The sequence below is a fragment of the Bombina bombina genome, chromosome 7 (assembly GCF_027579735.1).
Source record: "Bombina bombina isolate aBomBom1 chromosome 7, aBomBom1.pri, whole genome shotgun sequence".
In the NCBI taxonomy this organism is placed as follows: Eukaryota; Metazoa; Chordata; class Amphibia; order Anura; family Bombinatoridae; genus Bombina; species Bombina bombina.
The window spans coordinates 555,034,472-555,178,650 of record NC_069505.1 but is presented as its reverse complement, the minus strand read 5'-3'; the positions used below and the strand labels follow the sequence as shown (position 1 = coordinate 555,178,650).

Sequence of the window (144,179 nt, the reverse complement as noted above, 5' to 3'; positions counted from 1 at the left end):
ATGGCTTCTCGTCAGAATGCCAAACTTCCGAGATACGGCTCAAGGTCAAGAGATCTGCAGGCATTTCTGATCGATGCTCTGGCAGTTCCTTGGAACTTCAGTCTAGCATACCTGTTTCCTCTGTTCGCTCTCCTTCCAAGAGTCATTTCTCGAATGAAGGAGAGGGCATCTGTAATTCTCATAGCTCCGGCGTGGCCTCGCAGGATTTGGTATGCAGACCTAGTTGAAATGTCATCCTTTCCACCTTGGAGACTGCCTCTGAGGAAGGACCTTCTACTTCAGGGTCCCTTCCTTCATCCAAATATTGTTTCTCTGAAGCTGACTGCTTGGAGATTGAATGCTTAGTTTTATTTAAGCGTGGGTTTTCAGAGTCGGACATTGAGACCTTGATTCAGGCTCGTAAGCCTGTGACTCGCAGAATTTACCATAACATCTGGCGTAAATACTTGTATTGGTGTGAATCCAAAGGATACTCTTGGAGTAGAGTAAGGATTCCTAGGATTTTGTCCTTTCTCCAGGATGATCTGGAGAAGGGTTTGTCGGCAAGTACTCTAAAGGGTCAGATTTCTGCATTTTCTATTTTGTTACATAAGCGCTTGGCGGATGTGCCAGACGTGCAAACGTTTTGTCAGGCCTTGGTTAGAATTCGGCCTGTGTTTAAAACTGTTACAACAGGCTCCGTTTAAGCCTGTGCATTCTTTAGATATTAAGATGTTATCCTGGAAAGTTTTGTTTCTTGTTGCTATTTCCTCTGCTCTGAGAGTTTCTGAACTCTCTGCTTTACAGTGTGATTTCCCTTATCTTATATTTCACTCTGATAAGGTGGTTCTGTGTACTAAGTTTGGTTTCCTGCCGAAGGTTGTTTCGGTCAAGAATATTAATCAGGAAATCATTGTACCTTCTTTGTGTCCTAATCCTTCTTCTCACAAAGAACGCTTGTTGCATAATCTGGATGTTGTGCGAGAGGTAAAATTTTATTTGCAGGCAACTAAGGACTTTCGTCAGTCTCCTGCATTGATTGCTTTTCTGGGAAATGCAAGGGTCAGAAAGCTACGGCTACTTCACTTTCCCTTTGGCTGCAGAGCGTTATTCGCTTGGCATATGAGACTGCTGGACAGCAACCTCCTGAGAAAATAACAGCTCATTCCTCAAGGGCTGTTTCTTCTTACTGGGCCTTCAAAAATGAAGCTTCTGTGGAACAGATTTGCAAGGCTGCAACATGGTCATCTTTGCACACTTTTTCCAAATTCTATAAATTCAATACTTTTGCCACGGCTGAGGCTTCTTTTGGGAGAAAGGTTCTTCTAACAGTGGTGCCTTCTATTTAGGTTCCTGTCTTGTCCCTTCCTTATCATATGTGTCCTCTGGCTTGGGTATTGATTCCCAACAGTAATTGATGATCCGTGGACTCACCGTGTCATTAGAAAAAAAACAAAATTTATGCTTACCTGATAAATTTATTTATTTCCTGTATTCAGACAGTTTCTTTTTATATAAACCTCATGCACCTCTGCACCTTGTGTTACTTCCTTTCTCTCCTTTCCCTTTGGTCGAATGACTGGGGGATTGTGGGTAGGTGAGTGATATTTAACAGCTTTGCTGTGGTGCTCTTTGCCTCCTCTTACTGGCCAGGAGTGATATTCCCAACAGTAATTGTTGATGATCCGTGGACTCACCGTGTCAAGAAAGAAATTTATCAGGTAAGCATAAATTTCGTATTATATTATGTGCTATTCATGTTTTGTACAAGTCTTTTTGTATAGATTATTTACAGATCCATATATAATTTACTGCCCTGTTTGATTAAAAAAAAATTTAAGCACAAGTTCAAGTATATATATTTGAACTTTGGTTACTCAGAAATGTCGGGTTAAAAATCATATGTAATTTAATCAGTGTATTTATGGTAAATACTATACACAGGGATATACAGGGAGTGCAGAATTATTAGGCAAATGAGTATTTTGACCACATCATCCTCTTTATGCATGTTGTCTTACTCCAAGCTGTATAGGCTCGAAAGCCTACTACCAATTAAGCATATTAGGTGATGTGCATCTCTGTAATGAGAAGGGGTGTGGTCTAATGACATCAACACCCTATATCAGGTGTGCATAATTATTAGGCAACTTCCTTTCCTTTGGCAAAATGGGTCAAAAGAAGGACTTGACAGGCTCAGAAAAGTCAAAAATAGTGAGATATCTTGCAGAGGGATGCAGCACTCTTAAAATTGCAAAGCTTCTGAAGCGTGATCATCGAACAATCAAGCGTTTCATTCAAAATAGTCAACAGGGTCGCAAGAAGCGTGTGGAAAAACCAAGGCGCAAAATAACTGCCCATGAACTGAGAAAAGTCAAGCGTGCAGCTGCCAAGATGCCACTTGCCACCAGTTTGGCCACATCACTGGAGTGCCCAAAAGCACAAGGTGTGCAATACTCAGAGACATGGCCAAGGTAAGAAAGGCTGAAAGACGACCACCACTGAACAAGACACACAAGCTGAAACGTCAAGACTGGGCCAAGAAATATCTCAAGACTGATTTTTCTAAGGTTTTATGGACTGATGAAATGAGAGTGAGTCTTGATGGGCCAGATGGATGGGCCCGTGGCTGGATTGGTAAAGGGCAGAGAGCTCCAGTCCGACTCAGACGCCAGCAAGGTGGAGGTGGAGTACTGGTTTGGGCTGGTATCATCAAAGATGAGCTTGTGGGGCCTTTTCGGGTTGAGGATGGAGTCAAGCTCAACTCCCAGTCCTACTGCCAGTTTCTGGAAGACACCTTCTTCAAGCAGTGGTACAGGAAGAAGTCTGCATCCTTCAAGAAAAACATGATTTTCATGCAGGACAATGCTCCATCACACGCGTCCAAGTACTCCACAGCGTGGCTGGCAAGAAAGGGTATAAAAGAAGAAAATCTAATGACATGGCCTCCTTGTTCACCTGATCTGAACCCCATTGAGAACCTGTGGTCCATCATCAAATGTGAGATTTACAAGGAGGGAAAACAGTACACCTCTCTGAACAGTGTCTGGGAGGCTGTGGTTGCTGCTGCACGCAATGTTGATGGTGAACAGATCAAAACACTGACAGAATCCATGGATGGCAGGCTTTTGAGTGTCCTTGCAAAGAAAGGTGGCTATATTGGTCACTGATTTGTTTTTGTTTTGTTTTTGAATGTCAGAAATGTATATTTGTGAATGTTGAGATGTTATATTGGTTTCACTGGTAAAAATAAATAATTGAAATGGGTATATATTTGTTTTTTGTTAAGTTGCCTAATAATTATGCACAGTAATAGTCACCTGCACACACAGATATCCCCCTAAAATAGCTAAAACTAAAAACTACTTCCAAAAATATTCAGCTTTGATATTAATGAGTTTTTTGGGTTCATTGAGAACATGGTTGTTGTTCAATAATAAAATTAATCCTCAAAAATACAACTTGCCTAATAATTCTGCACTCCCTGTAGGAAACAAGATTATGGTAAGAGGCTTAAAATAAAGGGGAATAAAACATAAACGTAAAGTCCTTTATGCCCCTTTCAGTTATCAGGTAACACAGATTAGCTGCTGGTGTAGTAGGAGGAGCTATGTATTTGCTGGGCAACATGAGACCCAGGTCACTCAGGCCTTGCTCAATTCATTAGAGACTCAAACTCTCAGCACAGACGTGGCTATTTCTCTGTCACTAACCCCTATATAATTATCACATACAAGAGGGCTAAACCAGGCACTACCGGGGAAAAAATACTTTTCCAATATCAGGTTTCCTTGTTGCTAGAACATTTCCTTAGCTTTCTAGGATGCAGAGCTTAATGCGCTAGTGAGTATTGTCCCATTGTTTTTATGGGTGGGGCTTTGTTGGGAGGGGCGTGTCTAGGGCAGCTCCTTAAAGCCAGGGCTCAAAGAGGCTGCTGGCGGGAAGCAGGCCAGACTTCCCAACCTGTGACAATGCCGCAGTATGCATGATGGTTGGAAGGGGTTGCCTTAGTGACAAGCCCCACTAGCAGAGTATTTCTTAGGGCTGGAAGGATACAGTTGCATATCTGCCCTTGTTCAGGCTAGATACCTGAAAAGAGTAGAAGAAATTATTATAGTGTCCTATAGTGACCACAATATTGATTTTCTACTGGTTAAACAGCGGCCATCAGGCAGTAGCTTGGCATGAATGTCACAAGGAAGGTCTGACCTCTTGTTAAATACCTAATGACTTTTATAAAAAAGAAAGCAAAAAAAGGATTAAGAAGTCCTGAGCTTGTTTATTCTAGCGGGACTGTCCTGTTTTATGACTATATTCCTGCAGTTCTAGGAAGATTGAGCTCAGTTTTATTTCCCCCACAAATAAAATGACTGTGCCATACTAAATGCTATTGGACATTCACTCTAACTGCATCTATATGGGGCACTCAGGTGATGAGTCATACGGTTCGCACAGCCAGTCAGCTGTAACAACCAGAGGCAGCAGGTGTATGTCAGTGTGATATCCGCACTAACGATGGGTGCAGAAGTGCTGGTACTAAGTCTGGTGTTAGTCTGATATACTGTAATCTTTTAGAACCATTAAACCATTGTTCTCAATTCTGCTAATGTCTCAGTTATCTACAATATTCCAATCCTTGAGAAATTTGTTGGTTTTAAATTAGTCCACCTGAGTTTTTTTCAGTCCATACAAAGACAATTATGGATCCGGGAGCTAAATAAGTTAAAAATTAAACTTTATTGCACATATTTGATTTAAAAAAAATAGCAAACAAAGGAACTAAATAGAATCCAAGTGCCATGCTAGACACAGACTAACGCATTTCGACTGAAAGATGTTATTTCCATAACATCTTTATCACCTGTAATCAGATTCACTATACAGTTGTCTGCTCTTGATGAAATAACACGTTTTGTTGATTTTCTAAGTGAAAAGAAGTTAGCACTGTAATAGTTTGCACCTTTTTTCTGTTATAGTGGCTTAGGGCCCAAAGTTCTAAATTATTGACTGGTCAAAGAGAGAAATGCTCATTTCAGTCACGCCAGTCTTGGAAAGCTCCCGCCCAAGCAAACATTTTTATAACCTGTTTACAGAACATATTGTGTGTGTTCAGTAGATATAAAAATGTTTTTTGTTTGGTAATAGTTGAAATAATCTAAATGTAAACTAGGTTTCACAGCACATGCAGTACATTTCTTATAATTGCTCATCTGGCAACTGAAAGGGTAGCGAGACAGGTTTGTGTAAATTGGTTCACCTGAGCTAGGGTATTTGTTTAGCACATTAGAACTTACCTGCATATACATACAGTATATGTGTGTTTATTTAAATAAATGTGTTTTGTACTTCTGGCGCATTGTTTTCTTTTTAAGAAGGGAGGCTCAGGCCTGATCATGGTGATCATATTTCTATATATGTTATGTATATTGTGCTCTTCTTCTTAAAGGGACACTAAACCCAATTTTTTTTCTTTAAATGATTCAGATAGAGTATGCAATTTTAAGCAACTTTCTAATTTACTCCTATTATCAATTTTTCTTTGTTCTCTTGCTATCTTTATTTTAAAAGCAGGAATGTGATGCATAGGAGCTGGCCCATTTTTGGTTGAGAACCTGGGTTATGCTTGCTTATTGGTGGGTAAATGTCAGCCACCTATAAGCAAGCGCTATACATGCTGCACCTAAAATGTGCTGGCTGCTAAGATTTACATTTCTGCTTTTTAAATAAAGATAGCAAGGGAACAAAGAAAAATTGATAATAGGAGTAAATTAGGAAGTTGCTTAAAATGTCATGCTCTATCTGAATCATGAAAGAAAAAATGTGGGTTTAGTGTCCCTTTAACAGAACTCAGAGCATTTTCCACACAGCCTTGTTATCATTCACCAGCTTTTTATTATGAACATACTGACATATTGTATACCTTGTATTTTCTCTAGAGTTCACACAGCCTAAATATAAATATGAAATATATTTTATGAAAGGTTTTAACTAATGGTGTACTAATAAATCCTGTTTGTTTATTTTAGGGCCACAAGTCACACACAGACAAGTGACGTGCTGACGCATCCGCCAGTAACTGAGTGGGAGGAGTCACACACAGACAAGTGACGGGCTGACGGATCTGCCAGTAACTGAATGGGAGGAATCACATCCCTTCCCGTGTGCGCTGTGTGTTAATATCACTCCTGCACATACAGCTGACTCTGTCACATACACATCTGTAATAAGCCGCTTCTACATTATACACAATTGTTTTACTGTCATTTTACTACTTTCTCTTAGCTTAATATACAGTAAATTCATCACACACACAATAATGTTACACTGTATGACTCATTCAGTACATAGTTCATTCATTTACTTAGCTGCAATAGGGAGAACTGAGATAGGTTTGTAAATGTGTTTGATAAATTATAATGTTAATGTAAATATAGTGATTCTCTTTAAAGTTGCAGTGTTTTTCTTAACTATGTAGGATTTCCAATCATTGGTGCCAAAAACTATAGAATTAAAAGATACAATTTCCATATCCCATATTTCCCCTATATTTCATATACATCATATAACAACAATGTGATCCCCTCACCCCTATAATACTATACATGTGTTATAAAAACCAGACCTCGAGCTCTGGCAGCACACAATCTGTTATGTATTATATTTATTATATTGTTGTCATTGGAGCAGATTAATTTGAGACCATTATGGCCAATCATTTGCAATATTTAGCGCTGCGGAATCTGTTGGCGCTGTACAAATAACCGATAATAATAATAATAAAAAATATTTCTTTAAATAGAATGTTTCACAATATACAAAGAGTTATTTTACCCACAGGTTAGGTCATCCATAGATATATTAATGCTATACTATATCTTTAAGTATCATTAGTTTAGATTTTGACAATTTATTTGGTAAAAATTTGGTTGAATTTTAATTTAACCACCCTGTTCTCTAACATTTACTGGGGAAAGAGCAGGTTCCCTATCTGAGAATTCTAAAGTCCTGAGACACAAACTGACTCGGTTACATCTGGTCGGTCTCAAACCCTCAAGGGTAAACATTGTGCAAATCATTTACTAATCAATATTACTGACCCGAGACCAAGAGGGTTCTTAGCCAGGAATTGTGCATCACTTCTGAAAGTACTTTTTACCTGATTCTTTTTCTATTAAATAAATAAATAAAAATATTTTTAAACAAAGTTTTGTCCTTCTTTACTATCATCTACTTATGTATAAAGTAACTAACATATTTCTGAAGATTAAGAGCAATATCCTATGTTTGTTGCTAGTGATAGTGACACATTAATTAATAGTCATAGAAGCTCATGAAAGAACTATTAATACATTTACATTTCACCAAATTTATTATGTTTTAGTTTTTAATTAATTGTGATGGCTAAAATAAAAATAAAACAAGTAGGAATGTAAACATTTTTGCTGGTAATTAAAGCCGAAACACTCCTAAATATGGGCAGTGACTAACTCTGGTCCCAAAAATGACTTGCACTATCAGCAAGGAAAATGTGTGCCTAACACAAAATAAACATATGTAACTATGAGTATAATTATATCAAGCACCCCACTTCTCTGGATAATGACTGATGATGTGAGAGAGAGAGCCAAGACAAACTCGCAACACTAGACTGGAAGAGGATGGAGCTCACCACGAAATGTAACGGTTGTCTAGAAATGTTATGATTGCTTTGCTGACGGTGTTTACTAAGTAGTATACCGTGTATTGTACGATCCAGCCTGTGTACCCCCTAAGTCTAGACAACCGTTACATTTCGTGGTGCCACATGACACTATTACATGAAGTTGTTTAATGTAATGCGCCCTATACTGTACCTATTGATAATTTAGGCTTCACATGTTTTATTATATTTTTAAAATTGTATGTTTGTTTTTAATTTTACGGCAGCAAGCTTGCGCACTGTAGCCCATTCCCCTGTAGAAATCCTGGACCCTCTGATGCAGCTTATTTAGCAGATCGTGAGCAGTCGGTCCGCATGTGTGTACATGCACAATTAAGTCAAATGCCCATAGAATTCCTCAACCCTTTGCTTCGACTTAAACAGCTGATTTCTCCAACATAGGTGTGTCCGGTCCACGGCGTCATCCTTACTTGTGGGATATTCTCTTCCCCAACAGGAAATGGCAAAGAGCCCAGCAAAGCTGGTCACATGATCCCTCCTAGGCTCCGCCTTCCCCAGTCATTCTCTTTGCCGTTGTACAGGCAACATCTCCACGGAGATGGCTTAGAGTTTTTTAGTGTTTAACTGTAGTTTTTATTATTCAATCAAGAGTTTGTTATTTTAAAATAGTGCTGGTATGTACTATTTACTCTGAAACAGAAAAGAGATGAAGATTTCTGTTTGTAAGAGGAAAATGATTTTAGCAACCGTTACTAAAATCGATGGCTGTTTCCACACAGGACTGTTGAGAGGAATTAACTTCAGTTGGGGGAACAGTGAGCAGACTTTTGCTGCTTGAGGTATGACACATTCTAACAAGACGATGTAATGCTGGAAGCTGTCATTTTCCTTATGGGATCCGGTAAGCCATTTTTATTACAGAAAGAAAAAAAGGGCTTCACAAGGGCTTTTTAAGACTGTAGACATTTTCTGGGCTAAATCGATTTATATATAAACATATTTTATACTCCATAGCCTTGAGGAATTATTTTAATCTTGGGAATTATGTAAAATAACCGGCAGGCACTGTATTGGACACCTTATTCTCTAGGGGCTTTCCCTAGTCATAGGCAGAGTCTCATTTTCGCGCCTCTATTGCGCACTTGTTTTTGAGAAGCATGACATGCAGATGCATGTGTGAGGAGCTCTGATACATAGAAAAGACTTTCTGAAGGCGTCATTTGGTATCGTATTCCCCTTTGGGCTTGGTTGGGTCTCAGCAAAGCAGATACCAGGGACTGTAAAGGGGTTAAATATAAAAACGGCTCCGGTTCCGTTATTTTAAGGGTTAAAGCTTCCAAATTTGGTGTGCAATACTTTTAAGGCTTTAAGACACTGTGGTGAAATTTTGGTGAATTTTGAACAATTCCTTCATACTTTTTCGCAATTGCAGTAATAAAGTGTGTTCAGTTTAAAATTTAAAGTGACAGTAACGGTTTATTTTAAAACGTTTTTTGTACTTTGTTATCAAGTTTTTGCCTGTTTAACATGTCTGAACTACCAGATAGACTGTGTTCTGAATGTGGGGAAGCCAAGGTTCCTTCTCATTTAAATAGATGTGATTTATGTGACACAAAATTTAGAGAAAATGATGCCCAAGATGATTCCTCAAGTGAGGGGAGTAAGCATGGTACTGCATCATCCCCTCCTTCGTCTACACCAGTCTTGCCCACACAGGAGGCCCCTAGTACATCTAGCGCGCCAATACTCCTTACTATGCAACAATTAACGGCTGTAATGGATAATTCTATCAAAAACATTTTAGCCAAAATGCCCACTTATCAGCGAAAGCGCGACTGCTCTGTTTTAGAAAATACTGAAGAGCATGAGGACGCTGATGATATTGGTTCTGAAGGGCCCCTACCCCAGTCTGAGGGGGCCAGGGAGGTTTTGTCTGAGGGAGAAATTTCAGATTCAGGGAAAATTTCTCAACAAGCTGAACCTGATGTGATTACATTTAAATTTAAATTGGAACATCTCCGCGCTCTGCTTAAGGAGGTGTTATCCACTCTGGATGATTGTGAGAATTTGGTCATTCCAGATAAACTATGTAAAATGGACAAGTTCCTAGAGGTCCCGGGGCCCCCCGAAGCTTTTCCTATACCCAAGCGGGTGGCGGACATTGTAAATAAAGAATGGGAAAGGCCCGGTATACCTTTCGTCCCTCCCCCCATATTTAAAAAATTGTTTCCTATGGTCGACCCCAGAAAGGACTTATGGCAGACAGTCCCCAAGGTCGAGGGGGCGGTTTCTACTCTAAACAAACGCACCACTATACCCATAGAAGATAGTTGTGCTTTCAAAGATCCTATGGATAAAAAATTAGAAGGTTTGCTTAAAAAGATGTTTGTTCAGCAAGGTTACCTTCTACAACCAATTTCATGCATTGTTCCTGTCACTACAGCAGCGTGTTTCTGGTTCGATGAGCTAGAAAAGGCGCTCAATAATAATTCTTCTTCTTATGAGGAGATTATGGACAGAATTCATGCTCTCAAATTGGCTAATTCTTTCACCCTAGACGCCACTTTGCAATTGGCTAGGTTAGTGGCGAAAAATTCTGGTTTTGCTATTGTGGCGCGCAGAGCGCTTTGGTTAAAATCTTGGTCAGCGGATGCGTCTTCCAAGAACAAATTGCTTAACATTCCTTTCAAGGGGAAAACGCTGTTTGGCCCTGACTTGAAAGAGATTATCTCTGATATCACTGGGGGCAAGGGCCACGCCCTTCCTCAGGATAGGTCTTTCAAGGCCAAAAATAAACCTAATTTTCGTCCCTTTCGCAGAAACGGACCAGCCCCAAGTGCTACGTCCTCTAAGCAAGAGGGTAATACTTCTCAAGCCAAGCCAGCCTGGAGACCAATGCAAGGCTGGAACAAAGGAAAGCAGGCCAAGAAACCTGCCACTGCTACCAAGACAGCATGAGATGTTGGCCCCCGATCCGGGACCGGATCTGGTGGGGGGCAGACTCTCTCTCTTCGCTCAGGCTTGGGCAAGAGATGTTCTGGATCCTTGGGCACTAGAAATAGTCTCCCAAGGTTATCTTCTGGAATTCAAGGGGCTTCCCCCAAGGGGGAGGTTCCACAGGTCTCAATTGTCTTCAGACCACATAAAAAGACAGGCATTCTTACATTGTGTAGAAGACCTGTTAAAAATGGGAGTGATTCATCCTGTTCCTTTAGGAGAACAAGGGATGGGGTTCTACTCCAATCTGTTCGTAGTTCCCAAAAAAGAGGGAACATTCAGACCAATCTTAGATCTCAAGATCCTAAACAAGTTTCTCAAGGTTCCATCGTTCAAAATGGAAACCATTCGAACAATTCTTCCTTCCATCCAGGAAGGTCAATTCATGACCACGGTGGATTTAAAGGATGCGTATCTACATATTCCTATCCACAAGGAACATCATCGGTTCCTAAGGTTCGCATTCCTGGACAAGCATTACCAGTTTGTGGCACTTCCGTTCGGATTAGCCACTGCTCCAAGGATTTTCACAAAGGTACTAGGGTCCCTTCTAGCGGTGCTCAGACCAAGGGGCATTGCAGTAGTACCTTACTTGGACGACATTCTGATTCATGCGTCGTCCCTTCCTCTAGCAAAGGCTCACACGGACATTGTCCTGGCCTTTCTCAGATCTCATGGGTGGAAAGTGAACGTAGAAAAAAGTTCTCTATCTCCGTCAACAAGGGTTCCCTTCTTGGGAACAATAATAGACTCCTTAGAAATGAGGATTTTTCTGACAGAGGCCAGAAAATCAAAACTTCTAAACTCCTGTCAAATACTTCATTCTGTTCCTCTTCCTTCCATAGCGCAGTGCATGGAAGTAATAGGTTTGATGGTAGCGGCAATGGACATAGTTCCTTTTGCGCGAATTCATCTAAGACCATTACAACTGTGCATGCTCAGTCAGTGGAATGGGGACTATACAGACTTGTCTCCGACGATACAAGTAGATCAGAGGACCAGAGATTCACTCCGTTGGTGGCTGTCCCTGGACAACCTGTCACAGGGGATGAGCTTCCGCAGACCAGAGTGGGTCATTGTCACGACCGACGCCAGTCTGGTGGGCTGGGGCGCGGTCTGGGGACCCCTGAAAGCTCAGGGTCTTTGGTCTCGGGAAGAATCTCTTCTCCCGATAAATATTCTGGAACTGAGAGCGATATTCAATGCTCTCAAGGCTTGGCCTCAGCTAGCAAAGGCCAAGTTCATACGGTTTCGATCAGACAACATGACGACTGTTGCGTACATCAACCATCAGGGGGGAACAAGGAGTTCCCTGGCGATGGAAGAAGTGACCAAAATCATTCAATGGGCGGAGACTCACTCCTGCCACTTGTCTGCAATCCACATCCCAGGAGTGGAAAATTGGGAAGCGGATTTTCTGAGTCGTCAGACATTTCATCCGGGGGAGTGGGAACTCCATCCGGAAATCTTTGCCCAAATTACTCAATTGTGGGGCATTCCAGACATGGATCTGATGGCGTCTCGTCAGAACTTCAAGGTTCCTTGCTACGGGTCCAGATCCAGGGATCCCAAGGCGACTCTAGTAGATGCACTAGTAGCACCTTGGACCTTCAAACTAGCTTATGTATTCCCGCCGTTTCCTCTCATCCCCAGGCTGGTAGCCAGGATCAATCAGGAGAGGGCATCGGTGATCTTGATAGCTCCTGCGTGGCCACGCAGGACTTGGTATGCAGACCTGGTGAATATGTCATCGGCTCCACCATGGAAGCTACCTTTGAGACGAGACCTTCTTGTTCAAGGTCCGTTCGAACATCCGAATCTGGTCTCACTCCAACTGACTGCTTGGAGATTGAACGCTTGATCTTATCAAAGCGAGGGTTCTCAGATTCTGTCATTGATACCCTTGTTCAGGCCAGAAAGCCTGTAACTAGAAAAATTTACCACAAAATATGGAAAAAATATATCTGTTGGTGTGAATCTAAAGGATTCCCTTGGGACAAGGTAAAAATTCCTAAGATTCTATCCTTTCTTCAAGAAGGTTTGGAGAAAGGACTATCTGCAAGTTCCTTGAAGGGACAGATTTCTGCCTTGTCTGTGTTACTTCACAAAAAGCTGGCGGCTGTGCCAGATGTTCAAGCCTTTGTTCAGGCTCTGGTTAGAATCAAGCCTGTTTACAAACCTTTGACTCCTCCTTGGAGTCTCAATTTAGTTCTTTCAGTTCTTCAGGGGGTTCCGTTTGAACCCTTACATTCCGTTGATATTAAGTTATTATCTTGGAAAGTTTTGTTTTTGGTTGCAATTTCTTCTGCTAGAAGAGTTTCAGAATTATCTGCTCTGCAGTGTTCTCCTCCTTATCTGGTGTTCCATGCAGATAAGGTGGTTTTACGTACTAAACCTGGTTTTCTTCCGAAAGTTGTTTCTAACAAAAACATTAACCAGGAGATAGTCGTGCCTTCTTTGTGTCCGAATCCAGTTTCAAAGAAGGAACGTTTGTTGCACAATTTGGATGTTGTTCGTGCTCTAAAATTCTATTTAGATGCTACAAAGGATTTTAGACAAACATCTTCCTTGTTTGTTGTTTATTCTGGTAAAAGGAGAGGTCAAAAAGCAACTTCTACCTCTCTCTCTTTTTGGATTAAAAGCATCATCAGATTGGCTTATGAGACTGCCGGACGGCAGCCTCCTGAAAGAATCACAGCTCATTCCACGAGGGCTGTGGCTTCCACATGGGCCTTCAAGAACGAGGCTTCTGTTGATCAGATATGTAAGGCAGCGACTTGGTCTTCACTGCACACTTTTACTAAATTTTACAAGTTTGATACTTTTGCTTCTTCTGAGGCTATTTTTGGGAGAAAGGTTTTGCAAGCCGTGGTGCCTTCCATCTAGGTGACCTGATTTGCTCCCTCCCTTCATCCGTGTCCTAAAGCTTTGGTATTGGTTCCCACAAGTAAGGATGACGCCGTGGACCGGACACACCTATGTTGGAGAAAACAGAATTTATGTTTACCTGATAAATTACTTTCTCCAACGGTGTGTCCGGTCCACGGCCCGCCCTGGTTTTTTAATCAGGTCTGATACTTTATTTTCTTTAACTACAGTCACCACGGTATCATATGGTTTCTCCTATGCAAATATTCCTCCTTTACGTCGGTCGAATGACTGGGGAAGGCGGAGCCTAGGAGGGATCATGTGACCAGCTCTGCTGGGCTCTTTGCCATTTCCTGTTGGGGAAGAGAATATCCCACAAGTAAGGATGACGCCGTGGACCGGACACACCGTTGGAGAAAGTAATTTATCAGGTAAACATAAATTCTGTTTTTGCGAGGTTGGGCCTCTTGCACATGTGCAATGAGTTCATATATTTTGAAATTTATCTCACAGCGCTTAGCGTGTGTTCCTTTTGGCCCTAAGGGTGAACTTCTAAAAAACTAAAACACAAAGAGCGCCTAAATATCACAAGGCAAAGGAAATAATGATTACATTAAAAGCATGTACATTTATTAAATACAAATATAATATGGATCCATGTAACAACCATAAAAAATGAGGAAATAAAATGGGTAAATAGAAATAAATAGTTAAAATATAGAGTTAGGTTTGTAGCCTTTCAGGAAAATGGTTAGTAAACCTGATAAGTTAACCTATATGGAGGATAACAATATTAGTGTTATATCTCAGAATAGCAAATTAAAATGTCAAGTCCAGATATTAAAATAATGTCCTATGGCTGCACCTATTGGTGGGTATAAACTGAAGTGTCTCTTTTATCCAATAGAGGGACTGAAGAAGCAATGTTTGTATCCATGAGGGATGGTTCCTTATAGAAACAAAAAAATATGTAAAGTGAAAAAAATTGGAAAATAGAAAAATGGTGGAAAACTAAAATTTGAAAAACTAAAAATGAAAAACAAATTGACAAAAAATATATCAAAATAAAAATAAAACAATTTTGAAAGAAAAAAGTGATAGTTGATATAAAATTATTAAAATAGTGTTCTTAATCTCCAATTGTGTCCTTAAGTTAGGTGGTGCACTGAAATGAAGTGTTCACTCCTATTGTGAATCCTCTGAAGAGGAGATTGAAGTGTAAGGAAACGGGGGAAATCCAGAGTTATCCAAAACTTTCCCTTAGTGTACTTAAACGTTATATCTGTGAATAAAGAGAATACAACATGGTGCAATATTGCTAAAGACAAGTAATAATGATCAGAATGAAGCTTACCATAAATGTCAACGCGTTTCAGCCCTCTATTAGGCCTTTATCAAGACTATGATATGGTATGTTATGTAAGCTTCATTTAAATTACTGGGTAGCCAATCAAATTTCCATTATTTTGGGACCAAAAATTAACCCTCGTATGTGTAAATTGCTAGTATTGTGCTCTGATCCGAATGTATAAGTAACCGGAAGTGGTAGTTCCTTCATGTGTTATACTTCCGTATCGTAATTCCAGCCTTATTATTCTCATCATTTTTTTTTCACATTTGATACATCCATGGACTAACCACCCATTTACATTTTTCATATTGATTCTCCATTTTTTGATTTATATTTATGTACATCAACTCTAATATTGCTATAAGTTTTTGAACCACATTACCCATGGTTTATGGTTATTCATCTGTTTATTATTGTTATGTTTATATTTCTTATCATCATGGATCCATGAATTTTAGTGATTGTACTTTTTAGCGATATCATATCATAAGATTCATTTTAACTACTCATTTTAATTATTGTATAACCATTGCTTATTAAATACACTATCTCTGCCTTATTATTCTCATTACCTTACTTTCTAATTCTTAGTAACTAGTGCACTGTGTCCTTAATATAACATAACATTTTATTTATGCAAAGTCCTGGGTTTAAACCACATATCAATGTTGTTGTATTACGGGATTAAACCGGCAAACCGGAAGTGACGTCACTTCTGGTATCGCCGTGTCCACAACCAGAACTCCCTTAATGTTGCAAATGTATTTTTATACTCTGCTTACTAAGATTTACAAGCGGATTTATGTACTCTGCTGTGTATTGTGTATATAGGTTTTTTTATACAAATTAGGTTAGTATCAGTGATTGTCATATTTATGCTCTGATTTGTCAGTCAGCTGTACATCACTTCCTGTTTACATTGCGGTGTGTCAGTGTCGGAGTAATAAAATGTCAGTGGGTTGTTGGAAAACAAATGAGATTATCTGAATGTCCCTGACAGTCATATGTGAACTTATGTTTTGTATAAGGTAAACCTATATTTAGTGAAGATAGAACCTATACATTAATAAGCATGATTGGAACCCATATGAAATATTTACAACATCATTTATTACTCAATATTAGTTAATACACAAAACTTACTTCTAACTTACTTCTAACTGTATATACCGAACTTACAGGGTGTACCTACATAACACCTGTATCTGCATCAGAAAATACATACATCTAAAATAGTCTAAAATTATATAGGGATTGGATGAGTAAAATATCTAGTGAATAAAAATCACGCTATATTCAAATGGACTGATTACAATAAAATACAAACTAACAGTTTGTAAAATTTGTCATAGTACAGAAATTGTATAAGGATTGGATGTATAAATCATTTAATGAATAAAAATCCCAATATATTTAAATGGACTCATTATCATAAGACACAAACTGTAACGGTTTATAAAATATGTCATAGTACAGAAATAAATATAGTAATGCATAACACAGTCTAAAAAGGGCTTAGGGGTTAAACTATTAAATAATATAGATATACATAGGGGATGTTTAATAATAATATTACAAAATTGCATAAGGGATGCCTAGAGTGGGTATTTAGATTCTATGCAGGCGCTCATATTAAAAATGTTGACCAAGTCTGCCACAAAGAATGAGTTCCTATAGGCTGACAGGATAGATTTATCGTAACTTGGGCTATAACAAAGATGTATTAAATTCACAGGAGGTGGCAAGGGGTAACATGGGATATATAGATATGTTAAAATACAATGTTAGATTGGTATTAGGACTCAGTTCATCCTAATTAATGATCTCACATTCCACTAAAAATTGGTCTCAATCATGACCAAATGGGTTGTTACAAAAAATACAAAAATTGTAAAAAATACAAAAACTGAAATTATGCCAAAGAGTGGAATAGTCCCCAGAAAAAACTGGGAACCAGTATATGGTATATTAAACTCCATATCTGGATAATAAAATACTATACTACAGAGCCCGAGGATCTAAAAGATTACATGATACATATTAAGTTGTATTCATCTCAATGCTACAAACTCCCTGTCTCTCGCAGGATAGGAGTAATAATGGATTACTTTTTAACAGCTCTTGAAAAAGACGGTAAATCAGTTGAAACGCGTTGAGCCAAATAAACAAACAATATTTTTATCCAAAGAAACTAGTTTCTCTTTCCTTACCGTTTTGTGGAGCCACTTGTAGAGCCGTTAGTCTGATATTATTCTGTGAGCATTCTGCACTTATTTGCAAAGGTGTTTGGAAACACTACGCCCATGTGATATTCTCTAAACAGATACAGACACCGCTCTTTTGGGAGAATTTTGAAATACATAGAGGAATCCTCTGAAGACCCCTAAGAACCAGCGCCTCTACTTGCAACATATATCCAATTAAATTAACTAAATTACATATTAAAGAAACCTAACCCTACTCAAATTATTTACATATACTATTAAACATTATTAAAAGTACTAAATTACCAACAAAAAAAAACTAAGTTACAAAAAAAACAAACCACATTATCAAAAATAAAAATGAAATACACCTAATCTAATAGCCCTATCAAAATAAAAAGCCCCCCAAAATAAAAAAAACCTAGCCTTCAATAAACTACCAATGGCCCTTGAAAGGGCCTTTTGTGGGGCATTGCCCCAAAGATAACAGCTCTTTTACATGGCACAAAAATACAAACACCCCCCCAACAGTTAAACCCACCACCCAACCAACCCCCAAATAAAAAAACTAGAAAAACCTAAGCTCCCCATTGCCCTGAAAAGGGTATTTGTATGGGCATTGCCTAATCTAAAAATAAAACCCACCTCAAAAAACCTTACACTATCCCGACGATCCACTTACAGTTCTTGAAGTCCCGCTTGAAGGATCCAACCGGAGCCGGAGAAGTCATCATCCAGGCGGCAAGAATTCTTCATCTGGGCGGCCTCTTCCATCTTCATACAGCCAGAGAAGTCCTTATCCAGGCGGCAAGAAGTCTTCATCCAGACGGCATCCTCTATCTTCATCCATCCGGCGTGGAGCAGGTCCATCCTGAAGACATCCGGTGCAGAGCATCCTCTTCATAAGGTCGCCGCCGTAAACTGGAACTTCAATGCAAGTGACGCCATCCAAGATGGCGTCCCTTGCATTCCTATTGGCTGAAAGATTTCAATCAACCAATAGGATTAGAGCTGCTAAAATCCTATTGTCTGTTCCAATCAGCCAATAGGATTAGCGCTGCTAAAATCCTATTGGGTCTGGGCAGCCCTGTTGCTCAACAGCCTGTGGATGCATTGTATTCTCCCCTGGGTGAGGAATACATTGCACTCCAGAGAAGGCTCGTGACAAGCACTGAGAGCATGCAAAGAGGCCAAGAGAGGTTCATCAGAAGCCAAGAGAGGTTCTTCAGTGGCCAAGAGAGGTTACACAAATGCAGCATAGAGCTGCAGAAGAACATGGCAGCATCGTTAAGTGCAAGTGTTCAAAACCAGTCACAGATGATGCGAATTCTGTCTGAGATGCAGATGGACAATAGATGGAGAGAACAAAATCAACTCTTGGGTGTGTTGGTTGAGCAGTTTACACACCAGCAGGACACTGCCTCCAGCCTATCATCTGTGGCCAGCACACCAGCAGAAACACCAGAATCTGCTAAAGCCAGGAGAACAAGGCAATCCACTACAGGCACCTCAGCTCCCTCATCCAAGAAGCCAAAAAAAATATATATATATATATTATTATAGTTCACCATAAACCGGGTCCTCTGTTATTTAACATGTAATTGTCACACACATCCATGTGAGGTGTGTTTTATGACACTAATATTGTTAAAACATATAATATGACCTGTGTGGAAATGGCAATAAAAACAGGTAATATCATGTTTATGATTATGACATATTCTTGTACTATAACTCACACCCACATAGTTGTGAATAAAGGGTAAATAGAGTAATATTCACTTATAAGATGTAAATAAATGTATCTCACATTCCATATAAATTGACACATGGGTATATATAATACTGATGTTACTGATAGGGTGCGCATTATCAGGTGTTTTAAGGCTGCAGGTGAGAGGTTGTGTTGTTTTAAAAGATAGATAATTCCTTTATTACCCATTCCCAAGTTTTGCATAACCAACACCGTTATATTAATATACATTTTACCTCTGTGATTAACTTGTATCTAAGCATCTTCTGACAGACCCCTGATCACATGACATTTTATTTATTATCTATTAACTTTCATTTTAGCCAATTAGTGCAGTGTCTGCCACAACTCACTTGCGTGATCACAATGTTATCTATATGGTTTACATGAACTAGCTCTCCCCTGTTGTGAAAAGCAAACGAAAAAGCATGTGATAATAAGCGGCCTTCAAGGTCTTAGAAATTATCATATGCGCCTTCTTAGGTTTAGTTTTCAACTAAGAATACCAAGAGAACAAAGCAAAATTGGTGTTAAAATTAAATTGGAAAGTTGTTTGAAATGACATGCCCTATTTGAAACATGAAGGTTTTCTTTGGACTTGACTGTCCCTTTATATATTTTGGCCTCAAGGCCAAGCTGTGTTATCACAGCCAGTACAATAAATTACACTCCCAATGGGTTCCAGAAGAGATAAGGTAATACAATTATGATTTCCCATTGTTCTAAGTATTGGTGATTGGTTTAAGAACAAATATAAAGTAAAGAAGCAAGTCTATGTACACAATGTGATAAAGTAATGAGATCTGATTATACCTACAAACTCAATCCATTTGATTAGGTTGTGGCTTCAAAACACTAAATCAGCCATTTCAAATACAGAAATAAACCTTAAAAAGCAAATCTCATAAATTTTATACTATACTGTCCATTTAACTATTTAAGATGTGTTTGTTAAGACTTCCAGGGAGTTACGTTGCTTTTTTTAGTCAGTGCAAGGGTTGCTGCACCTGCCATGTGTGGCGAGATGAGAATGGAGTAGATTTTCTTAATTCTGCGCACGTAAGTCCTTACGCTGTATAATGGATACAGAATTGCGCACCAGTTCTATGTCAGTCTATGGGAGTAAAAAATGCGGGCGACGGGTGAAATATATGCGTGTAACTTTTATGTTACGCCGTATATGTAATACCAAATTCGCATAAAAACCAGCGGCGCCGGCTATTGCGGGCGACGCCGCATATGTGATCTCACCCCTGAAGTCTAAAAATTGGCACAACCATTGCCAAATCAATATTGTTGACCCCCAAGAGGGTTCTTAGCCAGGAATTGTGCATCACTTCTGTAAATACTTTTTACCTGATTCTTTTTCAACTAAATTATAAATAAAATATTTTTAAACACAGTTTCTTCCTCTTTACCTTCTTTAACATAAAATCTACTTGTTTATAAAATATTTTTTTTCAGAAGATTAAGAATATCCTATGTTTGTTGCTTGTGACACATTAATTAATCCTGTTATCGTCAGTAGCAGACAAAACATATGAGCTGTCATTTCAACTGATATGATATTATGGAAATAACTATCAAAACATTTACAATTCAATAAATATATTAAGTTTCAGTTTTTAATTAAATTAAATGTCTAATATAGAAATAAAATTAGTATGAAGGAAATAACAAAATGCTGGTAAATAAACAGTGCTAAATATGGGCAATGCTTGTGTAAAAACCTATAATATTATGGAATGGAATGAAAAACAGAAAACAGGAGCAAGTTTATCATGAAGTAATGAAAGTTTTCTAGCTTTAACAGAGCATTTATGTTTTCATCTGAGTGTTTTTCCCACGTCTTTTCTAGTAGTTTATTACAAACATTATGGGCTAGATTACAAGTAGTAAAAACTCCACTAGGATTTTCATTATTTCGCTAGTCGTGTTGCACTGGTATTACAAGTTGAAAGTAAACTGTTTTTGCTCTAGCTGTATCCCGACTAGCACAAAAATCTGAAGTTATAATATCGCGTGCGCGTTCACGTAATCCCCAATTAGTAACACCCCACTAACGCGCAAACACGATCGCATATTCGCATTCCCTTATAGAAGTCAATGGAGAAAAATAAATAAATAAATATAAATAGGTATAGATATATACAGATATATATAGGAATATATATTTATAAATACATAGAACATATTCTGCTATGTGCAGAACACTGGAAAGTGGAATATTTATAGTAAATTCATAGTTAAAACCTTTATTAAATATGAATAATGCATAAATATATTTTTACACGTTTTCATCTACTTAACTGCAAAAAGCTCTATTGCCTTATATATAAATGTTTACTTATATATTTACGTGTTTATATGTGTAGCTATGTCTGTAAATACATATATATACACATAAATACATTAATATATATAGACATATATAACTACATACATATACATATTTAGCTCTAATGTACTTATATATAAATGTGTACTTATATATTTACGTGTTTATATGTGTAGCTATGTCTGTAAATACATATATATACACATAAATACATTAATATATATAGACATATATAACTACATACATATACATATTTAGCTGTAATGTACTTATATATATATGTGTACTTATATATTTATGTGTTTATATGTGTAGATATGTCTGTAAATACATATATATACACATAAATACATTAATATATATATAGACATATATAACTACATACATATACATATTTAGCGCTAATATACTTATATATAAATGTGTACTTATATATTTACTTGTTTATATGTGTAGCTATGTCTGTAAATACATATATATACACATAAATACATTAATATATATAGACATATATAACTACATACATATACATGTTTAGACATGTATCTGTATGTATCTCTATGTTAAAGCCCCTTGCTGGCTTTTTTTCCTAACACCCGAGATCTCATATCTTTGAGCCCTTATAACTTTTGTGTGCAATATTTTTTTTAAATATTATTTTATTAGACAGTGTTAATATGAGTGTAAATGTAATTTGTAATGTATTGTTGAAGTGTTTTGTGCAACTTTTTAATTTTGCAAAACATTTAACCACAGCTTAATCGGTAAGGATTCTATCTGAAATCAAGATTGTGCTTTCACTCCACTTGTAATATCAGCCCAATTTAAACGGCACGCAAACTATCACGAACACTCTAGCGCAATCATTTGCGCACCCCTTGTAATCTAGCCCTATATATTTTGTTGAACCCACTAATTATTCTCAAATCCTATTCATTTTTAAGGATATTTAAAAAAAATTCTAATAAACAGGGAAGATTTGATTCAAACCAAAAGAAAACAGTGGCACTTGCCGACAAAAGTCCAACAAGACCACCTTCCCTTCAGCTTGTGCACCGATCACTGTCCGGTCGAACTGGAACTCCAGGGTGCTAAGGGAGCAGCGTCCCCGCCCAAGATGCCAGAAAAATTCAAGCAGCAGTCGCAATATTCACGGCATAACCTGGACACTCCATGTAAATAAATCCCTAAAGCTTCATACAAAACAAAACCTTTATTAGTTTGCAGCATTAAAATATTTTTTTCCATGAGTCACAGAACAGGGCAGGAGAACTACAATACGCAGACGAGTTTCATGCAGGACCTGCACACTTGTTCACTGCGAAACAAACAGATTCCTGAACCTTAATTTAAAGACACACAATTCATTAAACACGTGAATGCTAACGCTTTACTGCACAGATTCTATTGGGTTGTATCAGAACCATAATGTTACAAAATTCAGCCAGTAAGTAAAATCAATAACTTATCTCATACAACGTTATCAAACAAATAAATTCACATCGGCTTTTATATTTATTCCTAGTGGGGTGGGTCCTAGTATTCAACTGAAAGTGGGGTCCTAGTATTCAACTGAAAGTGGGGTCCTAGTATTCAACTGAAAGTGGGGTCCTAGTATTCAACTGAAAGTGGGGTCCTAGTATTCAACTAAAAGTGGGGTCCTAGTATTCCACTGAAAGTGGGGTCCTAGTATTCCACTCTACTTCTTTTTTAGTTATAGTATATTCCCTATCTCCTCCATTTTCTTTTATGATTTAGATAGAACATACAATTTAAAAAAAATCCAATTTACTCAAATTTGCTTCATTCTCTTGGTATCATTTGTTGAAGGAGCAGCAATGCACTACTGATATCTAACTGAACACATGGGTGAGCCAATGACAATCGGTATATATATGCAGCCACCAATCAGCAGCTAGAACCTAGGGTCTTTGTTGCTCCTGAGCTTTCCTAGATAAACCTTTAGCAAAGGATAACAAGAGAAGGAAGCTAATTAAATAATAGAAGTAAATTGTAAAGATAAGTAAAACTGCATTCTCTTTCTGAATCATGAAAGAAAACAAAATAGGTTTCATGTCCCTTTAAGGGAACATAATCATGAGCCTAAATTTGAAATAAGGAAGTGTCACCTGAGTGTTCATTTTTCAAATGCTTGGCAACTGAAATATAAACATTAGGGTTCTTAGTATCCCTTATATGCTTTAAAGCTCTAACCTTTAAAAATCTCTTTTCCAATGTAATTTATATTGCACCCCCTACAGGTGAGAAGATAAACTACATGTGTTGAATTATAGTTGTCTATATCTAATGTGGTATTCCTGATTTTTGACACTAGAGATAAAAGTGTCCCCTTCCTTCACAAATGCACAGGTTTTGCATCTAGTGGTCCTGCATTTAAAATTTTAGAATCAGCTAGGTACTAGGTGTTTCAGGTATATAAGAAGCTACTAGCTTGCCAGTTTGGCTTTTCTCGCTACAAACTGACAACCTGGGGCGCGATCCGATATACGGCGTACTTTTCGGCGCAAGCGAGGGAACCCACGCCGCCCCTAGTTTCACCTCACACATTGGGGTATTACATATAAGGCCCCGGCATTTCCTAAGTGCCGTAAGTCTGAAAAACTAGCGATGTCCAGAAATAAGCGTAAGTACAAATTTCTGGAGTCGCCAGTGACTTACGGCACTTTAGAAACTGCCGGCGCCTAATAAAACTAACTAAAATTTAAAATCTCCTTAAAATGTCAGTAGCTCTTATTCTATTGGCTATTCAAATCAGCCAATAGAATTTCAGTAGCTCTCATCCGATTGGCTGCTTTGAATTTGAAGGCTCAAATCAGCCAATAGGAATTCAAGGGACGCCATTTTTAATCGCGTACCTTGAATTCCTATTCAGTGTACGGCGGAGATCATATGAAGAGGATCCTCCACACTCCATGGCTCCGCGGTCGCCGGTCTTCACTTCCAGAGTCGCTGATCTTCAGTTCCAGCGTCGCCTGCCTTCAGTTCCAGAGTCGACGGTCTTCAGCTCCGCGGTCATCGGTCTTCAACTCCTCCGCTCCGCGCCGGCTGGTTCCTGGAAGAAGAAGAGGTTGCCGCTTGGAAGAAGACTTCACCGCCTGGAACAGGACCTTCTCCGCCGATCTTCAGGACAGGTAAGGACCACTTGGGGGTTAGACTTAGCTTTTTTTAAGGCGGGATCGGGTGGGTTTTAGAGTAGGGGTGTGTGGGTGGTGGGTTGTAATGTGGGGGGGATTGTTCTTTTTTTTTTACAGGTAAAAGAGCTGATTACTTTGGGGCAATGCCCCGCAAAAGGCCCTTTTAAGGGCTGGTAATAGAGCTGATTACTTTGGGGCAATGCCCTGCAAAAGGCCCTTTTAAGGGCTATTTGTAATTTAGTTTAGGATAGGGAATTTTATTATTTTGGGGGGCTTTTTTATTTTATTAGGGGTCTTAGATTAGGTGTAATTAGATTAAACTTCTTGTAATATTTTTTTAATTTTTGTAATTTAGTGTTTGTTTTTTTTGTAATATAGTTTAGTTTATTTAATTTTATTTTATTTTAGATAATTGTAGTTAATTTATTTAATTAATTTATTGATAGTGTAGTGTCAGGTGTATTTGTAACTTAGGTTAGGATTTATTTTACAGGTAATTTTGTAATTATTTTAACTAGGTAGATATTAAATAGTTTATAATTTAAAGACAAATTGTTGGGTGAGGCGCTAAACCAATCCTACTTTGCCAAACTAAAGGGACTACCTCCTTCCTAGGTAGTTAGTTCAGAATTAACAAAAAATATATATATAGTTGGCGCTCAAAGCTGTGGGATATGGAAATATGTATTAACTTTAAGCATATCTCTATCTGGGAAAAAAACACTAAGAACCAAAACTATTAGTGAAATAATTCTAAAGTTTATTTTCAGAATAAATGGTAGTAAAGATTATCGCATAAAAAAAATTATACAATCTAAAAAAATTAACTTATATAATATCCCAATATGTAGTATCCTTTTCTTAGTGGTTAAATTTCAAGCATGTAGAAAAAACTCCAATAAAAAAGTATCCTTTTTCTACTATTGTTGTGAGTTAATCTTGGATATCCGTTTACTTAAAATCTTTCACCAATGTCCCAATGCAATCACCCGTATGCCGGGATTACTGAAATGTCTCAGTCAGTTAAAGGGCTTCTTTTTACTCCTTCTAATATGCGGGATATAAGCGTTAACTTAGGGCTTAAGGTTACGAATCACTCTGGTAGATTACGGGGGGTTTTAAATCTCCTCCAAATAGTCTCTGTATGGGCTATCAGCAATATTACCCAATATAGAGCGATGGCTCACTATAGTGAATCAGAGAGGCTCCCTTACCTCCAGTGGCTTTGTATGAGCTGTCAGCGTTTACCTGACCCGATGCTCCGACCTCGAACTCTCCTCTGTTTGCGGCTCCAATGCTCCGTCTGACATCACCCGGTTTCCGGATCCCGTGTGGTGACCAATACTTGCGCAAGTATACTTCTATTGAAGCCGGTCTGGATAAGCTTCTTCCAAGACTCCTCTGCACTTCAGTACACCAGGTAAGCAGAGTGTAATGATCCTCCTTATCTCAGCTCTTACTTTAGAGGCAAAGTTAACAGTGTCTCCAATTTGCAGGAAAGTCCTTTCTACGCGTTTCAACCCGTTCACAACGTCTTTGTCAAGATACTGTTTCCTGCGATTCTCATCCTTTAAATATCCTAATGCTCCAGGTGATTCGTTAACCTAATGCTCCAGATGATTTGTTAACCTCTTACTTCCTCCTGCAGAGATGGAGGGAAAGGAACATGCTTTTTGCTTTCCATATTAACGAAGTATTTCTATTACCATGGATACTTTATTGTACTTTTATGGATACAGATTGGGATCAAAGTAACATGAAAGGGATTGTGAAAGGTACCAAAAATACAAAAATACATTATATGTGCAAACATACAAAATTCCTGGATAAGATAATTTATAAAAATCATTTATAAAAATTCATTTATAAAAAAAAAAATTTAAAACCATTTTTTATAATTAAAAACCATAAAATATATATCATACATTAAATCTCACGTCTATAATTCATTAATCAATTAACTCCTTTTTTAAAATAGAATTAGAGCCCTAACATAGAGACTAAAAATATACACTAACGGATAACTAGGGTCCATATGAACTTAGGACCATATATAGGACATTATATTAAAATGCTGTTAATTGGGTGTAGGGGATTCCTAATCTATTTTGTTACTAGAAACTTAAAAATACTATGAAATTAGAAAAAAATAAGTTAGAAAAGTTAAGTCAAAAAGGTTAAGTTAAAAAAGGGGCCAACTCCAACTAGGATAAAGGGTATTAAAATTATAAATCAACTCCGCTTCTCTTTTTAAAAGTTTATTTTCATAGTCTCCTCCCCTCCAATTATTCCGTACTAAGCAGAGGCCCCAGAATTTAAGGTCTTTAATGTTATTTTTATGCACTTCTCTAAAATGTTGGTATAGGTGGGTCTCCAGTTTTCCTTTTTCTATATTCCAGAGATGTTCCCTTATTCTATCCCTGAGCATCCTGGTTGTTTCTCCTATATATAATAGATGACAGGAACATTGTAGCATGTATACCACCCCCTTGCTACTACATCTGATGGTATCTTTGATATTGTACTCTTTATCTGTGCCTGGAATTATAATATTTTTCTTTTTCATTCCACATCTACAAGATTTGCAAGTTGTGCACGGAAAAAAACCTTTGACTTCCTTTCTCCATAAATATGTTTCCCTATTTCCATTCTTTACTTTATTTCTTTTGAATTCACTGGGGCCAATATTGATTTTAAATTATTAGTTTTTTATATACCATTCTTGGATATGGGGGCAACCTATCTCCAATAATTGGATCATTCTTTATCAAGTGCCAATGTTTCCTTAAAATCCTCTTTATGACTCCATGGTCATCACTATATGTAGTAATAAAGGGCACATCCAACATATCTTTATCCTGATTATCTTTCCTCTTATATTCCAAAAGAGAGTTTCTGTCTGTATTTCTAGCTCTCATTATAGCGCTTTTTATATTGTCTTCTTTATAGCCTCTTTCTTTAAATCTATTTTCCAACACCGCTACCTGCTGCTCAAAATCTGTTATTTTTGAGCAATTTTTTCGGATTCTTAAGCATTGCCCAACTGGTATATTCTCTTTCCACTTGTAATAGTGGCAACTGGTAGCATGAATATAATTATTGGAATCAGTGGGTTTAAAATGCGTTCTTGTGATTAATTCATCCTTGTCCACCATTATATCTAGATCGAGAAACGTTATTTTTTCCCCACTGATTTCATACGTGAAAGTGAGACCTCTATCATTGTTATTCGTTGTATTAAATAGTTCTTTAAGGGTATCCTCACTTCCTCGCCAGATGATAAGAATATCATCTATATATCTCTTAAAAAGCACGAGATTCGCACCGAGCTCAGCAAATTGGAGGAACCTCTGCTCCCAATCCCCCATAAAAAGATTTGCGTAGCTCGGTGCGAATCTCGTGCCCATTGCTGTACCCTCTATCTGCAAGAAATAACTACCATTAAATGAAAAATAATTATGTTCCAGGATGAAACGTATAATTTCTATTATGAAATTTTTCTGTTCTTTCATTATTTCCTCATCCTTAGATAAATAATTTTCAACTGCCTCTATTCCTAAATTGTGTTGGATATTGGTATAAAGTGATGACACGTCACACGTGGCCATTACAAATCCTTCCTCCCATTTAATATCTTTCAATAATCTTAAAACACTAGCTGAGTCTTTCAGGTAAGAGTCCAAACTTACCACATACTTCTGCAGGAATTTATCCACATACTCTGATAGATTCGCCGTAATCGAATCTATCCCTGAGACTATTGGTCTCCCGGGTGGATTGATTAGGCTCTTATGGACTTTAGGTAAGAATAAATAGAATATTGGGATTTTGGGATGTTGTGGTTTGATATACATATATTCCTTATCTGTTATAATCCCTTTTTCTTTCCCTTTATCCAATATTCTCACTAATTTGGTTATAAATTTATTTGTTGGATCCATATCTAATTTCCTATTAGTCTTCTTGTCATTCAAAAGTCTTTCTGCTTCTTTTATGTAATTCTTACTGTCCATGATCACTAAACCTCCTCCCTTATCTGCCATTTTGATAGTGATGTCATTGTTATTTTGGAGTTGTTCTAATATTTCTCTATCTCTCTTATTCAAATTTCTCTTGAAATTTTTCTTTTTAACTCCCTCACTTTTCCTCAAATCAGCTAAAACCATTTTTTCAAATGTTTCCAGGTTACTTCCTTTATCATTTTTCGGGTAGAATTTGGACTTTACTTTCAATGCAGTGTGTTTGAATCTATCCTTCTCTTTAGTCTCACTATCCATCTTGGCATATCTTTCAATTGTTTTTTTTAGAAAGAAGCGTTTGAGTGTTAAGTTTCTTACATATTTCCTCACATTAATGTGAGTTTCAAACTTATTCATAGCCTTTGAAGGGGCAAATGATAATCCTAAATTTAAAACTCTCTCTTCTTCCTTACTTAGAACTTTCTCACTTAGATTAAAAATCCCTATTTTCTTTCTTTCTACTTCTGTCTTTTGGCTTCCATTTTTTCTCCTTCCTCCTCTGACTCCTCTATTGGTCTTTTTCTTTCTCTTGGCCTTAGTGTTTTTTCTTCCTTTTCTTGTCCTTTCACGTTTTTTAAGGGTAATAAATGTCCCTCCCTTAGGGGACTTTGGCCTAAAAAAGCCATTTCCTCTCTAGTTAGGTTGTTTTGACTCCCACTACTAGTGATATGTTTATATTTATCCTGGGTACTTAGGGGGGTAAATCTATTAGAAGTGGGTACTTCCAACCTCCTGTCTTCTCTCTCTCTCTGTTGATTAAATCTTCCTTGGTATGGGGCTCTCCCCTCTTCTCTCACATAATATCCCTCATTTCTATATGTCCCATTATTTTGGTTTCCCCTCCAATAATTTTCCCTTCCTCCAAATCGATTGAGCCAATTATATTGGTTATTATAATAATTGTACCCTCTATTATGGTTACGATTCCCCCAACCTTGGTTCCTATTTCTATAGTACATATTCCTCATCGTTATGATTGTATACTCTATTTTGATGATTATTTTTCCTCCTATTAACTTGTTCCCAAGCTTTATTGTCTTCTATTTGAGCATTAGGGTCTTCCGCAGCGTTAGTTGCTTCTATATCTACCTGAATATTGGATGATTCAGTGATATCCTTTTCAAATTTTTTACATTTAGTAATTATAATTTCTTTTTTTGCATGTTCTAATCTTTCAATAATTGTCTGTTGTCTATCTCTTAGGGCCTAATTTTCTTTTATAACCTCTAGTTTCCCTTTAATATTCAAAATGTCAATGTTAATCTGTTCAATACTTTCATTTATAGATTAGTCCCTTTGATGCTTCTTTTAGAATATCTTCCCATTCTGCCTGTAAATGTTCACTTAAATCAAATGTGCAGATTTTCTTCAATGTCAGGCCTCTTGGGATGATATTCTGATCTAGATAGCGGTCCAGAAAAATTAATTCAATTTTATGTCTCAATTCTTTGTTTAATACTTTTTCTAGTTCCCCCACTAGTTTCAAAATATCGGCTTGATTAATACATTCTTCAGGTTTTTGGAATTCTCTATTTGATAGTTCAGAAAGTAATTTATCTCTATATGAGAAAATATCCATATTTCCACTGGTTATGCTGCTCTCACACCTTGGAAGAAAAAGGAATAGAATTTAAAGACAAATTGTTGGGTGAGGCGCTAAACCAATCCTACTTTGCCAAACTAAAGGGACTACCTCCTTTAATAGCTATTGTACCTAGTTAAAATAAATACAAAGTTGCCTGTAAAATAAATATAAACCCTAAAATAGCTACAATGTAATTATTAATTATATTGTAGCTATCTTAGGGTTTATTTTATAGGTAAGTATTTAGTTTTTAGTTTTAAATAGGAATAATGTAGTTAATAATATTAATATTATTTAGATTTATTTAAATAATAATTAAGTTAGGGGGTGTTAGGGTTAGACTTAGGTTTAGGGGGTAATACATTTAATGGAGGTGGCGGCGGTGTAGGGGGGTCAGATTAGGGGTTAATAAATTTAATGTAGGTGGCGGCGGGGTAGGGGGGTCAGATTAGGGGTTAATAAATTTAATGTAGGTGGCGGCGGTGTAGGGGGGTCAGATTAGGGGTTAATAAATTTAATGTAGGTGAAGGCGGGGTCCGGGAGTGACGGTTTAGGGGTTAAACACTTTATTAGGTATTGTGGTGGGGGATTGCGGTTGACAGGTAGATAGACATTGTGCATGCGTTAGGTGTTAGTTTTTTTTTGCAGGCATTTTAGGGAGTTACGGTGCTCCCATACTCAGCGCAAGGCCTGCTACGGGTGCATTTTATGGCGAGGTGAAAATGGAGTAAGATTTCTCCATTTTCGCCACGTAAGGCCTTGCGCTGGATATTGGATACCAAATTGCGCGTGTTTTATATGTTAGTCTATGGGTGAAAAACCTACGTCCGACGGGTGAAATATACGTGCTGCATTTATATGCGCCGCTGTATATAGGATACCAAACCCGCGCAAAAAACAGGGGTCACCGGCTTTTGCGGGCGACGCTGCATATCGGATGGGGCCCCTGATGTAACAAGTTTCTCAAGTATGGGATCAGTAGTCAATATTGGTAGGCATTCCTGTATAATATCATAAATCCTATTATATTCAAGGCTATAAGGAGTATGTCAGGTACAAACCTGCAGCGTTAATGTCACAGCCAGTTCCGGAGGGATGCCGGAATCTGCTTTGCCCACTTCGGTATCCCACGTAAAGGAGTCTTCTCCTGCTGAATCTCACTAGGTGTGCGCGGCAGCACGCTGCCTAGATTTAAAGTGGCCATGTCCTAATTACCAGAACTCCTACCTGGGGGCCACAGGTGTGAGAGTTCCAATAAAAGCTCACTCAGCCCATCACTCTGGGCTGAGTTATTGCCTAACCTACCTTGTTCTTGAAGTTTAGCATACTTACCTTGTTCCTGCACATGCTCTCCTGGTTCCTGAAAGCCAAGCATAATTACCTAATACCTGTGTATGCTCACCATGTTCCAGAGACCAAGCATACTTAAGTTGTACCTGAGTATGCTCACCTTGTTCCTAAAAGCCAAGCATACTTAACTGATACCTGTGCATGCTCACCTTGTTTCAGAGACCAAGCATACCTACCTTTCACCTGCATATGCTCTTCTGATTCCTGAAAACCAAGCATAATATCCGGATACCTGTGTATGCTCACCTTGCTCCAGAGACCAAGCATACTTACATTGAACCTGCATATGCTCACCTTGTTCCTAAAAGCCAAGCATACTTACCTGATACCTGTGTATGCTCACCTTGTTCCTGATGCTGTATCTACCTGGTATTCCATGACAGTCTCACCAACAAATCCCACTGGGTATCATATGCCAGCTGAGTATCCTGTGTCTATATCAATGACAGCTTTCCTCAAACCAGCTGTGCCTGTTGTACCTACCTGGTATCCCGTGACAGTCTCACCCTCTACACCATTTATTGTATTGCGCAATTCAAGTATCGGTGACCACTGAACTCTGTTTCTGCTACCTACTAAAGTTTTCTGCACTTCATATAGGACTTTAGTGCTCTGCCTTGGGGCATTTATGTACATTTTGTCATTAAATGAATATTATAGATTAAGCACTACCAGAGAAAGCAACGGTAAAGCAGGGGTTGAAAATGTTATATAAAATGTAGAGACCAGGAAGAATATTAAGGAACAACATTTTTCAAGAGCCATTCGGATGTTTATTAAAAAAAGGTGATGAAGAATAATAAGACAGTTTGGGAACCAGAAGTCAAACTCTTTTTATAGGGCCAGTTAGAGAGAGAGAGAGAGAGAGAGAGATTACTTGTACCAAGAGAGGGCAATGCTGTTCAAGAGGATGGGGTTGTGGAGAGCAGAAGAAGAGAGAGAAAAAGAAAGAGAGAAAAGAGAGTTATAGAGAGAGAGAAGAGAGAGAGAAAGAAAGAAAGAAAGAGAGAAAGAGATGAAGAGAGAGAGAGAGAAAAAAAAATATAGAGAAGAGAAAGAGCGAGAGAAGAGAGAGGAAGAAAGAGAGAGAAATAGAGGAGAGAAAAAAAGACCCGAGAGAGAGAAAGAAAGAAAAGAGAGAAGAGAGAGAAAGAAGAGAGAGAGGATAGAGAAAGAGAAAGAAACGAGAGAGAGAAGAGAAAGAGAGAGGAGAGGACAGGACAGAGAGAGATATGAATAAACACTTTATGGTTAATTCTCTATATGTGTAATTACATTTCTTAGCTAATACCTGTAGTGCTACATATTAAAATTTAAAAGCTTCTAAAATATTAATAGTTATTAACCCACTTGGCTCACAGAGAGGACTTTAGCAAATAGTACTGTAAAGTAGTGCCGGGTAATAAAATAAGCATTTTGGTCCGTTATCTCATTTAACCCCTTCTCTGCACACTTACACAGATATTTTACTGCTTCTAAAGCATAATATATAGATAATTAAGGTCAATTTTACAGCAGCAAATCACTACTAGTGAGCCAATGAAAAGAGACAAACGTGTGTAGCCGCCAATCAACTGCTAGCTCCCAGTAGTGCATTGCTGCAGAGAATATACTGTATACATATTCTTTTCAACAAAGGTAATCAAAAGAAAAAAGTAAATTTGATTAATAAAAGTGAATTTAAAAAGCACATGCTCTATCTGAATCATGTAAGTTTAATTTTATCTTCCCTATCCCTTTAAGTAATCAGCTAAATTATATTACTGGTGTTTTACGTCCTTGTTTGGATTGGAGTGGGTGGAGCTATGCAAACCATACCTTTTGCTACAAAGTGTCCCTGAATTATTTGTATTTAAATGTTGGCAACTTACTATGCCTCAGTCACACACAGCCCATTGAAATAAAGATGTGCTCAGATTATAGCCCTGCTGCCATCACTTTATGGAGGAGTCTCAACCCCCAAGTGTCACACAATTAGACTGTGTGAGTTAACAGGGCTGTACTTACATGTACAGTTAAATACACACACACTTTTGCTTTCACTTTCTCCTAAATTCCTCAGCTTCAATCTTCTTGGTATCTAGTGACCCATGTCTTATGAATTATCCTATTTGCTAGAGACTTGGGCATTGGCCAATCAGCACAGAGCATCTTTACTCTTCTAAGTTCTGAGCATATCCTGTATGCCAGTCTGAGCCTTTTACCCTCAGTATATCACACTCCTAGCTGGGAAAAATGTGTCATCTCCTCCTATTGCTGCTCATTCTGGTGGTGTCTGGAGCTCATTCTGGTGAGTGTGTGGGAAGAAGATCACTGTGCTATGTTAGTGTTTGTATAGAGTGTAAGCTCTGCAGGTCAGGGCCTCTCCTGCCTTATGGTGTCAGTCACTTGCTTATTGTCACTGTGAGATCTATATTATCCCTGTATGATAAGTCTGTGTGAGTATGTGAGGAGAGGGTCACTGTGCTATGTTATGTATAGAGTGTAAGCTCTGCAGGTCAGGGCCTCTCCTGCCTTATGGTGTCACTCACTGCTTATTGTCACTGTGAGATCTATATTATCCCTGTATGATAAGTCTGTGTGAGTATGTGAGGAGAGGGTCACTGTGCTATGTTATGTATAGAGTGTAAGCTCAGCAGGTCAGGGCCTCTCCTGCCTTATGGTGTCAGTCACTGCTTATTGTCACTGTGAGATCTATATTATCCCTGTATGATAAGGCTGTGTGAGTATGTGAGGAGAGGGTCACTGTGCTATGTTATGTATGTATAGAGTGTAAGCTCTGCAGGTCAGGGTCTCTCCTGCCTTATGGTGTCAGTCACTGCTTATTGTCACTGTGAGATCTATATTATCCCTGTATGATAAGTCTGTGTGAGTATGTGAGGAGAGGGTCACTGTGCTATGTTATGTATAGAGTGTAAGCTCTGCAGGTCAGGGTCTCTCCTGCCTTATGGTGTCAGTCACTGCTTATTGTCACTGTGAGATCTATATTATCCCTGTATGATAAGTCTGTGTGAGTATGTGAGGAGAGGGTCACTGTGCTATGTTATGTATAGAGTGTAAGCTCTGCAGGTCAGGGCCTCTCCTGCCTTATGGTGTCAGTCACTGCTTATTGTCACTGTGAGATCTATATTATCCCTGTATGATAAGTCTGTGTGAGTATATGAGGAGAGGGTCACTATGCTATGTTATGTATAGAGTGTAAGCTCTGCAGGTCAGGGCATCTCCTGCCTTATGGTGTCAGTCACTGCTTATTGTCACTGTGAGATCTATATTATCATTGTATGATAAGTCTGTGTGAGTATGTGAGGAGAGGGTCACTGTGCTATGTTATGTATAGAGTGTAAGCTCTGCAGGTCAGGGCCTCTCCTGCCTTATGGTGTCAGTCACTGCTTATTGTCACTGTGAGATCTATAGTATCCCTGTATGATAAGTCTGTGTGAGTATGTGAGGAGAGGGTCACTGTGCTATGTTATGTATAGAGTGTAAGCTCTGCAGGTCAGGGCCACTCCTGCCTTATGGTGTCAGTCACTGCTTATTGTCACTGTGAGATCTATATTATCCCTGTATGATAAGTCTGTGTGAGTATGTGAGGAGAGGGTCACTGTGCTATTTATGTATAGAGTGTAAGCTCTGCAGGTCAGGGCCTCTCCTGCCTTATGGTGTCAGTGACTACTTATTGTCACTGTGAGATGTATATTATCCCTGTATGATAAGTCTGTGTGAGTATGTGAGGAGAGGGTCACTGTGCTATGTTATGTATGTATAGAGTGTAAGCTCTGCAGGTCAGGGCCTCTCCTGCCTTATGGTGTCAGTGACTGCTTATTGTCACTGTGAGATCTATATTATCACTGTATGATAAGTCTGTGTGAGTATATGAGGAGAGGGTCACTGTGCTATGATATGTATGTATAGAGTGTAAGCTCTGCAGGTCAGGGCCTCTCCTGCCTTATGGTGTCAGTCACTGCTTATTGTCACTGTGAGATCTATATTATCCCTGTATGATAAGTCTGTGTGAGTATGTGAGGAGAGGGTCACTGTGCTATGTTATGTATAGAGTGTAAGCTCTGCAGGTCAGGGCATCTCCTGCCTTATGGTGTCAGTCACTGCTTATTGTCACTGTGAGATCTATATTATCCCTGTATGATAAGTCTGTGTGAGTATGTGAGGAGAGGGTCACTGTGCTATGTTATGTATAGAGTGTAAGCTCTGCAGGTCAGGGCCTCTCCTGCCTTATGGTGTCAGTCACTTGCTGCTTATTGTCACTGTGAGATCTATATTATCCCTGTATGATAAGTCTGTATGAGTATGTGAGGAGAGGGTCACTGTGCTATGTATGTATAGAGTGTAAGCTCTGCAGGTCAGGGCCACTCCTGCCTTATGGTGTCAGTCACTGCTTATTGTCACTGTGAGATCTATATTATCCCTGTATGATAAGTCTGTGTGAGTATGTGAGGAGAGGGTCACTGTGCTATGTATGTATAGAGTGTAAGCTCTGCAGGTCAGGGCCTCTCCTGCCTTATGGTGTCAGTGACTACTTATTGTCACTGTGAGATCTATATTATCCCTGTATGATAAGTCTGTGTGAGTATGTGAGGAGAGGGTCACTGTGCTATGTTATGTATAGAGTGTAAGCTCTGCAGGTCAGGGTCTCTCCTGCCTTATGGTGTCAGTCACTGCTTATTGTCACTGTGAGATCTATATTATCCCTGTATGATAAGTCTGTGTGAGTATGTGAGGAGAGGGTCACTGTGCTATGTTATGTATGTTTAGAGTGTAAGCTCTGCAGGTCAGGGCCTCTCCTGCCTTATGGTGTCAGTGACTGCTTATTGTCACTGTGAGATCTATATTATCACTGCATGATAAGTCTGTGTGAGTATGTGAGGAGAGGGTCACTGTGCTATGTTATGTATGTTTAGAGTGTAAGCTCTGCAGGTCAGGGCCTCTCCTGCCTTATGGTATCAGTCACTTGCTGCTTATTGTCACTGTGAGATCTATATTATCCCTGTATGATAAGTCTGTGTGAGTATGTGAGGAGAGGGTCACTGTGCTATGTTATGTATGTATAGAGTGTAAGCTCTGCAGGTCAGGGCCTCTCCTGCCTTATGGTGTCAGTCACTCACTGCTTATTGTCACTGTGAGATCTATATTATCCCTGTATGATAAGTCTATGTGAGTATGTGAGGAGAGGGTCACTGTGCTATGTTATGTATAGAGTGTAAGCTCTGCAGGTCAGGGCCTCTCCTGCCTTATGGTGTCAGTCACTGCTTATTGTCACTGTGAGATCTATATTATCCCTGTATGATAAGTCTGTGTGAGTATGTGAGGAGAGGGTCACTGTGCTATGTTATGTATAGAGTGTAAGCTCTGCAGGTCAGGGCCTCTCCTGCCTTATGGTGTCAGTCACTTGCTGCTTATTGTCACTGTGAGATCTATATTATCCCTGTATGATAAGTCTATGTGAGTATGTGAGGAGAGGGTCACTGTGCTATGTTATGTATAGAGTGTAAGCTCTGCAGGTCAGGGCCTCTCCTGCCTTATGGTGTCAGTCACTGCTTATTGTCACTGTGAGATCTATATTATCCCTGTATGATAAGTCTGTGTGAGTATGTGAGGAGAGGGTCACTGTGCTATATTATGTATAGAGTGTAAGCTCTGCAGGTCAGGGCCTCTCCTGCCTTATGGTGTCAGTCACTGCTTATTGTCACTGTGAGATCTATATTATCCCTGTATGATAAGTCTGTGTGAGTATGTGAGGAGAGGGTCACTGTGCTATGTTATGTATGTATAGAGTGTAAGCTCTGCAGGTCAGGGTCTCTCCTGCCTTATGGTATCAGTCACTGCTTATTGTCACTGTGAGATCTATATTATCCCTGTATGATAAGTCTGTGTGAGTATGTGAGGAGAGTGTCACTGTGCTATGTTATGTATAGAGTGTAAGCTCTGCAGGTCAGGGCCTCTCCTGCCTTATGGTGTCAGTCACTGCTTATTGTCACTGTGAGATCTATATTATCCCTGTATGATAAGTCTGTGTGAGTATGTGAGGAGAGTGTCACTGTGCTATGTTATGTATAGAGTGTAAGCTCTGCAGGTCAGGGCCTCTCCTGCCTTATGGTGTCAGTCACTTGCTGCTTATTGTCACTGTGAGATCTATATTATCCCTGTATGATAAGTCTGTGTGAGTATGTGAGGACAGGGTCCCTGTGCTATGTTATGTATGTATAGAGTGTAAGCTCTGCAGGTCAGGGCCTCTCCTGCCTTATGGTGTCAGTCACTGCTTATTGTCACTGTGAGATCTATATTATCCCTGTATGATAAGTCTGTGTGAGTATGTGAGGAGAGGGTCACTGTGCTATGTTATGTATAGAGTGTAAGCTCTGCAGGTCAGGGCCTTTCCTGCCTTATGGTGTCAGTCGCTGCTTATTGTCACTGTGAGATCTATATTATCCCTGTATGATAAGTCTGTGTGAGTATGTGAGGAGAGGGTCACTGTGCTATGTTATGTATAGAGTGTAAGCTCTGCAGGTCAGGGCCTCTCCTGCCTTATGGTGTCAGTCGCTGCTTATTGTCACTGTGAGATCTATATTATCCCTGTATGATAAGTCTGTGTGAGTATGTGAGGAGAGGGTCACTGTGCTATGTTATGTATGTATAGAGTGTAAGCTCTGCAGGTCAGGGTCTCTCCTGCCTTATGGTGTCAGTCACTGCTTATTGTCACTGTGAGATCTATATTATCCCTGTATAATAAGTCTGTGTGAGTATGTGAGGAGAAGGTCACTGTGCTATGTTATGTATGTATAGAGTGTAAGCTCTGCAGGTCAGGGTCTCTCCTGCCTTATGGTGTCAGTCGCTGCTTATTGTCACTGTGAGATCTATATTATCCCTGTATGATAAGTCTGTGTGAGTATGTGAGGAGAGGGTCACTGTGCTATGTTATGTATGTATAGAGTGTAAGCTCTGCAGTTCAGGGCCTCTCCTGCCTTATGGTGTCAGTCACTGCTTATTGTCACTGTGAGATCTATATTATAAATAAAAAGAGAGAAGCGCTCAACCTGGGAACGAACAATAGCATAATAGCTTGTTCTATGGCTAGTTACCACCCTAGAAGCAGCCTCTTTTTGCTCAATATGTGCCTTTCACAGAGAAGAACTTTCCTGTAGCATATCAGTCTGATCCTGACTTCACAGTACAGTCCAGCCCCGAAATACCAGGCAATCCCTCTCTGAACAAGAGAAACAGCAAAACCCCAGACGTACGTTTCGGCCTATTGTGGGCCTCGTCAGTGAGGTGCAGCCATATCCCTCTAGGCACACTGAGCAACGGGTCCACGTCTGGATTCCCACATCACACTTAGGGAGACTTCCCTAAGTGTCATAATTTGCATAAATAAAAAGAGAGAAGCGCTCAACCTGGGAACGAACAATAGCATAATAGCTTGTTCTATGGCTAGTTACCACCCTAGAAGCAGCCTCTTTTTGCTCAATATGTGCCTTTCACAGAGAAGAACTTTCCTGTAGCATATCAGTCTGATCCTGACTTCACAGTACAGTCCAGCCCCGAAATACCAGGCAATCCCTCTCTGAACAAGAGAAACAGCAAAACCCCAGACGTACGTTTCGGCCTATTGTGGGCCTCGTCAGTGAGGTGCAGCCATATCCCTCTAGGCACACTGAGCAACGGGTCCACGTCTGGATTCCCGCATCACACTTAGGGAGACTTCCCTAAGTGTCATAATTTGCATAAATAAAAAGAGAGAAGCGCTCAACCTGGGAACGAACAATAGCATAATAGCTTGTTCTATGGCTAGTTACCACCCTAGAAGCAGCCTCTTTTTGCTCAATATGTGCCTTTCACAGAGAAGAACTTTCCTGTAGCATATCAGTCTGATCCTGACTTCACAGTACAGTCCAGCCCCGAAATACCAGGCAATCCCTCTCTGAACAAGAGAAACAGCAAAACCCCAGACGTACGTTTCGGCCTATTGTGGGCCTCGTCAGTGAGGTGCAGCCATATCCCTCTAGGCACACTGAGCAACGGGTCCACGTCTGGATTCCCGCATCACACTTAGGGAGACTTCCCTAAGTGTCATAATTTGCATAAATAAAAAGAGAGAAGCGCTCAACCTGGGAACGAACAATAGCATAATAGCTTGTTCTATGGCTAGTTACCACCCTAGAAGCAGCCTCTTTTTGCTCAATATGTGCCTTTCACAGAGAAGAACTTTCCTGTAGCATATCAGTCTGATCCTGACTTCACAGTACAGTCCAGCCCCGAAATACCAGGCAATCCCTCTCTGAACAAGAGAAACAGCAAAACCCCAGACGTACGTTTCGGCCTATTGTGGGCCTCGTCAGTGAGGTGCAGCCATATCCCTCTAGGCACACTGAGCAACGGGTCCACGTCTGGATTCCCGCATCACACTTAGGGAGACTTCCCTAAGTGTCATAATTTGCATAAATAAAAAGAGAGAAGCGCTCAACCTGGGAACGAACAATAGCATAATAGCTTGTTCTATGGCTAGTTACCACCCTAGAAGCAGCCTCTTTTTGCTCAATATGTGCCTTTCACAGAGAAGAACTTTCCTGTAGCATATCAGTCTGATCCTGACTTCACAGTACAGTCCAGCCCCGAAATACCAGGCAATCCCTCTCTGAACAAGAGAAACAGCAAAACCCCAGACGTACGTTTCGGCCTATTGTGGGCCTCGTCAGTGAGGTGCAGCCATATCCCTCTAGGCACACTGAGCAACGGGTCCACGTCTGGATTCCCGCATCACACTTAGGGAGACTTCCCTAAGTGTCATAATTTGCATAAATAAAAAGAGAGAAGCGCTCAACCTGGGAACGAACAATAGCATAATAGCTTGTTCTATGGCTAGTTACCACCCTAGAAGCAGCCTCTTTTTGCTCAATATGTGCCTTTCGCAGAGAAGAACTTTCCTGTAGCATATCAGTCTGATCCTGACTTCACAGTACAGTCCAGCCCCGAAATACCAGGCAATCCCTCTCTGAACAAGAGAAACAGCAAAACCCCAGACGTACGTTTCGGCCTATTGTGGGCCTCGTCAGTGAGGTGCAGCCATATCCCTCTAGGCACACTGAGCAACGGGTCCACGTCTGGATTCCCGCATCACACTTAGGGAGACTTCCCTAAGTGTCATAATTTGCATAAATAAAAAGAGAGAAGCGCTCAACCTGGGAACGAACAATAGCATAATAGCTTGTTCTATGGCTAGTTACCACCCTAGAAGCAGCCTCTTTTTGCTCAATATGTGCCTTTCACAGAGAAGAACTTTCCTGTAGCATATCAGTCTGATCCCGACTTCACAGTACAGTCCAGCCCCGAAATACCAGGCAATCCCTCTCTGAACAAGAGAAACAGCAAAACCCCAGACGTACGTTTCGGCCTATTGTGGGCCTCGTCAGTGAGGTGCAGCCATATCCCTCTAGGCACACTGAGCAACGGGTCCACATCTGGATTCCCGCATCACACTTAGGGAGACTTCCCAAAATGTCATAATTTGCATAAATAAAAAGAGAGAAGCGCTCAACCTGGGAACGAACAATAGCATAATAGCTTGTTCTATGGCTAGTTACCACCCTAGAAGCAGCCTCTTTTTGCTCAATATGTGCCTTTCACAGAGAAGAACTTTCCTGTAGCATATCAGTCTGATCCTGACTTCACAGTACAGTCCAGCCCCGAAATACCAGGCAATCCCTCTCTGAACAAGAGAAACAGCAAAACCCCAGACGTACGTCTGGGGTTTTGCTGTTTCTCTCGTTCAGAGAAGAATTGCCTGGTATTTCGGGGCTGGACTGCACTGTGAAGTCAGGATCAGACTGATATGCTTCAGGAAAGTTTTTCTCTGTGAAAGGCACATGTTGAGCAAAAAGAGGCTGCTTCTTGGGTGGTAACTAGCCATAGAACAAGCTATTATGCTATTGTTCGTTTCCAGGTTGAGCGCTTCTCTCTTTTTATTTATGCAAATTATGACATTTTGGGAAGTCTCCCTAAGTGTGATGCGGGAATCCAGACGTGGACCCGTTGCTCAGTGTGCCTAGAGGGATATGGCTGCACCTCACTGACGAGGCCCACAATAGGCCGAAACGTACGTCTGGGGTTTTGCTGTTTCTCTCGTTCAGAGAAGAATTGCCTGGTATTTCGGGGCTGGACTGCACTGTGAAGTCAGGATCAGACTGATATGCTTCAGGAAAGTTTTTCTCTGTGAAAGGCACATGTTGAGCAAAAAGAGGCTGCTTCTTGGGTGGTAACTAGCCATAGAACAAGCTATTATGCTATTGTTCGTTTCCAGGTTGAGCGCTTCTCTCTTTTTATTTATGGAGATCTATATTATCCCTGTATGATAAGTCTGTGTGAGTATGTGAGGAGAGGGTCACTGTGCTATGTTATGTATAGAGTGTAAGCTCTGCAGGTCAGGGCCTCTCCTGCCTTATGGTGTCAGTCACTGCTTATTGTCACTGTGAGATCTATATTATCCCTGTATGATAAGTCTGTGTGAGTATGTGAGGAGAGGGTCACTGTGCTATGTTATGTATAGAGTGTAAGCTCAGCAGGTCAGGGCCTCTCCTGCCTTATGGTGTCAGTCACTGCTTATTGTCACTGTGAGATCTATATTATCCCTGTATGATAAGTCTGTGAGTATGTGAGGAGAGGGTCACTGTGCTATGTTATGTATAGAGTGTAAGCTCTGCAGGTCAGGGTCTCTCCTGCCTTATGGTGTCAGTCACTGCTTATTGTCACTGTGAGATCTATATTATCCCTGTATGATGTCTGTGTGAGTATGTGAGGAGAGGGTCACTGTGCTATGTTATGTATATATAGAGTGTAAGCTCTGCAGGTCAGGGCCTCTCCTGCCTTATGGTGTCAGTCACTGCTTATTGTCACTGTGAGATCTATTTTATCCTGGTATGATGTCTGGGTACCTACACATTTTGCTAATAAATGTACATTGCCCTTTGTGAAATCATGTCCCTTTTAGTATCCTAAACTTGTGTGACATAAGGTGATAATATAAATGCAAAAGGACAAATTATTATAATATATAATTTCTTACACTTTTACAATGAAAAGATCCCAGTCATAGCTTGTTCCATGGCTAATCAGTACCCAAGAAGTAGCCTCATTAGGTCCAGAATATGCATATAAATCAGACACCCTCACACTTGGCCCTCCAGAGGTTTTGGAACTACATTTCTACAGCATATCAGCTGGCTGAGCATCATGGGAAATGTAGTTCCAAAAACTCTGGAGGGTCAAGTTGGAGGGTGTCTGATTTAAAGGGATATTAAACATAAAATAAATGGTAGACATAATTATATGTGCAAAGCATAAATTAGCCTGGGTATAGGATGCCAATACATATTTTATTAAGTATATTAGTTGTATAAATATTAAAGTTAGAAGTGCAAAGATTTAAGTTCTATAAAGTAATTTTCGGCTAGATTACGAGTTGTGCGTTAGGGTAAAAAAGCAGCATTAAGAGGTCCTAACGCTGCTTTTTTACGCCCGCTGGTATTACGAGTCTTGCAGGTTTAGGGGCACCGCACACTTCTTTGGCCTTACCGCAAAACGACTTACGTAAACTTCGTAAATTCTTTTTTCTATGGGACTTCCATAGCGCTGATATTACGAGTCTGTCCTGGGAGGCCAAAAAGTGAGCGGTACACCCTACCCTGTCAAGAGTCCTAACGCATTTAAAAGTCTGTAGTTATGACTTTTACACTACAACGCCGTAGCATAAAACTCATAACTAAAGTGCTAAAAAGTACACTAACACCCATAAACTACCTATTAACCCCTAAACGGAGGCCCTCCCAAAAATTTTAACCACTAATCTGCCGCTCCGGACACCGTCGCCACCTACATTATATTTATGAACCCATAATCTGCTGCCCCCAACATCGCCGACACCTACATTATATTTCTTTCATGTAATTAGCAAGAGTCCATGAGCTAGTGACGTATGGGATATACATTCCTACCAGGAGGGGCAAAGTTTCCCAAACCTTAAAATGCCTATAAATACACCCCTCACCACACCCACAAATCAGTTTTACAAACTTTGCCTCCTATGGAGGTGGTGAAGTAAGTTTGTGCTAGATTCTACGTTGATATGCGCTCCGCAGCAAGTTGGAGCCCGGTTTTCCTCTCAGCGTGCAGTGAATGTCAGAGGGATGTGAGGAGAGTATTGCCTATTTGAATGCAGTGATCTCCTTCTACGGGGTCTATTTCATAGGTTCTCTGTTATCGGTCGTAGAGATTCATCTCTTACCTCCCTTTTCAGATCGACGATATACTCTTATATATACCATTACCTCTACTGATTCTCGTTTCAGTACTGGTTTGGCTTTCTACAAACATGTAGATGAGTGTCCTGGGGTAAGTATATTTTATTTTTTGTGACACTCTAAGCTATGGTTGGGCACTTTGTTTATAAAGTTCTAAATATATGTATTTAAACATTTATTTGCCTTGACTCAGAATGTTCAACATTCCTTATTTTTCAGACAGTCAGTTTCATATTTGGGTTAATGCATTTCAAATTGATAATTTTTTTCTTACCTTCAAAAATTTGACTTTTTTTCCCTGTGGGCTGTTAGGCTCGCGGGGGCTGAAAATGCTTCATTTTATTGCGTCATTCTTGACGCAGACTTTTTTGGCGCAAAAAAAAAAAAAAAAAAAACAACAAATCTTTTCCGTTTCTGGCGTCATACGTGTCGCCGGAAGTTGCGTCATTTTTTGACGTTATTTTGCGTCAAAGATGTCGGCGTTCCGGATGTTGCGTCATTTTTGGCGCCAAAAGCATTTAGGCGCCAAAAAATGTGGGCGTCTTTTTTGGCGCCAAAAAATATGGGCGTCACTTTTGTCTCCACATTATTTCAGTCTCATTTTTCATTGCTTCTGGTTGCTAGAAGCTTGTTCTTTGGCATTTTTTCCCATTCCTGAAACTGTCATTTAAGGAATTTGATCAATTTTGCTTTATATGTTGTTTTTTCTCTTACATATTGCAAGATGTCTCACGTTGCATCTGAGTCAGAAGATACTACAGGAAAATCGCTGTCTAGTGCTGGATCTACCAAAGCTAAGTGTATCTGCTGTAAACTTTTGGTAGCTATTTCTCCGGCTGTTGTTTGTACTATTTGTCATGACAAACTTGTTAATGCAGATAATATTTCCTTTAGTAAAGTACCATTGTCTGTTGCAGTTCCCTCAACATCTAAGGTGCAGAATGTTCCTGATAACATAAGAGATTTTGTTTCTGAATCCATCAAGAAGGCTATGTCTGTTATTTCTCCTTCTAGTAAACATAAAAAATCTTTTAAAACTTCTCTCCCTACAGATGAATTTTTAAATGTACATCATCATTCTGATTCTGATGACTCTTCTGGTTCAGAGGATTCTGTCTCAGAGATTGATGTTGATAAATCTTCATATTTATTTAAAATGGAATTTATTCGTTCTTTACTTAAAGAAGTACTAATTGCTTTAGAAATAGAGGATTCTGGTCCTCTTGATACTAATTCTAAACGTTTAGATAAAGTATTTAAATCTCCTGTGGTTATTCCAGAAGTTTTTCCTGTTCCTAATGCTATTTCTGAAGTAATTTCCAAAGAATGGGATAAATTGGGTAATTCTTTTACTCCTTCTAAACGTTTTAAGCAATTATATCCTGTGCCGTCTGACCGATTAGAATTTTGGGACAAGATCCCTAAAGTTGATGGGGCTATTGCTACTCTTGCTAAACGTACTACTATTCCTACGTCAGATGGTACTTCGTTTAAGGATCCTTTAGATAGGAAAATTGAATCCTTTCTAAGAAAAGCTTATCTGTGTTCAGGTAATCTTCTTAGACCTGCTATATCATTGGCTGATGTTGCTGCAGCTTCAACTTTTTGGTTGGAAACTTTAGCGCAACAAGTATCAGATCATGATTCTCATGATATTATTATTCTTCTTCAGCATGCTAATAATTTTATCTGTGATGCCATTTTTGATATTATCAGGGTTGATGTCAGGTTTATGTCTCTAGCTATTTTAGCTAGAAGGGCTTTATGGCTTAAAACTTGGAATGCTGATATGGCTTCTAAATCAACTCTACTTTCCATTTCTTTCCAGGGTAACAAATTATTTGGTTCTCAGTTGGATTCTATTATCTCAACTGTTACTGGTGGGAAAGGAACTTTTTTACCACAGGATAAAAAATCTAAGGGTAAAAACAGGGCTAATAATCGTTTTCGTTCCTTTCGTTTCAACAAAGAACAAAAGCCTAATCCTTCATCCTCAGGAGCAGTTTCAGTTTGGAAACCATCTCCAGTCTGGAATAGATCCAAGCCTGCTAGAAAGCCAAAGCCTGCTTCTAAGTCCACATGAAGGTGTGGCCCTCATTCCAGCTCAGCTGGTAGGGGGCAGGTTACGTTTTTTCAAAGAAATTTGGATCAATTCTGTTCACAATCTTTGGATTCAGAATATTGTTTCAGAAGGGTACAGAATTGGTTTCAAGTTGAGACCTCCTGCAAAGAGATTTTTTCTTTCCCGTGTCCCAGTAAATCCAGTGAAAGCTCAAGCATTTCTGAAATGTGTTTCAGATCTAGAGTTGGCTGGAGTAATTATGCCAGTTCCAGTTCCGGAACAAGGGATGGGGTTTTATTCAAATCTCTTCATTGTACCAAAGAAGGAGAATTCCTTCAGACCAGTTCTGGATCTAAAAATATTGAATCGTTATGTAAGGATACCAACATTCAAGATGGTAACTATAAGGACTATTCTGCCCTTTGTTCAGCAAGGGAATTATATGTCCACAATAGATTTACAGGATGCATATCTGCATATTCCGATTCATCCAGATCATTATCAGTTCCTGAGATTCTCTTTTCTGGACAAGCATTACCAGTTTGTGGCTCTGCCGTTTGGCCTAGCTACAGCTCCAAGAATTTTTACAAAGGTTCTCGGTGCCCTTCTGTCTGTAATCAGAGAACAGGGTATTGTGGTATTTCCTTATTTGGACGATATCTTGGTACTTGCTCAATCTTTACATTTAGCAGAATCTCATACGAATCGACTTGTGTTGTTTCTTCAAGATCATGGTTGGAGGATCAATTTACCAAAAAGTTCATTGATTCCTCAGACAAGGGTAACCTTTCTGGGTTTCCAGTTAGATTCAGTGTCCATGACTCTGTCTTTAACAGACAAGAGACGTCTAAAACTGATTTCAGCTTGTCGAAACCTTCAGTCACAATCATTCCCTTCGGTAGCCTTATGCATGGAAATTCTAGGTCTTATGACTGCTGCATCGGACGCGATCCCCTTTGCTCGTTTTCACATGCGACCTCTTCAGCTTTGTATGCTGAATCAATGGTGCAAGGATTACACAAAGATATCTCAATTAATATCTTTAAAACCGATTGTTCAACATTCTCTAACATGGTGGACAGATCACCATCGTTTAATTCAGGGGGCTTCTTTTTTGCTTCCGACCTGGACTGTAATTTCAACAGATGCAAGTCTCACAGGTTGGGGAGCTGTGTGGGGATCTCTGACGGCACAAGGAGTTTGGGAATCTCAGGAGGTGAGATTGCCGATCAATATTTTGGAACTCCGTGCAATTTTCAGAGCTCTTCAGTTTTGGCCTCTTCTGAAGAGAGAATCGTTCATTTGCTTTCAGACAGACAATGTCACAACTGTGGCATACATCAATCATCAAGGAGGGACTCACAGTCCTCTGGCTATGAAAGAAGTATCTCGAATTTTGGTTTGGGCGGAATCCAGCTCCTGTCTAATCTCTGTGGTTCATATCCCAGGTATAGACAATTGGGAAGCGGATTATCTCAGTCGCCAAACGTTGCATCCGGGCGAATGGTCTCTTCACCCAGAGGTATTTCTTCAGATTGTTCAAATGTGGGAACTTCCAGAAATAGATCTGATGGCGTCTCATCTAAACAAGAAACTTCCCAGGTATCTGTCCAGATCCCGGGATCCTCAGGCGGAGGCAGTGGATGCATTATCACTTCCTTGGAAGTATCATCCTGCCTATATCTTTCCGCCTCTAGTTCTTCTTCCAAGGGTAATCTCCAAGATTCTGAAGGAATGCTCGTTTGTTCTGCTGGTAGCTCCGGCATGGCCTCACAGGTTTTGGTATGCGGATCTTGTCCGGATGGCCTCTTGCCAACCGTGGACTCTTCCGTTAAGACCAGACCTTCTGTCGCAAGGTCCTTTTTTCCATCAGGATCTAAAATCCTTAAATTTAAAGGTATGGAGATTGAACGCTTGATTCTTGGTCAAAGAGGTTTCTCTGACTCTGTGATTAATACTATGTTACAGGCTCGTAAATCTGTATCTAGAGAGATATATTATAGAGTCTGGAAGACTTATATTTCTTGGTGTCTTTCTCATCATTTTTCTTGGCATTCTTTTAGAATACCGAGAATTTTACAGTTTCTTCAGGATGGTTTAGATAAGGGTTTGTCTGCAAGTTCCTTGAAAGGACAAATCTCTGCTCTTTCTGCTCTTTTTCACAGAAAGATTGCTGTTCTTCCTGATATTCATTGTTTTGTACAAGCTTTGGTTCGTATAAAACCTGTCATTAAGTCAATTTCTCCTCCTTGGAGTTTGAATTTGGTTCTGGGAGCTCTTCAAGCTCCTCCGTTTGAACCTATGCATTCATTGGACATTAAATTACTTTCTTGGAAAGTTTTGTTCCTTTTGGCAATCTCTTCTGCCAGAAGAGTTTCTGAATTATCTGCTCTTTCTTGTGAGTCTCCTTTTCTGATTTTTCATCAGGATAAGGCGGTGTTGCGAACTTCTTTTGAATTTTTACCTAAAGTTGTGAATTCCAACAACATTAGTAGAGAAATTGTGGTTCCTTCATTATGTCCTAATCCTAAGAATTCTAAGGAGAAATCGTTGCATTCTTTGGATGTTGTTAGAGCTTTGAAATATTATGTTGAAGCTACTAAGTCTTTCCGAAAGACTTCTAGTCTATTTGTTATCTTTTCCGGTTCTAGAAAAGGCCAGAAAGCTTCTGCCATTTCTTTGGCATCTTGGTTGAAATCGTTAATTCATCTTGCCTATGTTGAGTCGGGTAAAACTCCGCCTCAGAGGATTACAGCTCATTCTACTAGGTCAGTTTCTACTTCCTGGGCATTTAGGAATGAAGCTTCGGTTGATCAGATTTGCAAAGCAGCAACTTGGTCCTCTTTGCATACTTTTACTAAGTTCTACCATTTTGATGTATTTTCTTCTTCTGAAGCAGTTTTTGGTAGAAAAGTACTTCAGGCAGCGGTTTCAGTTTGAATCTTCTGCTTATGTTTTTCATTAAACTTTATTTTGGGTGTGGATTTTTTTCAGCAGGAATTGGCTGTCTTTATTTTATCCCTCCCTCTCTAGTGACTCTTGCGTGGAAAGATCCACATCTTGGGTAGTCATTATCCCATACGTCACTAGCTCATGGACTCTTGCTAATTACATGAAAGAAAACATAATTTATGTAAGAACTTACCTGATAAATTCATTTCTTTCATATTAGCAAGAGTCCATGAGGCCCACCCTTTTTTTGTGGTGGTTATGATTTTTTTGTATAAAGCACAATTATTCCAATTCCTTTTTTTTTTTATATGCTTTCGCACTTTTTTCTTATCACCCCACTTCTTGGCTATTCGTTAAACTGATTTGTGGGTGTGGTGAGGGGTGTATTTATAGGCATTTTAAGGTTTGGGAAACTTTGCCCCTCCTGGTAGGAATGTATATCCCATACGTCACTAGCTCATGGACTCTTGCTAATATGAAAGAAATGAATTTATCAGGTAAGTTCTTACATAAATTATGTTTTATTAACCCCTAATCTGCCACCCCCAATGTCGCCGCAACCTACCTACACTTTTTAACCCCTAATCTGCCGCCCCCAACGTCGCCGCCACTATAATAAACATATTAACCCCTAAACCGCTGCACTCCCGCCTTGCAAACATTAGTTAAATATTATTAACCCCTAATCTGCCGGCCTTAACATCGCCGCCACCTACCTACATTTATTAACCCCCTAATCTGCCGCCCCCAACGTCGCCGCCACTATATTAAAGTTAATTGGAACAGCCAATAGAATGCGAGCTCAATCCTATTGGCTGATTGGATCAGCCAATAGAATTGAACTTCAATCCTATTGGCTGATTGCATCAGCCAATAGGATTTTTTCTACCTTAATTCCGATTGGCTGATAGAATTCTGGATGACGTCACTTAAAGGTACCTTCATTTAGTAAGAAGACTCCGGATGAAGAGGATGCTCCGCGTCGGATGTCTTGAAGATGGACCCGCTCCGCGCCGGATGGATGAAGATAGAAGATGCCGTCTGGATGAAGACTTCTGTCCGTCTGGAGGACCACTTCGCCCGGCTTGGATAAAGACTCCTCCTGGCTTCGTTGAGGACTTTAGCCCGGCTTGGATGAAGACGTCTCCCGGTAAGTCGATCTTCAGGGGTTAATGTTAGGTTTTTTTAAGGGTGTATTGGGTGGGTTTTATTTTTAGGTTAGGGTTTGTGCGGCAAAAGATCTAACTGCCCTTTAACCCCTTAATGACAACAGACAGTACTTTTCCATTTTCTGTCCGTTTGGGACAAAGGCTATTTTTACATTTTTGCGGTGTTTGTGTTTAGCTGTAATTTTCCTCTTCCTCATTTACTGTACCCACACATATTATATACCGTTTTTCTCGCCATTAAATGGACTTTTTAAAGATACCATTATTTTCATCATATCTTATAATTTACTATAAATATTTTTATAAAATATGAGGAAAAAATGGGAAAAAAAACACTTTTTATAACTTTTAGCCCCAAAATCTGTTACACATCTGCAACCACCAAAAAACACCCATGCTAAATAGTTTATACATTTTGTCCTGAGTTTAGAAATACCCAATGTTTACATGTTCTTTGTTTTTTTTGCAAGTTATAGGGCCATAAATACAAGTAACACTTTGCTATTTCCAAACCACTTTTTTTTCAAAATTAGCGCTAGTTACATTGGGACACTGATATCTTTCAAGAATCCCTGAATATCCCTTGACATGTGTATATTTTTTTTTAGAAGACATTCCAAAGTATTGTTCTAGGCCCATTTTGGTATATTTCATGCCACCATTTTACCGCCAAATGCGATCAAATACAAAAAATCGTTCACTTTTTCACAATTTTTTCACAAACTTTCGGTTTCTCACTGAAATTATTTACAAACAGCTTGTGCAATTATGGCATAAATGGTTGTAAATGCTTTTCTGGGATCCCCTTTGTTCAGAAATAGCAGACATATATGGCTTTGGCGTTGCTTTTTGGTAATTAGAAGGCTGCTAAATGCCACTGCGCACATACACATATTATGCCCAGCAGTGAAAGGGTTAATTAGGGAGCATGTAGGGAGCTTTTTGGGGTAATTTTAGCTTAAGTGTAGTGTAGTAAACAACCCAAAATATTGATCTAGGCCCATTTTGGTATATTTCATGCCACCATTTAACCGCCAAATACGTTCAAATAAAAAAAAACTTTAAATTGTTCACAATTTTAGGTTTCTTACTAAAATCATTTACAAACACCTTGTGCAATTATGGCACAAATGGTTGTAAATGCTTCTCTGGGATCCCCTTTGTTCAGAAATAGCAGAAATATATGGCTTTGGCGTTGCTTTTTGGTAATTAGAAGGCTGCTAAATGCCGCTGCGCACCACACGTGTATTATGCCCAGCAGTGCAGGGGTTAATTAGGGAGCTTGTAGGGAACTTGTAGGGTTAACTTTAGCTTTAGTGTAGTGTAGTAGACAACCAAAAGTATTGATCTAGGCCCATTTTGGTATATTTCATGCCACCATTTCACCGCCAAATGCGATCACATAAAAAAAAATTGTTTCCTTTTTCACAAACTTTAGGTTTCTCACTGAAATTATTTACAAACAGCTTGTGCAATTATGGCACAAATGGTTGTAAATGCTTCTCTGGGATCCCCTTTGTTCAGAAATAGCAGACTTATATAGCTTTGGCGTTGCTTTATGATATTTAGAAGGCCGCTAAATGCCGCTGCGCATCACACGTGTATTATGACTAGCAGTAAAGGGGTTAATTAGGTAGCTTGTAGGGAGCTTGCAGGGTTAATTTTAGCTTTAGTGTAGAGATCAGCCTCCCGCCTGAAACATCAGACCCCCTGATCCCTCCCAAACAGCTCTCTTCCCTCCCCTACCCCACAATTGTCCCCGCCATCTTAAGTACTGGCAGAAAGTCTGCCAGTACTAAAATTAAAGGTATATTTGGTTTTTTTTGTTTTTTTAAGCATATTTACATATGCTGCTGTGTAGAATCCCCCCTTAGCCCCCAACCTCACGGATCCCCCATCAAACAGTTCTCTAACCCTACCCCTCTAGCTTAATGGGCGCCATCTTGGGTACTGGCAGCTGTCTGCCAGTACCCAGTTTATTAAAAAAATAGTTTGAATATTTGTTTTCCCTTTTCTGTAGTGTAGCTTCCCCCCCCCTCCCTCCCCCCACCACCCAGAACCCTTCGATTGTTTAGAAATAAAAATTTCCCCAATTTTCCCCCAATTTTTTATTTTATTTTTCTGTAGTGTAGCGATTCCCACCCACTCCCGCCCCGTGCACGCGCCCGCCCGCCGCCCCCGTGCACGCGCGCGCGTCCGTGCGCGCCCCCTGACAGATTCCTCCTCTGATCCGGCCTCCGATCCGGCCCCCCCTCCACATCACAGGCCGCCCACCCGCCTCCCTCCTTTGCTGCCACCCACCAACGATGCTCCGGTGCAGAGAGGGCCACAGAGTGGCTCTCTCTGCATCGGAGGCTTGTAAAGGGGTATTGCAGGATGCCTCCATATCGAGGCATCACTGCAATACCCTCAGAGCTGCTGGAAGCGATCTTAATCGCTTCACGCACTCTGTTAGACAACTGACGTACCAGGTACGTCAATTGTCATTAACTGCTTGTTAATGCATGACGTACCTGGTACATCAGTTGTCATTAAGGGGTTAAGGGCAATGCCCATCCAAATGCCCTTTTCAGGGCAATGGGTAGCTAAGGTTTTTTTAGATAGGATTTTATTTGGGGGGTTGTTTGTATTTTTTTTTACAGGTAAAAGAGCAGATTACTTTGGGGCAATGCCCCGCAAAAGGCCCTTTTAAGGGCTATTGGTAGTTTAGGCTAGGGGTTTTTTTTATTTTGGGGGGGCTTTTTTATTTTAATAGGGCTATTAGATTAAGTGTAATTAGTTTAAATATCTGTAATTTGTTTATTATTTTCTGTAATTTAGTGTTTTTTTTGTACTTTAGCTAATTTAATTTAATTTAGTTAATTGTATTTGTGACAGACCCTTCTGTCAGGACTGAAAGAGTTAACTGTGTTTAGCTTTAAGAATCTAATTTCTAAAGACAGGTTTTCTGGCCTCAGCTATTGTGTGCTATAATTACATTTAAGTAATAAACAGGCCATTGTTTAATCACCCTCAGAGAGCAGACGCTAGGTGATAAGACAAGCCAAATGTGTTTAAGTTGTTATCTGCCTAAGTAAAGTATTTGAGTAATGTAATTCTACTGTTTCATAAAAGGGCGTCTTCCCCTTTTTATCTAAATGTACAAGAGTCTTCCAACCCCCCCATCTGGGGTCAAACCTGTATAAATACTAGGCATCTAGCCTTTAATAAATGTCATTCTGTTTAAACCTGAAAACTGGCTGGTTTGTGAATTGCTGATTTCCTATGCAGGACATTGTTCCCTGGTACTAACCCTTGGTACACTGTTGGTACCGTAACATTGGTGGCAAGCGACGGAATGAACCTTATCGCCCAGAAGAGCAACTACACAAGCCAGTAACCTCAGGAAGAGGGGGATTATTACAATACTGACTAAGATGGAAAGAGTACCAGGGACAGAAGGAACCAATGGGCCCAGCATAGCAGACAGAACCCCCGCAGAAGCAAGCTTTGATCGGGCGGTTAAAATAAGACTGGCATATTATGGCCCCAACCCATCTGCGGAAATTATCGACCGGGTCATAGCAGCTGTGGAGGCCAACCTACTTCGCCAAAGCGGCGCTGCAGCAAACCCAGTGGAAAAGAGAAAAGTAAATTTTGCAGCTTTTAAAAACTTCCTGGAAACAGAAGGAGAGATTGATGGGTACCTTGCGGATTTTGAGAGGCAATGTGCACTACACAAGGTACCCGCAGAGGACTGGGTCATGATATTATCCGGAAAATTATCCGGCCGGGCCAGTGAGGCTTTTCGGGCCATTCCAGATGAGGAAGTCGGGGATTATAATACTGTAAAAGAGGCTCTGCTCTCCAGGTATGCGGTTACACCGGAGGCATACCGGAGGCGGTTCAGAGACACTGTTAAATTAGCTGGTGATTCCTACCTTGAGTGGGCATGTAAGGTGCACCGCACAGCAGCTCACTGGATAGCGGGGTGCCAAGCCGTATCTGGGGAAGAGGTGCTGCAGCTATTCCTGTTGGAACATTGCTTTGACAAGTTATCAGCAGGAGTTCGAGAGTGGGTTCGGGACCGTAAACCCTCCACCCTGTATGAAGCGGCTCGCTTGGCAGATGAGTATACGGATGCCCGCAAACTGGACACTGCTACCACTAAGCCCCCTGCCAGAGTGGAGTACAGACCCCCAGTCACCCCAGCACCTGCCAGTTACCAACCCCCAGCGCACCGCTATACCACACGGTCTCGGGCCACGAACTACCCTCAGAGAGCCTGGTTCAATTCGCGGGGCTACTCACAACCTATTCGGTGCTTTGGATGTAAGCAACTAGGGCACAAAAGACCAGAGTGTCCCCTAAACGCAGCAAACCAAGCACAGTCCTGGAGAAGACCCGCTAGCGGAATCACACGTAACCCTCAGCCTGCGGCCCGCTACGTAGAGGCGCAAGAATGCTGGGGCATCCTACATGAGGCAGACCTTGTGCAAGCTGCCCACCGGAATAACCGGCAACTGGTTAAAGTGAATGGGAAGGAGGTCAGTGGTCTACGGGATACTGGTGCTACCATGACCTTGCTTCGAAAGAACTTGGTGTCTGAGAAACAGCACACAGGAGACACTGTGGCTGTGAGGGTAGCAGGGGGCACTGTGTTCCGCCTGCCTGTTGCCAGGGTGCATTTGGATTGGGGAGGGGGCGCTAGACCTGTGAATGTGGGGGTCATGAAGGATTTACCAGCTGATGTTCTCCTTGGAAATACCTTGGTCCCCCTTGTTTCTGCCTATGCTCCCATGGGTCCCGCTGATGTTAACCCTGTGACTACCCGTGCTCAGATCCGTGCAGCAGAGACTGACCCCCCTGCTGCTAAGCCCCAGGACGCTGAGCTCAGTAAATCTCTATCCGCTATTGATACGTGGAAGTCCCGTTACAATGCGCTGATGAAGGAGAAGAGTCAAGTAGAGGATGAAATGGTCACGTTAAATAATCATGTAGGGGGGGCGGAGCTAGCATTGGAGCCGAGAGGTCGCATCTTTCTTCAGCTCTGTAAGAGAACTTTATCTAATCTTGTTTATATGACCCCTCGGCCCCACAAACTTGACTAAATGGAATACTAATAACTTCAGAGAATAATCCTGTATGAGTCTTGATCGTTATTGAAGACTTGGAGGCAGTAAGCAGCCTAAATTACCAGTGAGGCCCAGAATAAGAACCACGCTGCAGCGACCATTTTCTCACAGACCTACAAGCACTATAGCGTGCATGCGATCTGAGACAGGGGTAGCATAGAAGAAACCACCAACCTATATACTGCAGTAAACGGATTAAGCCCACTCTATCCTAGATTACTAGTAGGCGATCCGCAGCAAACATCTCCTAGACTCCTAGCAAACTGACCCGGTATAACCCGCTACGAGAACCGCACCTCTACCAGCTGCGCCATGCAGCCTGATCTGAGATTCCTACTTGGAGCCTTGCTGAATCAGCTAGATCGACAAGCGGGGGAACTTACTGATGTAATAAGGTCGGCTTTCTCCTCTTCTCCCCCCATGATCTGCCGGAAAGTACTGGTCCCGGTCGGGACTCAGGAGCGCTCGAGTGAGTTGATGGGAGCTGGATATTTGACAGCCGAGTGCAAAATGGAAGTCCCATGTCCGGATCGTTTGCGGGCACGTCCCCCACGCTGCGGTAAGATGGGAGCTGTTGCAAGCAGTCAGGAGTGTCTCAATTGGGAGGAGACAGATTACTCTACGGGGGCAAGTATAGCAGAGCAAAGGCATCTTTTGGATGGAACTGATCAGGACTCTAACCCAAAAATAAGCTTAAAAGTTGCAAACCGCACTGCTATTAGTCAACTACTATCCTGTACTTCTATGTATAATACTAATGCCGCTATGCCCTTAATTTACTCAGTCGCTAAGCCACAATTAGATACGCTGGAGACAGACTGCTATATCAGTAGGAGATTTCCTTCAAAGGCCTGCACAAATCAATCTAAGTTGGTAGATGGAGTCCCTGCACTGGATTTTGACAAGAGGAAGCCCCCGGGTATCGCAACTAGAGGAATGAGTGCCTGCACGATATCAAGGCAATTTACAGTGATCCTTATGAAATCTGGTATAGGTTGATAACTTTGGATTTTTCTTAGCCTGAACCCATAGCTGGATATATAATGATGGGACATTTTAATGAATGCTGACTGGTTTGATGAGAGTGCCCAATTTGATATACCTGGCACTAGTTATATAATATAGTGTGTTACTAATCTTTTTAATGCATCGTAGTGTTCACATACTTGAATTATATGTTTGCTTGTACTCTGTTTTCTCCATTATAATATATAAACTAACGTTGCTTACCTTAATTACTAAGCCGTAGGATAGAGAGGATGCTTCAGTTTTTCAATTTAAGGAGATAAAATATTCATAGGGGCTGCAAAGCCTAATTCTAACATTCCTTCAATTATACTCACATAGATAGTTAGCAAAGTAGCCGGACTAACAGAGAATCTATAAACCCAATTTCTTTTTAAGTCAATTAGCTAACTAGCCATCTGTAGAAATTCTCTCTATAAGACAGTATGCACCTGGTTTTATATATAGACACACTACTATTTTTAGGCTTACAGGTATATGTTTCTGTTGGCTAAAGGATATGCTATTCTTATGTTACATGTTATCTGCTTTATTATGGTTCTCTCATGTATTCTCAGTTTCAGATAAGTTTAAAATATTTAACATATTTACTAAGCTAGATGGGCTGCTTGGAAACATGTTTTATGTACTCTTGCCAGTCTATACACTTGTGCTGAATTATTATTTATCTATTTAGTATTAGCATGTTATGACCTTGTATGCAGGATAAGATCATATCATCTCATGAGCATAGGGGACAAGTATATTGCCTAAAGTCACTATTTGGGCAAGATAACATGGCCATCTAGGTTAGCTTAATGCCTCAAAGCGCCTGTTTATAATACATTGTTCAGCATGCTTCCGACATAGCGGCATCTCTATGCCTTTAAATTTTTAGATTTATAAATATATTATATTTATGCTTGCGCAACCTCCTCACCTAGCTTATAGGCTGCATACAGGAAAGACATGCCGGAGGTCATAACTATCCCCCTTTAATTCTAAGCAACTCATTTTGATATAGCTCTCTTTCCCATTTAAGTTAAGAAGCTAGCACAGTATATTTTGTCGGATTCCCAATAGATTGTTTAACTCACTTGCTTATTATTAAAATATCCTTTTGTATACCCCCAACATGATTATGCATAGCCCATAATAAACAGATAGATAGCACAATCCCATGGCACATCTATCTTGATTCGCTGGCACGACTAAGAGATATAGCCAAGTTACCTCTCAAATAAATCTGTGTACTTATATATGGCTCCGCCCTCCACCCTTTCCCCTATATGCATAGCGGTGCTTACCCGCTGAATATCCCCCCCCCCCTTCTTACTATATATGTGTTCTCCTTTGGGAGCTTCTACCGACCTATACACCCGATCATTAGTTACTATGTATAATTGTGGCCCATTGGGCCTAGAACTATGTTACCAACAGGTCGGTCATTTATGCTATTCTATTGAAAAATCGAGGTTTCATTAGCCTGCTACCATTGTTTTATATAACTGCCGAATTGTTACACTCATTTTTGTTTGTACCATTTTCTTCTATCAAGAAGGCGTATTATGTTTTATGTTTATCATGCTAAACCTCAATAAAAAATATTTAAAAAAAAAAAATAATCATGTAACAGTGCTAGCAGGAGAGAAGAGGAGTGCAGAGGAAAAAGCACGTTTAGAACAGGAATCTCTGCTAGACAGGCTGCACCGACAGACTGCAGAAAACACCAGCTTGAGAGTGGAACATGAAACATTAAAGACAAACTTAGTGACACTGGAGGAGAAGCTGACGCTGGCTCATAGTGAGGTGCAGCAACTCAAGGGCACCCTATGTCAGTATGAAGGGATTGTGGATACCTATAAAGAGCAGGTACAAAAACCACGTAAAGAAGCCGATGATATTTTGAAGGACTGTTTAGCCCTAGTCGGGGCACTGAAGAGGTTGAACCCTTATTTATACAGACAGGGATTCTCTCTCATAACGGGAATACAGATGGATTGTCCCAGCAAACTGACATGCCTACCACCTCCTAGTCCGGTCATCCCCAGGTTGACCCGCAAAAGGGTCAAGCCGGGTCTGCCGGAGTGTTCCACAAGGGGGGAGCTATGTGACAGACCCTTCTGTCAGGACTGAAAGAGTTAACTGTGTTTAGCTTTAAGAATCTAATTTCTAAAGACAGGTTTTCTGGCCTCAGCTATTGTGTGCTATAATTACATTTAAGTAATAAACAGGCCATTGTTTAATCACCCTCAGAGAGCAGACGCTAGGTGATAAGACAAGCCAAATGTGTTTAAGTTGTTATCTGCCTAAGTAAAGTATTTGAGTAATGTAATTCTACTGTTTCATAAAAGGGCGTCTTCCCCTTTTTATCTAAATGTACAAGAGTCTTCCAACCCCCCCATCTGGGGTCAAACCTGTATAAATACTAGGCATCTAGCCTTTAATAAATGTCATTCTGTTTAAACCTGAAAACTGGCTGGTTTGTGAATTGCTGATTTCCTATGCAGGACATTGTTCCCTGGTACTAACCCTTGGTACACTGTTGGTACCGTAACAGTATTTAACGTAGGTAATTTATTTAATTGTAGTGTAGTGTTAGGTGTTAGTGTAACTTAGGTTAGGTTTTATTTTACAGGTACTTTTGTATTTATTTTAGCTAGGTAGTTAGTAAATAGTTAATAACTATTTAGTAACTATTGTACCTAGTTAAAATAAATACAAACTTGCCTGTAAAATAAAAAAAAACCCTAAGCTAGATACAATGTAACCCTTAGTTATATTGTAGCTAGCTTAGGGTTTATTTTATAAGTAAGTATTTAGTTTTAAATAGGAATAATTTAGGTAATGATAGGAATATTTATTTAGATTTATTTAAATTATATTTAAGTTAGTGGGTGTTAGGTTTAGGGTTAGACTTAGGTTTAGGGGTTAACTTTAATATAGTGGCGGCGACGTTGGGGGCGGCAGATTAGGGGTTAATAAATGTAGGTAGGTGGCGGCGATGTTAAGGCCGGCAGATTAGGGGTTAATAATATTTAACTAATGTTTGCGAGGCGAGAGTGTTGCGGTTTAGGGGTTAATATGTTTATTATAGTGGCGGCGACGTTGGGGGCGGCAGATTAGGGGTTAAAAAGTGTAGGTAGGTTGCGGCGACATTGGGGGCAGCAGAGTAGGGGTTAATAAATATAATGTAGGTGTCAGTGATGTTGGGGGCAGCAGATTAGGGGTTCATAAGTATAATGTAGGTGGCGGCGGTGTCCGGAGCGGCAGATTAGGGGTTAATAATATAATGCATGTGTTGGCGATGTCGGAGGCGGCAGATTAGGGGTTAATATGTGTAAGATTAGGGGTGTTTAGAGTCAGGGTTCATGTTAGGGTGTTAGGTGTAGACATAAAATGTGTTTCCCCATAGGAATCAATGGGGCTGCGTTACTGAGTTTTACGCTGCTTTTTTGCAGGTGTTAGGCTTTTTCTCAGCCGGCTCTCCCTGTTGATTCCTATGGGGAAATCGTGCACAAGCACGTACGACCAGCTCACCGCTGACTTAAGCAGCGCTGGTATTGGAGTGCGGTATTGAGCAAAATTTTGCTCAATGCTCACTTCTTGTCTTTTAATGACAGATTTGTAAAAACTCGTAATACCAGCGCTGTAGGGAAGTGAGCGGTGAGCGAAAACTGCTCGTTAGCACCGCATAGCCTCTAACGCAAAACTCGTAATCTAGGTGTTTGTTTCTATAAAGTAATGGGGGGGGCGCAATATTGGAGCTTAGTTTTTCCTGTTATCTGTCTCTTCTACTGAGGAAATTAAAGACTGATATAAAGCAGGAAATACAAGAGAGTGTGCAAACAAGGCTGGTACTGATATACAAGAGAGTGTGCAAACAAGACTGGTACTGATATACAAGAGAGTGTGCAAACAAGACTGGTACTGATATACAAGAGAGTGTGCAAACAAGGCTGGTACTGATATACAAGAGAGTGTGCAAACAAGACTGGTACTGATATACAAGAGAGTGTGCAAACAAGACTGGTACTGATATACAAGAGAGTGTGCAAACAAGACTGGTACTGATATACAAGAGAGTGTGCAAACAAGGCTGGTACTAATATACAAGAGAGTGTGCAAACAAGACTGGTACTGATATACAAGAGAGTGTGCAAACAAGACTGGTACTGATATACAAGAGAGTGTGCAAACAAGGCTGGTACTAATATACAAGAGAGTGTGCAAACAAGACTGGTACTGATATACAAGAGAGTGTGCAAACAAGACTGGTACTGATATACAAGAGAGTGTGCAAACAAGGCTGGTACTAATATACAAGAGAGTGTGCAAACAAGGCTGGCACTAATGTACAAGAGAGTGTGCAAACAAGGCTGGTACTGATATACAAGAGAGTGTGCAAACAAGGCTGGTACTGATATACAAGAGAGTGTGCAAACAAGACTGGCACTAATGTACAAGAGAGTGTGCAAACAAGGCTGGTACTGATATACAAGAGAGTGTGCAAACAAGGCTGGTACTAATATACAAGAGAGTGTGCAAACAAGGCTGGTACTAATATACAAGAGAGTGTGCAAACAAGGCTGGTACTAATATACAAGAGAGTGTGCAAACACGGCTGGTACTGATATACAAGAGAGTGTGCAAACAAGGCTGGTACTGATATACAAGAGAGTGTGCAAACAAGGCAGGTACTAATATACAAGAGAGTGTGCAAACAAGGCAGGTACTGATATACAAGAGAGTGTGCAAACAAGGTTGGTACTAATATACAAGAGAGTGTGCAAACAAGGCTGGTACTAATATACAAGAGAGTGTGCAAACAAGGCAGGTACTAATATACAAGAGAGTGTGCAAACAAGGCAGGTACTGATATACAAGAGAGTGTGCAAACAAGGCTGGTACTAATGTACAAGAGAGTGTGCAAACAAGGCAGGTACTAATATACAAGAGAGTGTGCAAACAAGGTTGGTACTAATATACAAGAGAGTGTGCAAACAAGGTTGGTACTAATATACAAGAGAGTGTGCAAACAAGGCTGGTACTAATATACAAGAGAGTGTGCAAACAAGGCAGGTACTAATATACAAGAGAGTGTGCAAACAAGGCAGGTACTAATATACAAGAGAGTGTGCAAACAAGGCAGGTACTGATATACAAGAGAGTGTGCAAACAAGGCTGGTACTAATGTACAAGAGAATGTGCAAACAAGGCAGGTACTAATATACAAGAGAGTGTGCAAACAAGGCAGGTACTGATATACAAGAGAGTGTGCAAACAAGGCTGGTACTGATATACAAGAGAATGTGCAAACAAGGCTGGTACTAATGTACAAGAGAGTGTGCAAACAAGGCTGGTACTAATATACAAGAGAGTGTGCAAACAAGGCAGGTACTGATATACAAGAGAGTGTGCAAACAAGGCAGGTACTAATATACAAGAGAGTGTGCAAACAAGGCTGGTACTAATATACAAGAGAGTGTGCAAACAAGGCTGGTACTAATATACAGGAGAGTGTGCAAACAAGGCTGGTACTAATATACAGGAGAGTGTGCAAACAAGGCTGGTATTGATATACAAGAGAGTGTGCAAACAAGGCAGGTACTGATATACAAGAGAGTGTGCAAACAAGGCTGGTACTAATATACAAGAGAGTGTGCAAACAAGGCTGGTACTAATATACAAGAGAATGTGCAAACAAGACTGGTACTAATATACAAGAGAGTGTGCAAACAAGGCTGGTACTAATATACAAGAGAGTGTGCAAACAAGGCTGGTACTAATATACAACAGAGTGTGCAAACAAGGCTGGTACTAATATACAAGAGAGTGTGCAAACAAGGATGGCACTAATATACAAGAGAGTGTGCAAACAAGGCTGGCACTAATATACAAGAGAGTGTGCAAACAAGGCTGGCAATAATGTACAAGAGAGTGTGCAAACAAGGCTGGCACTGATATACAAGAGAGTGTGCAAACAAGGCTGGTACTGATATACAAGAGAATGTGCAAACAAGGCTGGTACTAATATACAAGAGAGTGTGCAAACAAGGCTGGTACTAATATACAAGAGAATGTGCAAACAAGGCTGGTACTAATATACAAGAGAGTGTGCAAACAAGGCTGGTACTGATATACAAGAGAGTGTGCAAACAAGACTGGCACTAATATACAAGAGAGTGTGCAAACAAGGCTGGTACTAATATACAAGAGAATGTGCAAACAAGGCTGGTACTGATATACAAGAGAATGTGCAAACAAGGCTGGTACTAATATACAAGAGAATGTGCAAACAAGGCTGGTACTAATATACAAGAGAGTGTGCAAACAAGGCTGGTACTGATATACAAGAGAGTGTGCAAACAAGACTGGCACTAATATACAGGAGAGTGTGCAAACAAGGCAGGTACTAATATACAAGAGAGTGTGCAAACAAGGCAGGTACTGATATACAAGAGAGTGTGCAAACAAGGCTGGTACTAATATAAATATTAGCTTAATAAGGCCCCTATAAAAGGGAATTGTTGTGCATCTAATAAGTATGCAGCAAATATATCACCCAATTAAGGGCAAGATTACAAGGGGAACGCAAAATATAGCTTTTGCTAAAGTGATATTTACGCTCCACTTAATACCATCACACGTAAATGTGCGCTGGAATTACAAGATGAGAGCGCACTTATTTTTGTACCGTGAGATACGGCTGAGAACCTAGCGCAGCGATGGGTAGCAAATTTTAAATATATATTTACATGAATATATAGATATAGAGTAAATGTACGTGTATATACACATTAACACATAAATATATTTGTATTTAAAGAAAAAATGCTACAACTACACACAAATAGTGATAATAATACAGACCAATATGCAGGAATATATCCAAAGTGAGAAGAGTCTTTAATGGAAACTGTTCCACAAATACAAATAGTTCAAACAATGTTTGTCATAAGGAAGAGAAAGAAACTCATCATAGCATAATACTGTGTAAATCTTCTCTCCTTAGCTGAAAGGCAGACCCAGAATACTCACATTAGTTAGAGCTTCAACAGCGCAAGATATAAGCTCTATAGTGCAGACCCCAGGCAAACTGTATACAGACAATGACAAATGCTAAAAGCAAATGTACAATTTATTAAAAACAAAAGACAAAGTTCTTTAGATCAGTAAGGGTAGCAGGTACAAACATACAAGGGTACAAAGCGTGTAATAGTCCGTTGTTACAGACCGCATGAAGCGCCACACTATGGCCTCTAGTTATCAACGTGTCTACTTACCTGCCATCGACGGCCCCAATACGCTCGCCTAAGCTCGCCTCACATCGCTGCCGCCGCGGACCTGAATACGTTCGCCAAAGTTATCAAAAACGCCGCGCACCAAGTACGGGGCGATGAGCAGCGGACTGTGATAGTTATCACTCATCCGATCTCGCTGCTTTTTGGCTTTTTCCCAGCTTTATTGATAAGCTGTCACTAAGCACCCACACTATACTATACTGTTCTACCCCCTATACCGGCGCCCCCGGAGCATCCCGCAACTAAATAAAGTTATTAACCCCTAAACCGCCGCTCCTAGACCCCGCCGCAACTATAATAAATGTATTAACCCCTAAACCGCCGCTCCTAGACCCCGCCGCAACTATAATAAATGTATTAACCCCTAAACCACCGCTCCCGGACCCCGTCGCCACCTACATTATACCTATTAACCCCTATCCTGCCCCCCCTATACCGCCGCCACCTATAATAAATGTATTAACCCCTATCCTGCAGATCCCGTACCCCGCTGCAACTAAATAAATTGTTTAACCCCTAAACCTCCGCTCCCGGACCCCGCCGCTACCTATATTAAACGTATTAACCCCTAATCAGCCCCCCCATACCGTCGCCACCTATAATAAATTTATCAACCCCTATCCTGCCCCCCTATACCGCCGCAACCTATAATAAATTATTAACCCCTAAACCTAAGTCTAACCCTAACACCCCCCTAACTTAAATATTAATTAAATAAATCTAAATAAATTTACTATTGTTAACTAAATTATTCCTAGTTAAAACTAAATACTTACCTATAAAATAAACCCTAAGATAGCTACAATGTAATTAATAATTATATTGTAGCTATTTTAGGATTTATTTTTATTTTACAGGCAAATTTCAATTTATTTTAACTAGGTACAATAGTTATTAAATAGTTATTAACTATTTAATAGCTACCTAGATAAAATAAAGTCAAATTTACCTGTAAAATAAAAACTAACCTAAGTTACAATTACACCTAACACTACACTATCATTAAATAAATTATTCCTATTTAAAAATAAATACTTACCTGTAAAATAAACCCTAAGATAGCTACAATGTAATTAATAATTACATTGTAGCTATTTTAGGATTTATATTTATTTTACAGGTAACTTTGTATTTATTTTAACTAGGTAGAATAGTTATTAAATAGTTATTAACTATTTAATAACTACCTAGCTAAAAGAAATACAAATGTACCTGTAAAATAAATCCTAACCTAAGTTACAATTAAACCTAACACTACACTATCATTAAATTAATTAACTACAAATACCTACAATTAAATACAATTAAATAAACTAAGTTACAAAAAATAAAAAAAATATTACAAGATTTTTAATCTAATTACACCTAATCTAAGCCCCCTAATAAAATAACAAAGCCCCCCAAAATAAAAAAAATGCCCTACCCTATTCTAAATTACAAAAGTTAACAGCTCTATTACCTTACCAGCCCTTAAAAGGGCCTTTTGCTGGGCATGCCCCAAAGTAATCCGCTCTTTTGCATGTAAAAAAAAATACAACCCCCCCAACATTAAAACCCACCACCCACATACCCCTACTCTAACCCACCCAAACCCCCTTAAAAAAACCTAACACTAACCCCCTAAAGATCTCCCTACCTTGAGTCGTCTTCAGCCAGCCGACCACCGATGGAACAGAAGAGGACATCCGCAGCGGCCGAAGTCATCATCCAAGGGGTGCTGAAGAGGTCTTCCATCCGATAGAAGTCTTCATCCATGCGGCATCTTCAATCTTCATCCATCCGGAGCGGAGCCTTCTTCAAACGAGCCGATGCGGAGCCATCCTCTTCCAACGACGCCTATCCGATGAATGGATATTCCTTTAAGTGACTTCATCCAAGATGGCGTCCCTCGAATTCCGATTGGCTGATAGGATTCTATCAGCCAATCGGAATTAAGGTATGAAAAATCTGATTGGATGATGCAATCAGCCAATCAGACTCAAGTTCAATCCGATTGGCTGATCCAATCAGCCAATCAGATTGAGCTTGCATTCTATTGGCTGTTCCGATCAGCCAATAGAATGCGAGCTCAATCCGATTGGCTGATTGCTTTTGTAATTTAGAATAGGGTAGGGCATTTTTTTTATTTTGGGGGGCTTTGTTATTTTATTAGGGTGCTTAGATTAGGTGTAATTAGATTAAAAATCTTGTAATATTTTTTTATTTCTTGTACTTTAGTTAGTTTATTTAATTGTAGGTATTTGTAGTTAATTAATTTAATGATAGTTTAGTGTTAGGTTTAATTGTAACTTAGGTTAGGATTTATTTTACAGGTAAATTTGTATTTCTTTTAGCTAGGTAGTTATTAAATAGTTAATAACTATTTAATAACTATTCTACCTAGTTAAAATAAATACAAAGTTACCTGTAAAATAAATATAAATCCTAAAATAGCTACAATGTAATTATTAATTACATTGTAGCTATCTTAGGGTTTATTTTACAGGTAAGTATATATTTTTAAATAGGAATAATTTATTTAATGATAGTGTAGTGTTAGGTGTAATTGTAACTTAGGTTAGTTTTTATTTTACAGGTAAATTTGACTTTATTTTATCTAGGTAGCTATTAAATAGTTAATAACTATTTAATAGCTATTGTACCTAGCTTAAATAAATTTAAATTTGCCTGTAAAATAAAAATAAATCCTAAAATAGCTACAATATAATTATTAGTTATATTGTAGCAATATTAGGGTTTATTTTAAAGGTAAGTATTTAGTTTTAAATAGGATTAATTTAGTTAATAAGAATAATATTTATTTAGATGTATTTAATTAATATTTAAGTTAGGGGGGTGTTAGGGTTAGACTTAGGTTTAGGGGTTAATAATTTTATTATAGTGGCGGCGGTGTAGGGGGGGCAGGATAGGGGTTAATAAATTTATTATAGGTGGTGGCGGTGTAGGGGGCAGGATAGGGGTTAATAGGTATTATGTAGGTGGCGGCGGGGTCCTGGAGCGGCGGTTTAGGGGTTATCATATTTATTATAGTTGCGGCAGGGTCCGGGAGTGGTGGTTTAGGGGTTAATAAGTTTATTAGAGTGGCGGTGGGCTCCGGGAGCGGCGGTTTAGGGGGTAATACATTTATTTAGTTGCGGCGGTGTAGGGGGGGCAGATTAGGGGTGTTTAGACTCGGGGTACATGTTAGGGTGTTAGGTGTACACACTTCCCATAGGAATCAATGGGATGTCGGGCAGCAGCGAACATGAGCTTTCGCTATGGTCAGACTCCCATTGATTCCTATGGGATCCGCCACCTGCAGGGCGGCGGATTGAAAACCAGGTAGGCTGGTCCGGAATAGTGGCGAGCGTACCTGCTAGTTTTTTGATAACTAGCAAAAGTAGTCAGATTGTGCCGAACTTGCGTTCGGAACATCTGGAGTGACATAAGAATCGATCTGTGTCGGACTGAGTCCGGCGGATCGAAGCTTACGTCACTATATTCTACTTTTGCTGGGCTGTAGTGCTTGATAACTACAGCAAATCAGCCTCGCCACAAATACGCTGCGGAATTCCAGCGTATTTGAGGTTGACGGCTTGATAACTAGAGGCCTGTATCTGTAGTCTTTCTGTACCGGACAAATACCCCTCCTTGTGTCTACTTTGAACAATGCTTGATGACTCCAACTATCATTTCACCAACTGCTGTTAGCTTTTTCAAGGCGCCGCAATATCGTCCCACTAAAGGGGGATTCTGACTTAGAGGCGTTCAGTCATAATCCCACAGATTGTAGCTTCACCCCTGGGTTACAGTAATATGTAATTGTCTCTCTGTGTGTCTCTTAGGCAGTCACAGGTTACATAGAGTAGAAATAATATCATACAGCGCTTAACTTGCAAATATCCTTATAGCTCCTTGAAAATAAGGGCCCCTAGCTAACCCTTAAAAATAACTGAAATTAAACTAAAAGCAAAAACAAAGAGCGCCTAATAAATTTACATTTATTAAATAACACATATAATGTAATATCATGGATTCATGTTACAAATTGAAAATAAAATACTATATTAAAAGAGATAAATTCAATTAAGATAAAATCAAATAGGTTATTTAACCAAATTTGTGTTCTGTTAAACCTTGTAAGGTAGACTAATAAAATAAAATATAATAAAATAAACAGTTCTGAATATACATAAAAGTTAAGATATATTACAAAAGATATATATAGTGATAAGTCCAGATGAAAAAATAGTGTCCTAATGATTGCATCTATGAGTGAATCTGCTGTGGAATGTCTTAGTAATCCAATAAAAAATAGTGATCCAAATTCTTGGGTGGAAAAAATGTGAAAAAATCAAATCCTGGTGATAAAAATGAATTGGAAAAATGTATAAAATTGCATGCAATGCAAAAAGAAAAAATGGTAAAAAAGTGGAAAAGGTGAAAAATCGATAATATAAAAAAAAAAAGAAATTGTGCATAATATTAGTGATGTCCTTTAATTCCAAAAAATGTAAAAAAGAGAAGATAAAAAGATAAGTCAAATCATAGATTCGAATACTGTGATCTCTCTTAATAGGAAAACCTCCAAAGAGGGGTTAGAGAGAACGTAGAGGAAATTTCAGAGGTATCCAAAATCTTCCTTAAGTGTGCTTTAAACTTGTTCCTCTAAATAAAGAAAACAAGTGCGGATCTTAGAGAAAATATATTGAAAACATCTTTTAGATGGTATCTGACACAAACAAAAACAGCTCATATGGTTAAAGGTAGCAATAATCATTGTTATAGGGGCTGTAAAATAACAGGTTCCTATTTCCACATGTGGTGGGAATGTACTAAAGTAAGCAACATATGGCAAAAATTGTCTGAACTATTGAGCAAAGTGTTAAACGAACAGATTTCTCTCACTCCAGCACAGGCACTACTACACGAGAACATAGCCAGATTTAATACACACATAAATGTGTTTATCAGGATTCTATGCACTACAACGAGAATAACTATTGCAAAATATTGGAAGACGGAAATACCGTCATGGGCTGAGTTCCTAGCTAGAATTCAGGTGACATATTCGATGTATGATTCAGCAGCAAAAGCGCTAGACATAGAATCCTGGTTCCAAAAAGTCTGGTTCTACTGGATAATGGAGAATAGTAAACAGTGACACCTTGTAATAGGTAAAAGGATCTTAGGATTGAGGAGATGAGCGGGCATACCCTATATTTAAGAAGGAAGAGAGGGGAGATGGCTGGCTAGGAGGGGATCATTGGGTCTTTGGTAGATGTATTCCTAGATGAGTAAGTACTTTCTAGATAAGGAGAATATAAAGTGTGCAGTGACATAATATAACTCTATAAATGTTTTTAAACCTTTGTTTGTTGGTTTAGTTTGTTTGTATTTAAGATATTGGTTATTCATGTTGAAAATGTAATGAGAAATCATCCCCCACTCTACCCTACTCCCTACCAAGAACATTATTCTAAAGGAGATTAAAAAATAGCAATAATAGGGGGAAAACTTACCAAGAAAAACAACTCCATAGAATACTATGAAAAATACTATTTCAGGACTATACGTTAAGAAGCAAGGGGAATAATACTTCCAACTGCCAAACTTTTCATGTGTGCGAGCAAGGGATGAGACATACGAACTGTTAAGAGACGCACATAAAGAGAAGACCTCAGAGATGAACACGCTCTTGTTAAGAAACTGTTGTATTATGTTGTCTGATGTACCCAAATGGTGAAATGTATGTATGTTCTCTGTGAAATACGGAGATGGAGAGGAGTTAATAACAATTATTTCAACTAAATAAAGAAAACAATACAATACATGGTGCAATATTGTTCAAGAAAAATAATCAGAATGAAGCTTTCCATAAATGTCAACGCGTTTCGGCCCTCTGTTGGGCCTTTATCAAGTCACAGGTTACAGTAATGTGTAACTGTATCTCTGTGTCTCTCAGGCAGTCACAGGTTACAGTAATGTGTAACTGTCTCTGTGTCTCTCAGGCAGTCACAAGTTACAGTAATGTGTAACTGTCTCTGTGTCTCTCAGGCAGTCACAAGTTACAGTAGTGTGTAACTGTCTCTCTCTGTGTCTCTCAGGCAGTCACAGGTTACAGTAATGTGTAACTGTCTCTCTCTGTATCTCTCAGGCAGTCACAGGTTACAGTAATGTGTAACTGTCTCTCTCTGTGTCTCTCACGCAGTCACAGGTTACAGTAATGTGTAACTGTCTCTCTCTGTGTCTCTCAGGCAGTCACAGGTTACAGTAATGTGTAACTGTCTCTGTGTCTCACAGGCAATCACAGGTTACAGTAATGTGTAAATGTCTCTCTCTGTGTCTCACAGGCAATCACAGGTTACAGTAATGTGTAACTGTCTCTCTGTGTTTCTCAGGCAGTCACAGATTACAGTAATGTGTAACTGTCTCTGTGTCTCTCAGGCAGTCACAGGTTACAGTAATGTGTAACTATCTCTCTGTGTTTCTCAGGCAGTCATAGGTTACAGTAATGTGTAACTCTCTCTGTGTCTCTCAGGCAGTCACAAGTTACAGTAATGTGTAACTGTCTCTGTGTCTCACAGGCAGTCACAGGTTACAGTAATGTGTAACTGTCTCTCTCTGTGTCTCTCAGGCAGTCACAGGTGAGGTTATAGTAATGTGTAACTGTCTCTCTCTGTGTCTCTCAGGCAGTCACAGGTTACAGTAATGTGTAACTGTCTCTCTCTGTGTCTCTCAGGCAGTCACAGGTGAGGTTACAGTAATGTGTAACTGTCTCTCTCTGTGTCTCAGGCAGTCACAGGTTACAGTAATGTGTAACTGTCTCTCTCTGTGTCTCAGGCAGTCACAGGTTACAGTAATGTGTAACTGTCTCTCTCTGTGTCTCTCAGGCAGTCACAGGTTACAGTAATGTGTAACTGTCTCTCTGTCTCTCAGGCAGTCACAGGTGAGGTTACAGTAATGTGTAACTGTCTCTGTGTCTCTCAGGCAGTCACAAGTTACAGTAATGTGTAACTGTCTCTCTGTCTCTCAGGCAGTCACAGGTGAGGTTACAGTAATGTGTAACTGTCTCTGTGTCTCTCAGGCAGTCACAAGTTACAGTAATGTGTAACTGTCTCTCTGTGTCTCTCAGGCAGTCACAGGTTACAGTAATGTGTAACTGTCTCTCTCTGTGTCTCTCAGGCAGTCATAGGTTACAGTAATGTGTAACTGTCTCTCTCTGTGTCTCTCAGGCAGTCACAGGTTACACTAATGTATAACTGTCTCTCTCTGTGTCTCTCACGCAGTCACAGGTTACAGTAATGTGTAACTGTCTCTCTCTCTCTGTCTCTCAGGCAGTCACAGGTTACAGTAATGTGTAACTGTCTCTCTCTGTATCTCTCAGGCAGTCACAGGTTACAGTAATGTGTAACTGTCTCTCTCTGTGTCTCTCACGCAGTCACAGGTTACAGTAATGTGTAACTGTCTCTCTCTGTGTCTCTCAGGCAGTCACAGGTTACAGTAATGTGTAACTGTCTCTGTGTCTCACAGGCAATCACAGGTTACAGTAATGTGTAAATGTCTCTCTCTGTGTCTCACAGGCAATCACAGGTTACAGTAATGTGTAACTGTCTCTCTGTGTTTCTCAGGCAGTCACAGGTTACAGTAATGTGTAACTGTCTCTCAGGCAGTCACAGGTTACAGTAATGTGTAACTATCTCTCTGTGTTTCTCAGGCAGTCATAGGTTACAGTAATGTGTAACTCTCTCTGTGTCTCTCAGGCAGTCACAAGTTACAGTAATGTGTAACTGTCTCTGTGTCTCACAGGCAGTCACAGGTTACAGTAATGTGTAACTGTCTCTCTCTGTGTCTCTCAGGCAGTCACAGGTGAGGTTATAGTAATGTGTAACTGTCTCTCTCTGTGTCTCTCAGGCAGTCACAGGTTACAGTAATGTGTAACTGTCTCTCTCTGTGTCTCTCAGGCAGTCACAGGTGAGGTTACAGTAATGTGTAACTGTCTCTCTCTGTGTCTCAGGCAGTCACAGGTTACAGTAATGTGTAACTGTCTCTCTCTGTGTCTCAGGCAGTCACAGGTTACAGTAATGTGTAACTGTCTCTCTGTCTCTCAGGCAGTCACAGGTGAGGTTACAGTAATGTGTAACTGTCTCTGTGTCTCTCAGGCAGTCACAAGTTACAGTAATGTGTAACTGTCTCTCTGTGTCTCTCAGGCAGTCACAGGTTACAGTAATGTGTAACTGTCTCTCTCTGTGTCTCTCAGGCAGTCATAGGTTACAGTAATGTATAACTGTCTCTCTGTGTGTCTCTCAGGCAGTCACAGGTTACAGTAATGTGTAACTGTCTCTCTCTGTGTCTCTCAGGCAGTCACAGGTTACACTAATGTATAACTGTCTCTCTCTGTGTCTCTCAGGCAGTCACAGGTTACACTAATGTGTAACTGTCTCTCTCTGTGTCTCTCAGGCAGTCACAGGTTACAGTAATGTGTAACTGTCTCTCTCTGTGTGTCTCAGGCAGTCACAGGTTACAGTAATGTGCAACTGTCTCTCTCTGTGTCTCTCAGGCAGTCACAGGTTACACTAATGTGTAACTGTCTCTCTCTGTGTCTCTCAGGCAGTCACAGGTTACAGTAATGTGTAACTGTCTCTCTCTGTGTCTCTCAGGCAGTCACAGGTTACAGTAATGTGTAACTGTCTCTCTCTGTGTCTCTCAGGCAGTCACAGGTTACAGTAATGTGTAATTGTCTCTCTCTGTGTCTCTCAGGCAGTCACAGGTTACAGTAATGTGTAACTGTCTGTGTCTCTCAGGCACTCACAGGTTACAGTAATGTGTAACTCTCTCTCTCTGTGTCTCTCAGGCAGTCACAGGTTACAGTAATGTGTAACTCTCTCTGTGTCTCTCAGGCAGTCACAGGTTACAGTAATGTGTAACTGTCTCTCTGTGTCTCTCAGGCAGTCACAGGTTACAGTAATGTGTAACTGTCTCTCTCTGTGTCTCTCAGGCAGTCACAGGTTACAGTAATGTGTAACTGTCTCTCTGTGTGTCTCTCAGGCGGTTACAGAAATGTGTAACTGTCTCTCTCTGTGTCTCTCAGGCAGTCACAGGTTACAGTAATGTGTAACTGTCTCTCTCTGTGTCTCTCAGGCGGTTACAGGTTACAGTAATGTGTAACTGTCTCTCTCTGTGTCTCTCAGGCAGTCACAGGTTACAGTAATGTGTAACTGTCTCTCTCTGTGTCTCTAAGGCAGTCACAGGTTACAGTAATGTGTAACTGTCTCTCTCTGTGTCTCTCAGGCAGTCACAGGTTACAGTAATGTGTAACTGTCTCTCTCTGTGTCTCTCAGGCAGTCACAGGTTACAGTAATGTGTAACTGTCTCTCTCTGTGTCTCTCAGGCAGTCACATGTTACAGTAATGTGTAACTGTCTCTGTGTCTCTCAGGCAGTCACAGGTTACAGTAATGTGTAACTCTCTCCGTGTCTCTCAGGCAGTCACAGGTTACAGTAATGTGTAACTGTCTCTCTCTCTGTGTCTCAGGCAGTCACAGGTTACAGTAATGTGTAACTGTCTCTCTCTCTGTGTTTCTCAGGCAGTCATAGGTTACAGTAATGTGTAACTGTCTCTCTGTGTCTCTCAGGCAGTCATAGGTTACAGTAATGTGTAATTGTCTCTGTGTCTCACAGGCAGTCACAGGTTACAGTAATGTGTAACTGTCTCTCTCTGTGTCTCTCAGGCAGTCACAGGTTACAGTAATGTGTAACTGTCTCTCTCTGTGTCTCTCAGGCAGTCACAGGTTACAGTAATGTGTAACTGTCTCTCAGGCAGTCACAGGTTACAGTAATGTGTAAGTGTCTCTCTGTGTCTCTCAGGTAGTCACAGGTTACAGTAATGTGTAACTGTCTCTGTGTCTCTCAGGCAGTCACAAGTTACAGTAATGTGTAACTGTCTCTCTGTGTCTCTCAGGTAGTCACAGGTTACAGTAATGTGTAACTGTCTCTGTGTCTCACAGGCAGTCACAGGTTACAGTAATGTGTAACTGTCTCTGTGTCTCTCAGGCAGTCACAGGTTACAGTAATGTGTAACTGTCTCTCTCTGTGTCTCTCAGGCAGTCACAGGTGAGGTTACAGTAATGTGTAACTGTCTCTCTCTGTGTCTCTCAGGCAGTCACAGGTTACAGTAATGTGTAACTGTCTCTCTGTCTCTCAGGCAGTCACAGGTGAGGTTACAGTAATGTGTAACTGTCTCTGTGTCTCTCAGGCAGTCACAGGTTACACTAATGTATAACTGTCTCTCTCTGTGTCTCTCAGGCAGTCACAGGTTACACTAATGTGTAACTGTCTCTCTCTGTGTCTCTCAGGCAGTCACAGGTTACACTAATGTGTAACTGTCTCTCTCTGTGTCTCTCACGCAGTCACAGGTTACAGTAATGTGTAACTGTCTCTCTCTCTCTGTCTCTCAGGCAGTCACAGGTTACAGTAATGTGTAACTGTCTCTCTCTGTGTCTCTCAGGCAGTCACAGGTTACAGTAATGTGTAACTGTCTCTCTCTGTGTCTCTCAGGCAGTCACAGGTTACAGTAATGTGTAACTGTCTCTGTGTGTCTCTCAGGCAGTCACAGGTTACAGTAATGTGTAACTGTCTCTCTCTGTGTCTCTCAGGCAGTCACAGGTTACAGTTATATGTAACTGTCTCTCTCTGTGTCTCTCAGGCAGTCACAGGTTACAGTAATGTGTAACTGTCTCTCTGTGTCTCTCAGGCAGTCACAGGTTACAGTAATGTGTAACTGCCTCTCTCTGTGTCTCTCAGGCAGTCACAGGTTACAGTAATGTGTAACTGTCTCTCTCTGTGTCTCTCAGACAGTCACAGGTTACACTAATGTGTAACTGTCTCTCTCTGTGTCTCTCAGGCAGTCACAGGTTACACTAATGTGTAACTGTCTCTCTCTGTGTCTCTCAGGTAGTCACAGCTTACAGTAATGTGTAACTGTCTCTCTGTGTCTCTCAGGCAGTCACAGGTTACAGTAATGTGTAACTGTCTCTCTCTGTGTCTCTCAGGCAGTCACAGGTTACAGTAATGTGCAACAATCTCTCTGTGAATAGCTTTGTGCAGTGGTTTCTCTCTCTGCGAGTTTCAGGAATTTAAAGATTTCAATAATATTTAACTGTCTCTCTTTTTCTCACAGGTACTTACACTCTGCATTATTATTGCACTGGGGTCTCAGAGCCAGGACATGGGCTGCCTATCTATTTTTCAGCTGCTTACATTGGTGACATTCAGATACAGAAATATGACAGTGACAGTGGCTATACCAGACCAGCTATGTGGCTAGAGACAGTTGAGGGTGATCCTGGTTATTGGAAAAGACAAACACAGATTGGCAAAGGTGATGCGGCTTGGTTCAAATATAATGTCAAGACACTGATGAGGCGCTTCAACCACTCAGGAGGTGATATACTACGCATCACTATCTATCTCAGCCTGCATGTCTATTGATGTGTTTTCATTTGCCATTCCGGTGTTAATATACATCCAGTGTTTTATTCAAAGTACCCCTGTGACATATATTAACGTCTATGTGCTGTTGCCTGTATTTCTCTGCTGTCACTGTAGACTGCAAAGAAATGCTGAACTTGGGTGGCACAGAATAAGTAGGATACCAAATAATAATAGTTGATCTTTGCCAAGTTAACATTGCCAGCAGTTTGTATATGGGTATTTCATCAAACTCATTTTGATTGGTACCACGCCCTTTTTCCCCTGCCCACTCCTCTCTCATAATCCCACCCCTTTCCTCTCCCACTTTTTTTTTACATCATTTCAATGATAAATTTGATATGGATGCAAATTAAAATTATATTAAAATAATATAACGGGCTCCAATTTATGCTCCAAGGTATGCTAATCTATTCCTAGGATGTGTGGTGACATAGCTTACATATTTTATCCCTGGAATACTCACCTTCCTGTCATTAAAAAACACCATTGTCTCTTAGCTAGGACACTCCCATTAGCCTTTGACTGGCATGTGATAGGCCAGACCCTTTTGAATTGAGAATACAATTGGGAAACACTCTCTTTCTTTTTCTTAATCTGCTCTTGCTTAAAGGGATACTGAACTCAATTTTTTTCTTTCATGATTCAGATGGAGCATGACATTTTAAGCAACTTCCTAATTTACTTCTATTATCAATTTTTTTTCGTTCTCTTGCTGTCTTTATTTTAAAAGCAGGAATGTAAATCTTAGCAGCCAGCTTATTTTAGGTTCAGCATCATGGATAGCACTTGCTTATTCAATGCTTACATTTACCCACCAATAAGCAAGCATAACCCAGGTTCTCAACCAAAAATGGGCCCGGTTCCTATGCATCACATTCCTGCTTTTTAAATAAAGATAGCAAGAGAACGAAAAAAAATTGATAATAGGAGTAAATTAGAAAGTTACTTAAAATTGCATGCTCTATCTGAATCATGAAAGAAAAAAAATGTGGGTTTAGTGTCCCTTTAAGAATAGCTGATTTTGGACAACTCGAGAAAGCACACATTTAGAGAATTTGAATAAGTATATTCCTGAGATAAAATTATGTTTTTATTTTAGCAGTGTTGCACAAATTTAGGTTGTGATAGTTGCCCTGCAAAAATATTTGGACTGTTTTGCTGTAAAATATGTATATATATATATATTATATATATATATATATATATCTGTAAATATATTCAACTTATTACAACATATTTATTGGTTCCTATTAAAACTCTGCACAAATTATAAACGGACCTGTTAGTATTTAACAACTTGTATTGGTTTAGTGTTTTTACCATAGAACTATATTTAGTTAGTATTAAATGAAAAATCCTTTAATATTGAAAACCACGGGATGGATCGATCAAAAAACCATTCTATATGAGACTTTGGTTAAGATTTATTGATGATGTGCTAATACTTTAATCAGGAACGATAGATGCCTTTGAACAGTTTATGAACTGATTGAACTCTAACAAATTTGACATTAAATACTCATTTGATATACAGTAAATGAACATCAAATTACCTTATTGGATCTTGGAATCCATAAAGAAAATTTGGGTAATTAAAAAAATACCACTTGCCATTAAGAAACTGTGACAAATAATCTATTGCATTGGACAAGCATCCATCCAGATTCCCTCAAAAAGGGAATGCTTACAAGTCAATATCTTCAAATTCGAAGGAATCGTAGAAGTGATGAAAGATTTTTACAAGAAGCAAAAATATTACAACATTAATTTAAAAGTAGGGGTTAATTTAAAAGTAGCGGTTACCTTGCAGATATTTAAAGGACCAGTAAATATAGTAAATTTGCATAATGAACTAATGCATGATAAAAAGACAATGCAACAGCAATACAACAAATTTCAAAGTTATGTCTATTTCCTATCATTGACAGCCATTAGCCAATCACAAATGAATTACGTACATTCTGTGAATTCTTGCACATGCTCAGTAGGAGCTGGTGACTCAAAAAGTGTAAATATAAAAAGACTGTGCACATTTTGTTAATGGAAGGAAATTGGAAAGTTGTTTAAAATTGCTGCTCTAGCTTAATCATAAAAGTTTAATTTTGACTTGAGTGTCACTTTAAAACAAGCTTTCCACTCTGACCCATAACAAAGACAAATACACAAGAGGAGTGGCTCTGATACTACGCACCCTAATGCACCACAAAACAGGAATTTTTGGGTGGGATTCACAAGATATTTTTCCTTGAGTTATTTAAACGGGCTCTTGGCATTCAGTTTTATTCTTTTTATATATAAATAGTATTATTTATCCCTGTTCCCCTATCCCTATTGATAAATACAAAATCGTTATTCTCTTCCAAGGAGAAATTCATGTGCTATATGTAGGACTCTGTATGAAGATATATGGAGTAGAATACCAGTGTGGGATGTAAAATCAACATAAGCAATGACCGTCCTTTATACAAACTAATTAGTATCCACAGGAATTTCTCGCTTAAGTTTCCATTAAAAGGAAGGCAGAAACATATATGTTGGAAAGACACTGTAATGTTCAGCATTTCTGTTGATATGTATTTGATGTATGTGTTTATTATAAATGCTCTACCAATAAAAAAGATTTAAACATAAAACAAGATTTCCAGAGGGCTAAAAAATATAATTTATGCTTACCTGATAAATTTATTTATTTCATGGTGGTGAGAGTCCACAATCTTTTACTCCTGGGAATTACTCTACTGGTCACTAGGAGGAGGCAAAGATTCCCAAAATTCCCAGAGCTCTTAAAACCCCTCCCACCTTACTGGAAACTAGTCTGACATATAGCCAAGCCAAAAAAAGAAAAAGGTAGGAAAAGAAATAAGAGCAATATTAAAAAAGGTACATACTTAAACTGCCACCAGAAAAAACAATCAAAACATAGAAAATAATGGGCAGGGTCTTGTGGACTTTTGCCAGTATAAAAGTATTTATCAGGAAAGCATAAATTATATTTCTTTCCTAAGATACGGTGAGTCCACAGAATCATCAATTGCTGTTGGGAATATTACTTCTGGCCAGCAGGAGGAGGCAAAGAGCACCACAACAAAGCTGTTAAGTATCACTTCCCTTCCCACAACCCCCAGTCATTCTCTTTGCCTTAGGTGCAAGAAGGAGGTCCTCCCAGGAACAAATTTCTCATTCTCAAGTATCTGCAATCCAGGTATGATGAGAAGCATTCTTTGAACTGAGTTCAGGGCCTTCCTCTATATAGGAATGTTAGTTACAGTCCCAGTCTGGTAACCGAATCTAGGTATTTTCCTCATGTTTCTCAGGTTTTGTCCTTCATAGTAGTATCCATTCTCCTTTGGTTCAAGCGGACCTGTTCAGAGCGAACATAGACCTGAAGGATGTGTATTATTGTTCCCATTTTTCTGGATCTTCTCAAGTTTCTGAGTCTTGTCATCCTAGAAAGGCTTTTAGGTCTTTTTTCTCCATTTCCTTTGGTCGCATGACTGGGGGTTGTGGGAAGGGAAGTGATACTTAAAGGGACACTGAAGGCACAAAAAAACGAATCACAGCTGAAAAGAAACAACAAAAATCAACCTATTTACAATGCCCTATTTGTTTCATTTACTTGCCGTTTTGAAGATACTTGGCTCCGAAGCCGGTTTTCATTCTTATCGTTGTCCATTCCGGGTTTGAAGATGGCGACCGTTATCCTTGTTGCGCATGCTCAAGATAGCGCAACATTATTGATTACATCACTCTCTGCATGTCAGTTCTGTATGCAGTAGACCTGTACTATGGATCGCGGATCAGAAGAGTTTGCTGCACTGTGAAGGTAAGTTGGTTGCGTGCGTGCGTACTCTTTGAGAATCTCCCTAGAATTAACGAGCAATTAACTTTATAAAATTGAATCTCCCTAGAATTAACGAGCAATTAACTTTATAAATTAGAATCTCCTTAGAATTAACGCGGATATTAACTTTATAAAATAGAATATACATAGAATTAGCGATAAAATATATTTTTAAAAAAAGAGAATCTCCCTAGAATTAACGAGCAATTAAAAATTAAGTTGGGAATACTATTTATTAAAACTGATAAATATATACAGTATAAACAATCAGTTATTTATTTATTATTTCATTGTGGATCTTCATATATATACTGTAAAGAACATGAAATTTATTGATATTAACAAAAGGCATTGAAACATACTACTTTTTTGATTGCACATAAAATGCCTTGATAACCTATTTCATTGATTCTGGAGAACAATGCGCAAGCGTGATTCAGGTTAAGATATGGGCGATTTCGGATTCACCCAGAGCAAACACGTATGCGCTGTTTGTTGGATTAAAGAGCGCATGCGCAAAGAGCTGTAATCAGCAGTTAATTATATGCAAAAAAATAGCTATGATAAGTTAGTGCTTTTGGATATGTACTGCCCATATTGGAGGGCTGGATTAGGTGACGTCATGATGAAATAATAAAAGTTGATTTTATGCCGTTATTCAGTTTAGTTTCACAATGAAAATAGGTTAGTTATTTTTCTATTATATGTATGTGTTGAAATGTGGGTTCAGTTTTGAGTACAAAAGACAAAACGTTAGTAATCCTTTAACAGCTTTTCTGTGGTGCTCTTTGCCTCCTCCTGCTGGCCAGGAGTGATATTGCATAAATTTTGCTTTTCTTTCATAAAGGTGGTAAAAGTCCACAATCCATAACTCATGGAAACTAATACCCAAGCCATAGAGTTTATGAGTAATATGGACAGGAATATTCGATTAGATTGGTTGATCAGTGTTTTTTTATACAGAATATATATATATATATATATATATATATATATTTATATATAGAACAACACAGAGAAAACCCAGCACTCACTTACAAGCTCTCAGCTATGATTTAAAAGCAAAAATGGAAAGGTTAGTTACCGCATTTGGCCAAATGGGACAAGCCCAGGTACCTCGTCAAGGTCCTTTCCAATACCTGGGACCCTAAAACAGCCACACAATGCAAGCTTTCAAATCCAAACAAACTGGGAACAAGCGAAGGGTGCACAGGCATATGTAATTTTCCCTATGGATCTTGCACCCAGACCTGTCTGAGGTTAACTGCCTGTGGCTCTGGGGACAGCACAGCTTCCTGTGAGTGCCAGTGGCACCCAGGGCTGAGCATGTTGCAGGGTCATGGGATGTGTACCTGGTCCAGTATGAGAGTGCAGTTCCCTTCCGTGTTTTGTATATGTCTAGGGTGATTACATATGCCTGTGCACCCTTTGCTTGTTCCCAGTTTGTTTGGATTTGAAAGCTTGCATTGTGTGGCTGTTTTAGGGTCCCAGGTATTGGAAAGGACCTTGACGAGGTACCTGGGCTTGTCCCATTTGGCCAGATGCGGTAACTAACCTTTCCATTTTTGCTTTTAAATCTTAGCTGAGAGCTTGTAAGTGAGTGCTGGGTTTTCTCTGTGTGTTGTATTAATTTGTTTTGTAATTTTCCCTATGGATCTTGCACCCAGACCTGTCTGGGGTTAACTGCCTGTGGCTCTGGGGACAGCACAGCTTCCTGTGAGTGCCAGTGGCACCCAGGGCTGAGCATGTTGCAGGGTCATGGGATGTGTACCCGGTCCGGTATGAGAGTGCAGTTCCCTACCGTGTTTTGTATATGTCTAGGGTGATTACATATGCCTGTGCACCCTTCGCTTGTTCCCAGTTTGTTTGGATTTAAAAGGTTCCATTGTGTGGCTGTTTTAGGGTCCCAGGTATTGGAAAGGACCTTGACGAGGTACCTGGGCTTGTCCCATTTGGCCAGATGCAGTAACTAACCTTTCCATTTTTGCTTTTAAATCTTAGCTGAGAGCTTGTGAGTGCTGGGTTTTCTCTGTGTGTTGTATTAATTTGTTTTGTAATGTTCTTTATGGATCTTGCACCCAGACCTGTCTGGGGTTAACTGCCTGTGGCTCTGGGGACAGCACAGCTTCCTGTGAGTGCCAGTGGCACCCAGGGCTGAACATGTTGCAGGGTCATGGATGTGTACCCGGTCCGGTATGAGAGTGCAGTTCCCTTCCGTGTTTTATATATATATATATATATATATATATATATATTATATATACTTGTACATACAATCATAATTAATGCCTGAAGGACTTTCCTACCAAAAGCTACTTCAGAACTTAGAAGCAAAAACTTAAAAAAATGGTCAAACTGAGAAAAAGTATGTAAGGAAAACCAGATAGCTGCCTTGCAAATTTGATCAACAGAGGCCTCCTTCGTAAAGGACTAAGAAGTAGAAATTGATCTGGAAAAATGGGCAGTAACTCCTTTAAGAATAGACTGACCCCCTTCCAATTAGACTTTATGAACCAAAAGCTTCAATAGCCTTCTAGCCCTTTCTCGAATCAGAAAAATGAACAAACAATCTAGATGACCGTCTACAATCCTAAGCAGCCTGCAAATAGAACTTGAAAAGCTCTGACCACATCCAAATTATGGAGACACCGCTCCATAGAAATCTTTGGATTAGGATCAAAAAGAGGGAACAGCGATCTCACAATTGATGTTATCAGAAAAAAATACCTGAGACAAACAAAACAAACTAGTTCTCAAAACTGCCTTATGTTGATGAAAATCAAGATCAGGAAGCACACAACAAAGAGCAGACAATTCAGGAACTCTTCTAGCAGGAGAAAAAGCAAAGATTCCAGGACAAACTTTACTTCCATTAACAAAATGTGCACAGTCTTTTTATATTACACTTTTTGAGTCACCAGCACCTACTGAGCATGTGCAAGAATTCACAGAATATATATATATATATATATATATATATATATATATATATAATTTGTTATTGGCTGATGGCTGTCACATGATAAAGGAGGAGTTGAAATAGATCTAACTTTGAAATTTGTTAGAAAAAAATCTACTACCCATTTAAAGTTAAAACCAGGTGCTATTGCATTGTCTTTTTATCATACATCTGTTGCTTATACAAACCTAATGTATTTACTGGTCCTTTAATAGAGAAGAAAATAAATTTCTCTGAAAGGGTGATAAAGCCGTAGGGCTCCAAAAACCAAGTGGAGGATTCAGAAACCAGTGTGTTCAGCTGGGCTACCCAATGGAGAATGATAACAGGTGCAGAAAGTCACGCCTCCGTCAGGGTAGCATAATACAAAGTAGATCCACAGTGTGCTTCTTGATCCATTTGAAAAGAAGCAAGATTCCCTTTTCAATAGAAGTCAACTATGAAGGGCCCTGAACATTGCACAGAGTTTTAAAAACATTAATAGGTAACTTCGCCTCCCGAGGAGACCAAACTCCTTATGCCTTCTGAGACCCCAAGACGGCCCTCCAATCTTGAAAAAACTTTCATCTGTAGAGATTACAGTTGAAGAAGTATGAACAAAAAGAAGCCCCCTGTATAAAGAGCTAATAGCCCAGCCTACAATACAGTAAATAAGTCCTCAGAGACAACTAAGAGAACTTTCCAACCATGTTGTTATAGAAACAACAACAGTATGCAGGAGAGAAATACTGATAAATGTTAAGATAGAGCTTGAACCAAGATATCATCCAGGTCAAAAAACACTGGAATACCCAAAGAGCTGATTACATAAAAGAGGGTATCTAGAACCTTGGATAATATTCTGAGATCTGTAGCCAGACCAAGTGGAAGAGCAACAAACTGAAAAAGCTTGTCCAAAAAAAGCAAACCTTAGAAACCAATGATGTTCCTTAAAGTAATATCATAAAGGTAAGCATCCTAAAATTCTATTGTGGACATAAACTGACCGAATAGTTTCAATTCCAAAGTAAGGAACTTGAGAAACTTGTTCAAAGTTTCTAGATCAGAAACGATCTGAAAGCTCCCTCCTTGTTTGAAGCACTGAATAGGTTGGAGTTCCCATCTACCTGAACCTTTACAGCGACACTAGGACAGAAAAAAGGAGGCCTTAATTTGAAAGCTTTTCGATATCCTTGAGACTAAAATAAGAACCCAAGGAACATGAACAGACTAAAAACAAGCTTACTGAAAGATGTAACCTTCCACCAACAACAGCCTCTTGCAGACTTGGATGGGGAAGAAGATTTCTTGAACTGTTTAGACCTGTTCCATATAAACTAATGGGCACTGACCCTGTGAGCATTCCCCATAGCATATAGAATGGCCTGGTATTAAGCTTTGTAAACACATAAATATATATCTATATGAGCATATACATACTGTATATATTTGCTGGGAACACACAGTTCCCATAGAAATGCAATGTAAAGGCACTTTTCACTGCCGTTTTTTTTCTAACACCCCACACCCGCCGACTTTAGCCCCCAAAATCTGCTAAGTGCAGTTTAAAAAAAATGCTACATTTAAAAAAGAAAAAGAAAACTATCACTTAAGTTTGGGGGCATTTCTGAGCAATAATCAGCCACTTGTAATGGCTGGTTATTTATCAAGTGCCAGCAAACAGGCAAATTTATCTCTCCATTTGTAATCTAGTCCTATATCTGTTAATACATTATTATTTAAGATTAGTAAAAAAAGAAATGATCTTCCTACTTTATTCAAATATAGAATTATGAATAATGGTCTGTCTGTTTAAATAAAGTTGGCCGGCTTTTGGATAAATGAAAAAAGAATAACAATAGTAGGTGGAGAGTTGCGGTAAAGTATTGCCATGGAAACACGGGTCTCCATGGCAATACTTTGCCGCAACTATCCACCTATAAATGAAAGAAATATTCAACAAACACCCCTATTCCTGATAAAGTCACGTGAATGAAAAGCGTTGGCGGGTTGAGTTAATGTACAAAGTTGAGGATTTACATGGATTGATACTGTAAAACACAATACAACTTGATGATTAAATGATTCAGGACTAAATATGAGCGAATATTAAACTAGTAGTAAGGCTTATAGCCAGAAATCGGCAAAAAAAGGGGTTTAGACCATTGATACTTGCAGGCAGGAGGTTGCCTTTGAGCACCTAGGCATGCATGTGATGAAATAGGAAAATCCAATACCCTAACCCCAGTGAATGATTGATGAATGTGAATTGAACTGCTCATCTCTACAACGTGTACATACTCACTCTTTTGTCTTTAAAGGGATACTAAACCCAATGTTTTTCTAATGTATTCCTATTATCAATGTGTTTTCATTCTCTTGCTATCTTTATTTGAAAAAGCAGGAATGTAAACTTAAAGTGAAAGTATGGTCAACCTCTCTGGAACTTTGCTATGCTTAAATTATGTTTCCATAAACATAGTCGCTAAGATATCTTTTTAAAAAAAACAATCAATTATTGTTTTAAAGATGTTTTATAATCTATACCATTGTGGCCAACTCCTCCCAATTGATACCTTCTGCTTTTCGATGTGGGGCATATAAAGTGGTCCCACCCGCTCTACAGTATATACGTAGCTCAGAAGCGCGCTCCTGCAAATTAATGAATATGCGCATGTGCCACTCTCCGCTCACAGTTCATATGCGCTATGGAAGCAGCTGTCTTCTCTTACTTTCAGGTATGGATCATGTTGGCTGAAACAGAGCATGCGCGGCTCATGAATGCGCATATCTACTGAAATTAGTATAAAAAATTTCCCGCATGCATGAATTGTATAGCGCATGCACTCCGTAATCCATGGGCGTATTTGTAAAGGGGGTTGAATCCCCCGGGGGGCATCGTGGATTGGAAAATGTAATATTCGTCATCAATGACGAAAAAGTAGAATTCTGCGGGCAGCTGAATGGCGGTAAAAATGATATCATTATAAGGTATTAGAAATCCAAAGTCAGCATTTATATAGGAATCGATGAATGAAACTTAGCCTTATTTTGTGCAATCTTTAAAATGACGTTAAGCAGTTATCTTGACTTTACATTCACTTTAAGAGCCGGACCATTTTTGGTTCAGCACCTGGGTAGTGCTTGCTGATTGGTTTGCTACATTTAGCTACCAATCAGCAAGCACTACCCAGGTGCTGAACCAAAAATGGGCCGGCTCGTAAATTTACATTCCTGCTTTTTCAAATAAAGATAGCAAGAGAACTAAGAAAAATTGATAATAGGAGTAAATTAGTAAGTTGCTTAAAATTCAATGCTCTCTCTGAATTATGAAAGAAAAAATTTGGGTTTAGTATCCCTTTACGTTTTATGTGAGATCAAATGTGATATTACAGATGAGGATGTGAATATACCCGCATCTTAGATCTCATACACTCTATTTCCTTTCCATTTATGTTTTTTTTATTATTATTTGTTTTCAAATTACTAATTCCCACTGGAAATTAGTTTATTGTTATTTGGAAATAGTGTATTGGCACTTTAAGGGGAAACCATTGTATCTAGCGGAAAAAAATAGTCAACAACTGCTACATTGCACAGGATTTGTTTTTCCTTCACATCCAGATATACAAGGAATGTCCCTTAGAGAGATTCATCAAAACATGCCTTTCTAGAATATTGTGAGGCAGGGGGGGGGTTGTAAAAACACATTAATTCTACACAGTATGGTTACGTATAAAGAAATACTAAGAGCAATGAGCAAGTCACAGCGGTCACACTGATTTTATAATCACAGCCATTAATTGTGCCATTTTTACTGCCGAGAATGTATACAGTTCATACACACTGCTTCTGTGACACGTCACTATGTTTGTGCAGGTTTTCACTCTTTCCAGAGGATGTAACGGCTGTGAGCTAGATGCGACTGCACAACCAGGGGGATGATCAGTTTGGTTATGATGGGCGAGAATTCATCAGCCTTGATACAGACAGAAATATCTGGTGCCTATAATGACTGAGGCTGAGTTCATCGCACAGAAATGTAACAGCCCAGAAGTCCTTGCAGCTGAGAGACACAATAATTACCTGAGGGGGGAGTGTATTGAGTCTATAAGGAAATACATCAGATCGGGAGTGCAGAGCTGGAGAGGAAAGGTGAGTTCAGAGTGCACGTGGACATAAGGACACATTATGTGACACCAGGGGCGTATTATGGCCTAGGCCAACAAGGCCGGTGCCTAGGTCAGCAGATTTAAGAGGGGCAGCACATCTGCCGTATCCTTTCTCTAAAAGCCAGCACACAGTACAGTGAGCAATAAAGTGCAGGCTTTTACAGAGAAGACAAGGCATGTGCACTGATTAAGGTCGTTCTTTACAGGCAGTGCTCCTTTAAACCATTGCTTCATTTAGAGCTGCCGACATTTTTGCAGTGGAAGCGTTCATGGTGAGAAACTTGCCCGGGGATATGCTTAAAATGTGAGGCTGGAGGAGAAGACCTTGTGCCAATCTGCGAGCGCAGTGCTTATTGCAGGTCTTAGTTACTAACAGACTGGATGCGTCTGTGCACTGCTTAGATCAGCTTGTGATGTCTAGTTATAAACTCTCAGCGCTAATGTATGTTAGCTACTAATAGGTTTCTCTGCATTCATGAACCCACAAAGTAAATAGTAAACAGACACTTAAAACGTTTAATTACTTGAATTATGGTAATTACTGTATGTTGTTGCATGGGAAGGGCAGTGATTGTTTTCAAAGGGTATTCTTCTTTCCCTCCCTTCCTCTCTCCCTTCTTTCCCTTTCTCCCTCTCCCTCAACTCCTCCCCTTATTTCTTTCCCTCCCTTCCTCCCTCCCTTCTTTCTCTCAACTCCCTACCTTGCTCCCTGCTTTCACTTTCGTTCCCTCCATTCTTTCCCTCCCCCCATGTTCTCCTCTCCCTTCCCCACTTTTCTCTTCTCCCTCCCTCCCTTCTATCCTTTCCTTTTCTCCCCCTCCCCTTCTTTTCTCTCCCTTCTCTCAGGGAGAAAATGGTATGAGATTCTTGCAATTCAACCCACCCTGTATGCAAGTGTTTTGCTAGCCCATTTTCTTTTGAATGTTATAAAAAAAAAAGAAAAAAGAAAAAACATTTTACACACCTGACCCAAAAAATATTAAGGGGAAAAAAAGGCCTTTTTTTTGGGGGGGGGGGCAGCAGAATTTTGAGTGCCTAGGGCAGCACAAAAACATAAATATGCCCCTGTGTGACAGGTGACACCAAAAGGTGACTGGGGGTGTCACAGTATTTATTGTATCTAGTGAGAAGTGACAAGCAGGGAAACATTGTAGATAAGGTTGAAAAAAGACAGAAGTCCATCAAGTTCAATCTTTACAAATCTAAATATACTTGTAAAAAAGCTCCAGTTAAACTTAAATAAATACCATTAAAAAATGGTGACCCATTTAACACAAGCAATCATTATACCTGATTTCCTGTTTCTAACCAGAAATGTATCGAAACCATTTTTAAATGTATCTAAGTATTGGTATTTACTGCCTCCTTAGTAATGAGTTCCACAATTGATTGCTCTTACAGTGAAAAAATGTTTACGTTGCTGGAGATTAAATCTTCTTTCCTCCAGCCCCTTAAATTGTGATCTCTTGTCACAAACAATTTTCTTGGAATAAACAGAGCTTCTGCCATCATTCTGTATATGGGCCTTGAATATATTATATAAAGTAATCATGTCACCTCTCAAGTGCCTTTTTTTCTAGAGAAAATAGACCCAGTTTGACTAACCTCTCTTCATAGCTTAAAGTCTTCATTCCCCTTATTAGTTTAGTGACCCTTCTATAAACGTTTTCTTAATCTGCAATGTCCTTTTTTTGAGATTGGTCCCCAGAACTGCACTCAAGGTGAGGTCTTACCAGGGATTTATATAATGACAGAATTATGCTTTCCTCTCTAGCATCAAATGGGGTCCATTTATCTAAGCTCCATTTGCAGGCGTCGCCAGAAACAGCAGTTATGAGGCTGCTGTCTAAAGACCGCTGCCCCATAATCCTGTCCGCCTGCTCTGAGCAGGCGGACAGACATCGCTGCAATTCAACCCGATCGAGTACAATCGGGTGATTGACACTCCCACTGCTGGCGGCCGACTTGGCCGCGAATCTGCAGGGGGCGGCGTTGCTCCAGCAGCTCACGAAGAGCTGCTGGTGCAATGCTGAATATGGGGAGCGTGCTTGCTCTCTGCATTCAGCGAGGTCTGTCGGACCTGATCCGCACTATAGGCCCCACAGCCTTTTTTAATACATGCTAGTATCTTATTAGCCTTAGAAGCCGCTGCCCTGCATTGCACACATCTTTAGCTTGTTATCTATTACTACTCCTAAATCCCTTTCCTCTTCTGGTTTGCTAAGGTCTAGTCCCATTTAAATAATAGGTGCCTGCTTATTTTTACTTCCAACATGTAGAACCTTGTAGAACCTTGCATTTTCAAGTATTAAATCTCATTGTCCATTTGCCTGCCCATATTTTCTAATTTTTGTAGATTCCCCTTTAAAGCAAGTTCATCCTGTACTGACCTTATGACCCAACACAACTTTGTATCATCTGCAAAAATAGAAATGTTGCTACTTAATCCTTGCTCCAATATGAAAATATTAAAAAGAACAGAGCTCAGTACTGATCCCTGGGAAACCCCACTGATTACCTTTGTCTATCTGAGTATAATATGTTTACTATTACTCATTGCCTGTCTTTTATCCAGTTATTTATCCATGAGCTAACATCTTCATCTATTCCCAGTCCCTTAATTTTGTGCATTAATCTCTCATGTGGGCACTGTATCAAACACCTTTGCCAAATCCAAGTATACCATCAAGTGATTCCCCTTTATCTATATTTTTACTTACTTCCTCGTAGAATCTAATTAGATTAGTTTGACATGATCTATTTCTTATAAAAACATGCTGATTTCAATTTATAATCTTGTTTACACAAATATACTCATCAATAGAATCCCTTATAATATCTTCAAGTATCTTCCCCACTATTGATGTCAGACTAACTGGTCTATAGCTACCTGGATCAACCTTGCTTCCCTTAGTGTGCAGGTCCTCTCACTGCCTCTGCTGGCCAGATCGTCTTCACCTAGTAATAAGAGCCCTATTGCCCTGATCCCCACCTGCCAGAATGCATTTAATTGAAGGGAAAAAACATCTTCAAATATTTAGAGCAAAGCGTTTTTCACTACGTTTATTTAAACTCAGCTACTAGGTAAGGCAGATATTTTCCATCCTGATGAAATAACCAAACGTACGCTGTACTGACACACTTTGAATTCTCGTATCTATGTCCCCAGAAGCCAAAAGCTCTCTATCTGGTCTTCACACGCCTCTGTCCTTAGCAGCTGCACTCCCTTCCTCTATCTCCAGTAGCCACCACACATTATTTCCCCTTTTACTGCCTCTCTGCATTCTGTGAGCTGTAGTTCACAGGCAGCTAGTGGAGAAAGCAGTGTTGTGGTATGTTTAGGCTTTGTGACTTAAATAAAACCTTAATTTATGTTTACCTGATAAATTTCTTTCTTCATGGTGGTGAGAGTCCACAATCCATTACTCATGGGATTTATTCTTCTAGCCACAAGGAGGAGGCAAAGATTCCCAAACCCAAAATGCTCTAAAAAAAACATTCCACCTTACTAGAAACTAGTCTGATGTATAGACAAGTAAATAAAAAAATGTAGGAAAAGTAATAAAAAAGGAGCAAACAAGAAAAAAATAAAGCTTCCACCAGAAAAAAAACTGGGTGGGGTCTTGTGGACTCACACCATCATGAAAGAAATGAGTGTATAAGGTAAGCATAAATTATGTTTTATTTCATACATGTGGTGAGAATCCATGATCCATTACTCCTAGGAACTAATACCCAAGCAGCGAATTCCACGAGTGATAAGTGTGGGGACAAACATGATTTATTTATATATTTAAATGCTTACTCTTTTATTTTTTTACTATGCAAAACATGAAAAGTAAGTAGAAAAGAACCTCATCAAAACTACATCAGGCAGAAACAACAGCCTGAAGGACTTTCCTACCAAAGGATGCTACAGAACTAGCAAAAACATCAGAATGGTTGAATTTAGAAAAAAAAATGTAAAGAAGACCAAGTAGCTGCCTTGCAAATTTGTTTAGCAGAGGCCTCATTCTTAAAGGCCCAAGATGTGGCAACAGATATAGTAGTGTGCACCCCCTTTGAGAAAGCCGTGTAAACGGCGAAACATGTTAGGGCAATGGTGAGGAGTCAGGGAGCTCCTGTGTATGTTAGGGTTAGCTTAATCTGGGGTGACAATATTTGCTAAAGGTATTTTGGTACTTTTGTATCTATCGGTACTACGCTCTACAAGAATTACTTTATACTTATAAATTATTCTATACAATAGTAGTGAAGACTATGTAGGCAGTTACCGCCAGATATAATTCACTAGAATCGGATACTGGGCCGCATTCACGCTACATTGAGCACATGAGAGGGTAACTAAATTTTACTCTCCTAGCTATAGAGAGCTAATACATAAACTTAACATTATTTGTATCACCGATCCACATGTGATACCATAAAAAAGCGACTAGCATCTCTAATAGCATTTTACTTTATAATTTGTAACACATTAGATCAATAATTTATCCACTTTGATTACAACAAGTGATACAACAAACAGTAATTTAGATCAGTGCAGCACTACACACTGCATCACACAGCTACAGAATCAGCAATAGGTAAACATGATATTTTTGTTATGGCAACATAAATTAAACTCGCCGATAACAATTATATCGTTACCAACCCACCAGGGTCAGGATTTATTTTTTACCTAAACAATACACACCAAACGGTAATTTCAACCAAAGATACGGAAATATCAGATACTAGCTTATGCCTATTTTATGCGACTGAATAAGGCAATCATTTTCGCTATTTATACTGAGGCTGATTATCCGTAATCAAATATATTTTGGGGGTACAAATATAGCTGTATGTGAAGCAGTATGTGTAAACACAATTATGGATAAGGATATCTGTAATTAAATTATGCATCACAATATACCTTATATACCCAACATATTAATGCTCTTTATAAATCCTCTGCAATTCATTGCAAGGAACTCACAATTGATTACTAAAGAACATTTATAAAGAAACTACTCTTGCTTAAAAAGTCATAGTATTATACACCCTATTGATGGTTATATATCTCTATACTATTACAAAGTAAGGTCAAACACTCCAATTTTGGGTTATTGTGAATTGATATATATGGAATACCTAAGTATGCACCAATCACACTGACTTTATAAACTAAATCCAAATCACGCTTTATGCAATATTAGGATAAATTGAACATATGATACTCGCAGGTAACCAACACTCTGGGTACTATTGGGGTCAGTGGTAATTGACCAAATTATTCTACCAAACCCAGCGTTACCAGGAATTATTTATATGGATACCTAAGTATGCATTATAATATTGATCTCTCAATTAAAGTATATGTATGCTCTATGCACCGTGTTGCTAAATTAAAACAATAAGAAGTTGTGCTTACACAGACTCTGGTATTATTCAGAGGTCTTTAGACACAACCTTCTGAACTTGCAAGACTTAAATATTAAATACAAGCTGCCGCACAATATTATTTACCTTGTGTTGTATTGCAATAACACGGGTTAATTTTATCAATTCTATTGGCTGAGCACAAATAAGCAATTGCAAGCTAAATTACGTATACCCAAGTATGCCTAATAAGTCGTAGCCATTATACCTCGGCATCCAATGTGATACAAAAGATTGTCTTTCACTACACCCCAGTAAGCTATTATTTTTAATTGCACATCCCTTTATTTTATCTCCTGTTTTTTGCGTATCTAATAAAAGTATGTTTTAATGTTCCAAGTGAACTCTCTTTACCATTTGGTAGTCTATCTTTTTAGAATATATATTCACAATTTGTGTCATAAGTCTACATGAGTGCTAATAGTGTATTCTTCAATGGTCATCTCTGTCCATGTTTCTCTTTGTAATTTAAATAAATACACAGCACCAACTACCCTGTGATTATATGTATTATAACAAGTAATCAACTAAGGGTGTAGTCATAACCACTGAATAGGCAGTGCCATTGAAACCCTCTTTCCACCTCCAAGTAAGCCTTCTGAATCAAAAACTCTAGCCAAGACGCCAAAGAAACAGCCGTAGATTTCTGCCCTTTTCTAGAACCAGAGAAATGAACAAACAAAATGGAAGTTTGTCTGAAAACATAAGTAGCCTGCAAAAATGATCTCAAAGCTCTAACAACATCCAGATTATCAAGCAGCTTCTCCGTAGAATTCTTAGGATTTTGGACAAAAAGAAGGAGCAACAATCTCCTTACTTCTGAAGGAAAGTAACTTAGCTCTCAAAACTGCTTTATCCTGATGAAAAATTAAGTTAAGAAGGATGACTATAGAGGGCAGACAATTCAGAAACTATTCTATCAGAAGAGGATAGCCAAAAGAAACAAAACCTTCCAGAGAAAAGCTTGATTTCCATTTTATGCTTGGGCTCAAATTGAGCCGCCTGCATAACCTTCCAAACCAGAGAGATCAGATCCACAAAACGCTTAATCCTGAGTAAAACACTAAGGGCTAGACTACAAGTGTTGCGCAAATGTTTTCACAATGGTTTTTTGCGATAATTTGCATGCAGGTTAGATTGCGCTCATATTATAAGTTGAACGTAATCGCATCCAAGATAAAAAGTAGCAAAATAACTATTGAAATCAGGTAAAACCCTGACAGAATCCAAGATACTTCCTTCATGGCTAAGTAACTCAATGATTACTATATGCCACTGTTGTAACATTGACTTACATACAGATGAGACTTCCTTTCCAACAGGGTCCAACTCTGAAGGGCCTTGAAAATTGTTCTAAAACATTTATAGATAACCTCGCCTCCTGAGGAGACCAAACTTCCTGTGCTCTCTGAGATCCCGAGACTGCACCCCAGCCTGAGAGACTTGCATCTTTCATGTTCACAAGTCCAAATAAGACGAACAAGAGAAGCCCCCTGAATAATAGACTGATGATCCATCCACCAAAACAGGCACTGTCTTGTTTTGGAGTCCAAACAAATTCTCTGAGAAAGCTGAGTATAATCCTGCACCATTGTCGGAACATACAAAGCTGAAGAGGCCTCATGTGAAACCGAGCAAATGGAATGGCATCTGAAGCAGAAATCAATAGGCCTAGAACTTCCATACAATAAGCTACTGAAGGATACAGAAGAGACTGAATAATTTGAACAAGCTGAAATCAGCTTCAGCTTTCTTTATTTGGTCTAATAGAGACTGAATTTATGTGAACACCCAGAAAAGTGACTTTGTACTGAGAAACAAGAGAACTCTTTGGAAGATTGATTCTCCAAGCATGCTGCTGAAGAAACAATAAAAGTCTGTTGATGTGAGATACTGCTATAAAAAAAAAGATGGAGCTTGTACCAAGATATCATCCAGGTAAGGAAAAAAAGAAATACCCTGGGATGTTATCACTGACAAGAGAGTACCCAGAACGTTTGAAAAAAATCTGGGAGCAGTAGCCAGACCAAGCGGAAGAGCAACAAACAGAAAATGCTTGTCCAGGAAAACAAACCTTAGAAACTGACAATAATCCCTGTGAATAGGAAAATGAAGATAGGCATCCTTTAAATCTATTGTTTAGAGCTTTTAAATCCCAAACTGGTCTGAAAATCCCTCCTTCTTTGGAACAATGAAGAAATTCAAATAGAAACCAAATCCCTTTTGGAAAATTGGAACTGGAACAATTCACATGGATTCCAGATCCAAAACAGAATGAAAGAAGTGTTTTCATTTCAAATGAGCCTTTGGAACATGAGAGAAGAAATCTTCCTCTGCGAGGCATCACCCTGAAACCTATCCGGTAACCCTATATATTTAGAACCCAGGGATCCTGAACAGAATGGAACCAAGCCACTTGAAAAAGACGTAACCGGCCCCCCTACCCAGAATATCTGGAACAGGGGCCGCATCTTAATGGGGGTAGTTTTCTTAGACTGTTCCAATTTAAACTTGGCTTCCATGCTGAATTGGAAGATCTTTGTTTCTGAAGGAAGAGGATTTTTGTTCCTTGTTCTGACAAAAGGAACGAAAATAATTAGGAGCTTTAAATTTGTGATCGGGTTAGCGCAAGAGTAGTGTTTTTTTTCACTTCTCTTGCTCCATTGACTTTACGTTTATGTGGTCGTGATATTTCAACTTGGGTTTTTTGCCACACGTCGGGTTAGCGCATGTGCGAAAACATCTTACTTGTAATGTGCGTGCTAGCTAATGTGTGCAAAAAGCTTACTTTTAGTGCAGTTAATGCCCGAGCGGGAGTGTTAAATAACGCTTCACTTGTAATCTAGCCCTTAATCAGAAGTGTAAAGTAATAATATATACAATGTACAAAGTGTAGCTACAACAGAACTGCCATGTCATGCAGGGCTTTATTGCACTTTATATATAAAAAGAGAGAAGCGCTCAACCTGGAAACGAACAATAGCATAATGGCTTGTTCTATGGCTAGTTACCACCCTAGAAGCAGCCTCTTTTTGCTCAATATGTGCCTTTCACAGAGAAGAACTTTCCTGAAGCATATCAGTCTGATCCTGACTTAACAGTGCAGTCCAGCCCCGAAATACCAGGCAATCCTCTCTGAACGAGAGAAACGGCAAAACCCCAGACGTACGTTCAGCCTATTGTGGGCTCGTCAGTGAGGTGCAGCCATATCCCTCTAGGCACACTGAGCAACGGGTCCACGTCTGGATTCCCGCATCACACTTAGGAGACTTCCCAAAGTGTCATAATTTGCATAAATAAAAAAGAGAGAAGCGCTCAACCCTGGAACGACAGGAGCATAATAGCTTGTTCTATGGCTAGTTACCACCCAAGAAGCAGCCTCTTTTTGCTCAACATGTGCCTTTCACAGAAAAGAACTTTCCTGAAGCATATCAGTCTGATCCTGACTTAGCACTTTATTGCACTGTCCATGGGTGCAATTGATATAAACAAAACAATGATACAATACTTTAAAGAGACAAGTCAAAGTTTTACAACCAAATACATGATTTAGGTCCCTATTCCCATGGGAACTTACAATCTAGAAGTGTAGGAGCAGGAGATGTAATTATGTCATTAAAGCTCCTAAGGTGGGGGGCAGTTTAATTTGGAATTTCCTTGCTTCCATTATCAAATTTAGTTTGTTCTGTTGCTATCTTTGTGTTGAAGAGCAGGGAGGTAAGCTCAGAAGCGCGTTTTTGCAAGAATGTTATACATTTGCAATAGCACTAGATGGCAGGCACTATTCCCTGTCATGTAGTGCTCCAGATGTCTACTTAGGAATCTCTTTAACAACGCAAATTGGAAGCTTTTTTACAAATTGTAACTATAAATATATGTGCTGCACAAGTACAACTTACCTCATACTGACGAGTAAATCCCTTTAAAGGAATTATATAAAAAGTTTTGTATTATGTGTGTTTTATCATTGTGAATATTAAATACTATACTGAGCTTCTACAGTTTTTTTTATATAAGTAATAAATCTATATATGTGTGTGTGACTATATATATATATATATATATATAAAGTAAATATGTGTGTGTGTGTATATAATATATATATATATATATATATATGTGTATATATGTGTGGTGTGTGTATATAATTATATATATATATGTGTTGTGTGTGTGGTGTATGTATAAATAAATGTGTGTATGTATGTACAGTATATATATATAATATATATACTAAATCTATGTTGTTGTGTTGGTGTATATAATATATATATGTGTATGTGTATGTGTATATGTATGTATATATATATATAATATATATATATATATATATATATATATATCAAACAAATGCACTCTCAGGACTTCTTTGTAGTGAGTAAAAAAACTAAATTTATTGACGTTTCGGGGTTCACACAGACCCCTTCATCAGAATAAACAAGAGTGCCACAATTCAATCTTAAATAGTGTATCACAAAGTGTCACATAAATACAAACCACCTGAGTGTACAATTAAGTCCCTCTGTGTTTCACAGTGGCATGATCGCCGTGCGCTCCACTGAAACTGGAAGTGTAATTACTTCCAGTTTTCTGGATATCAATCTTATCAAAAATAATTGCACAAAAAACAGCATTACATAAAAAAAACTTATAGTTGCTATAATACATCAACTCTATTACCAATAATTAGGAGTATTGATTCCCATCTCCTTGATATCACCCATTCACTAGCAAGTGTTTGTTATCATGGTTGGAACGCATTTATGCCATCACTTCCGGTTTTACGAACATTTACTGCATACAAAAAAAACTTTTTCCATAGTAACATGTGTAAATAGCTCATCTACATTGTATGTGTCTCAAATCTATACATACTGTGTTTATACTGGGTGTTAATATAATGTTATCTCCCCCATCACAAGCGTTTGTTATCGTGATTGGAACGCATGTATGCGTTCCACAAAATTGGAAGTGACATCACTTGAACTGTAAGTCTGGAGTGCTTGTCTCTAGTGCTATATATACGTATATATACACACATATATATATATATATATATATATATATATTATATATATATATATATATATATATTTATTTATTTTTAATTTTTATCTTGAGCCCTGCACCTGTCAAGGAATCCAATACAGGCATATAGCAGTAGGGATGGGGGGCTGCTCCTTTCAGAAATGCTGTGCCTTGCTGATATCAAATACAGTGTAAATGCAGTTAACCCAGCAGCTAGCTAGCAGAGGGGCCTGCAGTTTTAGCCTTTTGGAAGCCGTTGGGTTAACTGCACCTGCTATGTATTTGAACCGTTCTCAGAGAGCAGGAGATTGTGTGGAAGGTTCCATAATGATTACATACCCTAAGTTTCAGACATCCCTAGGGGGAAATAGTGGCTTTCCCTCCTCTTAACTCTCCTGTATGGGCTCTGCTTTTAGACTTCTATAGATTGATCAGCTGCTACTGAGATCACAAACAGAAAGTGAAAGAATAACAGCAATTTTACAAATGTGTGCTAAAAGCAACCACTAGATGGAGCTGGTTTGCAAGAAATCACATAGAAATCAATGCAGTACAGCCACATCTGGTGTGTGCGTGTATGTGTATATGTATGTATATGTATATGTATATATATATATATATATACATATACACACACACACACACTTAGGAATCTCATTTTGCTGTTATAGTAATAATGTGTTTCCTCTCTCATCTCATGAGTTCCCCCTCAAGTGAAGGTTTCCGGTCATCAATCAGACGCTGTGACAAAGATTCACTGCCGGGTGTACGGGTTTTACCCTAAAGCTGTGGATGTCAAGTGGGTGAAGAACGGAGAAATCGATTTAATGTCAGAGGAGGCAGCACAGGTCCTCCCCAACCCTGATGGGACCTATCAGCTCAGGGTCACTGTGGAGGTGATACCTAAGGACGGGGACAGTTTCTCCTGTCATGTGGATCACAGCAGCCTGAAGGAGCCACTGGTAAAGAACTGGGGTAAGTGGCACAGATAACAGTGCAATTAGTATCAATTAAAAATAAAATGTATGCTTACTTGATAAATATCTTTCTTTCATGGTGGTCCACGATCCATTACGTATGGGATTCGCTTCCTAGCCACTAGGAGGAGACAAAGTTTCCCAAAACTCTCAAGAGCATTTCATCCTTCCCACCTCACTGGTATGCCACTTATTGGTATAATTAAGGCAAAGCGTGTGGGTTTATGCACTTTTTTAATCAAAAATAACAGGCACTTATAAGGTCAGCTTATTGTATTCACCAACTGCCTGTTATAAGGTGACTAGCAAATTTATTAATACTAGAAACGCACAAAAGAAACAATGTGCAGAAAATGGTTTGCTGCACCTTTAAAGGGACACTGAACCCAAACATTTTCTTTTGTGATTCAGATAGAGCATGCAAGTTTAAGCAACTTTCTAATTTACTCTTATTATCAATTTTGCTAAGTTCTCTTGCTATCTTTATTTTAAAAAGAAGGCATCTAAGCTTTATTTTTGGTTCAGACCTCTGGATAGCACTTTTTTTATTGGTGGATGAATGTATCCACCAATCAGCAAGAATAACCCAGGTTGTTCACCAAAAATGGGCCGGCATCTAAACTTACATTTCAAATAAAGATACCCAGAGAATGAAGAAAATGTGTAAGTTGCTTAAAATGTCATGCTCTATCTGAATCACAAAAAAAAATTTGAGTTCAGTGTCCCTTTAATATTGTATAAAAAAAAAGTGCATGAAATACGACCAAAATAGTGTTAAAATTGTTTCATATATACATCCTTCACGCAAATACTTTATTGAGATATTGTAACAAACAATATAAGCACACCACATACATGCTAAGTTAAAAATACTTAAACTCCTAGATGGGGCATATAAGGGTAACCTGAGATTATTATGCCAAGGTTTTCTTTTGAATATGTTGTCCGCTATCGGGAGTCTGTATTAGCCAAAATATTTAATTTCACTATCTGCGGCTAAGCTCCTTCTATAGCGGGAACTGTATTTATTGTTATACTGGCTATATCAGGACCGAGTTATCAAATCTAGGAGTAAGCGCAGTTAAAAATTAGGAGACAGTGCTGCTGATATGTGTATGCACTTATTGGTATAGCCAAGCAAGGAAAAATAGAAATAAAATAGGTAGGAAAGGACAAAGCAGGGAAAATAGTAGTGCAAAATAGGAACAGTCACAAATATTTCTCTTGTAAGATGTATCGAGTCCACGGATTCATCCTTTACTTGTGGGATATTCTCCTTCCCAACAGGAAGTGGCAAAGAGAGCACACAGCAGAGCTGTCATATAGCTCCCCCTCTAGCTCCACCCCCCAGTCATTCTCTTTGCCGGCTCTAAGCAATCGGAAGGGTAAAGTGAATGTGGTGTTAGAATTGTAGTTTTTATTTTCTACAAGCAAGAGTTTGTTATTTTAAATGGTACCGGTGTGTACTATTTACTCTCTAGCAGATAGGAGATGAAGATTTCTGCAGGGAGGAAGATGATTTTAGCATGTTGTAACTAAAATCCACTGCTGTTCCCACGCAGGACTGAGGAGTACATGAGAACTTCAGTTGGGGGGAACGGTTTGCAGGTTAGGCTGCAATAAGGTATGTTCAGTCACTTATTTCTAGACAAGACTGTGATAATGCTAGAAAAGACTGTTAATATCCCCATGAGGGAAGGGTAAGCTATATTCAGAGACTAAGTATGGAATTTCAAGCTTACATAACAGGGCTAGTTTATGCTGGTTGACACTACTTCAGGGCAAAACGTTTTTTATTGAAAAATTTGTTTTTTGAGACACTTTGAAGGTTCCTTTGGGTTTCTTTCAGGGGTTGTTACCCACATGGCTATTACTAAAACACTTGGGAGTGTTTCTTTAGGCCTCACAAGCACCGGAGTGAGGTGGGAGGGGCCTAATTTTGCGCCTCAGATGCGCGGATTATTTTTGACTAGAAGTTCAGGCTGTTTTCACATGGAGGGTCCTGCTGCAGTTTGAGGGCCTATAAGAAGCTTTTCCCCACAAATCTGGTCCCTAAGGGCAGGTAGGGCCACAGCAGAGCTGTGGCAAGGTGCTGTAGTTTCTTTAAACCGTTTTTTTGGCTTACTGTCAATCCGGTTTGGGCATTAAGGGGTTAATCGTTTTTATTGCTAGTTGTGCAATCTTACTAATGCTTTAGGCACATACTGTAAAAATTTCGAAAAGTTTGCTGCATTTTTTCACTGTTTTGCAAAATTGTGTACCTTTTTTATTTCTTAAAGGCACAGTAACGTTTTTTTCAAAGTGTGTTTTTATTTGATTAAAGTGATTTCCAAGCCTGTTTATGTTACTACTAGTCTGTTAAACATGTCTGACACCAAGGAAAATCCTTGTTCAATGTGTTTAGAAGCCATAGTGGGAACCCCCTCTCAGAATGTGTCCCACTTGTACTGATATGTCTATACACTTTAAAGAACATATTGTTGCACTTAAAAATGTGGCCCAAGATGATTCTCAGACAGAAGGTAACGAGGTTAGCCCGTCAACCTCTCCCCAAGTGTCACAACCAGATACGCCCGCTCAAGCGACGCCTAGCACCTCTAGTGCGTCTAACTCTTTTACCTTGCAAGACTTGGCAGCAGTTATGAATAATACCCTCTCAGTGTTTTTATCTAAACTGCCCGTGTTACTTTGCAAAGCGTGATAGCTCTGTTTTAAGAACAGATAAAGAGCATTCTGACGCTTTAGTAGCCGTATCCGATATACCCTCACAACACTCTGAAGTGGGGGCGAGGGATGTGCTGTCTGAGGGAGAAATTTCCGATTCAGGAAAGGTTTCTCCTCAGACAGATTCAGATACATTGGCTTTTAAATTTAAACTAGAACACCTCCGCTTATTGCTCAGGGAGGTATTAGTTACTCTGAATGATTGCGAACCTATGGTGGTTCCAGAGAAATTGTGTAAAATGGACAAGTACCTAGAAGTTCCTGTTTACACTGATGTGTTCCCGGTCCCTAAGAGGATTGCGGATATTGTTACTAGGGAGTGGGATAGACCAGGTATTCCCTTCGTTCCCCCTCCTGTTTTTAAGAAGATGTTCCCCATATCTGACCCCATGCGGGACTCGTGGCAGACGGACCCTAAGGTGGAGGGGGCTGTTTCTTCACTTGCTAAACGCACAACTATACCAATTGAAGACAGTTGTGCTTTTGAAGACCCTATGGATAAAAAATTAGATGGTCTACTTAAGAAAATTTTTGTTCAACAAGGTTTTCTTCTCCAACCTATTGCGTGCATTGTTCCTGTAACCACTGCAGCTGCTTTCTGGTTCTTGAAGATGCGCTCCAGACAGAGACCTCATATGAGGACATTATGGACAGAATTAAGGCTCTTAAGCTGGCTAATTCTTTTATCACAGATGCCGCTTTCCAACTAGCTAAGTTAGCGGCAAAAGAATTCAGGTTTCGCCATTTTGGCGCGCAGGGCGCTGTGGCTAAAGTCCTGGTCGGCCGATGTGTCATCAAAATCCAAACTATTGAACATCCCTTTCAAAGGAAAGACCCTCTTCGGGCCTGAATTGAAAGAGATTATTTCAGAAATCACTGGGGGAAAAGGCCATGCTCTCCCCCAGGTACAGTCCTTCAAGACAAAGAACAAACAAAATAAATTTTCGTTCCTTTCGGAATTTCAGGAGCGGTCTCGCTTCATCCTCCCCTGCTGCAAAGCAAGAGGGTAACACTTCACAACCCAGGGCAGCCTGAAACCTTACCAGGGCTGGAACAAGGGTAAACAGGCCAAGAAGCCTGCAGCAGCCTCCAAGACAGCATGATGGGGTAGCCCCAGATCGGGACTGGATCTAGTAGGGGGCAGACTCTCTCTCTTCGCTCAGGCCTGGGCAAGAGACGTACACGATCCTGGGCCTTAGAGATTGTATCCCAGGGATATCTTCTAGAATTCAAAGGACTCCGCTCCAAGGGGAAGGTTCCACATTTCTCGTCTGTCTACAGACATGACAAAGGAAAGAGGCGTTCTTACGCTGTGTAGAAGACCTACATACAATGGGGGTGATCCACCCAGTTCCAATTGCAGAACAGTGCTGGTTTTTACTCAAACCTGTTTGTGGTTCCCAAGAAAGAAGGAACTTTCAGACCAATCCTGGATCTCAAAATTCTAAACAAATTCCTCAGAGTCCCATCATTCAAGATGGAGACCATTTGGACAATCCTACCTATGATCCAGGAGGGTCAATATATGACTACCGTGGATCTAAAGGATGCGTATCTACACATTCCTATTCACAAAGATCATCACCAGTTTCTCAGGTTCGCCTTTCTGGACAAACATTATCAGTTTGTGGCTCTTCTTTCGGATTGGCCACTGCTCCCAGAATTTTCACAAAGGTGCTAGGGTCCCTCCTGGCGGTTCTAAGACTGCGGAGCATAGCAGTGGCGCTTTATCTAAACGACATCTTAATTCAGGCGTCGATTTTCCAAAAAGCCAAGTCTCACACGGAAATTGTATTGGCCTTTCTGAGGTCTCACGGGTGGAAGGTGAACATCAAAAAGAGTTCTCTCTCCCCCCTCACAAGAGTTTCCTTCCTAGGAACCTTAATAGACTCGGTGGAAATGAAAATATTTCTGACGGAGGTCAGAAAGTTAAAACTCTTAACTACTTGCAGAGCTCTTCATTCCATTCCTCAGCCATCTGTAGCTCAGTGCATGGAGACAATTGGACTAATGGTAGCGGCAATGGACATAGTCCTTTTTGCACGGATACACCTCAGACCACTGCAACTATGCATGCTCAAACAGTGGAATGGGGATTATGCAGATTTGTCTCCTCAAATACAGTTGGACCAGGGGACCAGAGATTCTCTTCTCTGGTGGTTGTCTAAGGATCACCTGTCTCAGGGAATGTGTTTCCGCAGACCAGAGTGGATCATCGTAACGACCGACGCCAGTCTGTTGGGCTGGGGTGCAGTCTGGACTCCCTGAAAGCTCAGGGCTTATGGTCTCGGGAAGAAGCTCTTCTCCCGATAAACATTCTGGAACTGAGGGCGATATTCAACGCTCTTCAGGCATAGCCTCAGCTAGCTGCGGCCAAATTCATCAGATTTCAGTCGGACAACATCACGACTGTAGCTTACGTCAATCATCAAGGGGGAACAAGAAGTTCCCTAGCAATGATGGAAGTAACCAAAATAATCAGGTGGGCGGAGGATCACTCTTGCCATCTCTCAGCAATTCACATCCAGGAGTAGACAACTGGGAGGCGGATTTCTAAGTCGTCAGACTTTTCACCCGGGGGAGTGGGAACTCCACCCGAGGTATTTGCCCAGCTTACTCAGCTATGGGGCACTCCAGAATTGGATCTGATGGCATCCCGTCAGAACACCAAGCTTCCTCTTTACGGGTCCAGGTCCCCGGGATCCCCAGGCGGTGCTGATAGATGCTCTAGCAGCGCCTTGGTCCTTCAATCTGGCCTATGTTTTTCCACCGTTTCCTCTCCTCCCTCGTCTGGTTGCCAGAATCAAGCAGGAGAGGGCTTCGGTGATTCTAATAGCGCCTGCGTGGCCACGCAGGACCTGGTATGCAGACCTAGTGGACATGTCATCTGTTCCACCATGGACACTACCAATGAGGCAGGACCTTCTAATACAAGGTCCTTTCAAACATCCAAATCTAACTTCTCTGCGTCTGACTGCTTGGAGATTGAACGCCACCAGGAAAATCTACCATAAGATTTGGCGAAAATATCTTTTTGGTGCGAATCCAAGGGTTACTCATGGAGTAAGATTAGGATTCCCAGGATATTGTCCTTTCTCCAAGAAGGATTGGAGAAAGGATTATCAGCTAGTTCCTTAAAAGGACAGATATCTGCTTTGTCTATTCTTTTACACAAACGTCTGGCAGAGGTACCAGACGTTCAAGCGTTTAGTCAGGCTTTAGTCAGAATCAAGCCTGTTTATAGACCTGTGGCTCCGCCATGGAGTCTGAATTTAGTTCTTTCAGTTCTGCAAGGGGTTCCGTTTGAACCTTTACATTCCATAGATATTAAACTTTTATCTTGGAAAGTTTTGGTTTTGGTAGCTATCTCTTCTGCTCGAAGAGTTTCAGAGTTATCTGTTTTACAGTGTGATTCACCTTACCTGGTTTTTCATGCAGATAAGGTAGTTTTGCGTACCAAACCCGGTTTTCTTCCTAAGGTTGTGTCTAATAAGAATATTAATCAGGAAATTGTTGTTCCTTCTCTATGTCCTAATCCTTCTTCGAAGAAGGAACGTCTGTTACACAATCTTGATGTGGTTCGTGCTTTAAAGTTCTATTTACAAGCAACTAAGGATTTCAGACAAACAACTTGTTTGTCATCTATTCTGGTAAGAGGAGAGGTCAGAAGGCGACTGCTACCTCTCTTTCCTTTTGGCTGAAAAGCATCATCCGTTTGGCCTTTGAGACTGCTGGCCAGCAGCCTCCCGAAACAATTACTGCTCATTCTACCAGAGCTGTGGCTTCCACATGGGCTTTTAAAAATGAGGCTTCTGTTGAACAGATTTGTAAGGCAGCGACTTGGTCTTCGCTGCATACTTTTTCCAAATTTTACAAATTCGATACTTTTTCTTCTTCGGAGGCTATTTTTGGGAGAAAGGTTTTACAAGCAGTGGTGCCTTCCGTTTAAGGTACCTGTCTTGTTCCCTCCCTTCATCCGTGTCCTAAAGCTTTGGTATTGGTATCCCACAAGTAAAGGATGAATCCGTGGACTCGATACATCTTACAAGAGAAAACAGAATTTATGCTTACCTGATAAATTACTTTCTCTTGTGATGTATCGAGTCCACGGCCCGATTTAGAAGGCTAGATGTGGTTAAAGAGATAACCACCAAAAAAGGGGTACATTGATAGCACTCAAGAGCAGATTACAAGTAATTGTATATCTCAATGTGGTACAGTATTAGAAGAGACAGCACTCGTCTCTAAATAAACTAAAACTAAATTAAAACTTAACATTTATTAATTTCACAGTGCTAAAATTTGCGGAAAACAAAAAAGATTAAAAACACTAACCAGTATGGTGCTATGGTTTGAAATAAGGCGAGATAATGTATTAGGCTAGTAAGACCAATGCGAGGGTCACAAAAAAGTGTTTCCTCCTTAGAGGTCTATAAGTATAAATATAATTATCAAGGGACTATATAGGCTCTAGGATTTAGTGCTGGTCAATGATCAGTATATGGCTAAGTCAAATACACAAGTAGTATAATAAGGTTATGTCCTGCAAGTATCCAGGGATAATTCCTACAGGATATAATATACCCCCAACTTCAACGCTTAAACAGGTTTAATGATTGAAGCCTGAAGTGTAGTAGCATTAGCGTTCCATTTAGATTTGTACTCATAGATAATCAGTTATAAGTACAGTATGTTACAGTGTATTGAGATCGTGGGTTAATTCAGAATGATCAAAGCAAACACTTGTATTGTGAATCTCAATTTCAGTCTACTCTGTACCCACCGTAGTGGTATACATTGTATTGAGGTATATCATGATATCATTCACTTTAATCCTCTTTTTGATTACACCACTTTTGTTACAATAGTATAGTAAAATCGCAATGAATAAAAAGTATATTTGTATATGTCTGGGAATTCAGTTATATAATTTGACTGCCAGGTACACGTATATAGCTAGGGGTTCAGTTATGTAACACAACTCATTGGTTATGAATATAGAAATCCAAGTTTCAGTTGATATAAAGGTACCTGTTACGTTTGTTTATTGTATTGTAGCTATTTCAACTGTGTTTGTGTGAACGTTAGTTGTAATGAGAATCATAACTCATTTATTTGGCAGTGCAGACTTATGATTTTGCTTTTAGTAAGCCAGACTTGGGATAGATATTAGGGCTTGATTCATATATCACCAATTAAAGTTAAACTGTTAAGTTTTTATTCGCAAACAGTTGCAAATATGTTGCCAATTTTAAACTGTATGGCTGATTTTTTAAAAGATAAACTGTTGAGAGAATAAATACACTCTGTGGTATGATTGCTTTATACTTGGAAGTGATTACATAGTTAAGTCAGTTATAACAAATGAGTGTTTGGGTGTTTCAACAAACTACTATTCAAGTTTAAGCATATTACTTGTCAATATATTTTGACATGTAATTTGTTATTTAAATTATTCAACAATCAAGTTTGAGCTGTCAGCACCAGTCTGATTTTAGTTGTATGCCTGATTAGCATATAGTAGGAAGAATAACAATTTCCCTTCTCATAGTTATACTCTTATGATATTTAACATTTATCACAGTATTTAGTAGCTAAGATTAAATAGTTGTCTTAGAGCCGGCAAAGAGAATGACTGGGGGGTGGAGCTAGAGGGGGAGCTATATGGACAGCTCTGCTGTGTGCTCTCTTTGCCACTTCCTGTTGGGAAGGAGAATATCCCACAAGTAAAGGATGAATCCGTGGACTCAATACATCACAAGAGAAAGTAATTTATCAAGTAAGCATAAATTCTGTTTTTTTTTTCTTATTGATTAAAAATAGGAGGGGCTTGTGGACTCTAAATCATGAAAAAAAGACATTTATCAGGTAAACATAAATTGTGTTTTCTTTCATAAGGTGGTGAGAGTCCACAATTCATTACGCATGAGAATGTATAGCAAAACTGTGGAGTCCACATGTATTGGTGGGCAGGATAAAAATAGAAATAAAAAATAAAATAGGCAGATATCTATTTTCCAGACACTGCTGCCTGGAGGACTTTCCTATGAAAGGGTACTTCAGAAGAAGTTAAAACATCAAAATGGTAGAAATTTAGTAAAAGTATGTAAAGGATGACCATGTCGCTACCTTCCATATTTGCTCTATGGAAGCCTCATTTTTAAAATCCCAAAAAGTAGAAAAAAATCTGGTAGAATTAGCTGTAATACATTTTGGAGGAGATTTATCTGCCTCCAAGTAAGTCCTGTGAATCAAAAGCTTAAGCTAAGCAGCTAAAGAAGCAGCTGAGGACCTGAAAAATTAATGAATAGACTAGAAGATTGCCTAAAATCTTTGGTAGCATGTAAGTAAAAAAAGAAGCCCTTACCACATCCAAATTATGATGACGTGATGTGGTGAGAGTCCACGATCCATTACTCCTGGGAATTACTCTTCCTTACCACTAGGAGGAGGCAAAGATACCCAAACCCCAAGAGGTGTATAAAACCCCTCCCACCTCACAAGTACCTCAGTCATGTCATGTATAGCCAGACAAAACGAGGTAGGAAAAAGCAATAAGCCGAAAATAAGAGTAGTTAAAAAGATGTGCTCAAGAAAAAAAACAACCTTAAACAAAAGGTGGGATCTTGTGTACTCTCACCACCATGAAAGAAAATAATTGATCAGGTAAGCATAAATTAGGTTTTCTTTTATACAGGTGGTGAGAGTCCACAATCCATTACTCATGGGAACAAATACCCAAGCTGAGAAGTCCACGAGTAATTAATTGTAAAGGGTGTGGGGTTTAATAATGTCTTTTTCACTGGAAAACTAAACCCATAACCCCACAGAAACCCCAAAAGGGCAAAAAATATATATCAGACAAAAAAACAGCAGAAACGTTCTGACCTTTTCTAGTACCAGAAAAATGAACAAACTAGAAAGCCTTATTAGCATCAATGTAATATTTAAATGCTCTAACATCCTGAACTCTCTGAAGCATTCTTGGGATTAGGACACAAAGAAGGAACAACAATCTCTCTGCTGATATTGTCTGAAGAAACAACTTTAGGCAATAAGTCAAGTTTAGTCCTTAAAACTGTCTTATCCTATTGAAAAATAAGATGAGGATCACAGCAAAGAGCAGATAATTCTGAAACTCTTCTAGCTGAAGAGATATAGCCAAAAGGAATACATCTTTCCAAGAAATCACCTTATGCATAGGTTCAAAAGAAGGAGCATGCAAAACTTTTAACACCAAGTTAAGACTCCATGGAGGAGAAATTGGCTTGATTATAGGTTTAATATGGGCCAAAGCGTGAACAAAACCATGAATATCGGGAAGATTAGCAATGTTCATATGAAACAAAGCACAGGAATCTGCCCCTGCAGAGAACTGTTAGATAAGCATGTAAGAACTGCAAAATCCTAGGAATTCTAAAAGAATGCCAGGAGAACCATGATCTATACACCAAAAAATAAAGGCTTACAAGCCTGAATTAAAGTTTCAATCACAGAGTCAGAGAAACCTCTATGTCTTAGGACTAACTATTTAATTTACATGCCATCAAGTTCAGAGATCCAGATGAAAAACGGACCTTGAGAAAGAAGGTCTGACCGTAGAGGAAGAGGCCAAGGAGGTCAACTGGGAACGTGAACCAGATCTGCATACCAAATCCTGCAAGGCAAAGCTGGGGCAATCAGGATTACTGATGATTTATGTAGGCTTAACTTAGAGATTACACTGGGAAGAAGTATCAGAGGAGGAAACCGATAAGCAAACTGAAATGACCAAGTAGCTACTAGAGCATCTACAAACTCTGTCTAAAGATCCCTTGACCTTGCAAAGTACTTGGGGAGTTTATTGTTCAAATGAGAAGCCATCAGGTCTATCTCTGGGAGACACCAAACATCCACAATTCAATAGAATACATCATAGTAAAGAGACTATTCCCCTGGATATAGAGATTGATGACTGAGAAAGTCTGCTTCCAAGTTCACTCCTGGAATATGAATCACAAAAAATAGACAGGAATTGATTGCTTGCTTCCCAAGAGAGAATGTGTGCCACTTCCCTCATAGCTAGGGGACTATGAGTTGCCCCCTGATGGTTGACATAAGCCACTGCTGTAATATTCTCTGTTTGGAAATGAAGGTGGGACTCCCTTTCCAACGTTGGCCAAGCCTAAAGTGCCCTTAAAATAGCACAGAATTCCAGAACATTTATAGGCAACCTCACCTCCCAAGGATCCCAAACTCCCTGTGCTCTCAGAGACCCCCAAACAGCTTCCCAACCTGAAAGACTTGCATCTGTCCAGGTAGGAAGAGTAAACAAAAGCCCCCCTGAATAAAGAACTGATGATCCAGCCACCAAGTGAGAGACAGACTTGTACTGGGATCCAGAAAAAACAGTTGAGACAACTGACACAACACACAAAGCTGAAGAGGTCTCGTGAAATTGAGCAAAAGGAATTGCATCTGACGCTGCAATCATGAGACCCAAAGCTTCCGTACAAAGACCAACAGAGGGAAAGGAGAGGGACTGAATGTTCAGACAAGCTGACATCAATTTTAACCTTCTCTGCTCTGTTAGAGAGAGACTCATGGAGACTGAATCTATTTGAAAACCCCCAAAAACTTACCCTTGTCTGAGAAACCAAAGAACTCTTTGGTAAATTGATGCTCCAACCATGTTGTCGAAGAAACAACAACATTCTGTTGGTGTGAGATTCTGCTAAAGGAAAAGATGGGACTTGAACCAAGATATCATCCAGGTAGGGAAAACTGCAATACTCTTAGATCTGATCATAGACAATAGGGCACTCAGAACCTTTATGAAAATTCTCGGAGCTGTAAGCCAGACCAAATGGAAGAGCAACAACCTGAAAATGCCTGTCTAAAAAGGCAAACCTCGGACTAGTCAGTTCCCCTGTGAATTGGTACATGAGGATGAACATCCTTTAAATCTATACTGAAAAAGGCAGAATATTCTGAATAGTTTCTATTTTGAAGGAAGGGATTCTTACAAACTTGTTTGAAAGTACCTTCCTTCTTTGGAACAATGAAGAGATTTGAATAAAATCCCATCCCCTGTTCCTAAAAGGAACTAACAAAATCACTCCCATAGTTTCCAGACCTGAAACTGACTGAACAAAGGCTTGAGCCTTTAAGAGATTCATTGGAACATTAGACAGAAAAAAAACTTCCTCTGGTAGTCCTTGTCATGAATCCTATTCACTAACCCTGGGGAAACTATATTCAGAACCCAGGGATCTGAAACAGAGTGGAACAGAGACTCTTGAAAAAGAAATAACCTGTCCCCTACCAGAGCCTCAGGATCGGGGGCCATATCTTAATGCAGTCTTGGTAGTAGGGATAGATTTCTTAGCCTGCTTTGACTTGTTCCAGTTAGCGCTAGGCCTCCAGACTGAGCCAGAAGTGCCTTGCTTCTGAGCAGAAGAAACAATCTTTTGTTCCTTATTCTGACAAAGGGAATGAAAATGATTGTCAGCTTTAGACTTTCCCTTAGACTTGTCTTGAGGAAGAAAAGCCCCTTTAGCTCAATTAACAGTAGATATAATAGAATCTAAACCAGAAACAAGCAATTTCTTTCACTGAAAAGAAAGAGATAAAAGTCTGGATTTAGACATCATATCAGCAGACCAGGATTTAAGCCATAAGGCTCTTATAACAAGGACTGCCAAGGACATGCATTTGACATTGATTTTCATAATATCAAATATTGCATCACCAATAATGGAATTGGCATTTTTATTAAGTACACTCAAAAGATCTTCACTAGCAGAGCATTAGATTAGTTCGGAAAGAGTAGATAACAAGTAAGAAGAGGCTGCAGCCACATCAGCAATAATCAGCCTAAGCAAATACCCTGCATGTAAAAAAGGCCCTTCTATGAAAGGACTCTAATATCCTATCCAAAGGGTCTTTAAAAGAAGTACTGTGCTTCTTAAGGGATAGTAGTATGCTTAGCCAAAGTGGAAATAGCCTCATCAACCTTAGAAACAGTCTCCAACAATTCAACATTAGCAGCATGTAAAGGATATAACTTTTGGAATTACCTGGCTTAGACCATTCCCTAGAAACCATGTCAGAAACTGCTTCAGGGATAGTAAAAACCTCAGGGAGCTTAGCAACAGTCTTAAAAAATGTAAACACTAACAAGTTTTATCCTCAGAAGCCTTAGAATATTTAACCCCCAAAGGAGTAAGACCGCTTTCAAAAGAGAACAAATATGTTCGTTTTTTTAAATAAAAATGAGGATGTATCAAGTTCAACATCAGAGGACTCCTCATCGCCTGAGGAAACTTCACCTTCTGAATACATAAGACTATCCCTGACTTCAGGGGCATATTACTAGTAGAAGGCAAAATCTGAACTGAACTTTTATGCTTACATGAAGGTGGGAGAGCAGCCAACACCTCAGAAATAGCAGATATGATTATGTTTTTGACTCCTTGTGATACATCTTAAGCATTATCCTGTAAAGAACAGACAGAAGTAGCAGTAATTCCAATAGAAGCAGCATTAGGTTGATCTGAATGCATCAGCAAAGATAAACATGAGTAACACAAATAAGCTGGAGGAAAAATATCAGCTTTTTACAATAAACACAATTGATAACATAAGGAAGGTGTTCAGGGGACTTAGCTTCTAAAGCAAATTTAGGGACATAATCAGAATACATTATAGCACTGAGTAAAGCAAAAATAATGATATCCCCCTTTTAAAAAAGCTCTTGAGGAATGGAAAAATGTACCCCTCCTAAAGTAGCTTAAAATGATATATATATATATATATATATATATATATATATATATATATATAAATATATATATATATATATGTGTGTGTGTGTGTGTGTGTGTGTGTGTGTGTGTGTATATATATATATATATATATAAACTATAAAGTGCCCACATTAAAGCTATAAAGTGTTTTAATGAAAAAATGATGATACTTACCAATAGACACTCTTGTACCAGACCAGTCAAACAACCATTTGACAAACCAGCACTGACACATATCAGCAGAGGTTATGCAATAGGAGTATATTGTAGATCCATAGAAGGAGACAAGTCCCTGCAACCAATTATAGATGGTTGGTGACAGATCTCCCATTAGGCGAACAAAGAGTAAAATCGTACCCCATATACATCCTTCTGACAAGCACTGTACTCTGAGGGGAAACTAGGCCTTAAGTAACTTTCTAATTTACTCCTATTATCAAATTTTCTTCATTCTCTTGTTATCTTTATTTGAAAAGCAAGAATGTAAGTTTAGAAGCCGGACCATTTTTGGTTAACAACCTGGGTTGTTTTTGCTAGGTTGTCCAATGTTCTGAACCAAAAATTGGCTGGCTCCTTAGCTTAGATGCCTTCTTTTTCAAATAACGATAGCAATAGAACAAAGAATAATTGATAATAGGAGTATATTAGAAAGTTGCTTAAAATTGCATGCTCTGTCTGAATCACAAAATAAATAATTTGGGTTCAGTGTCCCTTTAACCCCTTAACGACCGACAACGTACAGGGTAGTCCTACAAAAAACGGTTGTTAAAGGGACACTGTACCCAATTTTTTTTCTTTCATGATTCAGATAGAGCATGACATTTTAAGCAACTTTCTAATTTAAGGAAAGCAGAATAGAGGGCGCCACATAGTGCAGATCATAAACAACTTCAGAACAGATAGCAATAGGAGCTAAAGAATCCTACTCACAAAATGTAAAGCACTGATGTGCAATACCAGCAGTCCGGAACCACACGTCGTCCGGTACACCAGAAGGAGATATCACCAGTGGGGATCCTCATCTTACCAGGGAGAGTCCAAAAATGCCCAAAGAAGAAGGGTCTAGACGAGCCTGTATAGCAGTGGTCAGCCAGTAGGTCCAGAGACTCTGTACAGAGTGTCCAGAAAGTTCAGTAGATAGAAAAGTTTCAGGAACAAAAATGAAAATGATTCGGCAGCAGGTGGAGAGTTAAAAAAAGTTTAAAACATTTATTACAATAATAAAAACAACAGCAACGCGTTTCTCAGTGTAACACACCTGATGAAACAGTGTGTTACACTGAGAAACGCACTGTTGTTTTTATTTTTAATTGTGAGGCAAGAGAGATGTTTGTGAGGGGTCAGGGAGGGATCAGGGGGTGGGATGTGTCAGGTGGGAGACTGATCTCTACACTAAAGCTAAAATTAACCCTACAAGTTCCCTACAAGCTACCTAATTAACCCCTTCACTGCTGGGCATAATACTACAAGTGTGGTGTGCAGCTGCATTTAGCTGCCTTCTAATTACCAAAAAGCAACGCCAAAGCCATATATGTCTGCTACTTATGAAGAAAGGGGATCCCAGAGAAGCATTTACAACCATTTGTGCCATAATTGCACAAGCTGTTTGTAAATAATTTCGGTGAGAAACCTAAAGTTTGTAAAAAAAAGTTTGTGAAAAATTTTGCAATTTTTTTTATTTGATCGCATTTGGCGGTGAAATGGTGGCATGAAATATACCAAAATGGGCCTACTTTGGGTTGTCTAGTAAAAAAATATATATACATGTCATGGGATATTCAGGGATTCCTTACAGATATCAGTGTCCCAATGTAACTAGCGCTAATTTTGAAAAAAAAGTGGTTTGGAAATAGCAAAGTGCTACTTGTACTTATTGCCCTATAACTTGCAAAAAAAGCAAAGAACTTGTAAACATTGGGTATTTCTAAACTCAGGACAAAATTTAGAAACAATTTAGCATGGGTGTTTTTTGGTGGTTGTAGATGTGTAACAGATTTTGGGGGTCAAAGTTAGAAAAAGTGTGTTTTTTTCCATTTTTTCCTCATATTTTATCATTTTTTTTTATAGTAAATTATAAGATGTGATGAAAATAATGGTATCTTTAGAAAGTCCATTTAATGGCGAGAAAAACGGTATATAATATGTATGGGTACAGTAAATGAGTAATAGGAAAATTACAGCTAAACACAAACACAGCAGAAATGTAAAAATAGCCTTGGTCCCAAACTGATAGAAAATGGAAAAGTGGTCTGGTCACTAAGGGGTTAAAGGATCAGTAAAGTCCTAATTAGACATTCATTATTTAGACAGAACATACAATTTTAAACAACTTAACAATTTACTTCTATTATTTAATTTGCTTTCTACTCTTGTTATCTTTTGCTGAAAGGTTTATATAGGAAAGCCCAGGAACAGCAAATAACCTAGGTTCTAGCTGCTGATTGGTGGCTGCATATATATACTGATTGTCATTGGCTCACCCATGTGTTCAGTTAGAAATCAGTAGTACATTGCTGCTCCTTCAACAAATTATAACAAGAGAATGAAGCAAATTTGATAATAGAAGTAAATTGGAAAGTTGTTTAAAATGGTATGTTCTACCTATACCATGAAATATACAATTTGGATTTCATGTCCTTTTAATGTATACTGACAACCCCTCTCTCTGAATAATCAAATGCACATCTTCATTATTCTACCACCTCCAGCGGAGGCAAAGTAAAGACTGAGGTAACTGAGGTGGGAGGGGTTATTTAGAGCTCCTGGGGTTTTTGGAATTTTTGCCTCCTCCTATTGGTAGAGAAGAGTAATTCACAGGAGTAATGGATCAAAGATTCTGACCACCTGTATGAAAGAAAGAGACACAGAGGTAGGCCACTGGAGTACTATGTAGCAGGAAGTAGTGCTGCCATATAGTGCTCTTGCAAGTGGATAACATTCTTGCAAAACTGCTGCCCTGCTTTTCAACAAAAGATTCCAAAAGAAAGAAGAAAAATTTGTAAATAGTCTAATTAAATTAGAAACTTGTTTGAAATTGTAAGTTCTATCTGAATCATAAAAGAAAAATGCTGTTTCATATTACTTTAAAGGTTTTATGAATTTTCTCTGACTCTTGTGTATTTTTATGTTTAATTTTCAGAAACAGGAAAAGGTTCCCAGACCCTTCTGTACATCATTATTGCTGCTGTTGGAGTTGTTTTGCTTATCGCTGCTGGTGCTACTGGATACTTTGTGTACAGCAAGTGCTCAGGCCAGTAACTTACACTGTTGGTGAATATTCATTATAAAAAAACATCCTAATTCATTGTCACTTTACCTTCACTAATACAAAGGTCTCAACTGAATAGTCAACCAGCATCCAAAGTTTACCTTGATAAATAGTTTATATATTCATAGTAGTGCAGTTAAAATGGCACATAGAAGATGTATAAAAGTCTGGTCACGGTAATGAGTTTATTGTTTGCATGAAAGAGATAGCTGAAAAGTGTCAGTATAAAACCTTACTTTTCAAACTTTCACCTAGATTTAGAGTTTTGCGTTAGCCGTCCAAACCAGCGTTAAGGGGTCCTAACGCTGGTTTTGGCCGCCCGCTGGTATTTAGAGTCAGTCAGGAAAAGGTCTAACGCTCACTTTCCAGCCGCGACTTTTCCATACTGCAGATCCCCTTACGTCAATTGCGTATCCTATCATTTCAATGGGATCTTTCTAACACTGGTATTTAGAGTCTTGGCTGAAGTGAGCGTTAGAACTCTAACGACAAGACTCCAGCCGCAGGAAAAAAATCAGGAGTTAAGAGCTTTATGGGCTAACGCCGGTTCATAAAGCTCTTAACTACTGTGCTCTAAAGTACACTAACACCCATAAACTACCTATGCACCCCTAAACCGAGGTCCCCCCCACATCGCCGCCACTATAATTAAATTTTTTAACCCCTAATCTGCCGACCGCACACCGCCGCAACCTACATTATCCCTATGTACCCCTAATCTGCTGCCCCTAACATCGCCGACACCTACATAATATTTATTAACGCCTAATCTGCCCCCCCCCAACGTTGCCGCTACCTACCTACACTTATTAACCCCTAATCTGCCGACCGGACCTCGCCGCTACTCTAATAAATGTATTAACCCCTAAAGCTAAGTCTAACCCTATACCTAACACCCCCCTAAGTTAAATATAATTTTAATCTAACAAAATAAAATAAATCTTATAAAATAAATTAATCCTATTTAAAGCTAAATACTTACCTGTAAAATAAACCCTATTATAGCTACAATATAACGAATAATTATATTGTAGCTATTTTAGGATTTATATTTATTTTACAGGCAACTTTGTATTTATTTTAATTAGGTACAATAGCTATTAAATAGTTATTTACTATTTAATAGCTACCTAGTTAAAATAATAACAAAATTACCTGTAAAATAAATCCTAACCTAAGTTACAATTAAACCTAACACTACACTATCAATAAATTAATTAACTAAACTACCTACAATTATCTACAATTAAATCAACTAAACTAAATTACAAAAAAAAAAACACTAAATTACAAAAAATAAAAAAAGATTACAAGAATTTAAAACTAATTACACCTACTCTTAGCCCCCTAAAAAAATAACAAAGCCCCCAAAATAAAAAAATGCCCTACCCTATTCTAAAATAAAAAGTTAACAGCTCTTTTACCTTTAAATATACACCAAAGGCTTAGCACCTGTCATATATCCTTATGTAGCCAAGTCCAATTTTAACCCCACTGCTATGTGACCTTAATAAATTGCACCCTTCACAAAATTTCAGTACACACTTTTCAAACTTCACTTCTGGGTTAAACACTCACATTCGCCCGTTGTCCGGAACTCATCTCCCTCTTTTACACAAAACCCGGTGTTCACCTGTGGTCTGCTTAGGAGACTCCACTATCGCGGTAGCCCGGCTCGTCCTTACTCGGCGTTCTGTGCTTCTCTGTTACCCCTTCGTGTGTGTGCTCGTTGACGTCTTGGGCGTGCTTCCGTCACAATACCTGCAGTGGGGCGTGGTGGAAATCGCTGCCGTGTGTGCACTTTAGTGATTACTCAGGTAATTCTCAAAGAACAAGAAAAAAGGCACCTTCACGGTTATGCGGTTAAAAAGTCTTTAGTTTATTTTTCTTGAACAGCAAGACAAATTCTTAAGTTCAGCTCAGGATGGAAAGTTTGGGTTGTTCCCAGTGACCCACTGACGCGTTTCGGCTCGCTGGCCGTAATCGTAGTGTGGTCTGTATAGCCTCTATCGGCTCTTTTTAAATCTGTAGGCTTTTGCCTATTGGTTAAAACCAAAGAACCTGGGAATTAACCCATTACTTTCCAATTCATTCAATTACTCATATGTTAATACTATTGCAAAACTTTTCTTAGGACAATCAATTAATGTATTATAATAAACATCCTCATATATGACATGACTTCATAAAGTTACATTGGCACATTTCTGAAAATAATAAATTCAAATATAATGCAACCTTTTCCAGACAGTCTAAAACTTAAATATCAATTTATATGTCCCCTTGTTTTGGGTAAATTCATTCTCTGGTATGAGTTTTCTCCTTTCCATAACTTAGCTACCAATTTTTGTATTTATATTCTGGGATCGATTAGCATAATCTCTTAAACAGTCAGAGGTAATAAATCCTTATTTCTGGACACACAGACTATTTCCAGAAGTTGATCAGATCATACTCTGAATTTAATCCTTGTGGTAACCTCGTTTTTAGTCTGTGTATCCAGAATATTTCTTTTTTAGCCAAAACCGACTCCCTATCGCCTCCTCTGGAGCCCATTTTTGCATCATCTATTATTGTCCATCTAAGTGTATTGCTACTTTTATTATGACAATTTTTGAAATGAAGCACAAGAGGTGTAGTTAGTTTGCCTAGTTTTATGTTTGAAAGGTGCTCTCTAATTCTGTACCTTACTTCTCTAGTAGTGAGCCCAGTGTACTGAACTTCGCATTCTATACAGGTAAGCAGATAAATGGAATAAGTGGCTCTACAATTTGAACATCCTTTAAATTCAAAAACCTCTCCTGTTACACTGCTTTTAAATTCTTGTCTAGGGTCTAACTTCTCGCAGGCTTTACAATGTAAATTGCCGCATCTAAATACCCCTCTATGTTCTAACCATGAGCTTCTTCTTGGAAGCTCCGATTTCAACTGTGTAGGAGCAATTCTATTTCCAATAGACAGTCCTTTCCTGAATGCAAACCTGCACATTCTTGGACTTATCTCCTCCAGTCCATCATCAGCTTTTATCATAGACAGATTTTTTCTGATGATTTGACAAATTTCCTCATACTGATTGCTATATTGGGTGACAAAAGTCACCCTTTTCTCCTCTTTAATGTCACGCTTTTTGGACAACTCCCTATAATTAAGGTAAATTGACCTATCTTGGCCATCAATATCTTTTCTTACTGAGTCAATATCTTTTTGTTGATATCCTCTTTCTCTCAATCTTTTACTAAGATCGTCAGCTTGTATATTGTACGTGTCCATATTTGTACAGTTTCTCTTGAGCCGTATATATTGACCCCTTATAACTGATTTAAAGACCCTTTGAGGGTGATTACTGCGGGCATGCAATATAGTATTGCCCGATATGGGCTTTCTATATAATTCCACCTCAATTTTGCTTTGATTCTCTCCTTTAAGGGTAACATCTAAGTAGTTAATACTGCTCTTATCTACTTCAAAGGTGAATTTAATCCCCACATCATTTGTGTTCAGTCTTTCCACAAACCTCTTCGCCTCCTCAGGTCTACCACACCATACGAATATCAAATCATCTATATATCGTTTGTAATAAACAATGTGGTCCCTATCAGTGTTTTCACCCCCAAAGATGTGGGACAGCTCCCACCATCCCATGAATAAATTCGCATAGGATGGTGCAAATTTGGCTCCCATGGCCGTCCCACATCTCTGGAGGTAAAATTCCCCCTCGAAGGCGAAGAAGTTGTGGCTCAGTAAAAATTCTGTTACTCGTAATATATACTTTATTAAATCTTCATCAAAAGATTTATTTCTATGGAGAAAATAGTTTAATGCCTCCAAACCTTTCTCATGTCTAATAGAGGAATATAGCGAGACTACATCTATAGTCAACCAGATGTAGTTTTCTTTCCAATCTATAGATTCTATTTCTAGTAATAACTGTTTAGTGTCTCTTAAAAAACTTGGTAACTGTTTCACCAAAGGTTGGAGGATTTCGTCCAACCATTCTGAAAGATGTTCAAAAATAGAATTAATGCCACTTATTATAGGCCTTCCAACTACATTTACTAAAGATTTGTGGACTTTGGGCAAGAAATTGAAGATCGGAATAACAGGGTGGTCTACCAACAAAAATTCTTTAGTTTTATCATCCACAAAACCACCTTCAATTCCATCATCAACTAAATGCCCAAGTTCCTTTTGAAATCTTAGAGTAGGGTTAAAAGTCAACTTAGTGTATTGTTGCGGATCACTCAACTGTCTAAGGGCTTCTTTGACAAAGAAGGTTCGGTCCATGACCACGACCGAACCCCCCTTGTCCGCTGCCCTAATTACTAAATCATTTCTATTTCCCAATTTCTTTAACGCTAAATACTCCTCTTTGGTCAAATTTTTCCTTTTATATCTATTTACACGATAGGCTAATTTATTTAAATCCCTTTCAACTCGTTTTTGGAATTTCTCCAAAATTTCTCCCCTTGATTGAATGGGATAAAAAGAGGAAACTCGTTTTAAAGATGGTCCTTTTACTATCTGCCTGTTTTCAAATTCACTATTACTTTCATTATATAGTGATTCCAAAGTTGCCAGATCACATTCTTCCTGATAGCTAAGGTTTCTACTCATAGGATATCTATCTCTTTCAGACTGTAGGTGACCAAAAATCTCTCCACTCTCATCATTTTTAAAATGTTTTTTTAAAGTTAAATTTCGAATCAACTTATTGGTATCAATTAGAGTCTGAAAGAGATTAAAATCCTCACTCGGGACAAAATTCAAACCTAAACTCAATACTCTAATTTCAGTTTCATTTAATTTAGAGGAGGAAAGGTTGATTACTGAGTTCACTTGTATTTCGTTTGTGACCTCCCTCTCCGTGGTGGGAGCTGGTTCTCCCTTATTTTTCCATCTCTTCCCCCCCCTTCTGATTCTTTTGTTTTTACCTGATGATGGACTGGAGGAGATAAGTCCAAGAATGTGCAGGTTTGCATTCAGGAAAGGACTGTCTATTGGAAATAGAATTGCTCCTACACAGTTGAAATCGGAGCTTCCAAGAAGAAGCTCATGGTTAGAACATAGAGGGGTATTTAGATGCGGCAATTTACATTGTAAAGCCTGCGAGAAGTTAGACCCTAGACAAGAATTTAAAAGCAGTGTAACAGGAGAGGTTTTTGAATTTAAAGGATGTTCAAATTGTAGAGCCACTTATTCCATTTATCTGCTTACCTGTATAGAATGCGAAGTTCAGTACACTGGGCTCACTACTAGAGAAGTAAGGTACAGAATTAGAGAGCACCTTTCAAACATAAAACTAGGCAAACTAACTACACCTCTTGTGCTTCATTTCAAAAATTGTCATAATAAAAGTAGCAATACACTTAGATGGACAATAATAGATGATGCAAAAATGGGCTCCAGAGGAGGCGATAGGGAGTCGGTTTTGGCTAAAAAAGAAATATTCTGGATACACAGACTAAAAACGAGGTTACCACAAGGATTAAATTCAGAGTATGATCTGATCAACTTCTGGAAATAGTCTGTGTGTCCAGAAATAAGGATTTATTACCTCTGACTGTTTAAGAGATTATGCTAATCGATCCCAGAATATAAATACAAAAATTGGTAGCTAAGTTATGGAAAGGAGAAAACTCATACCAGAGAATGAATTTACCCAAAACAAGGGGACATATAAATTGATATTTAAGTTTTAGACTGTCTGGAAAAGGTTGCATTATATTTGAATTTATTATTTTCAGAAATGTGCCAATGTAACTTTATGAAGTCATGTCATATATGAGGATGTTTATTATAATACATTAATTGATTGTCCTAAGAAAAGTTTTGCAATAGTATTAACATATGAGTAATTGAATGAATTGGAAAGTAATGGGTTAATTCCCAGGTTCTTTGGTTTTAACCAATAGGCAAAAGCCTACAGATTTAAAAAGAGCCGATAGAGGCTATACAGACCACACTACGATTACGGCCAGCGAGCCGAAACGCGTCAGTGGGTCACTGGGAACAACCCAAACTTTCCATCCTGAGCTGAACTTAAGAATTTGTCTTGCTGTTCAAGAAAAATAAACTAAAGACTTTTTAACCGCATAACCGTGAAGGTGCCTTTTTTCTTGTTCTTTGAGCTCTTTTACCTTACCAGCCCTTAAAAGGGCCTTTTGCGGGGCATGCCCCAAAGTCATCAGCTCTTTTGCATTTAAAAAAAACATACAATACCCCCCCCAACATTACAACCCACCACCCACATACCCCTAATCTAACCCAAACCCCCCTTAAAAAACCTAACACTAAGCCCCTGAAGAGCTCCCGACCTTATCTTCACCACACCGGGTATCACCGATCCGTCCAGAAGAAGGTCCGAAGTCTACATCCTATCCGGCAAGAAGAGGTCCAGAAGAGGGTCCGAAGTCTTCATCCTATCCGTCAAGAAGAGGATATCCGGACCGGTAGACATGTTTATCCAGGCGGCGTCTTCTATCTTCATCCATCCGGCGTGGAGCGGGACCATCTTGAAGCAGCCGACGCGGATCCATCCTCTTCTTCCGGTGACTCCCGACGAATGAAGGTTCCTTTAAGTGACGTCATCCAAGATGGCGTCCCTCGAATTCCGATTGGCTGATAGGATTCTGATCGGAACAGCCAATAGAATGGAAGCTCAATCTGATTGGCTGATTGGATTAGCCAATCGGATTGAACTTGAATCTGATTGGCTGATTCAATCAGCCAATCAGATTTTTCCTACCTTAATTCCGATTGGCTGATAGAATCCTATCAGCCAATCGGAATTCGAGGGTCACCAGATCCTACTGAGCATGTGCAAGAATTCACAGACTATACGTATATGCATTTGTGATTGGCTGATGGCTATCACATGGTACAAGGGGAGTGGAAATAGACATAACTTTGAAATTCGTTATAAAAAAATCTACTACTCATTTGAAGTTCAGACTAAGTGCTATTGCATTGTCTTGTTATCTTGCATTTGTTGATTATGCAAATCTAATGTGTTGACTGGTCCTTTAATGTCTAAACTGTTGGCAACAAAAGTGAGTACATCCCTAAGTGGAAATGCCCAAATTGGGCCCAATTAGCTATTTAGTGTAACAAGGTCTCAGGTGTGAATGGGGAACAGGTGTGCTAAATTTGGTGTTATTGCTCTCACACTCTCTCATACTGGTCACTGGAAGTTCAACATGGCACCTCATGGCAAAGAACTCTCTGAGGATCTGAAAAAAAGAATTTTTGCTCTAAATAAAGATGGCCTAGGCTATAAGAAGATTGCCAAGACCCTGAAACTGAGCTGCAGCACGGTGGGCAAGACCATACAGCGGTTTCACAGGACAGGTTCCACTCAGAACAGGCTTCACTATGGTCGACCAAAGGAGTTGAGTGCACATGCTCAGCGTCATGTCCAGAGGTTGTCTTTGGGAAATAGACGTATGAGTGCTGCCAGCATTGCTGCAGAGGTTGAAGGGTGGGGGGGGGGTCAGCCTGTCAGTGCTCAGACCATACGCCGCACATTGCATCAAATTGGTCTACATGGCTGTCTTCCCACAAGAAAGCCCACAAACAGTTTGCTGAAGACAAGCAGACTAAGAACATGGATTACTGGAACCATGTCCTGTGGTCCGATGAGACCAAGATAAACTTATTTGGTTCAGATGGTGTCAAGCGTGTGTGGTGGCAACCAGGTAAGGTTTTCTGTGACATACTGAAGCAGAGCATGATTTCCTCCCTTCTGAGACTGGGCCGCAGGGCAGTATTCCAACATGATAACGACCCCAAACACACCTCCAAGACGACCACTGCCTTGCTAAAGAAGCTGAGGGTAAAGGTGATGGACTGGCCAAGCATGTCTCCAGACCTAAACCCTATTGAGCATCTGTGGGGCATCCTCAAATGGAAGTTGGGGGAGCGCAAGGTCTCTAACATCCACCAGCTCCGTGATGTCGTCATAGAGGAGTGGAAGAGGACTCCAGTGACAACTTGTGAAGCTCTGGTGAACTCCATGCCCAAGAGGGTAAAGGCAGTGCTGGAAAATAATGGTGGCCACACAAAATATTGACACTTTGGGCCCAATTTGGACATTTCCACTTAGGGGTGTACTCAGTTTTGAAACTGAAATTAGTGGATAAGAGTTATCCACAAGAAAGTATGCATATAGCACTCTAATGCCCAGACTTAGAAATTGGCGGTATTCCTAGAGTTAAAACATAACTTTTAATTAAATTGGTTAAAAAAGTAAGTGCTCCAACACACCATACTATTAAAATGTGTAAACTCTGTGTTTAAGAGAAATTACAAATTGAGAAGATGTGATTGGTCCAATATCGGTGGCCTTATCCACAATGATAAACAACTTCTTCTGTGATCCAATATAATGTAATACTATTCAGTTGGACTTTGAGTGAGTATAAATAAACTGACTTGCTTCTAGTTCTGAGTTAGCCCTTACATATACGTGTGGGGAATCCGATTTCACATATCTAGACCATGCATATGGATGATTAAGTGTATGATCGTGCTAACTCAGAACTAGAAGCAAGTCAGTTTATTTATACTCACTCAAAGTCCAACTGAATAGTATTACATTATATTGGATCACAGAAGAAGTTGTTTATCATTGTGGACAAGGCCACCGATATTGGACCAATCACATCTTCTCAATTTGTAATTTCTCTTAAACACAGAGTTTACACATTTTAATAGTATGAATGGTGTGTTGGAGCACTTACTTTTTTAACCAATTTAATTAAAAGTTATGTTTTAACTCTAGGAATACCGCCAATTTCTAAGTCTGGGCATTAGAGTGCTATATGCATACTTTCTTGTGGATAACTCTTATCCACTAATTTCAGTTTCATATTTATTTATGCAGAGCACCAACCCACAAAACAAGTAATAGATGAACACTTTTACACACTAAACTAGTAAAGTGTGTCCATACTATTATACTATTAGTGGGGATTGCCTATATAGTGCCATTGTTTGTTTCCAATTTCCACGTGTACTCACTTTTGTTGCCAACAGTTTAGACATTAATGGCTGTGTGTTGAGTTATTTTGAGGGAACAGCAAATTTACACTGTTATACAGGTTGTACAGTTACTATTTTACATTGTAGCAAAGTGTAATTTCTTCAGTGTTGTCACGTGAAAAGATATAATGAAATATTTACAAAAATGTGAGAGGTGTACTCACTTTTGTGAGATACTGTATCTATCTATCTATCTATCTATCTATCTATCTATATATATAGGTTCTCCAGTGCTGAGTAAACCTTTTTTTAAGCAGGAGTTGTCTCTATCAGTATTTGTACTCAAATTCAGAGAATTAGCCACCCCCTGTTAGTTTCACATTAAATTTAACCAGCTTTTACTTGTTTGAGAAATATGTTTCTTTAAATATCATATGTGCAACTTTCCAATTATTATCACGTTAAATGATAATTAAAGTGAAACAATGAAATATATATATATACAGGTAGCCCTCAGTTTACGCCGGGGTTAGGTTCCAGAAGGAATGGTTGTAAATCGAAACCGTTGTAAATTGAAACCAAGTTTATAATGTAAGTCAATGGGAAGTGAGGGAGATAGGTTCCAGGCCCCTCTCAAAATGGTCATAAGTAACACCTAATACATTATTTTTAAAGCTTTGAAATTAAGTCTTTAAATGCTAAACAGCATTATAAACCTTATAAAATAATCACACAACACAGAATATATAATTAAACTAAGGTAAATGAACAAAAACATTTGCTAAACAGCATTTTAAACCTAATACAATAATCACACAACACAGACTTCACTTGCATTTTTTTCTGCAAACAGTTCTTTCTATGCATTCCAATCTGGACTGATTTATAGACAGGAAGATCTTGTTCCTTTGAAATCTGCTCGATAGCTCAGGTCTGGTTGAACTGATTAATTTCAGCTTGCTTGGCTTTGCTGCAACACAAGCGGACAGCTCCACCTACTGGCTATTTGAATAACTGCACTGCTTCTCAATGCTTTTCAATAGTGGTCACATGACTGGAAAAAAAGGTTGTTATTCTGAAACGGTGTAAATTGAACCGTTGTAAAACGAGGGCCACCTGTATATATATATATATATATATATATATTTAAGCAATGTGATAAACAAAAAGCAGAAAGTCCAAATCCAAATATCTTCCAAATGCTTAAAATCTAAAAAAAGAGGAAAACACAATATAGTGTAATAACGTCTGTAATCCAGGAAAAGAAAGATTTCACAATGCGAAATTTGTACTCTCATGTGTTGGAGCAGATTCTGCTATATTTCACCAGGATTTCATCAGGTGTGCCATATAATTAAAGTGATTGTAACGTTTAATGAATTACTGCCCAGTATCTAAAAATAATCTTAAAAACAGGGGCACTTTAATTCATTAACTTTACATTGACGCTTCTTTTTAAAATTAATTAACACTGCGTTATGGTAAACGTTATGGTCCTCCAGATCTACTACTGTATTTAGCATATGGATGACTAATCCGTCTTCCTCCAATCGTTGCGTGCCTCATGAGCTGAATGCGAAAGGGGGCATGCAACGATTGGAGGAAGCCGGATTCGTCATCGATCTGCTAAATACAGTAGGAGATGCAGGTGGGGGATCAGCGGTCTGTTTACCATAATGCAGTGGTAAATATTTTTAAAAAGAAGCGTCATTGTAAAGTTTAATGAATTAAAGTGCCCCTGTTTTTAAGATTATTTTTAAATACTGGGCAGTAATTCATTAAACTTTACAATCACTTTAAGGGCTCATATCTAGTCAATCCCGAAAGCCTCAGAAATGCAGCTGGTGAATAAGTTTAAATATTTATTAAAAATTTTAATAAAATATATAGAAGAAAAATACACTAAAACCAAAGGACTATACTATATCAGTCACAAAAGGAGAATATCATGCCTTGTAATAAATCACCCATTATCTTTCAAAGTCATGGTTATACAACGAAACACGTGTCAGAGTCTTTGGTGGGTCTATTGTCACATAAAGAGCGGGGCTCGCCTTTGTAATCGAGTATATTTAAACTTGTCCATTATAACCGTAACATAGTGATACACTTCAGCGGCTGTAAAAAAAGACAGTGGGTCATTTTATTACCAGGAATGATATTTCTATTTATGACCTTTGTTTTTATTGTATTTTACTTTGATTTATTTTATTAAACCTTTTTAATAAATATTGCAACTTATTCACTGGTTGCATTTTGGAGGATTCCATGATTGGCTACGTATGAGCCCTTACTCATACCTGATGAAATAGAGCAGAATCTGCTTCAACACATGTGAGTACAAACTTGTCATTGTGAAGTGTTTCTTCTGGATTCCAGACGTTTATCACACTATATTTTGTTCTCTCTTCTCTTTTTTGGTGAGTTGCAACAAGCTATTTGGATTTGGACTTTTCTCTTACAGTATATACTTTTTGTTATAGACCATGTGCTGAGATCTAAATATGAAAGAAGAACCTATCAAGTTTCTAATCCATATTAAAACATATATTTAGTGATAATAAATCCTGTTTTATGTTTATTTCAGGGCTACAAGTCATACACAAACAAGATACATACTGAGTGGGAGGAGTCACATCATTTTCTGTGCTGTGCTGTGTGTTTTTATCACTCTGGTACATATAGCTGACTGAGGCTGTATCTGATTGGAGAATACCCACATATGCCCTGTATCTGATTGGAGAATAACCACATATGCCCTGTATCTGATTCGAGAATAACCACATATGCCCTGTATCTGATTGGAGAATAACCACATATGCCCTGTATCTGATTGGAGAATAACCACATATGCCGGAGACAAATCAGATTTCTGGGATATCCCTGTGTGACAAAAGCTAAGTACCCGGGACACTGACTCACCTGTGCTCACACAGGGGTACCCGTGACATCTGCCACCTGCCCTTAAAGGGACACTGTACCCAACTGCTTCTGTCATCCATATGAAATGGGAGCATTAAAACACTGTCTTGTTTAATATGTGAAGAAAAAGCTATTTAAATGTAAATTCATACCAGTATCAATTGTGCACTTCTTACTCATGCTCATTGGCTTATACATTCTTCCTGTTAATGCTCAGTCACAATTAGCAGTAAATACAATGAGCTTTAGTAGGTGGTACACATCTGAATCAGCTGTATTGCTTTCAGTTTCTATTTAAAAAGCTTTTCAGTCACTTTTTTTTATACTAAAAATAAACAAATTTAGATTTTACTCTTTCATACGGATGAAATGTAATTAGTAAAGTGTCCCTTTAAGAATAAATTCTGTTCCAAGACATCATTAGTAAGCACCGGGAGGTTCTCACCCAGGAGTTGTGCAGCACTGCCATAAACAGTTTTTACCTCTTGTAAATATTTTTATTTGTTAAATTATAAGTATACTTTTTATAGACAAATAAAGTTTTTTTCTCTAAATGTTATTTATTCACAAATTAGATTTTTAAGAAGATAAAATATCCAGTGTGCATTGCATTTTCATTAGATCTTCACATGATAGTTAGTGGAAGGCAGTTATCCCTGCAGTGTACATAAGGGCGCTTGGCTCTGAGTGCTGGAGTGTGTGTGTGCTACCAACAGTGTTGCAGTTATGGGGGGGGGGAGTGTACTTACCCCAAGTTAAACCACTAGCAGGAAATCCTCTTTCTCATTGTGGATTCCTTGAAGCTTCCTCACCCTCCCTCTCCTTTTGTATGTTGTTTGGCAGCAGTTGTTTGTGTTCCTTCTTATGCAGGATTATAGGATGTTCGAGGCTCGAGGAGGGTTGGTCGAACTACCTTGAATGGTAGTTTTTTGCTCTCCAGACTTAAACTTGCTGTGCAACTCGTTGGGCCTGGCCCTACTGGTTTGGAGTTGTTTAATTTGATCTTGCACCCTGGCTTGGCGGTTGGTCTAGGCATTTGATATTTGGCTGTGAGGTCGAGTGACGGCCATACTAGTAAGGATGCTGTCCCCAGGCTTGAGCTTGGGAGGGCTCTTATTGGGTTGGCTATAAATCCAGCGCTACACCAAAAGGGTGCTAAACCTCTGCTCAGGTAGTGAATTCTTCACTTAGTTATAACTATGGTGTTGTACATACACCTATACACATGAATACAGATATACACAAATACATATACACCCATTGGAGCACCTTGTCTTTTACCATAACCCTTTAAATCTGTGTTAAACATTTCTTTTCAATAATAAATATAACCAAAATACAGTATTTCAATATATTTTTATATGTTTTGTTTTGCATATTTTCAAAGTTAACAAAATGGGGCCTATTTAACAAAGGTCTGTCGGACCTGATCTAACAGTGCGGATCATGTCCGACAGACCTCGCTGAATGCGGAGAGCAATACGCTCTCCGTATTCAGCATTGCACCAGCAGCTCTTGTGAACTGCTGGTGCAATGCCGCCCCCTGCAGATTTGCGGCCAATCAGCCGTCAGCAGGGGGTGTCAATCAACCCGATCATACTCGATCAGGTTGAATTGCAGCGATGTCTGCCCGCCTGCTCAGAGCTTTAGACCGCTGCTTCATAACTGCTGTTTCTGGCGAGCCTGCAGGCTCGCCAGAAACATGGGCCCTCAAGCTCCATTACATCAGGCCTTAAAGGTGTTCTATTTTCCAGCTCTATTTGGTATTGTAATATGAGAGTTAATAGTGGTTCCTGCTCAATCCATTAAAAGCATAGGGCCCGCTAAAAGAAAAATTATGCTTGGCTGTTAAATTAATTTCTCTCATGGTGGTGAGAGTCAATGATCCATTACTCCTGGGAATTACCTTTCCTGACCACTAGGAGGAGGCAAAGATTTCCAAGCTCCAAGAGCTCTACAAAACCTCTCATACCACTATGGTAACAAGTTTGATGTATAGCCAAGCAAAAAGAGATAGAAAAAGGAAAATATAGAGCAAACTAATGAAGCAGGAGGAAAAAGGTGTTAAAAAATACTAACTACCACCAGACAAAAATAACAGGGTGGAGTCTTATGGACTCTCACCACCATGAAAGAAAATAAATTACCAGGTAAGCATAGATTATGTTTTTTTTCATGCAGGTTTCCATTATTCGTGGGAAACTAATACCCAAGCAGTGAAGTAATGAGGGCGGGACCAGCATGATATATCATCTAATTAGATGAACTCTTTTTTTCACAATACTAAAAAGAGCTTACAGTGACACTAAACCCAATTTTTTTCTTTCGTGATTCAGATAGAGCATGCAATTTTAAGCAACTTTCTAATTTACTCCTATTATCAATTTTTCTTCATTCTCTTGGTATCTTTATTTGAAAAAGCAGGAATAAAAGCTTACGAGCCAGCTAAATTTATCCACCAATCTGCAAGCGCTACCCAGAGTTCTGAACCAAAAATGGGCAGGCTCCAAAGCTTTCATTCCTGTTTTTTCAAATAAAGATACCAAGAGAATGAAGAAAAATTTAGGAGTAAATTAGAAAGTTACTTAAAATTGCATGCTCTATCTGAACCATGAAAGAAAAAAAATTGGGTTTAGTATCCCTTTTATATATATCATAGTTTATTTATTTTTATTAATCAAGCAAAAAACTAAGGAAAAAAGCATAGAGAAAAAAAAACATAATTTATGTAAGAACTTACCTGATAAATTCATTTCTTTCATATTAGCAAGAGTCCATGAGCTAGTGACGTATGGGATATACATTCCTACCAGGAGGGGCAAAGTTTCCCAAACCTTAAAATGCCTATAAATACACCCCTCACCACACCCACAATTCAGTTTAACGAATAGCCAAGAAGTGGGGTGATAAGAAAAAAGTGCGAAAGCATATAAAATAAGGAATTGGAATAATTGTGCTTTATACAAAAAAATCATAACCACCACAAAAAAAGGGCGGGCCTCATGGACTCTTGCTAATATGAAAGAAATGAATTTATCAGGTAAGTTCTTACATAAATTATGTTTTCTTTCATGTAATTAGCAAGAGTCCATGAGCTAGTGACGTATGGGATAATGACTACCCAAGATGTGGATCTTTCCACACAAGAGTCACTAGAGAGGGAGGGATAAAATAAAGACAGCCAATTCCTGCTGAAAATAATCCACACCCAAAATAAAGTTTAATGAAAAAACATAAGCAGAAGATTCAAACTGAAAACGCTGCCTGAAGTACTTTTCTACCAAAAACTGCTTCAGAAGAAGAAAATACAACAAAATGGTAGAATTTGGTAAAAGTATGCAAAGAGGACCAAGTTGCCGCTTTGCAAATCTGATCAACCGAAGCTTCATTCCTAAACGCCCAGGAAGTAGAAACTGACCTAGTAGAATGAGCTGTAATCCTATGAGGCGGAGTCTTACCCGACTCAACATAGGCAAGATGAATTAAAGATTTCAACCAAGATGCCAAAGAAATGGCAGAAGTTTTCTGGCCTTTCTAAAACCGGAAAAGATAACAAATAAACTTGAAGTCTTTCGGAAAGACTTAGTAGCTTCAACATAATATTTCAAAGCTCTAATAACATCCAAAGAATGCAACGATTTCTCCTTAGAATTCTTAGGATTTAAGACATAATGAAGGAACCACAATGTCTCTACTAATGTTGTTGGAATTCACAACTTAGGTAAAAATTCAAAAGAAGTTCGCAACACCGCCTTATCCTGATGAAAAATCAGAAAAGGAGACTCACAAGAAAGAGCAGATAATTCAGAAACTCTTCTGGCAGAAGATATGGCCAAAAGGAACAACACTTTCCAAGAAAGTAATTTAATATCCAATGAATGCATAGGTTCAAATGGAGGAGCTTGAAGAGCCCCCAGAACCAAATTCAAACTCCAAGGAGGAGAAATTGACTTAATGACAGGCTTTATACGAACCAAAGCTTGTACAAAACAATGAATATCAGGAAGAATAGCAATCTGTCTGTGAAAAAGAACAGAAAGAGCAGAGATTGACCTTTCAAGGAACTTGCGGACAAACCCTTATCTAAACCATCCTGAAGAAACTGTAATATTCTCGGTATTCTAAAAGAATGCCAAGAAAAATGATGAGAAAGACACCAAGAAATATAAGTCTTCCAGACTCTATAATATATCTCTCTGGATACAGATTTACGAGCCTGTAACATAGTATTAATCACAGAGTCAGAGAAACCTCTTTGACCAAGAATCAAGCGTTCAATCTCCATACCTTTAAATTTAAGGATTTCAGATCCTGATGGAAAAAAGGACCTTGAGACAAAAGGTCTGGTCTTAACGGAAGAGTCCACGGTTGGCAAGAGGCCATCCGGACAAGATCCGCATACCAAAACCTGTGAGGCCATGCCGGAGCTACCAGCAGAACAAACGAGCATTCCTTCAGAATCTTGGAGATTACTCTTGGAAGAAGAACTAGAGGCGGAAAGATATAGGCAGGATGATACTTCCAAGGAAGTGATAATGCATCCACTGCCTCCGCCTGAGGATCCCGGGATCTGGACAGATACCTGGGAAGTTTCTTGTTTAGATGAGAAGCCATCAGATCTATTTCTGGAAGTTCCCACATTTGAACAATCTGAAGAAATACCTCTGGGTGAAGAGACCATTCGCCCGGATGCAACGTTTGGCGACTGAGATAATCCGCTTTCCAATTGTCCATACCTGGGATATGAACCGCAGAGATTAGACAGGAGCTGGATTCCGCCCAAACCAAAATTCGAGATACTTCTTTCATAGCCAGAGGACTGTGAGTCCCTCCTTGATGATTGATGTATGCCACAGTTGTGACATTGTCTATCTGAAAACAAATGAACAACTCTCTCTTGAGAAGAGGCCAAGACTGAAGAGCTCTGAAAATTGCACGGAGTTCCAAAATATTGATCGGAAATCTCACCTCCTGAGATTCCCAAACCCCTTGTGCCGTCAGATACCCCCACACAGCTCCCCAACCTGTAAGACTTGCATCTGTTGAGATTATAGTCCAGGTCGGAAGAACAAAGAAGCCCCCTGAACTAAACGATGGTGATCTGTCCACCATGTCAGAGAGTGTTGTAAAATCGGTTTAAAGATATTAATTGAGATATCTTTGAGTAATCCCTGCACCATTGGTTCAGCATACAGAGCTGAAGAGGTCGCATGTGAAAACGAGCAAAGGAGATCGCATCTGATGCGGCAGTCCTAAGACCCAACATTTCCATGCATAAGGCTACCAAAGGGAATGATTGTGACTGAAGGTTTTGACAAGCTGATATCAATGTTAAACTTCTCTTGTCTGACAAGGACAGAGTCATAGACACTGAATTTATCTAGAAACCTAAAAAGGTTACCCTTGTCTGAGGAATCAATGAACTGAATGGTAAATTGATCCTCCAACCATGAATTTGAAGAAACAACACAAGTCGATTCGTATGAGATTCTTCGAAAATGAGAAGACTGAGCAAGTACCAAGATATCGTCCAAATAAGGAAAAACCAAAACCCTATTCTCTGATTACAGAAAAAAGGGGCACCGAGAACCTTTGAAAAAAATTCTTGGAACTGAGGCTAGGCCAAACGGTAGAGCCACAAAACTGGTAATGCTTGTCTAAAAAGAGAATCTCAGACACTAAAAGTGATCTGGATGAATCGGAATATGCAGATACACATCCTGTAAATCTATTGTAGACATATAATGCCCTTGCTAAACAAAAGGCAGGATAGTCCTACAGTAACCATCTTGAATGTTGGTATCCTAACATAACGATTCAATAATGACAGATCCGGAACTGGTCTGAAGGAATTGACCTTCTTTGGTACAAATGAAGAGATAAAATAAAACCCCAGCCCCTGTTCCAGAACTGGAACTGGCATAAATACTCCAGCCAACTCTAGATCTGAAACACATTACAGAAATGCTGAGCCTTTGCTGTGTTAACTGGGACACGGGAAAGAAAAGAATCTCTTAGCAGGAGGCCTTAACTTGAAGCCAATTCTGTACCTTTCTGAAACAATGTTTCTGAAACCAGAGATTAAGAACGGAATTGATCCAAATTTCTTTGAAGAAAACGTAATCTGCCCCATACCAGCTGAGCTGGAATAAGGGCCGCACCTTCATAGGTACTTAGGAGCTGGCTATAGGTTTCTATAAGGCTTGGATATATTCCAAACTGGAAATAGTTTCCAAACTGATACCGCTCCTGAGGATGAAGGATCAGGCTTTTGTTCCTTGTGAGGAAAGGAACTAAAATGATTATTTACCCTGGAAAGAAAGGGAAAGCAAAGATGACTTAGAAGACATGTCAGCATTCCAAGTTTAATCCATAAAGCTTCTCTAGCTAAAATAGCTAGAGACATATACCTGACATCAACTCTAATGATATCAAAAGATGGTATCACCAATAAAATTATTAGCATGTTATAGAATAATAATAATGCTATAAAATTATGATCTGTTACTTGTTGCGCTAAAGCTTCTAATCAAAAAGTTGAAGCTGCAGCAACATCCGCTAAAAATATAGCAGGTCTAAGAAGATTACCTGAACATAAGTAAGCTTTTCTTAGAAAGGATTCAATTTTCCTATCTAAAGGATCCTTAAATGAAGTACTATCTGCCGTAGGAATAGTAGTACATTAGCAGGAGTAGAGATAGCCCCATAACCTTAGGGATTTTTGTCTCAAAAAACTCTAATCTGTCAGATGGCACAGGATATAATTTGCTTAAACGTCTAGAAGGAGTAAATAAATTACCCAAATTATTCCATTCCCTGGAAATTACCTCAGAAATAGCATCAGGGAGATAAAACACTTCTGGAATAACTACAGGAGATTTAAAAACCTTATTTAAACGTTTACATTTAGAATCAAGAGGACCAGAATCCTCTATTTCTAATGCAAATAACACTTCTTTAAGTAAAGAACGAATAAATTCCATCTTGAACAAATACAAAGATTTATCAGCATCAACCTCTGAGACAGAAACCTCTGAACCAGAAGAACCATTATCAGTATCAGAATGATGATGTTCATTTAAAAATTCATCTGAAAAAAGAGAAGTTTTAAAAGACTTTTATGTATACTAGAAGGAGAAATAACAGACATAGCCTTCTTAATGGATTTAAAAAATAAAATCTCTTATGTTATCAGGAACACTCTGAAAATTAGATGTTGACGGAACAGCAACAGGTAATGTAACAGTACTAAAGGAAATTTTATCTGCATTAATAAGTTTGACATGACATGCAATACAAATAACAGCTGGAGAAACAGATACCAAAAGTTTATAGCAGATACACTTAGCTTGGTAGCTCCAGCACTGTGCAGTGATTTTCCTGAAGTAACTTCTGACTCAGTTGCAACGTGGAACATCTTGCAATATGTAAAAGAAAAAAACAACATATAAAGCAAAATTGATCAAATTCCTTAAATGACAGTTTCAGGAATGGGAAAAAATGCCAAAGAACAAGCTTCTAGCAACCAGAAGCAATAAAAAATGAGACTTAAATAATGTGGAGACAAAAGTGACGCCCATATTTTTTCGCGCCAAATAAGACGCCCACATTATTTGGCGCCTAAATGCTTTTTTGGCGCCAAAAATGACGCCACATCCGGAACGCCGACATTTTTGGCGCAAAATAACGTCAAAGAATGACGCAACTTCCGGCGACACGTATGACGCCGGAAACGGAAATAGAATTTTTGCGCCAAAAAAGTCCGCGCCAAGAATGACGCAATAAAATGAAGCATTTTCAGCCCCCGCGAGCCTAACAGCCCACAGGGAAAAAGTCAAATTTTAAGGTAAAAAATGTTAAATTAAAATGCATTATCCCAAATATGAAACTGACTGTCTGAAAAATAAGGAAAGTTGAACATTCTGAGTCAAGGCAAATAAATGTTTGAATACATATATTTAGAACTTTATAAACAAAGTGCCCAACCATAGCTAGGAGTGTCACAGAAAATAAGACTTACTTACCCCAGGACACTCATCTACATATAGCAGATAGCCAAACCAGTACTGAAACGAGAATCAGCAGAGGTAATGGTATATATAAGAGTATATCGTCAATCTGAAAAGGGAGGTAAGAGATGAATCTCTACGACCGATAACAGAGAACCTATGAAATAGACCCCTTAGAAGGAGATCACTGCATTCAAATAGGCAATACTCTCCTCACATCCCTCTGACATTCACTGCACGCTGAGAGGAAAACCGGGCTCCAACTTGCTGCGGAGCGCATATCAACGTAGAATCTAGCACAAACTTACTTCACCACCTCCATCGGAGGCAAAGTTTGTAAAACTGAATTGTGGGTGTGGTGAGGGGTGTATTTATAGGCATTTTAAGGTTTGGGAAACTTTGCCCCTCCTGGTAGGAATGTATATCCCATACGTCACTAGCTCATGGACTCTTGCTAATTACATGAAAGAAATCCAATACAACCAGAAACAGCCTGAAGGACTTTCCTACCAACAGCTGCTTCAGAAGAAGCAAAAACATAAAAATGGTAGAATTTAGTGAAAGTATAAGAACACGTAGCTGTCTTGCAAATCTGGTCTACAGAGGCCTCATTCTCTTTTTTTTAATGTATTTATTTTTATTTATTATTACACATCCATGATACAAAGAAAAACTTTACATTCCAGAAACATTGCTCAAATGTTCAAAAAAAGTACAAATACATTAAAAAAACAGCTTACAATCCTTTAGTCACCAAAAAAAAACCAATTTGAGTTCAATTTGTAACCCCAATTACTGTAGACCCTTCTAAAAAATAAAAGTGCTGAGATAATTTGTTTCTGGAAGGGAATCTCTAAAGTTTTAATAAAAAAAAAACTTTATTCTCTTTTATAAAGAACATAAAATACCTCAATAACGAATCTTAGAGCAGGAGTCAGCAACCTTGGCACCCCGGATGTTTTGGAACTACATTTCCCATGATGCTCAGACCCTCTTTAGGCTGGGTTGCTGCCCCCTGTCTTAGAGCTATATGAATATCTTTAACACTGGGGGTTCTAGGCGAAGGACGCGCTTTTAAAATACATTTCCTAGTCATCAATATCACCATTGTGAATAAAAAAGCACTCGCTTTACCAGTTTATCAGCCAAGTATATAATATTACTAAACTTCATTTGTATGTTTAATAACTTAGACAACCAAAAGCTAATTTCAGCCCAAAGTTGATTAATCTTTGGACAATCCCAAAGGTAATGTTTAGAGTTGGATTTCCCCACTTGCATTTTATACATTCATTTTCACATTTTTAAGCCACTTGCTAACACGCCTTAGCGTAACATAAAATCTTTGCATGAATTTGACCTGGAATTCCCTAAGGTACTTTTATCTACCTTCTCCAGTGACAAAAAGACTTTGGCTTCTTTAGTCCAACCCTTTATTATGCTAGTCATATGCTTACCCGTGTTTGAGTCCAGCAGAGCTTTATAGATCAAAAAGTACGTCAATTTCTTTCCAATGGCATGGAGAGTCCACAATTCCATTCATTACTGTTGGGAAATTCACAGCCTGACCACCAGGAGGAGGCAAAAAACCCCAGCAAGAGCTTAAAGGGACACTGAACCCAAAATTTTTCTTTCATGATTCAGATAGAGCATGAAATTTTAAGCAACTTTCTAATTTACTCCTATTATCAAATTTTCTTCATTCTCTTGGTATCTTTATTTGAAATGCAAGAATGTAAGTTTAGATGCCGGCCCATTTTTGGTGAACAACCTGGGTTGTCCTTGCTGATTGGTGGATAAATGCATCCACCAATAAAAAAAAGAGCTGTCCAGAGTTCTGAATAAAAAAAATCCCTTAGATGCCTTCTTTTTCAAATAAATATAGGAAGAGAACAAATAAAAATTAATAATAGGAGTAAATTAGAAAGTTGCTTAAAATTGCTGCTCTATCTGAATCACGAAAGAAAAAAAATGGGTTCAGTGTCCCTTTAAGTGTCCTCCCACTACACATACTCCCTAGTCATTCTTGGCCTCTGTAACTAGGAGGATGTGAAGATGGTGCTCTGAAGAAAATGAAGTCCTTTAATTGGAAGCTTCCCTCTCAAGATAGGACTGGGGCAATGCTGTGTCCATGTAATCCTCTTTAGTAAGAGTATTGGTAGCTGTTAGCTGATGGAGGTCGCAGGGAGCTTCTCTGTCTAGCAATCTGTGCTAACACCCCAATCAGGCAACCAGTTTTAGTTTACACTGCTTTCCTTTATATCCCAGGTCTCTGTCATATGTGGATATGAAGCTGTCAGACCTGGAAGTGCTGTTTCTGCAGCACGGCAATGAACCTCTGAGGTAAGTCCCTTTTTTCTCTCTTTTAATGGGGAGGATTTATATGGGACATGGCAGATGGGTGTCCAGATGGGCTCCGGCAACCTCTCAAGGGGGTATAAGGTGGATCAGGGTGCCCTCATGACTGAACCTGGAATCTTAGGGTGGCAGACTGAGGACGATTTCCTCCAGGCATATTGTACTTCATATGGCCATGTAATTACTTTTTTATTGGGAGCATTCACCCTCTAGCAGGGGGGTTAAGACCCTTTTATTTTTTATTGAACTTTCCTATTTTCAAACTCTGCGGAGAGATAGCATCGCTGCTTGAGGTGTTAACTTAGTAGTTTACATGTTTACTGGTGGGTGCGTTTTCTTAAGGGAACTGAACTATGCATTTAGAAGCGGTTTAGTAAACTGCGTTTTTTCATTTTAATATGCATAGGAGCTCCAGATTTTCATACTGGAACTTGCGCGGCTGTGAGAGAGCTTGTACGATCTGTGGATTGCGGTGTTAACTTTACCACCACAGGATAATTTTGGCATGAACTTGATCCTGGTAAGGTCCGCTCTTGGGAGTATATCTATGACGGGTCAAGAGCCATATCTATACAAGTCCTTAGGGAGGCGGTATATTGCCTTATCGAGGAATGGATCTATGGGACGTCTGGATCTGTGACAGGATGACCTCGCTTCCTGAGGGAATTTGCTGGGCTGCACGGTCAAGTAATGTGTACAGACCAATTGGAAAGGAAACAACTTAAGGGATATTTACTTTACTTACTGTGAAGAATAAGAGTGGGGGTTGTGTTTGGATTCTTTTGTCACAACATAGGTATAGCCAGGACAAAGGAAAGGGGAGGGGCAGTTTCAGGTGAGCTGCATCTACATATTCCATGAATAGGCTAGCTCAGGGATTGGCCAGGGGGGAAGGGAGGTTGGGGCAGGAGGAAAAGGGATTAAGTGCTAGCAAAATGGTTGAGCTCAGAAATAATTATTTTCTTTTTCCCTCCCTAGAAACGACAAAGTCTAGCCCAAGGAAGAGGTCACGTGCAAGAGCGATCACAAGCGATACGTCTAAGGGCAGTTGCTGTGGTGTTTCTGCCACTCAGAATAAGACCGCCCGTGTAGAGCCCCTTAAGGGTTTTTTTCGCCATGAAGCAGGAAATCAGCTACTGGTCTGTCGGTCAGAGCTGGTGGATGGCATAGAAAAGTCATGGCATATTAACTAGTTATATATTTCTTATGCGGAAAGTGTGCGGCCTGGCACGTGGGTAAGGCGGTAATGGGGGGAGATGTGTAGGGTACGGGGGCGGGGGGTATTGGTCTGTCGGTCAAACCCACATGACCTCCTAGTCTGCAGACCTCTCGGCATGTTACTTGCCAAATTACGCCCCTGAGTTGCGCGCGGTCACGCTTCTTGGTTACGTGGGACCACCCAGTTCTCTTGTGATGCTGTTGCATAGAATTGTGTTATCAATTCAAAATTCTAACTTGATTACGGATATGTTATTATCCTAAAGGTTGAGGATCGCTCATTTTTAATTAGATTTGAATTTAGTAAAAATGTGACCTTTTCTAAATGCCAAGTCTGTCATTATTTAATGTATGGTAAAAATGAGCTAAGGTTGGAACTAAGCTGAAGTGGGGGGGTATTCAGCTAATAGGTATATCTGGGAAGGTAGCTAAAGTGTAAATCCCTTATGTTTCCCTCTACAGGGGTAGTTTATTCTCGTTCCTCTGTCGGAAAAACAACGTCTTAGAGGTATCTTTGATACTTATATGGGTTATACTCGCAGCTTTTACATATCACTCTGCGTTAGCTCTCACAATAGTAGGGAGTTTTGAGATATTGGGGACGAGACTGCTTTTCTATTTCAGGCTATGTATGCCATTATATTTTTATTATATACTAAAATATTTTTTTCCTTACTGCACTTCAATCTGTGCTTCCCACCACAAACTGTGGTTTTGCCGCGCTTCTGTATCTACAGTACACTTAGGGGGGATTCTGATATCTCCGGTGCAGTGTGTTTGATGACCCAACTTCTTGGTTATCTTTTTGGAACTTATATACTGTATGTGAACACTCTATTAGGTGTTCCTTTATTTACCTGGTTCTGAATCCGGTTTCTACTTAACGTGAATGTAAAGTTTGACGAATGTGTGCCCAGTTTTTAAAAAATCCTATATCAAACTTTACATTTCATTCGTTTTGTTAAAATACTTACCTTTTATTCTTGAAAGCTGCTCCAGCGCTTCCCCCGCCCATCGCAAGTCTCTTCATATGTCAAAAATGACGAATCTGGCTTCCTCCAATCACGGCTTGGCCTCAGGCAATGTTTGCACGGGGGGGAAGCTGTGATCGGGGGAAGTGCTGGAGCGGCTTTCAAGAATAAAAAGTATTTTAACAAAACGAGTGAAATGTAAAGTTTGATGAATGAAAGTACCCCTGTTTTTAATAGGATTGTTGCTGCATGTATTTGTTCCATGTAACATAATCATTTTGATTTTTGGCTAATCTTAAAGGGACAGGAAACCACAACATTTTCTTTCATAATTCATATAGAACATACAATTTCAAACAACTTTCCAACTTACTTCTGTTATCAAATTTGCTTCAATCTCTTGCTATCCTTTGCTGAAGGAACAACATTGCACTACTGTCAGCTAGATGAACACATCTAGTTAACCAATAACAAGACAGTGAGACACAAATGTGTGCAGGCACCAGTTAGCAACCAAATTATAAAAAATTAAAAAATTAAACCTAATCCCTATGAAAATAGAAAAGCCCCCCCAATGTAAAAACACCCCATAATCTAATACTAAACTACCAATAGCCCTTAAAAGGGCCTTTTGTAGGGCATTGCCCTAAGTTAAACAGGTCTTTTACCTTTTAAAAAAAACTAAGTTCCCCCTAACAGTAAAACCCCCCACCCACCAAACCCCCACAATAAAAAAAAACTAACACTCAAAAATCCTAAACTACCCATTACCCCTAAAGGGGCATTGGTATGGGCATTGCCCTTAAAAGGGCATTCAGCTCTTTTACTGCCCTCTAAAAATAACCCCCCTAAAAAAACAACCTAATCTAACCCCCAGATAGGTACTCATGGTTCCGGCGGTGAAGTCTTCTTCCAAGCGGCAACCTCTTCTATTTTAATCCAGGACCGCGGAACTGAAGACCTGCGACTGAGGTGGCGGATAGCAATCACCCTGATCAGATACGATCAGATTCTGATTGGCAGTGAATGTGCAGGGGGCGGCATTGCACAAGCATTTCACACGAAATGCTTGTGCAATGATATCTATGTGGGGTGGACATGATCCGCTACAGCAGATCACGTCCGCCCGCACATTGATAAATTGGCCCCTTAGAGTTTGAATCCTGCTGTGGCAGCTTTCATTAGCAATATCATGATCTCTCTTTTAGGAAGAGATTGTCAGTTTTTTATCTTCCGCGATGTCTTCGTTCAGGCCCTGGTTAGAACCTGGCCTGGATTTAAATCTGTTGAACCTCCTTGGAGCCTTGTTTTGATTCTGCGTGTTCCTAAGGGCGAGTTTGAACCTATGCTTTTTTTTGTTTTAAATTTTTTTATTAGATCGTGTTATTATTAGGGATGCGCGAATGTTTTGCAACATTCAAAAAATGAAACAAATTTTACACATTCATTCATTCTTAGAATTTAATTTAATGTAATAGTGCTTTCTTTAAATGTAATATTCGAAATAGAAACATTAGAATTGATATATTTGTATCTATTATGTATCAATTTACTTAATTCCCTACCACATGAACTATTGAACTTCTGAATAGTATTTTTTAAATCAAATGTTACATTCAAAATTTGGAATGTGGACATTCGATCTAATTATGAACATTCAAAATCGAAAACTGGAAATTTCATTCGATTATAGAATTTTTAAGAATATTTGTTCTTATCAACATTTGATTATGTAAATCAAATTTCTACAATAACATTCGTTCTAACATTCAAATTAGAATATAAAAACATTCGTCCATCCCTACCCTAGTTATTATGAGTGTTAAACAGAGCTCTGAAGGATGCGCTAACTTGATGCGCGTTAACTTAAATTGTGCTCAAGCGATCGTGTTTACTTTCAACTTGTAATATGAGCGGGTAAACCCAACGTGCGCAAACACCTGCAATATACCCTGCATAACTTTTAGCGGCCCACTTGGAATCTAGCCCTATATGTTCTGGCTGGGACTGAGGTATAATGGGGATGCAGGATTTAAAAGAGTAAAACATAATTGTGTAAAATAAAAGCCAGTATAGGAATTGCAGAAATTAAAGGAACATGCTCTAATGATTATTTTTTATATCGGTACATTATGAATATGAATTTGCTCAGACTGTAACCACAGTCTCGGCATCTGCCCGTGGGGCCCTTAAATGAGAAAACAACCTCTATATAATGGCTAAGTGTACATAATAACCAGGTTAAGAGCTAGGTGTAATTAGAATATTAATTCCCTACATGAGAAAAGATTATTACTTACCTGTTTGTGGTCAGATTACAAATTAAAGAGATCATCTGTAACAATACATGGATCTAAAAAATATGCAAATAAAAGTCCCTGCACTAAGATCTACATAGGCAATATTACACATAAACTTTATATTAAAGAGACATGAAACTCAAAAATTCTCATTCATGATTTAGGTAAAACATAACATTTGTAAAAACTTTCCAGTTTACTTCTATTATTAAATTGGCTTCATTCTCTTGGTATCATTTGTTGAAGAAGCAGCAATGCACTACTGGTTTCTAACTGAACACATGGGTGAGCCAATGACAATCTACTGTGTGTATATATATATATACGTATATATATATATATATATATATATATATATATATATATGCAGCCACCAATCAGCAATTGCTGCTCCAGAGCTTACCTAGATAACCCTTTCAGCAAAGGATAACAAGAGAAGGAAGCAAATTAAATAATAAAACTCAATTGGAAAGTTGTTTAACCCTTTAAGGACACAGCTTTCAGTTTGCTCAATTGTTTTATGACGGAAAAATTCCGTCATATGTCCTTAAGAGGTTAAAATTGTATGCTCTGTCTAAATCATGAAAGAAAATATTTGGTTTTCATGTCCCTTTAAATTGAACATAACATTGAGAACAAAATGTTTATAAGTGACAAAATACAACTAAATGCAATATAACATCTTATATTAACGTAGTACAGACTAAGCAGGCGTAAGTAAATACACGTAAGACAAAAAAATTAGGAACCTTAGGAGGAATATGGTAGAAAAGAGGGCCCGGCAACCCGCAATTAGACTATTCAGGCTAATCAGTCCGATATAAGGCAGCCAGGATTGCTTTAGAGCCCTATGGAAGACTAAAATATATACTGAGTTGGTAATCCAACTTCTATTATGGTAAGGGACCTGACTGTAGAGGTTATTAGCTTATAGTCAGCAGTTTGCGCTGTTTGTATATAGCCTCTAGCATGTCCCCATAGCTGTTTTTCCTTTGTGGACACTGGTGGGTTGATTGTGGTGACCTTGTAAAAACTCTGTGGAGACTGCGCAGCAACGATGTTAACCTCTCTGTTTGCTGATTCCAGGTACATAGCCAAATTGGTCATCTTTGGGTTGTCAAGTGGTTGATTAGCTTCAGTGTTAGGCAGTCGTGTGCCCCATAGATCTGCCACTATACTTGCACTTATTTTCTCTTCTATAAGCCTTCTTAGTAAATTAAGAGGGAAATCCTCTTCAGTCAACTTGTTTACACAGAACGATGACAATGCCTCAGAGTAGGTTAGTAAGATCGATGAATTTAGTTACCTGGTGTTTCTCCAACATAGGTCTGGTGATCGTATCACAGAGCGATGAATGATGAGTTGACAGGCTCCCCCGAATCTTGGTGAAGAATTACTATCTGAAGGTTTAGCCTCCATATTGGAATCTTTAAAAAAGTGATCAGGAAGTGGTTTGTCATATAGTGACTGGAAAAGGCTTTCCAATTTCAAGTAGTATTCATCAAGATGTTGTAGAAGTGCCTCGCCACACATAGTCGCTGATATCTACACCAAGGTAAGGTAGGGTGAAAACTTAAGATAAATGTAGATGCCGTATAAAATTAGTGCGGTTTAAAAGATTTATCGTCCAGAAGTAGCCCAGTACCCTGGGTTGGGGGGGGGGGTCACTGCCTAGTAATGAGTAATGAGCTGCCGCTCCACACCTCAATTTTCCGTACCTCAGTTTCAGGTTCATGTAAAAAGCAAATACACACGGTAATATATTCTCACAGAGTGGAACAGCATTAATTGTGTTAAATCTACAATGTTTGCTGTGGTTGTTTTCTAATAATCAGCAAATTATTTTGAAATCCTCTGGCGTTCCAGAGAATGCTTTCCACTCTGGAACGCTGCACAGACAGGTTTCCCTTTAAAGCCATTTCTTTTATCAAGATGTCAAAACTCTACACTTGTTTAATTTTGTCTCAGATAGGTTTTCTGATACCCTGAGGCTAGGAAACCTGTTACCAGACATATTTATCATAGAGTCTGGAAAACCTTTTTTTTGTGTGGTGTTCTCACAAAGTTTAATGTTGGGATTCTTTTAGAATTCCTAGAATGCTTAAGTTCCTGCAGGAAGGCTTCGATAAGGGTGTATCAGCCAGTTCACTGAAGGGTAAACTTTCGGCTCTTTCTGTTTTGTTTCGTAAGAAAATTGCTAAAATTTCTGACTTTCAGGCCTTATTCAGGCTCTGATCAAAATTAAACCAGTTATTCCTCCAGTTTCCCCTCCTTGGAATCTTAATCTGGTTTTGATGGGTTTTCAAACTCCTCCTTTTGAGCCAATGTATTGTTTAGACCTTCAGCTTTTATCGTAGCTAGAAGGGTTTCTGAGCATTCAGTTTTGTCATGCAAAACTCCTTTCCTGATCTTTCATCAGGATAAGGCTGTTCTTTACACTACCTATTCTTTTCTTCCTAGGGTAGTATCTACAGATACTACCAATCAGGAAATTGTGGTTCCTTTTTTTGCCCTGCACCTAAGAACTCTAAGCAGTGCCTTCTCCACAATTTGGATATTATAAGAACTCATAAATATGTGGAAACCACAAAATATTTCAGACTTTCTTCTCTTTTTGTTAATTTTTCTGGTCCTTGCAAAAGTCAGAAGGTTATGACTGTTACTTTAGCAGCTTGGCTGAAAGCTTTAACTCATAAGACTCATTTAATCATGGGGAAATCTTCCCCTAAGCGCATTACTGCTCATTCCACTAGAGCAGTTGCTACTTCTTGGGCCATTCGTAATGAGGCTTCTATTGATCAGATTAAAGATGTTCTTTAAACATTTTTTTAAAGTTTTATCACTTTGATGTGTATGCTTCTTCTGATATTGCCTTAGGCAGGAAAGTTCTGTGGGCCATAGTGCCTGATTAGTAATGTCCTGCCTTCACTGTTTGTTCCCCCCTATATCACGGTGGTCTCAAACCAAGCATTACTTTGCTCTAATTCAATTGATCCTTGTTAAAAAGTTTACTGCTATATCCAGCTTCTCTAATAAAGAACATGTGTAAGGGTGAGCTCTTCTCTGCAAGCTGATTCCAACCCATACATATAAGGTAAGCAGTTATTACCTGTTTTGACAGCTATCCATGTTTTATTGCGATCATTAGAGCCATCACCCATCTCATTTATATCTGGTTCCAAATCTATAAGACATTTAGGTCTGTTGATTTCTTTAGAGGTTTTGGGGTCGATTTATTAATCAGTGGAAGCTTCTGTAAAGCCCTTGCAAACCTGCTTACCACAAGTTAAGAAGCAGAAGTCATGTGACTGCAACTTCTTAACCTCTCCACTACCTTATTAGTGAGTGACAGGCTCTGCTCTTATATGAGAGGAGCTTTTTTAAAGATTTTGTTGTGCAATGTTAAATGCTACGATCACAGGCAGACAAGTAGGGAGCCTTATCTGTCCGTGATTTGATAAATGGGGTCCTTGGTGTCTGTTCCCTGTACAAGGATTTGTCACCCATTATTAGTGTATATTCTTAGTTGCTTATGTGAAAAGGCAATCTTTTAATGGTCTTTATTAGTGGATACTAGATATGTGCACTCACATTTGGATGAATGCAAAAAAATCACTAATTTTGCT

General features: G+C 39.2%; 1 protein-coding gene and 1 pseudogene across 1 annotated transcript in view; both read left to right on the top strand.

Moving 5' to 3' along the window:
- The window catches only part of LOC128636564 (class I histocompatibility antigen, F10 alpha chain), a gene marked incomplete at its 5' end in the record, with an annotated part of 196,160 nt that extends 188,977 nt beyond the window's left edge, over positions 1–7,183 (top strand). Inside the window, 1 exon segment of the mRNA XM_053689557.1 lies at positions 6,006–7,183.
- A 26,247-nt stretch (positions 7,184–33,430) lies between these two features.
- Positions 33,431–137,058, top strand: LOC128636563 (major histocompatibility complex class I-related gene protein-like; annotated as a pseudogene).
- Positions 137,059–144,179: the final 7,121 nt, after the last annotated feature.